The sequence below is a fragment of the Cinclus cinclus genome, chromosome 3, assembly GCF_963662255.1.
Source record: "Cinclus cinclus chromosome 3, bCinCin1.1, whole genome shotgun sequence".
Lineage (NCBI taxonomy): Eukaryota > Metazoa > Chordata > Aves > Passeriformes > Cinclidae > Cinclus > Cinclus cinclus.
In genome coordinates this window covers 90,401,587-90,545,765 of record NC_085048.1, presented here as the reverse complement: position 1 = coordinate 90,545,765, position 144,179 = coordinate 90,401,587, and the positions used below count along the sequence as shown (strand labels likewise).

The following is a 144,179-nucleotide window of genomic DNA, read 5'->3' as shown; positions in this document are numbered from 1 at the left end:
TTTACTCTGAGGGGGAAGATCCGTTTAATGAAATTAAAGAAAGCTGAAAATAACACTGTTTGGGGGTTTTGCTTGTTTTGTTAGGGTATTTTTTAAACTTTTCTTAAAACACAGCAGCCTGCTATTTCCTTTTGATCTCATGAATAAACAGGGAGTTCCTACAGCAGAGAGGGAAATACAGTTGTGGCTGTGGTAAAGGGGTTTTTGTTTAGGTCTTTTTTTTTTCCCCCTCTGGTTTGTTAACAGACAGAAAATACATTCTAACAGCCTTGAAATTACTAGAAGATAAGTTGTAACAAAAACAAAAATAAAAACAAAAACAAAACACAAAATAAAACCAAAAACATTTACCTGGAGGGGACACAGGAAACTTACCAGACAGATGCATGGGATTATCCAGCGCAATCATAGTTCGTATATAATACATGCAAACTTGTTATTAAACCAGTCTTCAAGTCTCTGTACTTTGCATGGAAAGACCAAGACATTTCATACTTGAGGATATTGTAACTAAAACAATATAAAATGTATACCTTCATATATAAAGTGTATATCCCAATCAAGTGCTCCAAATAGTTAATTAATTTTATAATGTTCAATATGTCAGTTTCGATAACAGGCAATATGTCATGAGTGGTATATGCTGGGATATTTTAATTACTTGGATAATTTTGTCAAGGATACAGATTTTTAATGGTAGTTTCAAAAGTAGTTTGAAAGAGTAGTCCCTCTGTATCCCCCTTCTGTGTGCATGTGGTTGGATGCATATGTGTGTAGAAGTAGATATACAGATAGATATATAGAAATATAGATATATAGATGTAGATATATAGAAATATAGAAATATCTATATATAGATATATAGATATACAGATATATAGATATACAGATATATAGATATATAGATATATAGATACAGATATAGATATATAGATAAATATAGGTATAGATACTGGCCACACATATGGGAGTAGTAAATTTAGCTTTTTTAATAACCAAGTGCTGGTCACTTTGCAAAATTAGCACTCTTATTTTGCATTTAGTTGCCTGCTCTAGAAAGCAAAATACTGGTCTGGTGGGAAAGGAAGGAGTCTGGAGTAGTGACGCAGGCTTCCCTCCTGTGGAAGGTGCAGTCGCACCCTGTTCTCTCCAAACAAAGAAGTGCACTTTGTGAGGGCAGGAGAGAACTCCTCTGACCTACCTGGCAGCTCTCCATTTACAGCTCCTGTGAGCTGCAAGCTTTTCTTTTTCACTCACTTCTAGATAAATCATTCTTAGCTCTATCATAACATAGTTATTGCTGCATTTTTATTAATCTAGGTAAATCAATGTCAAGTATAATGCCAGGCAAAAACTTTGCTCTTCAGAAGGGTCTAGAGCAAGCTTTTTATTTCACCTTGGTACAGCCTAAGAAGTTCTTTTTACTTCAGAGGCACAATTTTATAATTCAAGCTGTCCTCGAGGACAGCTGGCACCGTTTTTCTCAAGCCTAGAAGAAAAAAAATAATTCCTTTCGAGCAGAAGCCAAACGTGGAAAATTTCTTCCCAAAAGATAGTTGGTTGGAAAATTTTAAGTACTGTGGAAATGTGTTAGCAATATCAGTTTTAGTGGCCAAGAGCAGGTGCCTGCTGCAATTATGACAGACATTTAGCAACTGTCAGTCCTTCCTTAAGTAGCTGTATTGGAAGTGGGAATGTATTTGGAATATTTTCAGTTAAGCAGAGCAGTGGGGAAATAATGTGCAGAATAATGGGGGGGGGGGGGGGGGAGGGGGAAGCATCTCCCTCCTTCCATGTGGGTAGAAGTACCTTGAAAATCCCAGTGTTGTTATCCAGCTGTGGATGACCACTGACATCCACTTGTTTGCTACACATTGCCGGTCCCTTTATTGCCCATGAGCTGCAGCCAGCACTGAAATCTGACAGCAAACCAGTTGTGTTCATTCTTGAACTTCTCCCGTAGTGAGCCGGCTCCTCCCTGCAAAGCAAACACAGAAACTGTTCCTGTGCGTGTTTGAGATTAGGCCACTGAAACATGTCCTGGCTTGAAACTCTCCCGTGAAAAAAGAAAATGAAACCACAATGAAAAATAAACCCAGCTCCACTGTGTCACATAGGTTTTATCCAGATCCCTTTTGAAACTAAAGCTAAGTTAATATCAGTAAAGACATTGGATCACACCCCAGTTAAAAAAAAAAAATAAAAAATAAGACTATCGGGAAGTTAAAGTAACACCCAGTACAGGGCACCAGATGCTCTGATATTCTTGCCAGTTTAATTTTCCATCTCATAAAATACCTTTCATTTGCCTCCTGCTGAACATTCACTGGTCCTTTTCCAATCCATTTCTCTACTTTGTCACAAACTGCAGGGGGCAGTTCCCCCGAAAGAGCATTTTTTTGACAGAGGTAACATCCATGTTCTTAATTGCTGTTTCCCTTAGGCCAGGTACAGCAGCTCAGCACTCAGGCTGATGTGCACTGGGATCTTCTCCCTCTGCAGAGAAATCAGGCTGAATACCTCCTCGCAGCCCTCCAGGAGTCGCCAGTGTGGAGAATTCTCTCCCTTACCTCTTTCTGACCAAGTCCTGCCTCCACGTCCCTTAACACTACTTCACACACTGTGGATATTTGATTAAAATTATAATATGGCTGCCTCACTACTAAAAAGAGCTACAGATACCATCATACAGAGGAGCAGACTCCCAGTCTCACACCAGAAGCTTTCTCCTGTCCTAACATTGATGCTGCTCCAGGACACCAGTCAGAGCAACAATTAAAATCCCCATGTCCCATCCAGATCCTATGTTGGTTTCTGGTCACACAGTTCCATTAAACCTGTTCAGTCTGATGAGAATATAATGAGGTGTAAATAAATCAAATGTGTAGTGATAACATGAGTAAAACCTGCCTCTCTGTGTCTTTTGTGGTTTGAATTAAGTTTTGAAATTACTGTAGCCCTGACAAGACAAATCTTTCCCTGCACAGCACATATGAGAAATAGGTTCCCATAAATTAGAGATATCATGTGGTAAAATCTGTACAGAATCAGGTTTTCTGACTCTGCCTGAAATATTATTCTCTACTTCTCTGATGGGAACTAACTTCCATCATAATTTTTGCTATGTGGTACATTCAGGTCTGAAACTATATAGCAAGGCTCCCCTGTTCACCAAAACATGCACTAACTTTGAGGTAGTTTTCCCATTTGGATGGACTAACACCAGGACTGGAACCTGGGACTAGTTTTTCCAGCATGTAGGTTGCTACTGCCTGAACTATGGGAGCAACCAGCAGCAGAAGTAACCACCATCTCCACCCAGCCCAGAGTATTTCAGCAGCTGTCTGGGGACTCTTTGGGCATCCATGGGCTACTTCCAAGGGTTTCTCCAAAAAGTGAAAGAACCCCCCTCCAAACTTACAATAACAAGGACAAAATTCACTCTGGATGTCTTGGATCTCTATGGACCCAAAAGGTCCAAAAATGGGAGTTAAAAAACATAGGTTTAGAGACTGACTCTCACTGGGACTGAATGGCAAATGCTGCTACTCTCTTACATTTAATACCTCTCAAGCAGATGAGCAGATGAATATATATTTTGTGGAGGGAAATAGGTGCTCTGTTTTAACTGTTTTTATTTTTTAACACTGAAGATAAAATTATTTTGCTCTTTGTTTTTCCCTCCTCAGATTACCTTTCCTTACTGCCTTCTCCCATCACAATTCCTCTAAATCCATTTACTCTTCATTTATTCTCTCCCTTTAAAATCCCATTCCCTGCTCTCTTTTGCTTTGTTTCTGTAAGTTACCTTTCCCATTTCTTTAAAATCACAGCTTCTCCTTTTCTTTTTCCACTTCCCTGTTTGTACTCTTCTCACTTCTCTCTTTTCCCTCCCTGTATCCATGGATTTCATCATCCTATTTTTTTTCTGTTCCTTTTTTCCCAGCAATTTTTCTCCCACTGGTCCTCCTGGTTCTGCCTGGAAGCTTCCTAAATTTAAATGAGTGATTTTCAATTTCTCTTTTGCCTTCTGTCATTTTCCTTTTAGTTTCTCCCTTAATGAGATGGAGGCACTGATAACAAAATTACCACTGGGTGCAACACGTGCATTTCAGGACCAGATTCTGGTGCACAGCATTACTATGAATTTTAGTGCAACTTCACTAAATTAAAGTTCCAGAAGGTTTTCAGTCATTGTTACAGGCAGTGTTTCAGCAGTGTGGGGTGGAGGTGTAAGTTGTACAAACATCCCTTCTCTCTAGCTGAGAGACAGCTCTGACACTGCCCCAGTGATGTGCATCTTTATTTCCCTTTTGCTGAAGATTTTCAAGGCTCTTTTTTTTTTTTATCAGATGGACTTTGTGCACCAGACTAGAAGCTGGCCAAGCACAATAACCTGCAATTAAACTTTGTTATCTCTTTGGATACATCCAGGTAATGAACAACAAGAAAAATAGATTCCACATATGGAAGAATCACATCTTAAACCAGACTGAACAAAGCAAACTCACTGAACAAGCAAAATGATAGGTCAGGTAAATTAACTGTCCTCAGACAAGTGTAAATTATATCTCCTCAAAGTGCCTTTATAGTCCATCCATTCCATGGAAAGAAAACTACTTGTTCACAGATCCTGACCTTCATCTCCCGCTCCCCATCCTTTCCGCCCTGTAAAAGCATCCCAGATTTTTTTTGAGATCAGTTATAGGCTCATTCTCTACTTCATCGATGTCTTTACACGTTAAAAAATGATCACTAATGAAAGTACTTAGACCTGATCCAACTGTTATTTATGTCAATGGAAAAATTCCCACTGGCTTCAATGAGAGATAAATTTAGCCCCCAGGGACTATGAAAAATCAGCATTTAGTCACACTGGTTCTCAGCATACAAAACTCTCCTCTTGAAATAACTTGGAAGAAAGGTTAGGAATTACTTGCTGAAGGTGTATGCTACCCTTGGGTGGACTAATGCAATTATGGTTTGTGTCCTTGTTGTCTCCCAGGTGAACACCAAGGATGAGAGGAAAAAAGAATATATCTACTTTTACTGTGCTAAATTACAAGCATTTTGGACAATTATGGAATTAAACATGCTGCTACACACAAGTACAAACACATGCACACACACATACCCCCTATAAAAACCAGCCCTTCCTATTGATTGTCCTTGAAACTTTGCTTGTATATAAAGAATACTCTAAAATACTCTGTTTAATATTGTTTATGACACTTTAAACAGCTCCTCTCACCTGTCTGGTAAATATGTAAATTAAAATTTGCCATAATTAAAAACGAACATTTCTAATTCTTAAACATCGATTCCTACATAAATACCATTTCAAATAAAATCACTGTATGGCACAGATTATTAGGCTGCTACTGCAGCATTCACTGTGCTTATCATTTGTCCTCTCACCTCCTTTACATGCGCCTTGCCATGAAAGGAGCACATGAATGATCATAACCTTCATCCAGCCTCTTATCTTCCTCGGTTTAGTTTTTGGCTTTGACTGTACAGTAACTCGCCCAGATAATAAGAACAAAGTGTAAATAAAATGAAACCAATAGAGCTGCCCACAGCTTTAAAATGAGCCTGCCTTGATTGCACCCCTTGAACTCAAACCCTGAGTTTGCTCTGTGGGCATGTGAGGCTGCTGCTGAGGCAACCTCAGCAACAGGGGAAGATGCAGGGTGCCACTACACCCACCTGGACTTCCCAAGTCATGTCAGTCCGGCAGGGAATGCTATCCATGGTGGGGTAGGGTCCATCTTCTTTGCAGTTACTCCTAGCAGCAGAATGGTTACAGACAGAGAAAAGCTGACTTCAGGATGCCCCTTGTACAGGGCATGTCCTCACCACAGGGCTGAAAAGTCAGGCACCATCTGGTTTACTGTCTAATCAGCTCGAAACTTCAGGATAGGACAGCTTGAGGGAGAGTCATGCCCTGTAAGACTCCTCAAACAGCACAGATGAGCAGTGTCTGATTAGATCATTTTCTCCTCAGAAAGAGGAGGCACAAGGTTCACCCCACTCAGAAAGAGGAGGCACAAGTTTTGCCCCACTCAGCCAGATGTGAGGACCTAACTCGGGTCTTTCTCTCCAGACCCAGTGCTCTCGCTGATGGGGTTTTATTAAAAGACTAAGCCCAAACTTAGGAGGGAAGTTTGGGGCCGTGAATGTCCTGATCCACAGCAGTGCTCAACTCCATGTTGCAGGTTAGATGGTAAAGTGGAAGACATGGGAATTTATTTTCATCATGTACAGCCTCCTTCTGTGGGGCTGGGCTTTAGTCCTACATGGAAGTAACACGAGGATAGCTGGGAAATGAGAGGGCTCCTTATTCACCATCTTTGTGAAGACAACCTGATAATCTTCCTTTTGTTCTGTTTCCCAGTCTGCTGAAATGGATAATATTTTATGCTTTAGGGTAAAGTGTCTGAGATTACCAAGTGGAAATAATGGATAAGGTTGCTGTATTTAATTTTCATGCCTAATTTTAATTAGCCCTCTTATGGGCCTTTTTTTTTTGCATTCTCGATGCATTATTATCTATTCTTACTACTGAATGTGTGCATGGCAGTAGTATTTAGCAGCCCCAGTAAAGATTCTTGGTGTGTTTTTATTATATATACAGGAGTTTTATTATATATACAAGAGTTTTATACTGAGCTCTAAAAATGATGACAATATTTCAACTGCCAAATAGAAGCCTGAATTCAGCACAGCAATTAAATACATGGCTAAACATTCTCTGTCCAAAAGCCTTGCCTAACTTAATACTTGCTATTAACAAAGGTCTCACATAGCCCCTATAAATATTATTTCTTATTTCTGTGGAATTATATTTATTCCAACACATTTGGGATGAGAGTACCTGGCAAGGTCTAATATTGTGTCTCTTGTTCGAGAGACATTTTCTTAAATGTATGGGCTGATCAATTAATTAGTTGAATATCCTTGAATAAGTATTGATAATTTTCTAAAAAACCCAAATGTTTAGAATTTTGGTAGATCCTGAATGTTTACCACAAAGGGAAAGTGTAGTTCAATACTATTTAAACTTATTCAAAGCTGATCAAAGGAAAGCATGCTCTACAACCCCATTTTGAAGAGATGTTTGGGAGGGGAAGGTAGTTTCCTTGTTAGTGAAGAAATATGTCTTACCCTTGCATAAACCAAGATGTTCTACACTGTATCAGAAAAAAATGGCAGATAAATCATCATCTTTGTGGATGGAGCAGAAAGTACAGATATGACAGAGCACCCAAACAAGCCATAATTTCCCCACAGATATAAATTGGCATAACTAATTTAATTTCATTACCAAAGATTTGACTTGGGATGCTCTAGCTTGATATTTTTTGTTGATAATTTGTTTTGTGATTAAAGTATCTGTATGAAGTGGTGAGAATACATAACCTACCAGGCAACAGTTAAATTCACCAGGTCTTCTTTTACAGGTGATTTGTGCTTTGTGCAAAAGTGGATGTTTAGTCTCCAAAATCTTCTCCAGAACTTCCCTAGTGGTCTGTGAAATTTCTTGAACTCAGGCTGTAAATCAGCCACATGTTATGCAACGAGTGCCTTCAGGGAAAAAAGGCTCTCACTGCAAGTGTGAGATGCACATTGTTTTCTTTGCAGAGTGGGGGAATTAAACTTGGACTCAAGTTCCTGGGGGTTGGTTTACAATTATTCATGTTCGCTACAATAACATTAAAAACATGACATGACATGACAATACGATACAAGATATGTTATATTATGTTGTAAAGAATGTAATATAAGATATAAACTCATTTCTCCATAAATGTTCTCTATACTTAAAATATTCACGCAGATGTCTAAGTATATGTAAGTTTTGTAGCTTTCATCACCAGCTTGAATACATATTCAAGCAGCAGCCCTTTTCTTATTTTAAAATGCCTGTTGTACTTATTTTCACAAACAAATAAGGTGCTGCAAAAACAGCATTCCTGGCCACAGTCCTGCTCCTCAGAATGTCCCAGAACATGATGCAGCTTCTCCCCCTTCATGGGTGCTCTTACCACAGGGTATAGGTGGGATAAACCTCTAATGGACCTTCTCTCTAAACTCATTCCTGTGTAACAGAGGGACTTCAGCATCCTTGGTTTCCTGGCAAAATCCATTCATTGAGTCCTACTTATTTGTGCATTTGTCCCTAGAGAGACTCTCACAAAACCCAGAGGGTTGTGATCACCCTTCTTCTATGATCTACCCTAGTCAAGACCCATCTGTGTCTCTCCCAGCACCTCCCAGAGCTCTACAGGAGGCTTGTTGGGTGAAATTCAGCAGACACAGGAGATGAGATGAAATGAGTTAATTATCACCAACTTTCATCATCATGGTGACTCTTGGCACCATGATTGCCTACCAGCAGAGTCATCATCTATTTTTCAAATCCCTTTTTTGGTCAGTATTAGAGTCTTTGCCCTCAACTCCCAATTTCAATTAATGTTGTCCCCAATTCCCTTTTCACTTCTTTATGTGAATTCTCAGACTCCAGTTCAGCTGCAGTTTACCTGCAATTATGAAAAGAATTGAGCTTTGAGTCCAAGTTCTCAAAGACCTTTGGCCTAACATTCATATACACTTATGTGATAAGACATCTAAATATCCTGCAAGGTAGGAGAGATAAGAATTTTCTTGTGGCTTTCCTTCCTTCTACTATGACTGGATTATTTTAGAATTTACATGTATACCTTATTCTCTCTATGATCTGTGAGGCCACATTTCCATCGATGTAAGTATTAAATCAGTGACAGGGTTAGACCAAGCCCTAATTATATTACAGTTTAATAGGGAAACAGATCATGTCAAGTGAGAGGTCAGCAGCATATTTTTGGAGCACATCTCAAAGTTCATCCAGTACACATCCTTTCCTTATAGTGGAATATTTATAGTTTGCTTGTTTTACACTGGAAATATTCCTTCTGTGACATCCTCTTAAGAGACTCCTCCTCCTTTTCAAACTCCCCTGTGATGGATTAGAATGGGATCTTTAGAATGGACTAGCTGTAGTAACACAAGGCAAGCAAATCCCAAGATCCTTGATACAAAACCCTTTTCCAGGGCTATCAAACACCCTGGTACCCAGACCCCATATGCACCACAATGAGCAACCTTCATGTTCCTATGCACTTAAAGTTTCATTTCTGCATGGGTGCTCAAATACATCTGCTACCCAGTTAGAAGCCTTCCTCAGGACAATATCCAGTGGGTTCCTGATAGTAAATTTTTCCCTAGGTCCTGCAAAGTATGTGTTTTCTGATGGTGCCTATCCTATGCAGGGGGAGTGAGCAACTGCAGAGTCTAGTCATGCCTTTCACAGGACAGGTGCCTTTTCAGGCACTTGCTTTAAAGGATAGATAGATTGCTCCTAAAAATGCTTGTGTAAGATCTTGGAGCAGCCCTGGGAATGGCAATCAGAATGAGGAGTCTCTTCCTCCTGAGCCAGTTGTTCTTTCTATTTTCTGTATGGCCTCAGCAAGGAGCATGGATGGTGCTCCTGCCCCCATTTAGAGCCTGATAGCTCATGTAACCTCCCAGATCAATGGAAGTAAGAGATTAAACCTTGTCCAGCAGCCATTGGAATTGTACCTGGCTTTTACATATCCCTGCTGGATGCTTAAGGAAACAGCACCACCTCATCCTTCCACCAGCATTTGCAAGAGAGGAGTGATGCCTTGCTAAACTATAAAGAAGAGGCCAAGGCACAGGCAGGGATCTCAGGTTTGTGTCTCTCAAGAGGACAGAGATGCCTCCCTACAACACGAGGGGCAAGTGGTTCCCCATCTCCTGGTGGGGAGGCTGAGCTGCTCCCTGCACTCCTTGCTGGCTGATCCACTTCAGGGGGCTGAAGTCTTCCAGCTGAAAATCAAGTCATGTAAGACAGGGGATGCAAAGTCAGGTACTGCTGTGACTGGATTTTGGGTGGCTGAGGTGTTATGTGAACTGGCTCCTGAGCCTCTCCAGTTAGTTTCCACTATACAGTTAAGAACAGCAATTGTTAACATTGTGAAAAACCAATTTGTTTTCTACTGTGATGATCCAAGTGAACAATGACCAGGGAAAACTCTCTTTTATAAAGAGGTGGGAAAATATTCAGAGAGCAGAAAGCCTCAATACTTTCACAATCATCTATTTTGAACTCATAATGTAACAGAGTTATCATGTGAATATTTTAATAAGTGATTCAGCAAAGCACAGTACCACTTCTAAACAAAATGCATATTTCCATACCAAAGTAAAATGCTGTTTAGAGATTTTCTAAAAACATTAAATTTGTGTTGACAGAAGAATGAAATGCACACATTAAAAAAATTAAAAATTAATCTCTTCATAGAAACATGTCCCCTTATTCTAAAATAACCATATTCATCTCAGTTGATACTCAGAATATTAAAGAATCAATTTATCTTTCCTATTAGAAAAGACAGCCACTCAGCTAATCACAATGTTTAAGGGTTTAATTCTGTTGAGTAAAAATTTGTTTTATAAACTACTTTGCTTATCAAATGACAGTAAGTCCCTTGACATAAATACCACTGCAATTTGATTATATGAATGAGTGGTTACTAGTTTAGGTTTTTTCTTCACTCTAAACAAGTGAAAGAATTTGGAAATCCTGACCTGAAAGAGCTTCACACTTAATTTTCATGCTTAATTTTAATTGTGCATGTAATCTCAGTGAGTTCAGTTCTACTTATATGATTAAATTTAAGCACATGCATAGGTGTCAGCAGGATGGGGCTTTAATACAGCACAAAAAACTAATATCTGGTTTTTCAGTGTTAAAATTTATGCCTTGATAAATTCATTTTTCTAAGAGAAGTCATTCTATGAAACAAATTATAAAAATAAATCTGTACATAACATATATTTAAACTGAGACATATATCAATACATTCAACATTTCTAAGTACACCTATTACAATATATAATATTTCTGAAAAGTACTGAGTCACATGAGGGACCTGACACATAACATCATAGAATAAACCCTTGGGGAGAGGGTTACTGAGAGCCAAGTAAGAACGGGATGAAATTATTTTCATTGCTGATGGCTTGGGTATATACTTCCAACTGTTTTCTGCTGCTGCTCCTTCAGAGTAACACATTATCAGTTATCACAGAAATAGCTATTTTCATTACAGAAACATTGGGAATTGTTACAATACGTATATACTCTGAAAAGTCACAAAAAATTACTATCAGCTAATTTTCCTATATTTTAGAAAATAAGACAAGTCTTGATAGACCTGTTTATTTTTACATGCTTTCTACAACCGTAACAACTTTCACTACTGAATAACTGTCTGTGAAGGTTTTGTTTTGGGAGCTCAGCTTGAACAACAATCTAACAACAACAAAACCCAACCAACTAGTAAGGGCAAGCAGTACTTGCAAGATGTTATCAGTTACTTCCAGAAAATGCCTCTTGGTGCTTATTTCACTCTGCTATTTTAAGTTAATTTGCAAAGTTTGACAAGGAACAAAGGTTAAACACTTGGAATTTGCACTGGTTATATGTTCACCACAGAATGCAAAATAAATGTTACAAATAAATGGTAGTTCCTCCAAGAAGAAAAAAAGCTGGGGCATGGGTACATATGTTCTGAATACTATTAAAAGAAGACAATTCTTCTAAAGCCAAGTGGGAAAGGAAGAGGTAGAAATGCAGAGTATTGCAGAGGTGTTGCTTTCAAGGCTGCTTTATTAGGGGACTCCAGGTAGGCATGGAGCTGAGCAGAATTGTGTTACAAACATCTCCTGTTGTGTTACTCTAAGGAATAACACCTGAAGTACAGGAATCTGCTCAGGTAATACTGGAATGTATTTTAGCAGCCTGACCTGAGGGCTGAGCTTTGGTAGTTAAGGGTATTATTGGTATTTAAAAGCAGAAAATACATATGTAAATCTAGCGGCACCACATGCTAAGGAGGTGGATGTTTGTAGTTATAAAACTGCAGTCCTGGATGAGCTTATAGCAAATCAGATTAAATTTAAGACTGCTAAATTTTGCTGTGGGAATTTATTTCTGTTGACAGGGCTTGGATTGTTCTGTTTATGTTTTGTTTGGGTTCTGCTGGCTGATTATATCAACATTGTTAAATACATTCATGCTGGTCATTGTAGTAGCAGCTGGAATGCAAAGCCATCTCCAGCAAGCCATCCTTTAGTAAGTAAGAGATGGCCAAACTGAAGAAAGCAGATTTAGAGTTTGCTTATTGTCACGCAGCATAAAAACCATAGCTGAGAAAGCAGAAAACTGCCAAGTCCTGGCTCTCCTGGCAAATGGTACAGGTTTGCCACAAGGTACTGTGGCAAACCTTTCCTCCTCCAGCCTTCCTCAGCCATGAAAAACTTTTTTTTCCCCATTTCTGGTCCTCATCCAGCTCTGAGAGTCAGTGACGATAATCAGAGCATGCCAAGCATCTGACCTCAGCAGATTTTCTTGTGAAATAAAGAACGCAGTGTGACGTGTAATTTTCTTCTGAATTCTTCAGATATGCCTTCTGGAATACATTCTTTCTGCTAACAGTTCTGCTATCAGCACTGTTTTCTGCATCTGACCATCTCCCCTGCTTGTATTACTGTGGTATTTTATAAGGAGGTTGTTAAGAGGTTATTTTCCACTCTCATACTCTAGCAAATTGTAGTGGGTTTGAGCTGGTATTTCAAAATTAGCTTTCTCCTTTCACAGCTAATCCTCGTGGGACGTATGAAACCAGTGATGTTCTGGGTTCTCAGCACATTACTGAATTAGGCCTCATCAAAAGGATATCCAGCCAAAGTTGTCAAACTTATAAATACAAAGTGACCCAGTTTCAATCAAGAATCTACTTGCACGCAAACAAACAAACCAAGTCAGAAAAAATACAACCTATTTCTCAAACTACTTTCAAAAATCCTGAGGAGTCAGTAATTTCTAAAAATTTCAGGAAACACTTGAAACAAGTCTTGATCACTAAGATTTTACTTCATTTTCAGTTTTTTCATATAGCTAGTACATTGTGTAGTTACTCCTGCTATCTATCCAGAACATATTCATTGTCATTCTTCCCTGTATTTTTTATCACTAGCCTGCACAGATACTTTAATTACAGAGAAAAGATACAGTGGTAACAGCACTCAATTTTGCCTTATCCTTATTGGTTTTCTTCTTTTGTGCTACTCCCAAACATATGGTTGAAAGCACTTGTGAGATGATCTCATTTTTTTGTTGCTGTTGCTGTTGTTTCATTTTGATCTTGTTTTCCTGGCTGAGAGGATGTGTGTCACTTGTGTTTTGAAATGAACTCTGGTAAATATTGAAAAGATCACTGCTCCCCTTTGAGCACGACTCTGCCATAAATATGCAAGTGGGAAGAAAACTATGAAGAACTTGTTGTGTGAACTACCCACGGGCTTGGTCTTCTCCTTCTGGATCCTTCCCCGCAGGGCACACGACACCTCCCAGCCGAGCATGACACCGAGTGCCAAAGAAGGGCAATTTTGTTATAAGATTTTTTCATTCCCCAACTTACTTCAGCTGTTATCAGCAGCTGGTTACTTCAGCTGGCTGATATGCCTCGGTGTCCTGTAAACATTCGGTCTAGTGCTGTGCATTACTCATAGTTGGAAAATCACTTTGACTCCTCTACCATAATTATGTTAATGTCAAATGAGTCACAGGGAAACAGAAAACTTTTATCAGAGCTGCACCTCAGTGCCAGTTTCTGAATGCTCCTGTTGGCATGATAGAAGTAGGTTAGGGGATTTAGGGGAAAAAACAACTTTCATTTAATGAGTGATATGAAATTATGATAATCATTATTCACAAGGAAGCTTAAGTGACAATCAAACTTAGATTCACTGAAACATAAAATTGGTAGGAGAACAGCCTGCCTGATTATTCATAAGGTAAGAATGAAAAATACTGAATTTTTAAACAATTACTTTTCCAAGAAAACTTCAGATCTCTTTCACACATAAACAGCTTTTCACATTCATTATTTAGTTTCAACAGCAGGAAGTGATTTATTTAAATTGACATCTTAATTAGATTTCATTTCAGAGCCAACCTCCTCTGATATTTTATTAATCTTACCACTTTCTTGGTTTAGTTAATGCTAGTGATCAGCTAGGAAAAGAAAACCAACACCTTTTCAGCTCATGTTTGGATCATAATGCAAAAAGCCAGAAGTCCTTCAACAAGCTAAAAGTTCTCGCAACATATCTTGCCCCAGCTTAAAGCAGATAAATGGCCAATGAGAGCAGAATTTCTTCCAGAGTTTAAAGACAAGGGGACAAACGTCTGTGACACACTGGTTATCTCAGGGCTAAGCTGCAGCACTTCTTTTTTTCTGGAACATACAAGTTCCTCTGCTATTTGCCTACCAGGATTTTACATGCTCAAACATATATCAATATCCCCACGTGCCATCTTGATAAATAGGATACACCATCTGAATGTAAAGGCAAACTTTTTTTTTTCCCCCAGATGGCTGAAACACCATTCTCAGAACTCAAGAATTTTAGCATTCTGACAGATTCCACTGTACTATTCAATAAAAAGGCTCAAAAGTAAGCAAAAGGCAAAAGCTGAATTGAAAATCATAACCATGTAATCTTTGTCAGGAAAATAAAGCACCTAGGACAATGTAATAATCTCTTATTGATAAATAACTGCATTTCCATTAATGTTCTATTTGAGAGGGAGACAAGACTTACATTTCTCTGGAAGCTCCATCCCTCTGAGCATTTCTCCATCTGCTGACTACTCATCTCATGCTTTTTCTGACTTACCTCCACTTATCCTAGAAACGGATAATAAATTAAATCTCACATGTCCTGTAAGAAACCAACTGTTGTTACTAAATTGAGTGGGAATATAAGGTCATGCCATAGGTGACTAAGTACCCCCCAGACTTCCCTACGAGCCACGATCTAAATATGAGGGTACAGCATCATCTCGACCTTATAATGAGTGAGGGGCTTTATTTCAGAGCACATCCCCGACCCAGAGATAACCTACTATGGACAACACCAGTAGTTTGGCGCCCTCAACTCCTGGCCGAGTTAAAATTGTGTTTTATTACGTAGAACAGTCCGTGCCCAACAAAGCAGAAAACCTTTACTTGTAGTATTTGGTTCTCTTGTGTTTCGCGTGGGAACGTAAAGGAAATACATCAGGGCATCCTTTCTTTGTCAATTAGCATCGTTTTATTAGCGACGTGCCCTTGTGGTTAGCCCCACGGAGGCGCCCAGACGCCGGCCGTGCGCTGCGGTTGCTGCCCTAGGCAGGACCCGACGTTTCCCTTCTCCCCGCGCTCCAGGGCAGCGCAGCGACAGAACCGGGAGCGGTGACGGGGAGAACACGCGGAGCACACGCGAGGAGCATCACCCGGAGCCGCGAGCCTCCCGGGCACACGACGGGCCGCGCTCAGACCGCACCCGGGGCGCTGAGGACCGGCCCGGCGGGCTCCCCTGCCCCCGGCGGCCGCGGGCGGTGCGGGGCAGAGCGCGGGGCAGAGCGCGGCCGCCCCGCGCCCCCCCGGCCCCGCAGCTGCGCCCGTCCGTCAGCGCCGCCCCTCCAGGCGAGGCCGCCCAGCGCTGCCCCTTTAAGGCAGCGCAGCCCCGCGCGCATTCCAGCGGCCGCGTCACCGTTCCGGGAAGCGAGTGGCGTCACCCCGCCATGCCTCTCTCCTTCCCTCCTTCCCTCCCGCCGTCCATCCCGCGGCGGCGGGGCGGGCCCCGGGGAACAAAGGCGGGATAAAAATAGAAGGTGAGGGAGCGCGGGGAACGCCGTGCCCTCCGGGCGGGGCCGCGCCCGCGGTGACGTCACGGCGCGGTTGCGCGCCTGCGCGGCCCCGCGCGGCTATTCATAGGCGCCGCCGGTGGGAGGCGGGCGCGGTGACGTCATGCGGGTCGCGTGTGTGCGGCGTCACGTCACTGTACGTCATGTCACGTGATGTGTGGGGCTCGGGCTCAGCGTCCCCCTTAGGATGGCGGGGCTGAGGCGACCTGCCGGGACAGCCGGACCCCGAGCCCTGCGGGTGGACCCGCCTCGGGGCATGGCGGGCGGCAGCTCCCGGGGACTGATGGTTCTTGAAACGGCGACGGCACTCTCTGTGTCGTGGATTCGCAAGGGAGCGGCCTCCCGACCTCCCTTTGCGGGGAGCTGAATTCAAGGATAACTCTGTATCGCACTGCGAGCGAGGGCAAACGGCAAAGCGTGCTGCTCTTGCTACCAGTAAAGAAAAGCAATGTATTACCCCAGGGGATGGTTTCTACGCCCGCTGGAACACGACATTCCCCACAATTAATTATTACATAAATGCCATGTCAAGGATGCCATTGATATTACGGTGGTTCTCAACTACAGCAATGACAGCAGTAGCTTCTCTCTAGAATATTAAAAGAATGCTGGTTCATTTCTGTTCCAGTTGCCAAGTCCACCTCTCGAGAGCAGCCCGAGGATGTTCCGTAGCCTTTGTGGTTATGGACTCTGAAAGGCCTGAAGCCTGGGATTGTTTACAGTCTGCTGCTGCAGCTGGCCTTGGCCTTTTTCTAGGAATCAGATAATGTGAAAGGATACTGGGCCACATGTGTAAGCTTTTAATAGTATTTGCTGGACAAGGCTTACACATTCTTTACTGTAATTCTTTGTATTTCACTACTGGGTATTGAAAAGCTGCTGGGTCCTCTTTGATCCCTTCTGAATGCAGTTTGGGGGAGGTTGTGGTTTGTGGTTGGTTGGTTTGCTTGGGGGTTTTTTGTGAAATTGTTCATAAAAGTCAGTGACTGTCTGTCTCTCTCCCGAAGCTGTTGCTTTCTCTAGACAGACCAGACAGCAAGTAGGTCTCTAATTTTAGATGGCATCTTCCCAGCTGTTCATATTCAAAGAAAATGTGGTGGACCATGTGAAACAAGGAACTCTATCATCAAGTAACTTCTGGTACACTAGTCACTGTGAACAAGTGAAAGATCTATAAAAAATTCACTAAGAGTTACACAATAAGCACCAAATAAAGCACTAAATAAAGGTCCTTGTAGAAGAGCTGTAAAGTAGGTTGAAATTTCTAGAAGGCAAAACTGGGTGTGCCAAGTTCTGTCCCCATAGGGCTGCTGTGTCTGCATTAGCATGCTCTCACCCTTAATTCTTTTTATTTATTTTGAAGTGCAGGTGTTGAACTAAATACAGATTGAACTAATCTGAACTAAATCGAAACTAGGAATATTTTCATTCCACAACTTAACCAAATAGTTCATTTGGTATTTTTCCCAAGTGGTTTTGAGTAGGCTTAGCCAAAGTCTCGACCAAAAATTTGAAGGAATTAGTGGTTCAGCCCTTTTTGTGTGCCAGTGCACAGTTCAATATTAGCAATCCTTCTTGTTCAGCCTTTCTTTGTGATACAGTGGCATCTGTTTGTGATGGTTGCATGTGCCATTTGAAAGGCTTTGTTGTGCAGTGTGGCGATGGGGTGGTACAGTGCAAGCCTGAGCTGAATTGTGCTATCCCAGAACATTCCAAGGGAGGATGGTGTGGTTATTAGAGAGTGGCTGTGTTTTTAATTACATTAAGTCATACAGAGGAAGAGGGGAGAGGAGTGGGCAAGCTTTCAGGAATACAAACCTTTCTCCTTCAGCTGCCTTAAAAAAGAAATTCTGGAAAGCTGTATCAGTAAATTTGTGCTGTTCTTAAAACTGTGTTCTCCATCAAAAACCTGGATTACTTATTAGCTGCTAGAAGTGTAATAGCTGCTAGTCTTCCAGTAAGGTGTTCCTGGTTACATGCTGCTAGGGACACACCTGTCAAACAGGGCTGTGTTTGGACCCATAAATGTGTAGTTGCACAGATAACTGCTCAAAGTGCAGCAAAGCAGCCCTGGGATGTTGTCTGGATATTACACTGCATCTCCTCTGAAGGGGGAATTTGCAATGCTTACCTCACCATTTAGTCACCTGGATGACTGTATGCTGACAATAAAAACAGGCTTCTGAATGAGCCACCAGAATATCATTGCAAAGCTTACTGTAACCTGAAAAGAAAATATGTACTGATTGTACATCTCTGCAGTGGTGTACTAGCCTATGCTAGAACCTCCCTGCAAAATAATTAAATAATCTTAACCTAGAAAAAAAAGTCCTGTGATTTGAAGCGAAGCTTTCCTGGAATTTTCCATGTGCCCTTCATGGCTTTGAGGTGGTGCCCCCTATCAGAAACAACCTTCCAGGAAGTCTCTGAGCACTGAGCAATATCAGTCTGTGTGTGAGCCTTGCATAATAAATGCCCTCGACTGCAGAGCTATGGATTCTACTCATTCTCATCCCAAAATGTGAGGTATTTGCTCAGTGTACTGTGTGTCCCTATGGAAGTTATTGGGAACAGCTACCAAGAATGGAATGGCTCCCACAGGCTGAAAGACAGAAGTAGCCTGTCAGCAAGTGGAAGATATTTTCACAAAGCAATCCGAGTGAATGAGTAAGAGTACCTCAAAAACATAAGCTCAGAGCTTAACTTTTTCAACCCAGGTGGACACTTAAAAACAGTGGTTTCAGCAGAAACAGAAATTTGGCGCTTAATTTTGTCTTCCTGTCAGCCCTTTGCTTTCACGGAGGTAATAATTAACAGCTTTTCTTCAAGTACCATGATGGCTCCTCTTCACTTCTCAGTTACCCTTTTATCTGAAAACATCTAGCTTTTTAGCATAATCAAGGCATTCTAATCCTTATGGGACTTAATGAAGGTCCACATACATTTAACAGATCTATTGATATTATTTTCAAAAAGGCACTGTATATTTTCTGTTGCCTTCTATGTCTGGAAACCATTTTTCAGGGCAGACTAGAAGAAGTTTCTGGTGGAAGCTGGACTCCCTGACTCAACAGGGCTCTTTGTTTTCAAGGAATAGAAATAAAGGGGATCTCTTTTGAGTTTCCTTTAATTATGAGCCTGAGGGCAGAGGGAAAGGAAGAGCAATTTCAGTTTCTCAGTATGATGTTTGTGATTTAGTTCTGCCTGGAGGAGTTGCTGTTTTGTTGCTAAATGATAATTGCACCTTTCCTGTGGCTGTAGAGATTTGGCAGTGTTGCACTCATGATATGTGGGAGCTCTCCAAAATGTTAGTTGGGAGTTTCTTCTGTGATTTGAACATGCTACTCTCCTTCACAGTCCTAAGGATTTCCTTGTGGTATGATCCAGGGCTGAACGTCAAGTCAGTTCTTGCAGTCTGGCTTTTTCATTCTGGAGAAAACAAGATGCATTTGAAATGTATCTGAGATACCATTTTCTCATTAGAATGGTTACGTTATGCAAGGTAGAGAATGGCAGTTACCCTTAGAGCTATTTATTACACTCGTGGCTCTGAATCTAATGAGGGAAGATGGGAGTCAAGAAGGGACATGACAGAAGTTTTTGTAGAAGTGGGAATAGTCTGGATGGTGAAGGTATATGAGAACACTAATGTTTAAAAAATATTTTTTAAAGTGTGTGCAGTTCTGCTGTTAGTTATGAACAGCCCTTGATCAAGCATAGTCACTAAGTCAGTATCCTGTCATTTTCTTTATGGGAGTCTCCTGTCTTTCTAGCAGCACCAAAGTAAAGAATTTATATATATATATATTTTTTTTTTTCAGATTATTTTATCTCATTCCTTGGATGATAACTTCCTTTCTCTGAGGAAAGCAGAATTGTCAGTGATCATGATGACTCCACTTTTAAGGTATAAAAGATAAGTAAAGCTGTGAGCAAGAAGTTTAGGATATGTGCAGTCTGCCACAGTGTGTTTTGGGTAACTTGTTCAGTGCTTTCTGACAAAGACAGGAGGTGTATCATGCCCGCCAGGGCAACGTGGTGAGCATAATGTTAAGGCTGTTAATCATGCAAATACCTGAGAGAATTAGAAATTGCATATTAAAGGTGTTAACCTGTTTCTTTTGACCATTGCCTACATTCTGCAGTACAGCCACTGCAGCATCTTCATGAACTAAAACAAGCTAGCTTTTCACAGATTCTGCTGTAGTCTAATAGTCTCAGAAATGTATTTATTCCATTTGTGGCATTTGTTACATGATTGAAAATTTGGATAACTTGGCAAAAAAAGGTGCCCTTTTATTTCTTTCTCAAATCTTGGTAAGATTTCAAAGCATTCAGCCCTAACAAATTTTCTGATGGTTTATTGTGAATTAATCAAAGTTAAATTCATATAATAAGGCCACCATAGCTTTTTATGTAATATGAAACTATTTCATAAGTTTGTTAATTTCTAATTGACATTTTGTCACTTGACCTAGCCCACGCCCAAGGTCAGTGCAGGATTGTTACCTGTTAGTGTTTGTCATGACAGGATGAATTACAGAATTTATGAACTTTTTGTTGTTGCCACTGCTGTGTACCAACAGTGCAACTTGAAAACTTACGTTAAATCATTAAATATGGCTTTTAAAATTCAGAAACAGATGAAGCCCTATTTCTGTTCTCCCTTCTAATCCTTCCTGTCCTCACCCACCTCAGTCTCCACCCTCAGATCAAAGTTTCCAAGAGCGTAAAGTCAGAATGTTTCACGTAAATCTCCTCAGTGCAGCTCAGTCTCTTGGAAACTTTTGTTGTCTTCTGTTTGTTTTTTCCAAAACTTCTTGTTTTTCCCAAAACTTCTTGTTTTTTCTTCTGTATCCACCTGGGTTTTTTTTTTTTGGTTTTTGGTTTTGGTATTTTTTTTGTTTTGTTTTGTTTGGGTTTTTTTGTGGATAACTTTATTAAGTTCACAAAGAAACGTCTGTGGTATACTGCAAATCACAATGAGAAGTACATTTTGCTAAGCAGGCACAGTTGTGTAAAGAAGTTTAAAACAAGCTAAAACCTCATTGTTTTCCCAAAAGGCTCCTGTTTTTGTAAGTGTTTAGTTTTGTAAATTCTTTGGAATTTGTCTTTTGCTTTGGAATGTCTAACTAAATGTGAGATGTTGAAAATGGACTCAGGAGGTCATTTTGAAATTTCCATAAACAACAGGGCACTGTGCACTGTGGAACATTTCTCTAGTGAACACAGTGCTTAAGCAGAAATCCTGAATCTGTTACTCATTCAGTTGAAAGCACAGCAGAGGCAAAACCAGTGCATGAACACGTGTCATGGCAATAGACCTAAATGTTACCAGAAGTTGCCCTATGAGAATTTAATCTTCAATTTTGTTGACTTTTCTGTGTGTTTGGGTTTTTTTTTTATTGAATGATTCTGAGATAGTATCTTCTTTCTACCCTGCATTTAGAACCAATGAAGGTAAGGTAAAGATGTTTTTCAAGCCGGGCATGACCCTGTCCCTGTGGACCTCAGTGACATTTCTTGCTAACTGAAGTGATGCACGACTGAAGTGTAGGTTTTTGGGTGGCAGAGTTTTCTCCTTGGTTTCCTTTCTTCACACAGATTGTTATGTCTATGTTGTTGTAAAAGCAGGGTGTTATAAGGTTTTCTAATTAGCTTCTGTCTAATTTGGCATACTTTCTGGAACCGAGAGATTTCCTACAAAAGCTTGGTTCCGCCTTCATCCCAGTAACATTACTAAATTAATTTTGAAAAAGCATTTCAGTGCTACCACATGCCTAATTATAAATTGATGTTTTTTGCCTTTCAGATTTGATTTGTGTCACAAAAATGAAATTATTTTTAAGGATTGAGTTGCATACTGCTTAAATGTTGCTCAAAACTCTACAAAAACTTAATTTTCATATAATCTGTTGTTAGCATTTTTAGAAAGGTTCATTACAGTAACTTATCATGGTTGCTTATGTCCTAAAAGCTCTTTGTAATTTGGAAAACTCTGATTTTTTTAACCTTTCTGCTACACTAAACAGAATACTTAAAACTAAGCCTGATTTTGCTGTAACTTCTCTGATTCAGATAGCTTTTAATAGCTGTGGTTATGGTGTAGTACTCTTCCTACCTCCTGGGTAGTTATGCTCTCTTTACTGCAATCTTTGTAAGGGCTTGGAAATGCAGATGAAGAAAGCCAGGTTTTATTCTTTTGCTTCTCTAGAACTGCTGCAGAGTTTTGTTCTTTCATGATTGCTGTTTTGTTTAAATGCTAAGTTATTTTACACTGAGAAGAAACAGCTTTCAGCTGTTGAAAGTAAAGAGTGCATCTGTAATAAGGGTTATTATGATTAATTTTAATGCTTGTTGTCAGTTCTCTGAAAAATATAATTTCAAATCTAAAAAGGCACATGCTTGTTTGTTTACTTAATGATCCCTTAGAATATATTCCTGGGTCACTGAGATCAGTGACAACAGGATGAGGTAAGAATTGATTATTCATGGTAAGATTTTGAAGTTCAATGAGAGTTTTAGCACTAGTGGATGATATTCTGCACCAAAAAAAAAAAAAAGTAGAAATTATCACTTATTTCAGAGTGATTTTGGGTGAGGCTGAATTTGCTGAAAAGGTCTGTTTTGACTCGACTTGGAATATCTTGAGGATTATCTGTTGACATGTATTTAAACCAAACTGGTGTGAATACAAACCAGATGTTTCTTGGGAACATTTTTATAGTACATTTGAACCATAAAACAAGGTGACACATTTTTTTAATCAGTATTCCTGACTGTGTATTGAGAAAATGTGTGTTCTAAGTGTTACTTTGCTATTTCTAAGTGGACAAGAATTTGCAATCTTGTACAGAATTAAGTGCAGCAATGAAAATCTAGATACAGAATAGAATGACCCTCTGTATAAAGAAAATAAATCATGTTTGATTTAGATCTTTAACACAAATAAGGACTCTTTAAAATTATTCTAAGCAATCATTTTAAAGGCTTGGTAAAGTCTTGATTTCCACATCCATTCTCACTGAGCACACAAGAGGCTGTCAGCAAGTAGCTGGTGACATGTAACAATGACTCTAGGACTGAAAAACACATTAATATTGTGGAAGTGTTCCACACTTAGTTGCATTAATTCAGGAGTACCTTCATGTTATAAAACTTTCATTGTCCCATTAATTTCTTCCTGCAAACCCCCCCAAGGGAAGATAACCTGAGTCCCCAGTCTTAGAGTATCTTCTCCCCTTGTGAATGTTTTACACAGGGCCAGGGCAGAGGTGGGACATAATGGTATTGGAATGTGGTAATACCATAGGTGTAGATTTATAGAATTTCTAATAACAGCAGCAAGGAATACTATTTGGAGTTGTTTTTACTTTTGTATTTCACACACGTACACACAGACACAGACACACACAGAGTCAGTGCTTCTCAAAGATGAGGTTGGCAGTTTCTGGTTAATTGCATTTTCTAGCATTTTGTAACTAATCTTTTATTATGATGACATTCTTATTAAAAACAGGACCTACAATTTGGACAATTAATTCCTGCAAACTGTCCCTGTAATCTGTTGTAATGTTAACTCTTGAATCATTCAGTCACAGGAGTTTTGGTGTTTATAGGATTGGGAAGATGACCCACGTGGTCTTTGCCTGGTTTCACTAAATACTTATATTAATCAAAGAGCATTTCTCTCAGACTTGAAGTAAATTAAAGGAGAGAAGTCACGCAGAGGAAGAAATACTTCTACCCCTTCTTCAGGTCTCCTTTTGTTTTCACTGTATGAAACAATATACAAAGAACATGTTGAAAGCCATCTGTACCCTTTTTGAGTGTCTTCAGATAGCTTTTCTCAAAAGCTTTGTGGTTTATGAAGAACCCTTATTACATCTGACGCTGGAAATCCAATCAGTCCTTTTCTGAAGTACACTATGGATGCCATTGTGGATCTTCATTGTGCACATGGAGAGATCCCAAAGTTACAAATAAATTCATGGTAGCCATATGTCATGACAGTGTGTCTAGTCTGGGTCTTTGAGGCACAGTTGGAATATACAGACAATATAAAAGCTCATACTACATAGTATAAATTCAAACATTTTTGAAACTGGCAAGTTCTGGTTGTTTGCCTCCATCATTTTCTAGACATGTACAATCGTCTTACCCTATTCCATTTAGCTAAATTTCCTACAAATATAAGCTGGCCGTAAAAATGTAATTTCAGCTTGATTCTGTACACTGTAATAGAGATGTAGTAGTTCAAAATGCAGTTGGCATTTGGGTGCTTGTATAGCTTTGTCAGCACAGTTCCACTGCACAGAGTGTGTGTTCATTTAGCAAAGGGTTCAGGCTGCTTCTTGTTTAGGTTTGTTCATACATTTTTCCCTCTATTTGGTGGTGTTAACCCTTTGCAGAAAGGCAAGAGTGTGTTAAACAGCATCAGTTTGTTGGGTGAATAGACCATAGGTAATAGTGGATGCCCTAACAGGTCTCTAACAGTGACAATGGTTTCTAGCACTGTTTGCCAAGCCTGGCTCTATAAACTGACCAACATAAGGCTGAAGCAGCTGCCAGATTTACTGGCAATTAACTCTATTTGTGAGTGCTCACTAGTCTGGGTATCTGGCTATTCGCAGACGATGTGTCAGTTTGGGGACTTCAGTCATACTCATTGAGCACGCACCCAAGGGTTTAATATCAATTGTTTTGGGGTTGGGTTGTTTTTGCATGGTGGCTTGTTTGAGCCATGTGCTATTGAAAGCAGCACAAATCTCTCCATTGACTTGGATTAGTTGGTCACTGTATGACATAACAAGCCTGTGTTGATTTAATTCCCTGCAGTTCCTACTATAAGCCCACACATAATAATGGAGAATCATTAGTGGCCATTGACACTGTTAATCAGTTTCCAGTAATACCTCATTTTTATTTTCAGGCTGAGCCCCCTAGTCCTACGCAGTGTTATAAATAAACCACGTAAACAAGATCTCCTTGTCACATTCTTAGAATAGTAGATGCAACGTTTGTTAAACGTAGAACTTTTCCAAAGTCATGGTCACAGCTTCATGTGACCTGTTACAAAAGTTGCTGATTTCATTGTTTGGTTTTTGAACATGACTTTCGACTTGCAGCCTGCTGAAGGTTGCTGCAGCCTGTGAGCAGGAGGGCACAAAGGGCGGGGTATTGCAGAAAGATTTGTTGCTGTGACTCAGTTTTTGCAGAAAGTAATACTCATTTCTCTTGTCCTGCTTCCTCCTGCTTATCAGGAAGTGCCCTACAGCACTGCAGTAAGCGAACACTGCCTGTTCAAAGAACACCTTCAAAACATACGAGAAAAAGTGAACTGTAGAAAAGCCAAGCAGTAATCTGTAGTCTTCCTTTCTTAGTTGTGAAATTTGAGGGGAATACCCATGCTACAGTGTTACTTCTTATTTTAGATGTCTATCACTTCTTGTATATAAATGTCATAACGTTGGACAGTTGAAAACATCTAACAAATATTTACTGGACAATATTGTCTTACTGAGGAGATAAAGTGTCAGCTTGTCATGTGTTTTTAGGCTACCTTAATAATATATTGCCTAAATTACCTTAAAATTTATTAATAACATGCACAGTATAGTGGGGAAGTCACCCTTTTTTGTAGTTCTGCAAACTAATTACTTGGTCACCCATTTGTATCGTTGCAAAGCACTGTCTCTTCGAGGGTTGGTGCAGGTTTGGTAGTGTTTGTACCTCCTAAATAGATTGTGATTCTCAGGATAGATGAACTATGTTTTGAAATTGCTATAAAGAATTGTGAGCGTGATCAAGTACTATTTTTTCCTTTTTAGAGTTTCTTGCTCTGTGAGGTGTCTTCTGCCTTTTCTTACATTTCACCATGTGCATCCCTCAGTAATTTCACATGATGGAATAGAAAAGAGAACTTGTATACAGAGTCAGTATAAGGAGCCATTGTATCACTTAAGGAGGATGGGCTACTTTTTCTGTAGCAGAAATACGTACTATCTCTTTGATTAATGTTGCTGTTGTCTTTAAAAGTAGGACAAGAAATCTATTAGATTGGAGAGTGCATTTTTGTTCTGCGCAGTAAGGTTGCTTTAATTCTTTATAAGAGGCAATTAGATAACAAAGCATGTCTTAGAATATTGTATTTATGTCTCTACTCATAGATTAAGTTTTTTTAGAAGGAAAACTTTCTGATGGATCTTCTTTTACCTTAAGTATCAGTGGTTTTCTTGCTTAAAGTCTCATTTCCTACCTGAGGAAAAAAAGAAATATCTAATAACCATAACAGAGGGGAAAATATTTTGTTTTGTTAATTTGTTTGTTTTTATTAACACATGAGCATGATCTTGTACTAATTCTGCATTTAGGAGAGTTTTTTTGGTCTGTTTTGTCGCCTGATATCTGCACACGAGACAAGAGAGCAAAAAGGTTTTTTCTTCTTTCCTGTGCACTGTTCCTCTGTCTCCTTTTTCCATAGCCACTACAGCATCTCTGCATTCCTGGCCCCTGCATATGGCCTGAGCTCAGGAGTCATTTGAGCAGTCAGAATGCTTTTATATGCAGGCAGCCAGCTCTCCTGGAATAATTTATAAGAACTGCATCAGGAGCAAAATTGGGGAATTTGGAGGACTGCCCTGTGTTGTGCTGATGGTTGTACATGACCCTGACTCTCACTGAGGGAGGCACAGACCACTTCCCTTACGTTGTTCTGCCACTGCTGGTGTAGAAGAGCAGTGGATCTGAGTTGATGTGGGCAGTCTGTAGGTATTGAGAGAAATCACACAGTAAGTGTGATTAGTCCTGTGACTCCAGAGCATGTCACTGTTGGAGTTTTTTTCTGCTGTTTAATTCATGTCCCCCTGTTAGCCCAAAGAGTCACCACAATGCAAAGTGGTGGTGAGATAATGTGTCCATACAAGAAATCCACTCATTTTTGTGTGGTGGGTGAACTCAGGTGCACATTTCCTGCTTCTTTTTATTACAGTGGATTTTGCTGCTGTCTTAGTTGTTATTAGTGGATTCTTAGAATTATTAGTGGATTGTATATTCTGGAGAGGTTGAAGTAATTGTGAGTATCTGTGAAACACTAATAGCATATGGGTGTTGTAAGCAAGTAGCCACACTAGGAATTGGTGGTGTGAACAACTGATGAGTTGTGTAAATTGATCTTTATCTGTCCTTTCATTTTCCAGTGCCATATCAAGCTATGTTGTTGGGTTGTTGTTTTTTTAATGTATAGATAGGACTTAATGTCAATATTTAACTTGCAACTTGAGCTAAGATTACAACAAAACTAAATCTAATACTGAATTTCAAAGGAGCCTGCCGGAGAGTCTATCTCTTAGATCAAATAGTAATGGTTGATGGGAAATTCCAGTCTCATCCATGTACAGACCTTTTGAAGAATGAAAGTATTAATTCCAGTAAACATAAACGCAAAACCTAGGGTAGTGAGGGCACTGATCATCCAAGCATGTTGAAGACTAAGAGAAAGTGTAGTTGTACATTTGATTTGTTAATCTTGTGTAAGGATTCAAATAGTATTTTTATTGTAAAGTATTGTTGTTGTAAAGCTTGCAATTCCATTGAGCTTCTGACTGCCCAAAAAAAGACCATTTTGCCAGTCATCTCTGAGCTCTGTGCTGCCCCACCTAGATCTCTGCAAGTATCCCAGGAAATTATTCCAAAGCTAGAACAGGCATGTCTAGATTATATTGCAGCCAGTGTTATGACTGCATTTATAATTACTGTGAGTTAACATAATTCTTTCCTTTATGAGGACAGCTCTTGGAGAAACTTCTGTTTCTCTTTGACTTTATTGTTTCTGTTGGTGTAAGATAAAAGCCATTCAGGCTAAAAGAGTATAAAAGCTTTTTCTTATAAAAAAAATGGTATGCCAGTATGAACACATCTTACACGAAACCAGAAAGTCAGTTGCAATCTACGCTTTTAAAATTCTAAACGATGATGTACACAAGAGGTTGTAAAGTGACTTTAAAAAGGACCTTATGATGCATACATCTTGTGTAATTCTGGATATTCTGATTACATAATTAGTTTTGCATGTACCCAGATTTAGTCATGTGTGGATCAACCATAGATAACTCTGTAGATGTTTTTTGGTAAGGAAGTGACATAGCAAGCAGTATAGAATGTAAAACAGAAATGGGCCATATTGAATTAATCTTCAGTGCTTGACTTAAATTCATAAGGGATTTAGTTACAGTCTTAAATTCACTCATTCTCAACAGGTAAGAATTTGAACATCACTATTTATAGTAGAAAAAAAGAGGCTTGTTAGAATATTAAGTGGCCTGAAGTTTCCTAGTCTAGGTATCATTTAATCTAATTGTACCTATCAATGGCTCAAAAAAAGTCAAATGCACACAGCAGTTTGGCTTCATGAGAATGCTCTTCTGGGAGCTAATGGTGTGCAGAGTTTCTATTAGTTTCCCATGTGAAACTGGTCTCTCTCTTCCCTTCATTGCTGAGCATCTATATCCATGGCTGCCCTCCAGAATCTTATTTTACTTCTTGGCTCCATGCACTGGGAGGTCCTGTTGGCATAAGTGAGTATAACTATGCCCTGGGAAAATTTCTGGATTCTTGTTGTTCCTGTGCTGGAGGTACAGTGCCACTTCTTTTATTGCTCTGAATGCTGAAGACACATTTTCTTCAGATATTAATCCTGCCTAGATAAATCTTCCTCTTAGAGTTCTTCACTTCTCCTTTTAGTTACTGTTCAAATGGCCATCTCTTTTACCTGGCAGTGTTAATTTTTCACATGAAATCAGGCAGTTCTGTTCCACTGATGATATCAGTTCAGGATTTAAATATTTTTCTTGACACAATGCATTACACATTATTCATAATTATAAAGTATAGTTACTGAGTCAAGTACATCTCAAAATATATACAGAACTGCTCAGGGTAACCATTCAGTAATGGACTTTGTGTCCCTATGCTAATCGAAAACCTTATCTGTTCTGCCAGGTTTTTCACAAACTAAAGTCAAAGTCACTGTATTTTGCTTGATAAATTATTTGGATTTTTAAAGAACCACTCTATTGCTATGCATTCTTTACCAAGCTGGTGCTCCAGATGAGCACCAATCATACAGTTTGGTAATAAGTAATTTATTTTATGCCTATATATGAATACATATAAAATATTGTTTATGTCTATAACTTACTGCTAAACCTATTGATTTGATATTTTCTATTGGTTGTAAATTAGATTTATTTTCCAGTTTAATATTTTCTATATGACTTTCTAAACAAAAGTTCTATTATGAAGAAAAAGAATACAGGGAAGTTATTAAAAACTACCTGGCACAGATAATGCATTTATTTCCTTGTAGTGGGTGCTGCCCCATATTGTCAAGTGCAAATGAAATGGTTTTTTGTAAATTATTGATTGATAGAATGGCAGAGCATATTACAAAAAAAACCCAGTCATTTACAGTAAATATTTAGTTTTTTGTCTTGTGTTCTAGTAAGGGTGTTTGGAAAGAAAACAAGTATTGGGATTTTGTGTGACTCATTGTGGTAGGTAATTCTTAATCTCTGAAGAATATGCATTCTATGGTCCTTGGAAAGTACACTGTTGTTTGCATAGGAATTGCTTAATGCATTCACAAACACTTGATGAGTAAATAATGCTCTACCTGAGTGAATGTTGCTTACAGAGAAATTCCATACTAGGAATGGTATACCACAGACTGAAATGTAAATGAGAGCATGTTTTGTTTTTCTCAAATCTGTGATCTGGAATGACAGCATAGAATGGAGTCATGCTGTGCCAGAAGGTCTTGGTAAAATCCAAAACCCCCACAAAATACATTCAGATTCATGTTTCGTTATGCACTCTGTATGCGAGCAATGCTCATCCATGCTTGCAAATCTTTCAAGAAGATGTCACTGTAATTGCTGGTGTGGATGTTTGGAAAATGTGTGCTAACCAACGTAACAGGCAGACTATTTATTTCTGATGTTGAAATAGTAGAGTTAGTGAAACGGCATGATTTTGTGACAAGGCTAGTATAAATGTAATTGCTCAGGTGCAGGGTTGTGAATTATTTTGGTGGGTTTTGGCATTAAATTTGAAGTAAAGTTTGTTTCATGAAGCAGAAAGTCTACTTTTGGAATGAGATATATGTAAACTTGTTCGCAGTATTTCCTCTCAATACCAATCGTCCTTATACCATGTGTTCTAAACTAAACAATCCAGATTCCAAATGAATGCTGATGTCTACAGTACAAACATCTGCTTTATCATCCTTTAGTACTGGTGAATTATTTCCTCTGTTCAGCTCTGGGTTACCTGTGGAAAAATGTTCTGTCTATGAATTGATCAGGTCCAGTAATTCTCAGTTACTCTGGCTGCAGCACAGTACTTCACCATATAAGATGCAATGTGGGTATTTTAAATCAGGCCTTGCTCTGTTAATAGCATATAAAGTTGCTACTGTTCTTGACAGAACTGTTTTCAGGTTTTCACATGTGAATGTACTAAATAGGTTTTTATACCCTGCTTTGCCTAATTGAATAACATATTAAGTGTATTTTTGTCTTCTCTGGGTTATTCCTTCTCCTTGAATCCTGTATGTCTGAAACTTGGCTGTAGAAACCTCTGCAAAACTTCCCCTAGAGTGACTTTCTTCATGGAAGTCACATCTCGTATTTAGTTGCTTGCTTCATCAGGCTTATTTGCTTAAAAGCTCTGCTCTGTCAGTGCTTAACAATTTAATCTTTTACAACACTTAAGTATTGCATCACCCATATAAGATTTAAAAAGCCATGGCCAAGCTGGATGAGTCTAGGAATCCAATTTCTGTATTAATCTGATGACAACTGTGAATTAATGGAAGTTCTCTCAGACAAGTTAATCTTCCCTCCTTGTTTCATTTCTGGTTTGAGCCTTTGAGAGTTTGGAATTTTCTGAAAAGAACTGGAAACAGGTTGTTCTCTGTTAAATGTGAAGAAGGCAGGACTAAAGTCTGTAAATGAGAGTTCTGGACAGAATCAAATACAAGAATTTTATTGGACTATTTTTTGAGGTTTTATGCTACAGTTGTGAGATTAAATTCACTCTATCAAATGAGAAATAAATTACAGTCTCTTTCATGTGATAATCTGTCGTCCATATATCAGTGTATATGTCAGGTCTTTCTCTGAGCTCAAATTCAGTGGGTTTTTGTCACACTTTTTGTTTTCTGCCCTGATTATATACTGAGAAGGGTATCATTACACAGACTTTCCAAAATATTTCCTTTTTGCAATGAACTTGCTGCCAGACTTCTGACAAAATTCAGTAAATGTATTCAGCAATATTTATTAATTCAACGGAATTATATCAGTGATCCTCTCTGAGCAAAGTAAGGTCTAACATTCAAGACAGTAGCATTTCTGACTACTGTATTTTAATGTTTTAATGAAGCCACACTGTTTATTCCAAAACTTCAAGGAATATCCTCGGTATAATTTTGAATTTTTCAGCTGATTGTTTTTGTATATGACAGAGCTAGTTTCTGTTAAGTTTGTTTAATTTTATTTTATGTACCTTAGCTCCTTGGAACATTTCAAGGTGGTCAAGCAAAGAAAAGTAGAATCCACCACGTAAAACAGAAAGAGACTTGTGATTTGGTGGTAAGGAATAATGAAAGACTAGAGAGGTAACAGTTCATGAAATGGATGAAATTAGGATTGGTGAAATGAGGAGGATTCTGGTAGGACTTTTTTTATGTCAGAAAATGTGATATATCATATGTAAAACGTTTTCTTAGAATGAAAAGAATTCTTGTCATTTTATTGTGGAAGCAGATGAGCCGCTTCATTTATTTTTGTTTTCCAGCCAAGCAAGCAGGAGCCTGAGGGAAGCATGGAGATGCACAGTTATTTCATTTACTAAAGTGCAGCTATTATGTCTTTATTTTCAAGGCCTCCTTGTGCAGGAAGCTTCTGAGTTTAAAGATCAACATTCACTAAACAACATTCAATAAAAACTTGGATTAGACGCGTCCACTGACCCAGTCTGTGTTTAGGAATTGGTGTTAGAAATTCAGTATTTGGGGTTTACATTTTGGGGAAGGTGTGGTGGAAAGCTGTGATACAGAGGTGTCTTGGAAAGAAGCCATTTGTGGGCAGCCAAGATTATTTTTGAGGTTGCTAACCTCTATATCCCTGCACTGTGTTTACATAGCTGCCTAAAGGATTTCTGCAGTTTCAGTTGGAATATGTTTCCCAACCAAAACACTTGTGTGACACAACTGTTACCATTTGCCCTATGGATGCTCACCTTTCAGTTAGGGCTGAAGTAACCTCTGTCTAACTTCTGAAATAGCTGCAATGGTTAAAATTCTTCATACTCAATATTAATTTTAATAAAATATTGTAATTAATATTATATATTTGTACTTTAATAATTCTAAGTATATTGCTATATGCTATAAACATATAAATATGTTTTAAAACAATATATTAATTTTAATAATAATATTTCAATATTAATTAGGCTTTCAGGCTTATTGACATTATGATTACTACATTTTGTCAAGACATAGGGCTGTCACTCAGGAATTCTTATCTGTTGGCCTGCAGTTTTGCCTAAGGCATGTTAGCCTGACAGTTGTATTGCTAGAATTTGGAGAATTTGTTGTAATCAACTGTTGTTGCTAAAATGTTTAATTCTGTAATGTAGATGCGCAGGAAGGCTATGAAAGATGCACAGTTTTCTATTAGAAAAACTTGAATTTCTGTGTTTAAAAAATAATTTGCATTATGTGCAATTAAAGATACATAATAATATCTTGTGGGTTGTTTGTGTTTTTTAATTTTCTCTTGGAAGTACTCATGTATTTTCCTCCTCTCTTAGGAGTAAATTTTTCCTTCAAAATGGCATGTTCAAGTTTGAGAAATTTTTCAGCAGTGCTTTCTTTCTTTTTTTTTTTTTCATAATACTTGTACCTTACCCACAGTTTATCTGGTAGCTCTAGAAAACGGGAGTGCATGAACTAAAACAGCCTATTACAGTTCAAATCTTTCCAAGGTTCATGTTCCTCACCGAAGAACCTCAACATGATGAAGTATTCTGAGGTTAGTGAAGGCTGATTTTTTGGTGATAAATACCAGGTCTGGATTAGTACAGTGAATCTGCCTCTCACAAAAATCCGTGTCAGCTCACTTTGCCAGTATTTGCTGTTATCGCAACCCAGGTGTATGAGACTAGGGCCTGATTTTTATAATGCAAAATCTTATGGAGTATGTAATATGAATTAGGGTTGTATCATTTTGCTTCTCCAAAACATGTGCTTGGCTGGGGGACTTGAGAGAGCAATGATAGATGTTCCCTCCTGAACACAAGAGGAGATAAATACTTAACTAAATGCCCAAGTAAACAGCACAATAAAAGAGGAGGCACTTCAGTTTCCTAAAGTTCAAATTACCTTTTAAGAGCAAACTCTGAACTCTGAACTACTGTAGTTTGTGTAGTAAGTGGTGATACTAATATTTTGACCTGCCCATAATGAGAGGAACCCACACCTACCTGTCCTGTATTTTACCTGAATCTGCCTATCTTGGATGAGTCTTTTTCATGTAGGAAAAGATGTTAATTTTAATTTTGACAGAATTAAGGCTGTGTAGGCTGCCAGTCTTTTCACAGCCATATTGATGGTAGACAACTCTTGGGCTTGTCAGGGGAGTGGCCATGGGTGCTCTTTGTAGGAGGTGTAACATCTGTGGGACAAGAAGGGGTTCACCACCTTGCCTGAGGCAAGAGTGAGGTGGTTGCATTATGTCCAAATGTGCTGTGCATGACACTTTTCCATATCCCTGATCAAATCTTTGTGATTTAGCCAGAATAATTTTTGAACTGCATGAGTACGAACCTTTCTGCAGTATGTGTTTTTAAATTCTCTTCAAATAGAGAGTTATTTTGCCCTTTGCTAGGCCTTTTTATTTTAATGGTTGCTGAGGTTAATGGGTCTTGTGTTCAGATTTTAATGCTGCTTTTATATGGCTGCAGAAAATAGCTTAGACACACAACCCTTATTCTTGTAAACTGGAGGAAGTACAGGATCCATGGACTTATAGGCCAGTTGCAGTATACAAAGAATCTTTACTCAGAGGCACTAAAATTTTAATCTTTTCAATATTTGCATGTACTGTTAGAGGTGCACAGTCTCCAACTTTTGCCCTTCCCAACCTTGTTATGATGTGCTGTTGAGCTGAAAATAAGAGCTGATTACCCCCTCCTGGGCTCTGTTCCAGCAGTACTTAGGTCCTTGGGAAGAGACACACCTTTCTCCTGCTGTTTGCCTTGCAGTTGCTTCCCAGCTCTTTAAATCACAGCACTGAGATGCCAGCAATCCAGATACCAGAGATTCTGCTTCATTTCTCCCAGGCAGAAATGTGATTTGGCACTTATCTTCCTATTCTTTGACTGGAACTTTTTAAGACACCTCAATTTGATGCATTTGGGATTTCTGTAAAAGACTTCATATGCTGTAAATGAAGATGTGTCATCTCAGAAATGAGGGTCACATGTTTAATTGCAAATGACTTGGATTTACTGCATTCTGGTGTAATTTTGTGATGTCCTCACCCAAGAAACAGCACATGATTATTTGTAAGCTTGCCATCTCTGGGAGGAAATTTGATAAGGCTTTCAGGATCTGCGTTGTAAGGCCAGTAATTGCTGTGATCCAATAAGAGAGAGCTCTGTGGTGGCATCACTCGAGAGAGGGAGCATGGTGTGACTGCTGCTGCTTCTCGGATCATGCTGCCTAATGAAAGATTAATGATGAGATGATGCTCTGTAACAAACATCTAATACTGCCACCAGGTGACAGGTTTGATCTGAATCGATCAGTACAGTTCATTCTCCTAAAGGTAGCTAATGACAGCATGCTTATGAGAAATGAAATGGCCTGCAATCTAAGACAGCCTGCTCCATCTCACTGTGTCAGCTTTAAAGAGACAGCATTCTTTTTATACCGTCATCTAAACCTTGCGAAGAAAGGAGAGTTTAAATTATGGGGGAAAATGTTAAGAGAACTTTATTAGAAAATGGAACTCAAGAAGGGAATCCTTTATATTAAAAATAAATTAGAATTAAAACTCAATGAAACATAAGTTGGAAAGAAAAATGTCTCATATTTTCAGAGTTAATAGGATCTGAAAGAGAAAAGAGTTTGATTTGACCTTGGTGTTTAAAGATCAGATATCCATTTGTGTGTGTGTTCTTGGAGTGACTAACTTGCCTATGAAAGGCATGGGGTCAAGTCCCCTCTATGTCACATTGATCCATCTGAGGAGAAAAGGAAAGAAATTGGAATATAATTCTTCTTCAGGGCCAGATAAATTGCAGATGTAACCTATTGAGTACTTTTTAAAATTACATCAGCTGTATTAATTCCAGAAGGCAAGGTTAGGACACAGAGGAGGGTCTGTATTCAAGTAATTCCCTCAAAGATAATTCTATGAGAGGCTGAACAATCTTAGAATTAGAAGGCAGAATGAGGAATCTCAAGAAATTTTTCAAGATTCAGAAAGATTTTCAAGATTTTTTCCTGAACTTCTAAGCCCTTTGAAGTAGACTTTGTGTTCTTGCTTTTGCCTAAGTAATAATGTGCTGTGGAAATGTTGGCAGTAAGTTACTGTAGGTACACATGGAGTAAGACACTGTAAAATATGAATACAGAAGCTTGACTTTTGATCTCTTGATTATGATACTTCAGTTTTCCAAGATGCAAAATGAGAACTCCCTACCTGTCTTTAAAAAAACAAAAAAACAAAAAAACAAAACCAAACCCCTCCAAAATCAAGCTGAAATTCTCTAATGAAATATTCTGATTTTCATAGCAAAGTAGAATTGTCCTCTAGGTATGAGCAGAAGCATACTGACCTGGCTTCAGTTACTTCTTAGGTACAAAACAATATTCTAAAAAAACATGATAATTTATTTCCTAAATGAAAATAGTATTTGCTTAGTACTTAGGATACTTGCCTGTGTGGTGCTTTCATTCTAGATTGGTAACATTATAAGCTTTGTAAATGTTAGCAGTATTATCATTAACAATGTTGCATTCCTAATATCTGAAGCAAATTGAAATTGTCACCAAAAATATCAATTTATCATCAAAATATCAGTACTGGAAAATACATTAAATGTAAATAGAATTTTCATGCTAACATAATTTCCCAGGAGCACAGATGCACTGAAATACTCCCTAGCAGTGACTAAGCAGTGTTTGGTGAGTAAGACACTTCTAAGACCTGAAGAGCAATTCTAACAGCAATTTCACACTTGCATTTTGCCACTTTAACACAGTTGTAAGAAATATATATATTGACATTAGATGACATTTCTTAATGTTTAGCTTTCTAGTTTTCATCATACAGCAGAGGTGAGGACAAATTAATCCCCCCTAGCTGCAATCTGAGCATGTGTGCCTCAGTCACTGGAGCTGTATCTGTTTCATTTGATTTCTTTTCCTCTGTATTGATTACATTTCTTTCCAGACTGCACTGTGATCAATTGCTATCACATTTCTTGGATTAATTTGGATTTCTCATATTTTCTATTTCCATTTCCTTTTTTCTATTCCAGTAAATGCTTTAAAGTTTTAAATGTTTAAATAGAGCCTCTTTCCCATAAACCCTGGAATTTGCCAGGATCCCTTCTTACAAGAGAAGCGTGGTCTAATGGTGAACAACCTGAGCCATGGACATTGCTGTGGTTTTATCTCAGCTGATTTACTTTTGTGGCTTAGACAGGTCTCTAAACTACCTGCCAGGAGAGCAATGAGGATTCATTGAGCAAACAAAATGCTAACTAATGCTTAACATTGTCTGACTTTAACAAGCAGTGTACATTTAGTGCCAGTCTTGAAAACAAATTCTGTGATCTTAGTGGGTGAAAATTTTGGGTTTTGGGTTTTTTTGATTGGTCTTGCCTGTAGAATGACAATAGGATTTCTGGCTCCAGCCATACAAATTCATAGCTGCACAGACTTCAAGGAAAAAACTATCATTTCTATTTCTCCTTGGTAATGGGTATTTTTTCTAAAATTTCCTGCCAGTTTTAAAAAGAAAGCAAACAAGTTTGTCTATCTTTGTGAGGATTCATGTTGAAATGAATTTCAAACTTGTTGCTATCCATAGTCCTGGAACAGAAGATGGAAAAAATCCAATATCCAATAGAAAAAGACACCAAAATTGATGTATAGAGAAACAAAGTAGTACACAATGCTGTTCATTTTAAATTGTAGTTATTTCCTCATAAAGGATATTGTAAAAGAAATATTCAAAGTATTGAATTTTGTCAGCTTGTTAATAATTAGATCAGACTTTTCTTTCATAAGAGTTGATTTATCTATATCCTTAGTGTTTGTCTTATTTTTATTACTGTGTCAAACTTCTCTGTAATTGCACTATTTTGACTTCCTTTTTCTTGCACATGAGTGGCAAGATCTTGCATTATGTTTAATTCTGATTAGTACTTTGTATCCTGACACTGCCTTTCCTGGCAACATCTCACCCAGAATATCTTGCTCTTCTTTGTGCCACATCACAGTGATTGCTCACAGTCATCCTCTGATGCACTGAATACGCCCTCTTCTTTCTCCTCATTTGTAATTTCCAGCTTGTCACAGGAATTCTTACTCCTATATGGATGATCATGCACTTTAGTTTCTTCTGTTTCTGTTACTGCAGAGTTCTCCCCTTGGGTGTGGAATGCATTCTTTCTTTGTACTAACAGCTTATCACAAACCTAGTTTCTCTGCCAAGGTCACAAAGGAAAATATTAAATATGTCTGAAGGCAGCTAATTGAGGAATTACCCTTACAGTTTCTCTCTAGCCTGCTACTGGAATTGTTTGAATGGCTTTCTCTTTAACCAGTGTGTAGAAATATAAGTTGTGTATACCAATGTGTATAAATATAAGAAATATAATAGAAATATAAGCATATATTCCAAAGTTTCCTGTTCAGTCTATTTTATAGATCATACTGAAGATTTTATAGATCATACTGAAGCATAAAAATGGATTGCCCTACAGTCATCAGAGAAGTATCTGAGAGGTTCTAGATGTTCTTCAGGTATTTGCAAAACAACTCCACTCAGTCCACTGTGCCAGCACAAAGATTTCCAAGCCAAGCATCACATTTAAGAGAAAGCATCTCTGCAATTGTTGCTTGCTTCCAGTCTGGCCCCTGTGTAACCAGGACTGTAATTTGGAGCTGCCAGGGCTGGCATGTGTTTTTAAGCCCCTTTCAAGTAGCAGGACAAGCCAGTGTTAGTAACTGAAGTTCAGGTTGTGGCATCCATATCCACTCTGAGCTTTATCTAGTCAGGTCTGCAGTACTGCCAAGGATGAAGCATATGCAACCTCTTTGAACAACCTGCTCCAAAGTTTGCCTGGTGAACCATGTTAATTCTGAACTCAGGCTTGCATGAGAATCATTACAATCATATTGGTGTGTTGTTGCTTAGTCCTGATGTACTTAAGCTAGCATGCACATTGTTATTTTAAGTATCTCTGCCCTTGTTTCCTGATTTATATGTAAAATAGGTAGCCCACCCAGAAATTTGTCCAAGTTATTGGCTGTGGACAGACAGCAGGGCCTTTTAGTAACTGGTTATTTGAGTCTGAGCACATCTTTAGTTCATATTTTCCATGGCAACCTTCTGCTTCTATTTGGCACATGATTTGGGAAATATAAATCAAATAATTTGGCAAACTGTTCTTCTGATGTCATTCACAAATGAAGCAGATGTTTAAATGATCCTGTTTACCTTTGCAGTTGTAGCATAAAAAGTGAAGAAGGAATCTCTTTAAAACTAGGCTCTGAATGTTTTGTTCTTGAGTTTCAGTTGAAGCTGAAACTTTTGGAAAACTTGTCTCTGATGTCAATGGGAATGAGATGGGGCATGTTTATAGAATAAAGGCATTATGTTGGCTGTTAGAGGTACAATGTGTATGAATAAAAAGGGTTTATCTCACTAAATGTTTAGAGGTTTGCCTGAAATCATTTTCAATATCCTTTCTTGTTCTCCATACAGTAAACTATGTAATTAGGGAACATGTTATACAGCAAACTCAGTTTAATAAATTGATTTTTAAAGCATAAAAGAGGCAGTGACTGAAGTCCTGCCAGGCTCTATTGAATACTCACATGTATTATATTGTAAACATAATATGGTTATACTGTATGTTGTCATAATAATTGGCAATGGTACTGGAGTCAGTCATTGAGTGCTTTGTTCATGTGGTAATAGATGACAAGGGCTACAACATTTGTTGGCAGCAAAGTTGTTTTCCTATCTCTTTCTCTTCGTAAATTGGTTTCAGAATAGTTTTGTGGGTTTTTTTTTTTTTTCAAACTGACTGTCTTAGGATCCAGATGGCTTGTCTCTTTTTAATGAGATTTGGGATATTTTTCTTACAAGTGGTGTTCACTCAGTGCTGCCACAAAGGCTGCATTCTTCATTTTTCTTAAAGCAAGGCACTGTGACAAGAGAGGGAAGGCTCAGCAGTAACCCACAGCACAGAGGGGTAGATTGAGATTCAGTGGGATCCAGGGCTGAAAGGTATCCTGAGTCAGGAGAAAACATAAAATATTAATCTGGAGGCCAGGAAGTGGTTTTAGATTTGTGGGTAGGAAGTGCCTAGTTAGGCTGTGTAGTCTTGATTCCGTGATCATAGCTCATGCAAGCCATGTTACTGGTGTCCAGCAGGCTGACATGGGATGGGACATATTCCTTGTGAGTAACTAGAAATTTTATCTCTATCCATTTGCAAAGGTTCTGAAGGGGCAGTCAGAATAGAGAACGATTGGGAAGTGGCCATTTTTCCTGCAGAAACTGACGGAGGTTTTTTGGGTTGTTTTTCTTTTTTTTTTTCCCCCCTGTTAATTGCTGGAGTATCCTCGGACACAACCCTCTTCAAATTATTTATTTTAAGATCCAGACTACATGTAAGATAAGGCTCTGCAGGATCCTGAAAGACAATTTGTGGTGCTTAGGCATTCACAGTAGGCATTCATTTCAGTAGTAAGGGAGTGAATTTCATCTAACACATCTAGCTGGGAAAGGTTGTCTGTTACCAGCATTTCACCTTCCAAATTCAGACTATAAGCTTCAACTTTCTTAGCTTCGGATTCTTGTTGAATCTGCACCAATACACAACCTGTGCATCACCATGCTTTTACCTCTATGTATATCTTTCACTTTTTGCTAGTTTGAGTCAGCTCTTCCTGACTTTAGTCATATGTTTTTATCCTTTTCAGGCTCACATGTCTTCTCTTGTACTGTTTATGTCCCTGTCCTGCTGTCTCTGTGTCAATAATTTTCTGTCTCATTTCACATTGTGTACCACTCTCTGTCTCAAAGCCCATTTGTGTCTTGTCTCCATTCTCAGTGTCTTTGGACTTCCAGCTGCAGAATATTCCACTTGTATGTATCTCTACTTCTGCCAGCAGGACAAGAGTTGCAAAACAATCAGTTCTATGAGGATGTCTTGTTCACAAAGCAGACATAACTTGAGTATGTCTTGCACTGCTATGTAGGATTTGGCTTTCTCTGTTGTCTACACAGGCATTCTGGATCTGTGAATCTTCTGCCAATCAGCAGCACTCAATCTCTCACTCAATCCATAGCAATATCTCAACAGTTTCCACTTAGAAAGCCCACAAATTAACTTTGTAATGTTTTTTTCAACATTGTAAAGATTTTATTTACTGGTATCTTATAAATTGCAGCATTTTTTTCTTACTGATATATAGCAACAGGTGCATGTGTAAATTCTATTGCACAGTGGATTCTCATCTCAGGTATAATCATTGCAAACTGCAGTTGTCCCAGCTGCTTTTGTCATCAATATTCTGATTGTTTGTTGTGTGACTAATCCGTATTGTAAAACAACATTTGCTCATAAAGAATTATTGATTAGGACATGTTAACAGGTCCTCTCCTGACACCAGCACTCTGCAGTGTAAGGTATGCATTGGCTGCATGGGATCAGAAGAGAATCAGAACAGGAGATTTCACAGCGCACAAGGGAGCTGAAATTGTTTTTCAAAACCACTATGATTTTTTCTTAGTGTACTTTACACCCCGTGGGGGGAAATCTTCATGCAACAGTGCTCAGTACTATAATTAGGACTGATTTAGTTTGTACTTTAACCAATAAAAAAGTCCTGATATCTGCACTTTTTTTTTGTCCAGTCTGCTGCTTTAACAGTCAAGCTTTAGAAACCATGAAAAATCTTACAGGTAGGTCTGTACTTAGCCACAACTCTTACTCTGGAGGAAATGGCAGAATCTGATAGAAAATTTTCCTGTACTGGAGTAACCAGAAGTTGGGCCTGTTTACACTGAAAAATTCAGAAAAGGGTAGGTTTGCCCTTCCTGAAATTCTAAGAGGATATGCTTGAAAGTACACAACAACCTAGCCATAGGAAAATTCCCTCTCCAGGTGTTTTCCAGCTTTATCAAACCTTCTAGCAAAGAAGGAAAGGAATGCACAGACACAGCTTTTCCTTTATGAGTCATCTTATTTATTACAATTCTCCCTTTGATAAAATTATTTGCAAAGAGCCTTGAAGCTCTTGTTTTCTTCAAAGTGGCATTGTTTATTAGAAAGCTAGAAGATCATGTATTGTCATGTATGTGTACATCTTGCGTGAGAGATCATGTAAGCTGCTGCTTCTTGCATATTGATAAATTCACAACTATCTTGTTCTGAAGGCTGCCCAAAGGGCAGGTGCAGAGTTTGTGAGCATGAATTGGGTGCTGCTCCACTTTGGAGTCATGCTACACTCTTTGTCCTTCATAGTACCCTACCCTTTCAATGAATGCTGTTGAAAATGTTGGCTGTCGTCCTTTAAACAGCACAGTGTTTGCATTTCCCTTGATCATCGTCCCAGAGCAAAGTTCAGTAGGTTGAGGAAGTGTTGTTTAAGGGCAATTGATCTAAAAATATATCAAAAGGAAGACTACTGTATATGAACAAATCATGGAGAGGCTTTATATAGGCTTGTTGGTTCTGTAAATACATAAAACAAGGAAGCAGCAGCTTATGACATGGTTATTTCTGGAAAAGCGGAAAGTCTGACTATTATTATTGTACCATGCACAAGCAGTTGCTCCTGAAGAAACTGTGTGGAATTAAGAATCCCAAAATTAGAACCATTTCCTTAGGGTTATGAACACTCTGCTCCAGGTCTGGCTGCTGCAAATCGATGGCAAAACACATATTAATGTCAGTGGGATAAGGCTTAGGATTTACACGTCCCTCTACCCTTTTAACACAACCCTTACCTTTCCAGGGAATACCTGTTCTGAAAGAAGCCTGAGGATTTGACAATCTTTAGGGAATTGTGGCAGATCTCAACATAGAATATTCCAAAATCAGAGGAATGGTATGTTGGTGTCAGCTCAATCTTCAGTCAAAGAGAGAAGAATATATTTACATTATCCACATGGGTGAAAAAAGGCTGGAAGAACCTAGCAGGTCAGTTAGATTGCTCTCTGTGCCATAGGTCATTATTACCCAGTTACCTCTGTACAGAGTATTTTATGTTCAACTGTGGTAGTAAGCAGGCAAATGCACGCTGACCTACAACACTCAAAAATATATCCAGCCTTGAACTGAAGATGCCATTGAGGTTTCCCATGGTAATTTCAGCTATAAATAATTTGTTATTTAATAGGCCATGTTTCTACATGAACTTTGTGTTTACACTAAGTAACCATTAGGAACCAGCATTTTCTGTTCTGTTAAGTCAAGCTAGTTAATAATGTTAACAAGTGAGTCTTTTCTTCAAACATGTCACTGTAAGACATTTTCCTCTTCAAATAATTTTGTCTGCTTTTTAAATGTTTAAATTCTATTTTGAAAGCATTCTTTCTAAAGTGTGAAACTTGGTGTGGTGATTCACAGCACATTTCACCAGTGAAAAAGCTGGTATTGCTTTTTGTCTATACATACAAGGAATGTATTATGACTGGTTTTTAGTTTGGACTTTTTAGCTACAATGTCAGCTGTTTGTCACCTGTAATTCCTGGTACTTTTCAGACCATGTGTTTTCCAGGGAGAAGATTTGGCTAGTGATGGAGCTTTTATTTCTACTCCTCTTGCAGTTTTCTATATTAAGACATGTTTAATTAGAGTTGGCTTCGTTTATTAAGTGATTCAAATTGTTCTGCATTAATATCTTCATCTTTCATCCTCACAGTCTTATTGATCTCATGAATCTTGTTGTCATTGATGCATATATTTATTTTCTTCTCACGAAAGCCCTGAAGTTTATGTTGCAAGTCTCCATTCATTATTATTTTGTTAGATCTTTCAGTTTTCAGTTCATTTAATATATTTTACAGATAGTATTGTGCCAGTGTTCATAATGAGAATGTCATACACTATTAAGTCAAGTGCTCTCCACAGATATATTGCAAATATACAATTACCTTCATCATCCAAATACTTGTCTCATCAAACAATGCAAAGACTTGTTTTACAAGGTCTGTTCGTCACAAAACTGGGTTCACTGGGATGATATTAATTATATTCCATCGCTTCCATTCTTCATTACATTTATAACAGCTTTATTACCTGGAAGGAAGGTCAGACTCACTGTCCATTAGCTCTGAGTCATCCTGCTGGCCTCTGTTATTATTGGCACAACATTAGCACTTTTTCAGTCAAATGGGAATTCCCTGGAATTCCTTAATTTAGTAAAATAAACATGATTAACTCTCAAGTCTTCTCTGTCTAAGTTGTTAGGTGTGAGGTAGATGAATTGGCTGACTTCAAAAAGGTTGATTTCTAATGCATGTTGTATAACATCCTGACTGGAAAATAGTTCAACTTCATCACGTGACATGAGAACAGCTGTCCAAATATGGAATAGAAATATTTCTAAATATGTCTGTCTCTTCTGTGCCACTATTAAAAGTTTTATCATTTCCATCTGGCAAAGGGTTTCTATGGCTGCTAGGGTATTGTAGTCTTGATAAGTTTGTGGGTTTTTTAATTCTTCATGTTATATTAGTGATGTCAGCTGCGGACTTTTTGCTGATGCTTCTAATTTAATTATATTTTCCCTTTGTAACTCCTAACTCATGGGGATGATTACTGTTTATTTTCATTATTATATGGTGTTTTTTATTATGAACTTCTGCTTGCACTTGAATTGTGAAAGAAAACAGCATTTTAGGTAAAATTATCCTTCTCTCAACTGTGGAATTACAAATTCATGACCATCCTCAGATTTCTTCTTAAAAAAGCTTCTCAATTCTCAATTTTCAATTCAATTTCAACTATAATTTTAATTACTGTGATAGGATTCTGAACTTGCAGTTTATTGACAACTGCAGCACATATATCACAATTACGTCTTTATGCTTTATCTACTCATTATACATTGTTAGTGTCATTTGTTGGGGTTTTTAGCACTTAAATCACATTTTAGCATTTAAATCACATTTTACATCGTTGTGCAGTGTTCACTAATAATAATGGCATCTTTTTCTTCTTGCATTGGTGGTAATTTCATGATCTCTTGTTCATTACCTCTTCCAATCTCAGTATGTAAAGCACTGAAAAAGTCATATTTTAACACTCTGCCAGTTCAAGTTTGTCAGAGGCTGAACATGTACTGGGTTTGCTTTCTTGCCAACTTCCTCAGGTGTTGCTACTGTAACATCCTCCTGCCTACTCCATCTTATCTCCAATCAAACAGAGGTAAACACTTGCACTGTCCACTTTTTAAGTTTTTTCAAGAAGTAAGATTACCACGGGGAATGTATTTTCATAAAAGCCCTGTTAAAGAAGTCTTCCTAAGTCATGCACTTGTTTGTCTGTTATCCATATGATCATATTTACTCTGAAGATAATGTCATCTGTTCCAGAAGTGATGCTGCAGAAGTGAGATTTCAGACACATTTCATCACAACATTATGTTCTCTTTGCAAAGTTTTCACCAGCATGTCTCCCACAGTAGTATACTAAGAATGTAGAATCTGTGATTCTACCAGCAGAAACTAAAACTAATTTCTTTTTTATTATTGTCTTGCACAGCAGACCCTCCTTTTAGTTCAGTGAATTTTGCCTCTGTGGCTCAGAGTCCCACATATCTGGAGCATGTGTCAGCATTTTGTTCCAAACTAGTGTATATATTTCTTCTTTTAGAATAGCGTGTTGTAAAGTAAAAGGGGTGATACAAAGGGTGTTGAGGGAGCTATAGCATCCAGCTGTTTTGTAAGTGATGTTAAAGGCTGCTCCCAGGAGTAGAGCACACTGCATGTTTTACAGTGAAAATTTAGTCAGCATTCTGAAACCATAGCTGTTCGGAGGAGATAAAGCAAAAATGTGGCTTGGGCATGCCTCCATGCTGTATTTTAAAGTATTATTTTAAATCAAATGCTTTCCCGGGGCAGGGCCCTTAGCACAGTTCTCCCCTCTGACTTCCTCTTTCCTTCCTGAAATACAATCATCACTGTAGGCTCTCCTGTCTCCTGTACTCCCAGGAAAAACTGTTTCCTTAATACACATATATTGCAATTAAACCTCTTAAACATTGTTTTAGTAATAATTATTTTAGGAATATATTCCTGATTAAACCTGCCAATTAGCACACACTAAAAGGAAACTAGATGTAAATAATTACTTCTTTCAGTATGTTTTCCTATCCAGAATACTCACAGATGATGAGCAGAGGAAAAGACAGTGGGCAAAATTGAACTGTCCCTCTTCTTTCATGGGCTTTCAGTCTGGTTTCTAACTGAGGGAAGAGAGGAACAATAACCAAGCAGAATTAGGATGTACAAAAGCTTTTAAATTCAGGGTTTTATTTTTCTAATTCTTATTATTTTATGCTCTGTTAAAGCAATCATTTTCTTATACATATTTAATCTCATGTTCTCCAGTGATGGAGACAAAAAACTTAGTGTCTGAGTGTGATACACTTAACCTGTGGTCTCAATGTGATTTGTCCAGATCATGTTGCTAAGGTAATCTTTAGGGTCTCATAAGTCCATAAGGATACTTATTTCCTTCCGGAATGAAGATCACAGAAGGACTTTCTGTAATAATACAGTACAGTCCTACTGTAGTAGCAGTGTTATGTTTAACATGATAAATGTAGAAAAAGTACTAAGAGTCACAGTGGCTGAGCCACAGAGTCTTTCTGAATCCAGACTTGTTTGGATGTTTTGAAAGAGAAAATGAAATTGTCACATGGTTGCTGATTACATAGTGACTGAATTGTTTGAAACTCCTGTGCTTTGGGAGTCTGCAGCTGGGAAATCCCCAGCATGTGACTGGTACAGCTGTGTTTGATAGTGTGGTTAAACTTTACTGCAGGCTTGAGTATTTCAGCACTTTGCACCTTCTACCTGCCTGCTGCAGCATTCCAATAACTGCCAAACATTCCTTGTCTTTTCAGAATTTGCATCAGGCTTTGAACATCTGAGCAGCTTGAACTACGCTAGTCTTTTGTTGATAAAGCAATGGGGAAACAGAGTCTCAAGTGAGACAAAGGCAAATTTCTCATTAAGGATGAATACAGCACTTTCAGTCATCTGCATTTGTGCCACACTGACAGAAGGTAGAAATCAACTATCAGAAAAAGGGGAACTTCTGGACTTCTGCTTTTCTTCAAGCTATTTTTGTACTTATCCATCCCCATCTTGTTCCTGTGTTTCATCCTCCTGTGGCATCTTGTCAGCAGTGGATGTGGTGTGTTGTTTGGGATGGGAGCTCTTTGTTACTTATTGGTAGAATGCCGAGGGTAAAGAGACACAATTCCTTACAAGGTTTATAAGGCTTTTTTTAATACAAATCAAATATCCATTACTGGTTCCTTGGCTGACTTGTTTTGATCCCCTGTATTGTCAAACATGTGGAAGCGTTGGCACTGGGTGATGCAAACTGCCACCACATTCCCATGGGAAAAGGGAGATGCTGCACTGTGCCTCTGAGGCCTGCAAGACAGGCTTCTAGCTACTTCCTTGGAAATTTGGATCATTAACCATTGCAAACCATCCCTGTGGTGACATCACCTGATAAGTAGTCAGCCTTTTCCATACTTCTGCCACTCCCTGGAGGTTTCCTAACACTCCGTGGGCTCCACTGGCTCTCCAAGAGAGGAACTCATAGCACCACCTGGTAGCAACCAGCAAGTTCCATGGCATTCCAAGGAACCACCTCTTCTGAAGCTTGGGGTGCTCACAAATACTGTGATCCCTGAGCGGACGAAGCTACTAAGAAATACATGATCTGATTGATCTGATTTAGGAAGAAAAGAAAAGAAAAGAAAAGAAAAGAAAAGAAAAGAAAAGAAAAGAAAAGAAAAGAAAAGAAAAGAAAAGAAAAGAGAAAAGGCTGTGAAGCGCCAGGTTACAAAGTCTTACATACTGTGAGGAAAATGCACAACAACTTTTCCACTGTTTGCAGAATATTTGTGGGATGGTGTCCCTTGAAAATATATTTAGCCTTTGCTTCTCAGATTTACCACGTTATTTTATTTCTTTCACATGTGTGATGTCCAGGTAGAATCCAGTGGAGCTCTGATATTCGTCCTCTATCTCAGTTCTGCTGGTTTGGGGTTTGGAGAATGGTGCCGCTTAATCTTTCTGCTAAAGCTTTGCATAACATTTAAAATACAAGGTGTGTATCACCTCATGTTTCTAGAGAGCAGGTAGGGCTTCTTCTCTGATATTTAATGAATTATCTTAAAATGCCTATTAGAGAGATATTGCCAGTAGCTTACTGAAAGGATTTTGCTCGTGTTTAATTTTATGCCTGAGATTTTTTTCATATTTGGTAGCAAAAACATCTGTGGTGCAATATTGTAGCATGTTAACTTTGCCCTCTCTAATTCTCAGTGTAAGTTGTGTCTGTTGATAAAGTTTGATCTTGGTGATCAGGGTTGCTTGTTATCAGCTTTACACTGTAAGGGGCAGAAAGGAAAGTTGTATGTATATGTGTTGTTACTTTTAAAATACAGAACAGGATGATCTGCAGATTGGTATATTATTCCTATGATAGTGTTTAATTTCTTAATATTTAAAACAAAACTTATCCCTTAGCGAGGCCTGTAGGTATTCTCTGCCTTCACTTCTTTCATAACAAAGAGCAACCTATGCTTTAGTGGATCTGGTTAAGTAGCCAAAGGGCAGCAAGAGATGACGGAAACATTTGAGAAACGCAGAGCATGGAGTAAGAATTAGCAAAATAGCAAAAAAATCATGAGATGAGCTATTATTATTCCCCCAGTTTGTTGGTTCCTGGTTTCCATATGTTATTAATATTCCTTTGTATTTTGTTTGAGGAAGTAGTCAGGTGAAAGGTCACAACTGTTTTATGAAAGTGGGTGAATCATGCACTGATTCACTGTGTATAGGCAGTGAATCCTCCATGTATTTGTGATTGTGCATTCCTCTATTAGATTGCCATCTGTTCTGTGGAGATACAAATTACTAGAGATGAAGAAGGCTGCAAATCACTTCAACAGAAATGGTGTTGCAATATAACTTGATGGACTCTCACGGGAAATTGTACAGTTCATTTAAATCACACACAGTGCAATTTTAGGCTGCATCCCCCCAAAAATACTTGGGATAAAAAGTTAAATGAGCAGATATTTACTAGGCAGAAATAGGATGCACAATCATACCCAGTGCGTTGGTCGTGAGATGGAGAATGTGCTTGCTTCAGACTTTTGTGATCATATGAAGGGCTGCAGCTTAAACATGTGTTGCCTCCCCAGATTCACAGTAAGAAACCCCAGTTGTGGTTGGGGTCAGGGTCTCTGTGACAGTTCATGTGACCCAGAACAGCAGTTCTGCTCTTGCTGTCCCATCACTGGCACTGGAGATGGGAAAATTCCCACAGCAGAGGTCGGACGAAGGCAGGGAGGGAAAAATCATGTTGCAAACAAAAATTTGGAGAAAAATAATCACCAGATTGTAATCAGGATGATGGAAGGTCCTAGGTCAGTTCTGTTTGCTTTTTCTCTCAGATTGTCCAGGGGCAAACTTGACACATTTTAAAATGCCACATCTGCTCAGTCATTTGGCAAACTGCTACCACCAAATTCGATGATGTGGTGGGATGGAGGCAGCTTCCCCTGCTTCGCCACAGCCCAGTGGGTCACTTGACAGGATGAGGAATGTAACATGATAATCAGGGAATCTTCTCTTTCTTTATTTTTTTGCCCCTCCAACACAGACAGTTTCATGCTTGTGGGAAGGTGCTGTGCTGGCAGTTCTGGGAAGTAACACACTGTCCCTGAGCAGGCACCACACGCACGTGACTGCACCGCACACTGGTCCCATGCGTGCAGCAACACTGCATGCTTCCCTCATCCTGATGGGACAGAAACCTCATTCCTACAAGGAAAAACAACCTTTAGGGCTGAAAAAGTGCATCAGGCCAGCTCAGGTGTTTGGCCTTTGTTACTACACCTTCTTGCCAAGACTGGCAAAACTTTAAAACTGGGTAATTCCCCATAATTTCACCCAGAGCAGACAAGAGTCCATCTTATCAATCCTGATGGAAATGCGAAGGTCCATCTGCTAGAGGTACTACCTTTTACTTGAGGCAACAACCATAACTCTCACAAATCATGTAGAACAAAGCTTTAAAACTGCCCCATACATCTGCAGCTGTGATATGGGCAGGGGGCTGCATGGGTGTTAAGCAATCCAAGGCTGGGTACTGCTCTGTGGAGTGAAGAGAGAAACAGTCCTGCCAGAAACACAAGTGAATGTGCTGCAGACTACTTGGAATCCCAATCCACATTTAGGATCCTATCCAGAAAAGTACTGCTGACCTTCTCTATAGGACTCAAGCAACTGAAAGCTAAGCAATTTCATTGATACATTTCTGGAGTGAGGCCTGAGTTTCTTCTAAATGACAAGTTTAATTACAGCTCCTCTGCTCTGACCTTTAGTTGGCTTTATGTAGGCATCCAGGCTTGCAAGTTGTACATTGTACAAAGGGAGTTCGAGTTTGGTTTTCTCTTACTACACCTACTAGTGGAATGCCTGTCTGATGCACTCAGAAATTAAAATAAACACTGAGTAGAGCAAGCAGAAGCACTGCGGGACATGAGGGTTCAGTATAACTTCATTTGTCTGATGCCATCCTGAAGATTGTTTTTTTTTGGTGTTGTTTTTTAGCAGAAGTAAGTCTAAATAAATGTATTTTTCAGCCTTTTCTCTTCAGGTGATATAAGATTAATTTATGTGGTACCGAGTAAATTTTGTAAGTTTTACAGTGCACATATTTGGAATTACCGTGCACCACATGTATTGAATATTGCTTCATTCTAGCAGCCACTATGTTTTCTGCAGCTAAATGAAGGCTTTAAAACCTGATTTGGAATATGAACTGAAAAAACTGTGAAGAGAGAGAATGTCTCTGTAAAATATCTGTAACTATTTACCTTCAAATGTGCGGCATTATGCAATATAGGATCATAAATATTTTATCTCCTCTTGATAGGCATGGACCTTGTATCTTTTTGAGATCAGAACGTAGTGTGTAGGGGGGAAACTAGAACTGTTGATTCTCCCTGAGGTTTTTGGTTTGGGGGAATTTTTTGTTTTGGTTTGGTTTTTTGTTTGTTTGTTTGTTTTTTATAATTATTTGTATAAAATCTCCTTTCCTATAACCATTTTAAGCTGTTTCATGTGTGACTGTATGTGAAGGGTTTCCTGAAATCAGGAGGTTTTATTTTTACTGATGCCCTTTATTTCTTGTAAATTTATGTTAAAGAAATGGTACTGTGTTTTAAAAGATACTTAAGTATGTCATCAGTTCTGGGAAAAATTAGCAGAGGCTACTTGAATATTTGAACAAATTGTACTAATGGGCAATATTAAGTCATCTTGGGGTGTGTGGGGGGGAAGCATGTATGCAGAAGGAGCTGAGTTTGGAAATTTAAACAGAAAAACCACAGAGTGAGTAGGAAGCTTATCTTGGGTAAGAGTAAAGGAAAGCTGAGCAAGAGCTCTCAGAGCAGCATCCTGCTTTATCCACTGAGGGCACGTTCATATCTCATTTGCTGGATTCTTGCACAGCTGGGAAAGATCTGACCCTGTAAAAGGGCTTGTTAGTTTTATCTTGAAAGTAGAGCTGATAAATAAATTGTGAGGGGGGAAAAAAAACAAAGAGTAAATTCAGTTGTTTCTGCCTGCTCTGCGTGGGAGGTTTCTCACCCTTTGGCTGGAGTGCAAGTACTCAAGGAGGCTGAGTACCTGGAGCTGGCAGAGCTGAGAGGCTGAAATTGTGGAGCACAGCCTGGAAACAGCATCAGACGCCTCCTGAGAACAGTCTGGCACTGAGCAAAGTTCCTGTGCTTTCAGCAGCAGAGCTACTACAGAAGAGTCCCACTCCTTCCTTGGCTGCTCCCTCCCATTCCTCCACTGTGGCAAAGGCTGATCCAGCAACCTTTGCAGCTGTGCTGTGAGTGATGGAGTGAAAAGCCCAGTGAGCTAGGTGAAAGTGAAATGCTTTGAAAATAAAAACTAATGCCAGTTATTAAAACTAACAGTTAAAACTAATTATTATTTGTGAAGTTAATTAAAGCAGCACTGTTTTGGAGTTAAATTCTCTACCAGTATCTTCTAACTGGAAGAACCACCTGAGTTTTGGCGAGGCACTCAGGTTAAAATGTTAAGAGCTGAGTAGCTTGACTGGTGCCAAAGTCAAATGTGCTTCCTCGGTGATTAATGATCAAGCTCAGCCTCCATGAGAATGTGGTTTCACAAGCCCTTCTTTCTCACAGTAGTGTCATCTGCATGTCACTCATTCCTGCCTGCTGCCACCATCACCTACATATTCACTTGTGCCAGTGTAACAGCTGATGTGACTGCACAGTGAGTTAGATTGGGAAGCTAATTATTTTTTTCTAAAAAACTTTCCTGGGGAGAGGAGAAGGGGTGGGAGAGGTTCATTTTCATCAATTCACTTCAACATGTGCCTGTACCAGCAAGTACAGTAATGGCACAGGTAAGGTTGTGGTGTAAGGTGAGAGAAGATTGGAGGGACCAAGCTGTTAAAGCCAGCACTGTTACTGAGAAGTTTGTGAAAATACACCTTGTTTTGGTGCAGAGCAGCAGGAAAGAGGATGTAACCAGCTCTCCTGTGAATTTCTGGGCTACATGTGGTTATTTTGCTCAAAACAGAGACCTACAGATCAAAAGAGATCTGTAAAAAGCAGAGGTCTGTGGATCCCCATTCAGATCCCTTTTTTTCTGTAGCAGACTGAACTTGAGTCACCTTGCTTCTAAATTCTGACAGAGCAGGCTGTGCTACAATGAAATGGATGTGAGTTTATTCACTGGTAGAGAGAGGGGGAAAAAAAAGCACTAACTAACCTGAATTTTTCTGTATAATACTGTTGATCTTTGGTGCAGCCATCTCATGTCCTTTTCTCCACTGTGCCCTGGGCACTGCTGCCACAGGAGATGGTGCAAGTGGCCTGTGGTGCTGCATAGATGTGTGTCCCTTCTAGGCACAGGCCTCAAATCTGCCTTTCTTTGTGCTGCACATCAGCCCTCCTGGACTGTCTTCTTCACTGCACAGCCTGTGCACTCCTTGCCTGGGTATCTCACAACTTTCCCTGAACTTTAATTCCCTCTGGTACAGAGGTTCCTTGCCTTTCTTTTTCCAGGTGTAGTATAGTAAGATTTTGCTCTTTATCCAGTGCTTTCTCTTTAGAGTTCTCGCAGCTAAGTGTGCACTTCCTCATTTCTTACATAGAAAAATAGATATAGGTGATGGTAGCAATGGAATACAACCACAGCCTGCTCTCCATCAGAGTGTGGAATAGTTAAATAGCTGGCTTCAGGCCACTGCTCAAGTAATCTGCATTTTAACCATTCCTTTTGGCAGCTTGATTTGTTTGTTTTTATGTTTATATATTGTGTTTCTGTGGTATGTGTTTTTTCTTCACTAGAGATTGATTGTGCCATTAAACAAAATTAATGAGAGACAACCAAATCCTGCTTATCCTGCAGGCATCTTGCATTGCCTACCTGAGACCACACTCGCCCACATCACTTCTATTTTTCCAGTGCCAAGTTCTTCCTGTGCTGTTACTGCCCAAGCACACAGTGGTGTCCTTATGTAGATGGATACCTGCTCAACCCCTGTGATGCTGTGAAGCTCCCTTCACCTGGGATCTAAGGAAACAGGCTCAGAGTCAGAAATCAAAAGGAACCTGCATGCTCAGTGACGTGATTTCAGAAACCTAAGTGGGATCAGGGTTGTGTCGTACGACACTATGAGAAGCTAATGATATTAAAGAATAAAGAACAATAATTATCCCCTGCTGTTTGCTATAATAATTGTATTAATAGAAACTCATTGATCCATTCAGTTCTGTGTATGATCTTTTAACTGGTCAACTGTCAGAAGCCTTTCCTCTGATTTTATTCATTTCTCAGGTAGGCAATTTTCCCATCTAGGTTGATAGGATTTTGCCTGAGAAGAGGACCAGGAGAGAGCATTTTAGCGGTGTTAAGAGCCTCTAAGACATCTGTTAGCCCCAGGCTGACAAAGCAGCAAAGCCACCCCAGCAGCCCTGCCTGGCGCTCACCCTCGACCCCGGGCTTACCTCGGGTGCGGTTTATGTGGATGCGCCCGTCCATGTCCCGGTACATCCACAATGTACCCTGCTTTTCTGCTCCTCGCTTGACTTCTGGAAGCCCTTTATCTTGAGGCTGCCAGATTCCTCAGCTGGGTTACATCCAGGAGTCTCCCGGCCGACAGGGAAGCATTTCCAGGAGGTTGTGTTCTGCCGCCTTCTCGTGGTCACGGTTCTGCTCGCAGCCTCCTCTCCATGCCAGGCGCTGCCAGGCACTGCCCTCTGTGCCCTCTGTTCCCCTCTCTGTGCCCCTCTCTGTGCCCCTCTCTGTGCCTCTCTCTGTGCCTCTCTCTGTGCCCCTCTCTGTGCCCTCTGTGCCCTCTCCGTGCCCTCTGTGCCCCTCTCTGTGCCCTCTGTTCCCCCCTTTGTGCCCTCTGTTCCCCTCTCTGTTCCCCTCTCTGTGCCCCTCTCTGTGCCTCTCTCTGTTCCCCTCTCTGTGCCCCTCTCTGTTCCCCTCTCTGTGCCTCTCTCTGTGCCCCTCTCTGTGCCCTCTGTTCCCCTCTCTGTGCCCCTCTCTGTGCCTCTCTCTGTTCCCCTCTCTGTGCCCCTCTCTGTGCCCCTCTCTGTGCCCCTCTCTGTGCCCTCTGTTCCCCTCTCTGTGCCCCTCTCTGTGCCTCTCTCAGTTCCCCTCTCTGTGCCCTCTGTGCCCCACTCTGTGCCCTCTGTTCCCCTCTCTGTGTCTTTCTCTGTGCCCTCTCTGTGCCCCTCTCTGTGCCCCTCTCTGTGCCTCTCTCTGTTCCCCTCTCTGTGCCCCTCTCTGTGCCCCTCTCTGTGCCCCTCTCTGTGCCCTCTGTTCCCCTCTCTGTGCCCCTCTCTGTGCCTCTCTCAGTTCCCCTCTCTGTGCCCTCTGTGCCCCTCTCTGTTCCCCTCTCTGTTCCCCTCTCTGTTCCCCTCTCTGTGCCCCTCTCTGTGCCCCTCTCTGTGCCCCTCTCTGTGCCCCTCTCTGTGCCCTCTGTTCCCCTCTCTGTGCCCCTCTCTGTGCCTCTCTCTGTTCCCCTCTCTGTGCCCTCTGTGCCCCACTCTGTGCCCTCTGTTCCCCTCTCTGTGTCTTTCTCTGTGCCCTCTCTGTGCCCTCTGTGCCCCTCTCTGTGCCCTCTGTTCCCCCCTTTGTGCCCTCTGTTCCCCTCTCTGTTCCCCTCTCTGTTCCCCTCTCTGTGCCCCTCTCTGTGCCCCTCTCTGTGCCCTTTGTGCCACTCACACCTCAACGCTGTCACTGAAGGCCTGTGGTGCTCTTCTGGCTCTGGAAAGGTTGCCTAAAAGTAACAAAAACATTCAGGAAGAAAGTGTAGAGGAGAACCACAAAGATGCTCAGAGGGCTGGAGCACCTTTCTTGTGCAGACAGGCTGAGAGAGCTGTGCTTGTTCAGCCTGGAGAAGAGAAGGCTCCAGGGAAACCTCATTGTGCCTCATGGTGCTTAGAGGGAGCCTATAAAAAACAGGGAGAGCAACTTCGTACTCGGGCAGATAGTGATAGGGAAAGGATAAACAATTTTACACTGAAAAAAGAGGGACATAAATTAGATATCAGGATGAAATTCTTCAGTGAGGCACTGGCACAGGTTGCCCAGAGAAGCTGTGGGTGCTCCATCCCTGGAAGTATTCAAGGCCAAATTGGATGGGGCTCTGAGCAGCCTGGGATAGTGGATGATACCCTTGCTGTGGCAGGGGATTTGGCACTAGGTGATCTGTGAAGTCCCATTCCAAACCGTTTTATGATTCTATCATAAGTTCTTAACAGAGAAAATTTGTTACAAAGCTGATTTGAACTGTGATACTGGGACTTTACTGACATAATTTGTCTTCAGGTTTAGTTTTGAGATTTAGTTGGCTGTCTCAGTAATCATTTGTATTGTTCCTTGAATTCAAATGGAGGGAAATTTGTTGGAAAAGTGCAAAACATTAAGTCAAGGAATCTGAGTTATTGCTCTGTTTCAACTGTAAATTATTGATGAAATTCTGGATGTAGCTTTTTTTCCTACTATTTTATTTTTGGAGAATGGAGTGACAATAACAGCTACTTCATCACAGTGTTTGGGGCTTGGTTGTAACAAGATTATGTGGTGCAAAACCAGTAATATTATTTCCCAGTAGAATAGGACCCAAGTTCTTTCAGAGAATCCTGTCTCAGGAGTTGTATTTTTTAAATGCTTGTACAAAATTAAGGGGACCTCGTGCCAAATACAGATCACCATTTTAAAGTTGTTTTTTGGTAAATTCTTACTGCAAAGTAGAAGAAAACTCAGGAAAAATATTTACTTTTCATGTAGGCTTATTAGAATATGCTTTTCAATATGTTTAGACCTAAGTGATTAAATGATTGATAATTAATCAGTTGTTGATTTAACCTTTAAATTTAAAATAAAATCTTTTGCAATAACTAGAAAGTACTACTAATAATGTATTGATGTACAAGTGAAAATTCTACCAAGTGCCCTCCTGATAATTAATAGCTCTTCTAATAGAAGAAAATTCACATGCAGGAGTGTAGTGGCTGAGACTGCTCAGGCAAGCCACATCCTTGTGTGCCTGTGCCCCAAACCAGAGAGCTGCTTGCAGGGCTGGCTTGCCTTGGGTGTGACAGCTCACTGACATCCAGGGGTTTGAGACCCTGAAGGTTTGCTCAGAATTCAATACACATCTGGTTCCCCTCCTGTGTGATTGTGATGTCCCAGCCTTAAGAGTAAAGAACCTAAGATTCGTAAATGCTCGCAGGCAAAAGGAATGACAAAAGTCTGCAAACAACCAGGAAGTTTTATTAGTGAATTGCACACTTGGCATGGAAATTGGTGTGATGGTGCCCGACCTACTGTATAAGCACATGCTGTGGTTTTGGAATAAAGGGATGGGGTGAAAGGGAAGAGAGAAAGGAACAGATTAATTCAAGAGAGGAAAAGACAGAAAGAGATCACCAGTCCTGGTTCCAGCATTGACTCCTGTCTGTTATTAATTACTAATAATTATTGGGTATGTCAGTTTTTTCATAAGTAACATATCCTGATGATTTTGGCTCATCACATCATATTATCTGGTTTTACCCTATTGACTGATGCACTTTTCTCTTAACACATCCCTTACTTGTATTTCTAACTCCTTATCCTGCATTGTTGCCTGTGAAGTCAGCAATTGCCTGCCTTCACTACTTCACTAAATATGGAAGACTTAACTCATTCCTTACTCTTTTCATATGGATCTTTCAAGTTTGTAAGGGTCAAGCCCTTAAAAAATTAAGTACTGAACATGTAGCAGTGACAAAGTTGATTTTTCCAAATAAATTATTTCTAAATTAATATTGCTAATACTTAGTAAAAAAAAGTCCCTGTGTTTTCCTTCCATTTCTTCATCTTGTCTTCAAATTTTTATGTTTATAAGCCCTTTTGTGCTGATTTATATTTCCAAATAAGCTATATTTTATGTACAAGAAATAGTTCAGTTGTAGCAGGAAAGACATGGAATTTTTAGTGACAAATACTGTAGATACTACTACTTTCTATTAGTAAGGTTAATAATTTGTTTCTCTTTTCTTTTACATGAAGATCAAACCATTTAGTAGGATTTACAACTGATTCTCTGGAATTTTTATCAGTATTAACTGGGAGCTTTATTTACCATGCAGATAAAAATAAGTAGTACAAATAGAGTTAAGGTTACAGAAAATACTAGAATAGAAGATAGTGAAATATGTGTCTGAGTGGAAAAGCACTGGATTGCCATCCTGGGTTGACCCATAAAATTGTAGCTTCATGGAAGTTAATAGATCTATCCCAATTCACAAGCAGAGTTCAGAAATAAAATAATGAATTTAAGAGAAAAAGGGAGACCCACGGGTGGACTTTGAGAATGCAGTGAGGAAGTCTGTAAGGTCGCATGAAAACCGCACAGCAGAGATTAAAGTAGTGCTTCAGCCACTGGAATCTTTTTCTCTCTGTTTCTGTACGTCAGGCAGTTGGCTCATAAATGTTTTCTTAGGAGGCAGGGTCATGGAGTGGCTAAGAGGGTGGCCGAGTTTGCCTCCAGTTCTTTGTAAAGATGCACTTAAACGCTGCAGCCGCTGGATGTCTCTGATGCTCCGCTCTCATGGACCAGGACCAGCCTTTCAGAGTGATGAGCCTGCATCTGGGAAAGATAAATGGGTCACTGTGGGAGGCCAGCTGCTCACTGCTGCCCAGCTGACTGGGATGATTGACACAACTCTCAACACAAGAGATTGTGAGGTATCACCGAGACTAAGAGATGAGAAATGCATTTTGCTTCCAAGAGCACTCTTTTCCCCGCCCCATTCTTCTCAGTTGTGCTCTGGGCCACTCTACTAAACCTGCTGTCAATAACTGGAGATTATTTGGAAAAAAAAAAAAGTTAAAATTTGTAATGCCTTTCTCAATAGTTACCATAGCTAAGCAAGTACTCTGTTCGGCTGGCTAGAAGAAATGCACCAGGTAAATGTTCTTTTTCATGCCAAGGGTTTCTGGTCCAGATCAATTAAGCTGGGAGCAACTTCATATAAACAAGAATTAGATTTCCCTTTTCTGGAAGAGTCTGCACTCTCTGCTTTCTCTGTTCTGAAAGAGAATTGAGAGAGACATACATTCTGAACTTCCTATGAAATCCTGCTCTGAAAAAGTAGGCATTAGGAGAGAATTTTGGTTTCCTGTGTGAGTCAAGGGTACAGGACCAGGTCTTTGTCTTGCTGGAAATCTTTCTCTAGGCACATTATCAGCTCATTATTGCACATTATTGTTTGTTTGAGGCATCAAAAACACACGAATGCAGCAAAATGCTTCAGAAGTTCTGTGCAGGTTGAGAACCTCAAGGTGTCTGACTTGAGCAGAGTCCAAGAGTCGTGTACTGCTGCACAGCACAGAGCTCTCAGAGATGGGCAGTACAGGGGAGAGCAGAGTGCTGCCCCAGGCAGTGCTTTCAGAAGGACCCATGGAGGTGGGTGCAGGGAATTTGTGTTTCAGTGATCTAGCTCGGCTAATAAGGGAATTTGGGGTTAGGTTGGAATGTAATAGAGAGCTCTAAGATTCAAGGTAGGGTAATGACTAGGACATCTTTTCCATTCCTCAATTCTCCACACTGTTTTCAGAAAGTTTCATCTGTATGTTGTGAAATAGTATGTTTCCTTGTATTCATATAATATCTTTAATTCTTTAAGGTAAAGAACAGATTAGAAATTCTGAATGCTAAAAGTCTGGTATTTCAGGATTTTTCTGGATTTCTTTTCCTGTGTATATTTTTCTCAGTATATATGAAAGGAGTTACATAACTTCTGACTTTAGTGGTTGGCCAATATTTGAGCTTCTCTAGTTTATTTATGTCAAGAATGTTTATACAAAATGATGTATCTTTGTGTACATTCTTTGTAATCAAAGTAGGATTAAACTGAGGTACTGTTTTCCTGAACATAGCAGGAAAAAAGACAATAGGAAACAGCTCTTTTGGCAGTATCCCAAGCCTCTCTCTTCAGTCATGGCTATGCTCAGAAAACCCTCGCTCCCTTTTTTTTCTCTCTTTGTGGTAATTCAGGGTCATTCTACAAAGTGCTTCACTCTTTTGGGGTGTTTTCTTACCTATATTTGTAACATTTCTGACTGGGCCACACAATTTTGCTAAAATTGCATACACACACTTTTGTGTTTGCATCCACATGGTTCAGATTTTTTTTTTTATTATTTGCTTGTATTCTGGCTGGTGTTTGGGAGGCAAATACCTATTTGTCTGCATCTTCACTCATATTTCAAACCCGTTTTCTTCTCTAGGACTACAAACTGGATTCATTCCACTCCATTTTCTGCTGGGTTTCTCTGAGGTCATTCAGCAAAAGAGGCAGGAAAAGAAGTTTTGGTCTCTCTTATCACAGTGAAATTTAAGGAATATCAGAAGTGTTGGTTAACAGTTTAAACTAAGCATTAAACTTGGGAGGTGCTCACTGCCACATTCTTAAACTCTGGAGCAGACAAATCTGCATTTTGATATACTAAATATTTTAAATCCCTTAGTCCTTCTGCGTTTTGGCTTTGCCAGGCTTGTGTTGAGAAAGATGTTTGCCTAATCCTGCCTATGTGTAAAAACAATAATCAGAAATGGTTATTCTGTGCAAGAGCCAGATTGCATGGTTGTTATCTTAGACTGGCAGTGAAACCCCTGGAGAGCTATTTAATTATGTAAATTAGCATGAAATTAGAAAATTATGTTTACTTTGAATGTGGGGGGTGGGGATGTTTGGGGTTTTTTCCCCTGCAAAATCAAGAATAAGCATAATCAAAACACATAGTTCATTTCAATAGCTTTTAGCTAGATTTAGCAATTGCTTCAGGTTCATAAGTAGTTATCTCATCTGTATCTTGCAACAATATTTGTCAAAACTCCCAGAAGTTTGGAAGTCTTAATATTTTTCAAAAGAAGAAATGAAGGGAAAGGGATAATAATGTACACAGATGTGCAGTGAAGTACAGAGCTCTGAAGTTCCAAAGTTTTTTTTTTTAAACAAAAGCAAGTATCCATTTAAGCCTGGAATTATGGAAGAAAAGTGGATATGTAATGATGTTCATAATCAGAGAGGTATTTTTTGGTGCTTAATCTAAAGAATGTAAAATGCGAAGGTTTTTGAGCAGCACAGAAAACATTAAAGTTGATTTTGTAGGAGGTTACTGTGGTCTAGGGAAAAGAGGGGGGATTGGATTCTAAAACAGTGAAATTCAGCATAGCTCAGTTGGTGTTCTGTATTTCTATTGATGTACACCAGTTGAAAATTGGTTTATGATTTCAAGTTGCATAGAAACAGAGCAAACAAACAAAAAAGTACTGTTATGAAAGCATCCATCTAGGAAAACATTTGGAAAGAAAAATACAGTGAAAACAGCACTCTTTCTAAATTAAATTTACTACTGCATTTAATAAAATTTCCTAGTAGGGAGTTCCTGAAAAATGTGGACTGAAATGTGAAGCAAGCTGTCAATACTCTTGTAGCTGCCTCAGTGGTACATTTCCAAGAATACATTTCTTACATTTTTTTCCCATTACTTCTAAAGAAACTTTATAGAGAAGAAAGAAATGCTTCATAACCACCTGGATGAGCATTTGCTATGATTGTTTCCAAAGGAGAAGCTTAAGAGTTTCATAAATATCAAAGTTATTAGGCTCCTAGAAACAAGGAAAATTGCCTGTAGGTGATTTCTACTTGTTCAGAAACAGCTCCTCTCTGAACTGCAATCTTCTCTAAACTTTGTCTCCAGGCCTGTTGCCTATTACTGTGCTGTCCTGTTCCTAGTTCCTTTAGCTGTTTTGAATCAACAGTGGGTAGAGCAATACTTATATGAAATGTTCTTGAGGGTGAAACATGATCTCACAAATTACAGAAAATAAACAGTATCAAGTGTAGCTTGTGGCTATAGGCAGATCAGAAGCAGTCTAATGGGAACACACTGGCTTTTTGAAAATGAAACAGCTATGACACACTGTCATAAAGCCATAGTTATGGCTGGATTTGAAGAAGAGAAAAATCTTCCAAAAAGTGGTTTCCAGAAAGAAGTCTGAGAATTATTTGTCTTCATGTATTGAGTTGCTATTTGGTATGCAGTAGGAGATGCTTCTCCTTTATTTTTGCTGCTTCCCTCCCCCCCTCCCCAATGTTAAGGCACTTAATTGATAACTTTTACTAAAAGTACAAAAGCATTGTTTTCTGCATAAACAGGATAATATGTATATGCCTCATAGAGGTCATACTTGGAATAAGAGCTTTTTCCTCTCCTTAAAGGTGTAGGAAAACCTTATTATTGCACAGCTCATAGAATCATGCTTAGGAAAGGACATGCTAGAAAACTGGGACTTGTTGCTGGGATTTCATGACAGGCTTCGAGTCCTGATGGACTTTCTGCTGCCAGAGCCTTAAAGCAGCCTAAAGACAGCAGAGTTGTTTCTCCAGATGGCAGCAGGAGGCTGAAACAGAACTGGGCAGTTCTGGTTACTGCACGGGAAGAGACTGGTGAAAACTGCTGGGGCTGTCCCCATCAGGGCTGAGCTGGTTCCACACAGGAAGGGCCAGTGAATTGTGATCTAGGTCACAATACTGCATCCCCCTCTTGGGATGCCCATTAGATATAAATGAAGAGGGCTTTGCTCTATTCTTCTTTGCTGTTCCAACATTCCTAAAGTTGTGGCAAGTTTCAGAAATCTGTTGTCTGAAGTTTTATGTAGAAGCTTTTACACAAACCTTTATTTTTGAAAGCTAACTCTGGAAGTACATTGCTGCTATTAACACCCCTGGGGGACTGGATCCCTCTAGAAAATAAGTGTATGCCTCCTTAGCAAAAATAATATTGTAGTCTTGATGGAAGAGTGAGCTCTTAATTCCCTTAACTGCTGTCTTTGACAAATCCATCCCTGGTTCTCTGTTGCAGGGTGGGAGTAAAATAAGGAAAAACAATTTTTCTCCTTCAGGCAACAAGTAAGCCTCTTCTTCCCTGCTTCTGTCCATTCAGCTGCAGTTGAACAAAAACCATCACAGGAACTTAAAGGGAGAAATATGATTCAATATATATTTATTCTAATCACTAAGTGCAATATAAAACAATACCTAATTCCCAACAGTTCACTCTAAAACATATGTTTCTTCTTTCCCCACTTCACTAGTCTGAAATAACAAGGCAGGAGCCAGCCACACAGTGAGGCTGGCTCTGGACTTCCCTCACTCTGCTGTGGCTGTCAACATCAACATTTCCATTCTCTCTCTTGATTGTGGGGGTCCTTTCTCTCCTCTTACTCTCTTTTTATCACTGATTCCTCCCTCCTCCTCGTATCACTCTCTTGTTTTTTTGATTCTCCAAGGGCTTTTCAGTTTGTCCCACGCTGGCAAGATGGAGTCCTGCTATGTATTTTGTTCTGCCACACTGGGGAAGCTGAGACTGAGCATCCCTTGGACTTCTCCAAGTTGCTGTGTGTAATTGAATTGTCTAGAGTGTTAATCGTCATTTGACTATTCAGACATTCTTGATGCAAAAATATGTACATTAAAATAATAATGTAATTACAGAATTTGCTTTAGCATGAATATATTTCTTGTTAGTGACACTGAAATTATTTACTACTCCCAATATTTATATATTGTTTTGACAGATATGCAGTGGGCTATGAATAATTTTAAGGTGGTACAGTTTATTCCATGCAGCTTAAAAGCAAGGATTTCCCCCCTCCCCTTTTATCCCTTCACATTTTATTATTAATGGACATGGCTGAACTGTCAGCTTTCCCAAAACCTTGTTGTATCAGCTGGAATGATCGGATTAACTGCTTAACCATGTCATCAATAACTAGGAATACTGAACATGCTCTTGCTCTTGCTTTATCATTTCCCTAGCAGTTCTTCTGGTGGTTTGTTTTATTGTTGTTGGATTTTTTTTTTAATCCTGTTAGTTTAAATATAAGAATTGCAAGCCAAAATAGCCAGTAATGTGGAAGTGCAGGCTTCAAGGAGCTGTGTGGGCTAGGAGTAAACTTTTGACTTTGTCTGGAGGCAGGATGCTAAGGCAGCTCAGCTGGCAGGTTAATGGTGGTTGTCATGAATATTAAATGACAGAACCAAAACAAAACTCCCAGAGAGACACTTATGCACAAATCTTACTTAGCAACACAACCAGCTCAGACAGCTGGCTCTCTGTAGGCTTTCTTGAAAGAAAACAGTGCTGAGGCGTGTTAGGATGATTTTTATAAACCGGAAAGCCAATTTGTGATGCGCTGTTTGAAAGTTAGAGGCTCTAATGATTTATAGCTTGAGGCAAAAAATCTGTTTTCTGAAGTAGATAAATAACAGTAGATAAATTATATCTATGCTGTTCTCCCTTGGATTAAGTGCTTAATAATAAAAGTAATATTTTTTGAGTTTTGTGCTGTCTGAAAATGTGTAAACAAATGTGTACAAGCCTTACTGTTAAAGTTCATACCAACTCTCTGGTGTGCAGGTATAGTCCCACTTTTCACTCTGAAGTTCCTCTAATCCCTTTTTTTAATTTTGATTTGGTTTTTTGTTTTGGTTTGGGTTTTTTCTCTTTAAAAAAAATATTGCAGGGCGCAGAATAATAAACTACATTTGAGTTTGTTTTTGTTTTGTGGTTTGTCCCAGACAGGGTAAGAACTTGTTATTCACAGAGTTCCTCCTTTGGCTCCTGTGGTGTAAAGCTACATGTACCTCCTGCTACATGGAAAATATTGCAAAAGAATTACAATTCAAGAAGCCTGGATTTATTTGAAGTAACACCAACAGAGATCTGGGATGATTCTATTAACAGCACTGCAGCCATGCTGCTTCTAAAAGGATATCTAAAGGTGAGACATTCTCCAGGTCCTAGACAGTAATCTTTGTTGCATTTTTAAGTGGGTATCAGATCCTTGCACATACCTTCCTTGACTTTTCATGGTTATTTAAATTGATACTAAGTTAATATGTGGTTCAGTGATTTCCATACTCCAAAAGGAATGAACTGAAATAACAGAGTAGGTTTCCTCAGATAACTGCATGTAGGCATGATCCATTTTGTGGTGTTATTCTGAGTATAAAAAAGATAAAGTAAATCTAAACTATTTTTAGGTGCAGTGAGTCAATCTAAATGAGTTGATGGAAAAAGATATAAATGAAAAGACAGTCCAGTAAGAGGAAGTTATGGAGAGTAATGCTTTTATATAAACATTCTACAGAATTCATTTGGCTTTCCAAACTCTATCTATAAATCAAGACGTGCTTTCCAGTAGCTTATGGAGACCTCTCAAGCCACATAGTGCTAGCTGTCTAGTTTCAGTTCAATTCCATTGAAAACAGAATATTTATATATATGTGCATATATATTAAAGTAGTATTTTAAAAGTGTTTATGTAAATAATTAATGCAGGTATTCCAGTGATTACTATGTGACTATCATCAGTGAGCACAATGAAAAATACAAGTGACCAGCAGATTTTCAGCTGTGAAGAAAACACATTCAGTGAGATGATTTTTCAGCTAGTACCAGGAAAACCATGATTTATTTCTGTTGTTCTTAAATCAAACAGCCTAGTGGAGGAGTTTTTTTAAGGGTAACATAAACCAGATACATTTCAAAGATTTAGACTAGGTTATATTTGTGTTTTCACAGTACCATGAGGAATTTACACACACTGCCTCCAACAGGGCTTGCAATAAAATGAGCTACAGTATTGTAGAATAATGGTTTGTAACTATTTTCCTATGTATTAAAGCTTCCCATAAATACGTGTTACTTGGATCAACATGGGGTAAACCATACTCACTTCAGCTGAAAGATGAAGGCACCACAAAGTGATACATCTTTGGAGTGAAGAAAGTAAAAGTTAGAGATCCATAAAGTAGCATTCTTGATACTGTAGCCATCTTGGGGTGCCACCAGCCCAAATGTCCAGCCAACATCACCTTCCTGGAAAGGCTGGAAGTCACAGCAGGGATGAAAGTCACAAGGAATTCAAGGAAAACTCTCACCAGTTTATGTAACACATAGGAAGCCTATCATTAAGGATGGCAAAGCTGTAACAAAGCTGAGAAGTGCACCTTCATTTCTGTGTCCCAGGTCACCTCTTCATTGGCTGAACTCCAGCCTTCTTTCTTAAACTGCAGTGGGCATCATTTAAAGACAAAATGGGGAAAATTGATAAGTTATGGACTGAACAGCAGCAGTGTGATTTTCCATGAATCCAGGCACCTGCAAGGTATCAAAGGCAAAGGCATAATATTTTTGGAATATGAGACTGAGGTTGTCAAGCAAGGAGCCAGCAGTATGAGCTGTTTAATTCATGCTGGTTTCCCCAGAACTGTATCCAAGGAGGTTGTCACACTTTTCTGTTCTCAAGTTCAACCTCATCTCTGAGAGCATCAGCAAGTTTCACCTCTTCTAAAAGAGTACTCTCCTGTGATTTATTTATAATCTCCTGCTGCTTCTTGTAAGTCCCCTTCCTTTGCTCTGCCTCACATCATTGTATTCCACTGATACGCTGCTGCTTCACATTTGAACCTTTCAGCAGCCTGTTTTCTTCCACCTGCAAGACATGCTAAACTCAAAGGAGACCACTCAGATGAATGGGAAGGAATTTAGGGACAATAATAGTATTTTAATGTGTAGAGTCGCAGAGGCTCAGCAGTCAAGTTCACTAAAACTGATAGGTTGGTCTTTTGCACACAACACAGAGTTTTTCAGATATCCCTACAAGCTCATTTCTGCCTATCATTTTTGTTGTGATCTGTTCAGTTTAAGAAATATATGGAACACAACATGTTTTAAAAGACTGCAAGACTGTTGCCTTTGTCTAAATTGCTGGATCTGTCTGTTGTGTGTCTCAGGTGCACATGTACATTTGTCTTTGTGTAACATGAAAATACTTCACAAATACCTTGAAAGTCCTACTGCCCTATTCTTAAAAAGTCTTGCATTTATTTTAAAGTACAGAGGATGGTTAAATAATAAGTAAGGATAAATCCTTAAGATGCCTGAGGCACTTCCAAGATGTGTTACCTAAGAATGCAACCTCAATTTAAACATGTAATCCCTGTGATTACCACTTTTGCCTTAAGTATATTTAGGTGTGCTGCACAGTTCAGAATGAACACTTTGCTTTTTTTGTGGAGCGATATTTATTCTTATTAGTAATGTTTTTAGGAGTTTTGCTCAAACTTAAATATTAATAAAGGGATAAATATAATTAATAATTTTGAGTTTACCTGGACTTTTATTTGCAGTGTAAAATAAAAGCTATGGAACCACAGCCCCTAAGGAGGCAAATAACCTTCCTAGGATACTCTTGATCTGCCATGGCTATTTTGAACCAGTTATCAGTTTAATCTATAAAGTTACCCTCCAGGCAGTGAATTGCTTGGTAACTAAGTTCTGTGTATCTAACACAAATGATTTTAGAATCCCTGCAAAGCAGCACAGAACAAGGCAGGAGGAAGTTTTCAGTCATCATCTAATTCTGTCTGCCCAAACTGGCTGAAACAAGTGCTACCTTTAAGGATGTTTTTTAATGTTGTCTACAACAGTAGGGTGAAAGCTCTAAGTTTCAGCTCTACATTCAGACATTCCTACTAGCTTAGGCCTGGCTTGGTTCAGTTCATGTGTTTGACTCTTGTTCGCCACTACCTGAGTTGTTGTAATCTTTAAAGCCCCAGGACATATGCCAAGAAGTGGATTAAAAATTTCACAATGCAAGGGTTTAGATTCAAGTCTTTTTCAAGGCTTTATCTGCTGCTTTTGCACAGTATGGGAAAACTTTCAGGAAAATCTGGAAGGTAAAATATAGACTCTGGGACAGTGATTTCCTTTTTCAGAGAGGTTTCTTTAAGTAGAGGGAAAATTAGGTCATATTTTGATTTCTCTTGGCTGGCTTATCTCCAAGATGGCCTGCACCCAGTTTCTTGTAAACTTTTAACTTCTCAGAATGATAATATCTCATGTCAGAATGATAAAGAGTCATGTCAAAAAGTACTGCAGAACATGGTAAGCTGAACATTCATCAAGAGTACAAAATTTCTGATAGCAACAGCTACAAATAACTTAGAGGAAACATTACAAGAAATTGTTTATTCAAGAGTACTTCCTGTGGCTCTGCAGTTCATCCAGGTGCACAAGCTCTTATTTTTCACAGAACATTAATCTCTGTTCCTCTTAGTTTGGATTTCTCATCAACAGATTACCCAAGCCAAGATTTAAATGTAAGTTTTGTAAACAAGTAAACCAGGACTCACACTTTCTACTGAAAAGGGAAAAAAAGCTAAACCAGAAGGTGTTATATAAAGCCCAACACATGGATAAGGGTACAAGTTTACATTTTTATTATTTGCCATATTTGACAGAAGCAAAAATAGGAAGCACTGCTATCAGACCTTCTCTGCCAGATCTACCTTGCCAGTATAAATTGTCCCAGTAGCACACTAAGATAAATTCTTATGTCCCACCTGTTTTGTTTTCTGGGTTAGGAGTTTTTTGGACATGCCATGGTCAAAATCATGCCTATGCTATTAGAGTACTTCTAGCAGTGATACCCACCTATCATACACCTATGTCTTTGACACTGACTGAATATAGAAGGGAAAAAAATCACCTTTTGATATAGCACTGATTTTTCTTCCAAAGTAGACAGATACATTGTACATTATAATTGTCTGAACTGGCACTCACAAACAGAGCTCTGAGTGAAGTGCTATAAATGTACTAGTTTAGTGATTTTTTGTTTGTTTCAAAGCATTCACGGACAAGTACTAGTCTGTTTGAAAACTGCCATTCTGTATGCCATGTAAATAGCTTTCAGGTTATAGGTTCACATGCATTTTTATGAATATTACTTATGGGACACTGATCTGGCATATAAATTGCATGGTTTGTGTATCTTTTCCTGCATGGACAAGAAAACATTAGGCAAAGGAATAAATGGATGATGGGTAACAAAGTGTGTGATTGTCATTGCTTACATCAGTTCTGGGATTTCATGATAGCAAGTGTTCATCTGAAAATATGCAAATACTAATCAGAGCTGCTTAGCACATCTTCCTGATGTGCAGCTGAATCCTTCTGAATGGCAGCTTTTTCACTCACAGACTTAGTCAGATGTTTTTTTCACTTTTTTCCTTTCAGTTCAACCAGATTAGCTGAAAAATTAGCATTGGGCTTCCTAAGTGAATCTTTCCACATCTCTTCCATTTTCTCTTGAGCAAATGCAAATTACATTGAGCCCATTTCAGATGAATACATTCACCTATAAGAGACACAATACATATGTGAAAGTTATCTGAACCATTTTTTCTTGTTCTATAGGTTCTTAGGAATGTTACAAGGGAAAATGACAGCAATTTAATACCTTTCCAACTATCATTTATTGAATGTATTGCCTGACAGTGGCTTTGAAACAACAGTAAAAGGAGGCGATTTACAAACTCTTTTGAGGCTACTTCCATTCCAAAGCACCATCCTTAAACAGATAAGTATCCTCTTTTAATTTTTACTGAAACATGGAAGTCTGGCAGGTCTGACAAGTGCAATCTGAACTGGGATCCCATATTGATTCCTACACTGATGTTGTGATGAATTCACAGCCTGTGATACCATCAGACCACAAAGTTAGTAGCCTAAGCTGCAGTTTTTAAAGGATCTCAAGGCCTTTTCTACAGAAGAAAACCAATATAAAACCTGATTTAAGCCAATGAAAGACTAATATTTTGGCAAAGGGCTATAAAAAAGTGGTGTTCATATCCACATTATGGATAGACAAAAATAACTTTATGTCTTATCCTAAATTCTTGGAAAAATATCAGCAGCTCAATCTTCAGGATTCAGAGCCCCTGCATTCCAGCAGGTGGCCTTGCTTAGATTAGGATGCAGTAACTAATAACTCATTCTTAGGAGGATTTCTCTTCACTGCACTCTCTACAAACGGAAAGAAAAAGAAAACAAACAAAACAAAAAAACCAACCAAACAAACAAAAAAACCCCCACCACTTTGATTTGCATTTCACAAACCCTTTACTGAATTTTTGTTGCTTATACTTGCAGTCCTAATGCTTCAGTTGTCAGTAAGAGAAGTCCTTCCTAAAGTAGGGATGATAGAATTTATCCTGTCACAAATATCCTGTGCTAGGGTCAAAGTGAGGAACTATTGAAAAGAGTGCCAGGTGGGAAACACCAACTCAGATTATGCATCATCTAGGTATGTGAACCCATCTGATAATTCTTAACATTCTGAAGAGCAAACCGTTATTAAACACTAAAGGAAGGCAATTCTTGGTGCAGCAATTCATTGAAACCTTAGGCCTAAGTTAGCAAGATGCATGTTGGAAGCACACAGCAAAAATAATGACATTTGCAATGTTATCTGGAAGCAGCAAGCAAATTGAAAAGAAATTCTAGACTCTCCAAAGGAGGTGTGGAGTAGGAGGGCTACAGTACAGCTTTGCACAGCTTGCTTGTTTTGAGTGCAATTTATAGGTCATGAGGGCACCTGTTTTACTGGAATAACACAGAGGTCAGGAAAATGCAGCTGCCTGAACAAAGCAGCCATAGAAGACAGTCTGCTTTTAAGCAAAACAAATTTCAAGCCACTGGCAAATAAAACAACCTCAGAAGTAAAATAGTGTTGTTGCATTAAAAGAAATACTACACTAAAAGAAATATTGTGGTACTCTGAATGCACTTTAAAAAACAGGCAGTGAGAATGTGTTAAGGATATGTCCACTTAAAAGCCTTACTGTTATAACACTTCTATTGAGTGGGATCCCCCAAGTGAAATAGCCTAGGAAGTGATTAAATGTGAAACCTTCCATTTCCAAATGGAAATAAAACCAAAAAGGAAATGCTTTGCATTCTAAAGTGCACTCAGTTATGATAACCGTATCTTTAAAAACAGAAAGGAAGGACTAAAGCATCTCCCTCACAGACAAGAGTGAGAGGCAGGTTGGATTCTTGAGGTTCTTGCATTACAAGAGGGGTTTTATATCACCATTTCCTGTTGCATCAGGAGCACTTCCTCACTGAAAAGAACCTGAAATTTAGTACAAGCAGAAACTCAGTTACCTGCTTTCACATCAGCAAAGGTGATTTCATAGGGAGGACAGGAAAAGCAGGAAGACAACAGGAGCACTGAGCCACTTAGTGAGGATGAGCTGCAATCCAGCTACAAGGGTTTTTTCACCTGGATATTGTGATCCCAGATGAAGCAAGGTCTATAGTAGTCACAGCAGCACAGCTACTGAAGCTGCCCCATCAGGAAGCAAGCAAGGAAAGGAGGAGAAGGGCAAAACGAGTAGGCACTGAAAAGCTATTTGTGAAATGCTGGCAAACAACCAACCAGCATAACCACCAAACCCACATGCATTTCTACAAAGACAACAGGTATCATCAAGGAGCAAACTCCCAGCTGCTCTTGGCCTCTAATCAAAAGGTCAGCAGTAATAAAATAATAATATATAGTAACACAAAAATCACTATCTGAAGCAATAGTAATTTCTTAGATGCTGGTTTATTTTTTCTGCTCAGAGCTATCATCCAACAGTGGCAGTTTCATTCCTGAAAATGGAAGTGGTCTAGTGGTGAGACACAAAACAAATCTAGTATAAAATCTGTAACACTGTGAAAGAGTAGGCAAATACATAGAGACAGCTTTTCTAGTTATTCAACTGACAGGCAGCTGTAGCTGTCCCCTGCAAACTAGAAGATGGAGAATCATCTAAAAAACTCTTTCCTTCATAGAAAGCTTAAGCACTAGAACAACACAGAATCATATTTTTATTATATCTGCATTATTAATACAGAATTGGGAGCAGCTGCTTAGTTTCTCCCATACAAATCAAAATGGTGACAGCAGCAGATAAATCTACATATGGGACAATTCACATTCTACTGAAGTTAGTGAAAGTCAGGGTTAGCAGCAATTTATACAGCTCAGGCTTTTACACTCCTCTTGTTGCTGAAAAACTGCCAGGAAAATGCCATAAAGGGGGTCTGCTTTCACCCTGCAGGATCTGCAGTTTTGTATCAGGTTTAGAGGAACATAGCACTGCACATGTCATTAAAACAGCAGTGATGAAGCCAGGGTAAGAACAAAGAAAAACTAAGAGACATAAAAAATGAGAGCTGAAATTGGTAATATATAAAAACGCTAACAACATCCACAGGACACTAAACTGCTGTAATAAACTTGTGCTGTAAGTATGTGGCAAACAGTGGGCTATGATTTCCTCTTTGTGTCAGAGAAAGATTGCAGGAAGGTAGAAGGAAATCATCATAATCTAATATAGATGACATCTTCAATAATTACTTTTAAAAAGTAAAGTGTAATTTATCCAAACCTAACATAATAGTCTTATTTAAAATGTCACAGTAGTCCTCATGGGGGGAAAAAAGATTTATTTTTCTCAGTTTACAGCTGTAGGCTTTGCAGAAGCACTCCACAGTAACTGCATTTGAGGAGACTGAGTGGCTGCATATCTCATCAAATATTAAATTCCAAAATGCTTTTTAAAATGTAAGCCTCTTTGCACCTGTCTATACTTGTGCTACCTACATTCACATGAGGCACAGAGAACTGATGTTAGCTTGTCCAAATAATTCATTCACACTTTTCCAAGGAGTGGGAAACGACTTGGGATTTATAAAAAGACCAGTCATATTTCAATTATTGAAAGCTTTCTTCTCTCTTTTAAGGAATGCAATTTTACACTGTACACTTCTTAACAGAGAAATCCTGGCAGAAAGAATTTGCAGGCTAATTAATTCCAGAAATTCCCAGCAAACAGCCCAGGTGAATGGCACTACTATGGACCTGTTTGTTTCCTCTATGCTATGTGTGTACACACACACATGTTCTGAGCAGAGTAATGATTCATGGCAGTTAATTGCAGTAATGAATTCCACAACACAGGGAATTAATTTAATATTCTACTGTGCCTTTTCCCAGGCATCCTCTAGGTACAAAAATGTTCCTCAAAACTCATCTTTAATGCTGAAATGTGGCTGATCTTCAGGTTTAAAGTCCAGATTGGGGCTGCCATCCTCATTCAGAATTCGCCGAGAAGTATAGCCAACAATTGGATATTTGGCTTTATAAACATTATTGAAGATGTCATCCAGGGACTTCAGTTCCTCCTCTGTGAGTCCTGTCTAAAGGAAATAGGGAAATTAAAGTCCTGTCTCAAAGAAATAAAAATGAGATGTTTACATGCTTTTTAAAAAAATTATTACTGTAAACCTTAGGGTCAACTTTTGGGTTTACACAGCAGAGCATGATGAACAAAATTGATAGTACAGCCTGTAATATTATTCTTTCCATTCAAACTCAGCCTTGACAAAACTTTAAGGTATTCAGGTCAAACAAGCATCAACCCACCACCACAGCCAGCATTCACTGCCACATCAGGATACACCAAAGCAATTGACAAAGAAAGGTATTCACTGTCTTTGTGAGCATCTTTTTAAACAGCAGGTGATTCCCCTTTTACATGCTTACAGATGTTGTATTGATTCCACAAATTGAAAACTTTTCTCTTGGAGGCTGTTAGCACCTTTCATGACCAGTAAATGTATTTTATGTATCGAAAGAGAACTAATGCATTTTGATTTTAAATATGTGAATGAATTTATATAAATAGACAAACAATTTAAAATCATCACACGTCATCTTGCATAATAATAAAAATTTGCGAAGTGGAATTAAACTGATGGCCCATTTTCTTACTGTGTCATGTGTAAGATCTGCTGGATCCAGAGACATCTTTGCAACTCCTCTTGTTGAATCTTTTCCAACCAAAGCATTATATGGGGCATCTTTTCCATAAAATTCTGTCAGATTTAAAAAAAATAATAAAATCCAGTGATGATCTGGCAACGTACAGGGTATGTTCAGCCTCTACCCTTCACCAGCCTGTAAACCAAATGTCAGTGAACTGAAAGCAAAAACTCAAGTCTAAGACTCTTCTTTCTAGAACTGACTTTGGATTTCCTCCTTCTTGGGGTTATACAGCTGTTGAACTTCCTATACTGCATTCTTAAAATTTACCTATTATTCAGGGAGCTGTGCTTTACATTTTCGTAAGACGTTTGAAGACTCCAGAATTAGCAAGCCTTGTCTAATTTAGGATTTGTAGACCAGCCAACCCAACGTGTATGCTCGGACAAGGTTACTACAAACACAGTAACAAGCCATTAGTTTACCTGTGATGACATCAAGGCAAGTGTCTAAGAGCCTCACAGTCCCTTCAAACTTTTTATAGCAAATCTGGATTAAGCACCAGGAGTTCAAATTAAAACATCTGTAGTGCTCAGGGAAGGCACAAACAGCAAGGGTTGTGAATACCAGCACAGAAGGAAAAGATGCAGCTGAAGCAGTGTTGATACTTTACAGTGGGTACATCCACGTCAGCTTTGATCTGCTCAGTTCATGTACCCAGGGCAATAAAATGCTATAACTTCCATGTGGCCTGACCCCACATCTGGCAAGGACTCAGGGATCTGGGAAGTGTATTCCAGATTTTGTTAGCCCAAGCTACCTGGATGGTGCTGGCTTGTCTGTCTACATGTTGTGATCTCAGACCAGTCTAAGTTCTAGACAGAACCTTAGTAAGGGAGCTGTCAGAGGAGGAAAATCATGGTTTTTTAGAAGAGGAACATGTGCGTATTTTTGTTGCAATTGAACTGCAGGCTTCCAGTACACTGGAAATACTTAAAAACAACTGACTGAATAATAACATGAAAGCAAAGTAGACAGCAGAGGGGAAGAACACTAACCTTTTCCAGAGGTGACATCAAACACTACTCCCTTCACTGCCAGGTAGATGGGCTGTCCTTCCTGGAGGGAAAGCCATCAATACATCCTCAGCATTTAAGCACAGGAAAAAAGCAGTTTGTTTCAGCTGTGAGATCCGCAAGCTCTCAGGACACAAATTCTTTGTTGTCTGTTTACCCTTGTTATACCACCATACATGTTCCTTCTCCCGACATTTCTTGCTTGTGCTTTAAACTGTCTTTAATATTCTTTGAGTACTCAACCATAAGCAATGAGATAATCTTTTTAATTTAAATAGCACAACCACAGAAGGCAAGTCCCTTTTGCAAGTCGCCTCTTGCCTGCACACTAGTCTGCTTGAAGATTGTCTCCTGCATCTTTCTAATCCTAATGCAGATGGATATTGCCCAAAATAAAAGGGTGTGTGGCCAACAGCATTATTTGATTAAGAAACAAAGATAAATACATAAACACACGTAAATCTAATCTGCTGACATCTGTTTTACTTAATAAGCCAGTGCTTCTGCTTTGTGTTTTATACATAAGATGTAATTTTAGTCAGACATTGGTTAGTCTCTTCAAAGCATCTAGAGAAGACCCTGAGAAGGTCAGACAGCAAGTGTTTCAAAAGAGAAGCAGATGCGTATCAATACGGGACTTCAGGACTTTATAGTTTTGAGTCTGGAGTTCTGCTGAGGCTTCTGAATCACAGGAAGCTAAACACTCCTAACTTAAAACCGTCTTGTTATTTTGATAATCTTAGTTAAAAAAAAAAATTAAAAAGTCTAAGTCACGGTTTAATGAATTACTGACAGAAAATTAACTTTGGTTCCAACTCATGACGATCTGAAATTCTCCGGCGGGAGCACCTTGCCAAGCAGGGGGCGAGTAAAATGGGCACAGGGCACCCCATTATCAAATTGTGTGTGCGCAGCATCAGCCCCGGCAGCGGGCGGCAGGACTGAGGGGCGGAGGCTGCAGCACACGGGTGCCTGCAGACTTCCCACAGACTGCTTGCAACAAGCAAGAGATGTCCAGAGCGACAGGGCGGGAGGGATGGCGGGGCAGCACGGCAGCAGAGCACGACAAACCCGAGCTCCAGGGCGGCTCCAGGGCACCTCCAGGGCACCGGCAGCGCCAGGGAAGGCGGCAGCGCCGGGGCTGGGCTGTGCGAGCCGGGCCCGGCCTCGGCACAGCGCGACGGATCGGCCCGGCCCGGCCCGGCCCTACCTGGTGCCCGTCGTATCTGGCCAGCTCGGATTCGGTGAAGAGCCGTACGGGGGCCTCGGCCGGCGGCCTGAAGCGCAGCTGGGGCTCGGCGCTGGCGGCCGGCAGCAGCGGCAGCAGCGGCAGCAGGAGCGGCAGCAGAAGCGGCTGGCAGGGCAGCAGGGCCGCAGCGCCCGCCATGGCGCGGAGCGCGCACCGCCCGGGCCGAGGCGCGGCCCAGGCCCGCTAAGGGAGCGGGGCGGGACTGGAGTTAAAGGAACACGGGGAGAGCGCCCGGAGCTCACACAACAGCCGGGAACAACGCTGAGGGGGCCGGACGTGCTCAGGCTAGGGGAAAGAGGCTTGGGGGGGGAGTTTATCGCCCCCCGCCACTGCTTGGAAGGAGGCTGCAGCCCAGCGCGGGTCTGCCTCTCCTCACGGGTAACAATCCATAGGACAAGGGGAAACAGCCTCAGATCGTGGTATTTTTCTTAGATTTTTAGGTTTAGATTGGATATTAGGGAAAGTCCACAGAAGGGGTGGTCAGGCACTGGAAGAGGCTGCCCCGGGCAGTGGTGGTCGCTGAAGGTATTTAAAAGAAGCATGGATGTGTCACTTAAGGACGTGGTTTAAAGATGGACTTGGTGGCACCATAAGAGACACCTAATTATAAAAGATTTCTCAATTTTCCTCCTCCTTACCCTCTTGAAGTGTCTCTGCTAGCTGTTTTCTGTGTTTATTCACAAAATCAGTGCACGCAGTGTAGGCTTCATCTTAGTCACTTGAAAAACCCAGACATTTTTAGCCAAAGAATGGAGAAAATAAACAGGAAATTTTCAGATTACATGTTTTCCCTATGCTGTAAATATGGCACGGGGGAACATTCAGGGCTGGCAGAAGAAAAAGCTTGATGTTTATCATTGTATATAGAATCAAGAAAATTAGAAACTTCTTGCAGTTCGGATACACAGATCATCACAACCCTCGCTGCAGTGCTGACAAGTGAGGATCTGAAGGATCTAAAGCCAGGATGTTTGATCCTGCAGCATCCACTCTTCCTGACTATATATAATTCAAATGTATCATAGGATTGTTATTGTCAAAGGAACTGAAATCTTGGTTATTGATTTACTAAGTGTGGGCCTTAGAGGGAAATGATTGTCAGCAGGGACTCCCTTACAGTGTTGCATCTCAATGCAAAAAAAAAAATGTTGCACATGCTTTTCCTTGATGATGAAGCATGAACAATTATTTCCGTGCTGGACAAGGAGAAAAAGAAAAAAAACAAAACAAAAGAACCCCCACAAAACTGTAGGTATTTGTGGCCGCGTGGCTCGTGAATCAGTCCTTACGTGGTTTTGGCTTTTATTTTCCTGCAGTGCCCCATTGCTGCAGGCACAGTGTGGGTGGGTGATGCTGGATCCCAGAAACCTGGGGTTTTTTTGAGCTTTCTGTGCTTTCTGGCACTGACCCCCTTGAGAACACTATTTTTGAACTGAGACCTTGGAAAAGGGTTCCAAATTTGAGTGATGACCTCTTCACTCCAGGACTCCCGCAGGAGTTCTGTCTGCTGGTCAAGTACGCCTGGCGTTCCGGTGTTCTGGCAACATCCTTGAGCTCAGGAAAATTAAAAAAAAAAAAAAAAAAAAAAAAAAAAAAAAAAAAAAAAGGCCAATATTTTGGGCAGCTTGGGGGAGCCGGCTTTCCAAGTCTGCTTGTGTTAGCAGAGTTTGCGCTGCCAAGCAGAAAAGGCTCCTCTGAGGAGGGACAGATGTTGCCACCAACCTCCCCAGCAGCCCCTTAGGCGTGTGCCGAGTAGCCCGGACTACACCTCCCGGCAGCCCCGGTAAGGGGCGGGCACTGCCCAGGGCCGGGAAGGGCCGGGCGGCTCGGGGGTCCCGGCGGCGCCTGCGTGGCCCTGCCCGGGCGGGGCAGCTCGGCCCGGTTCAGTTCGGTTCAGCTCAGCTGGGCCCGGCTCAGCTCTGCCCGTGGCTGCCCCGCCCCGTGCGGTGCCCAGCGGGCGCTGCCCGGCCCCGCTCCCGCCGATGCTATGCCAAAGCCAGAGGTGTCCGCATCCTACCAGGAGGTACGGGGGACCGGGGGGGGGCTGACCGGCCGCCGGTGCCCGACCCGGGGCTCCCCGTGCGGCGAGCGGGGACAGCCGGCGTGGGCTCGGCTCGGCTCGGCAGCTGCGCTCTGCAGGAAGGAGCGGGTGGCTCGGGTGCGCGCGGTTCCGGCACGGTTCCGTGTTTTACCTGTGAACGTGGTCCAAATAGTGGGCAGCGGTTGTTTCAGGTGCGTGAGGTGCGTACAGCTGGCTTCTGTAGCCGGGGTTTGCTAGCAGGGGGATGGTCTGTCGGGTGTGAGAAGGGACTTGGGTACTAGAGCTCCCGCATCCGAAACTGAAGGACGCTTTATCACACTGCCAAAAGCCCGAGGCAGCGTCTGGTTTGCATATCAAAGTACAGGCTCGGCTCAAACCCGACTTCCTTGCTCGTTCCTCTCTCTCCTAATAGACCCACAAGCAATTTGTGCCAAGTTAGCAGCGGTAGATAGTTACAGCAGAGCACTTTTGTTTGTTTCTTGCAGGCAAAAGGGATGTAGATATTTTCCTTCGTCTGCACGTGACGGGTGGTTTGAGGCTCAGCTATAATACATTCTAATTTAGTGTGGTACTGTCTGTTTAGTTTCAGCTTCTGGTTTTTTTGGGGTTTTTTTGCCAGGCTAGAAGGCGTTGGAAGGTGATGAGTCAGCAGATCAGCAAAAAGCCTGTATTAACAAGTTCTCCTTTTATTTAAAGGAGTTTTATCCAGTAGGAAGGGTTTTAGCCCATCACTGTCAAGATTGGATTGACTTGTGTGCTTGTACCTAGGGAAGGTACTTGAGAGAGTTAATGAAGCTGCATTAGTACCTGAAGTGTGGAAGTGGATGATGCATGTTGTGTTTCCACCTTAAGTATCAGCCACCACTGACACTGCTCCATATGTTTGGGTTTATCCCAAACTGTGGCAGGAGTCAAGATAGGGTGTGTGTGTGTGTAAGTGCAGCAGCTGTGTGTCCCTTCCTTCTCCAGCACCTTCAGCAGTCTTAGTTGTTTCTACCCCTGGCAGGGATGCTCAGATGGCTGGAGTTACCTGTTCTGAGCTTCTGTTTGTCCAGTGCTTTTCTGTATATAGGACTGAAAAAGAACTGCTGGGACATGGGCAGGTTCCTGTGGTTGTTTCTCCCTCAGGTGTGTGTGCTGAAGCCAGAAGAATGCTGAGTGAAGGCCTGCTTCATGCCCATCCTGCCCTTGCTCTGCATCCTATTGCAAACTTAACTGCCCTGCAATCTCTATTCCTTCTGATTGGCACCATGCTTCACCCTTTATCAAAGGGCTGGCCTGTGAGGGTGAACCTGTTTGGCGTGCACCAGATTCACTGTTGGCAGAATTCCCAAATCCAGGAGGAGTGGCAAGTGTGAACTGGAATCAGCTGTCCTGCAGTAGTGCTGTGCTGGCTTCCCAGTCACTGGGATTGGGTTTGTAGGTCTGTGCTGGTCTGCCTTATAGAGTCAGGGTGCTGTGTGCTGCTCAGAACACAGTGGCTGAGCCATGCACAGTGCTGGGATCTTGGTGACTTCTTCTCAGTTCAGGTGTTCAGGATCTGCAGTAAAATATAGTTGTTTTTAGGGAGCAGGTCCTACACATCAGCTCAACCTGCTTACTGCATCTGAAGCAAACTCAGTAGTCCTGCTCTTGCCTGCAGTCCTTCTCTGGCTTTATGTGTGAAAAGCTTGTGAAACATTGTGAACCGGGATAAGAAAACATAGTTGCATATTGTTTGGGATTTTTTGTTTGTTTCTTAGGAAACATCTGAAAGGTTGTGTTTTCTGGGCCTATCACAGAATCATTTTGATTGGAAATTACCTCTAAGATAATTTTTCTATCGCTTGTTGAAAAAAGTTGCCGTAGGTCCTCTTGAGAGGATAGGAAATGTTTCTTATTTTGTACTTTTTAAACTTGTGTTGGGATCTCCTTGCCATCAGAAATAGAATTCACTTACCTTCCCAATAACCTCAGTCAACCCCAGCCGGTACTTGGGGAATCAGAGAGGTGTGGGGGTCAGCTGAGGAACTGCAGTGGCTTTATGTAACTTATATTACATTTGTTGGGTCAGCTCTGGTATCAGCAATTTGCATGAGTATAATTGGAGCTGGTTTCTCAGCTGATTTAGTATAACTAGTACAAGAGGTACAGTGAGTACCTTTCTTGGGTCAGAGTACCCTATTTTGGGTCAGATAATCAAACAGAACCAGCACGTTCCTACAGAAAGGAGCAGAGTTTTAATTTTCCCTTATTTTATGGTGATAATTGAAAAAGGTATCTTCAGTTGGACCCTGGAAAGAGTCTCGCACATGAGCTGAGTTTTTAGCCTACAAGTTACCTGTTCACTTCTTGCCTCATGCTGTGGGAAATCATGCTTCATTTATGTATTAAGCATTTAAAAACAGCTTGGTAACTGCTTTCATCTTGCTCAGCGTGGTGGAAATGAATACAGAAATACAGCGGGAGGTGATGGAGACTTTACGTCAAACTTTGAAAACATAAAATGAGTCGACTCTTTCCTAATAGGTTCTAATGATGATCTGGTAATGGCATAATGATGATTTCAGTACTGAATTAAAGTTGGGTGAAATAAAAGCACTCCCTTATGGGTACATGCATGTTACTGTTGTGTAAGTTAGGGGTGTAGTGTTTAATTGCATTGAGTGCAGCTGCAGCATTAACTGTGCCCCCATTTTCCTTGAAACAGGAACAAAGCTAATGGGTGTGCATTGTTGTAATCTCTGTGTCAGTTCCCACCACAAAAACAAACTTGGAAAACACACAAGAGATACTTTGTATTTATGAAGTATAAAATCTGTAGTGCTTCACAATGTCATGTGATGCTAATCTGATGTGACGAACTTCTGATTCTGACAGAAGTGGCCTGGCAGTTTGAGCCTAGACCTCTGAATAGCAAAACAAGAAAACATCTGGTCTCTGTTGGTGTTTCAGAAACACTGGAAGACTAATTAGTTGCATAACCACTAATATATAATAATGTGCACAGTAAGATCAAATAAGGACCAGAAATAGAGAGATACTGGACTGTTGTCTAATAATGACCCAGCCACCTGTGTGGCTGAGACTATTTCAGTGCCTTGCCTTTACACCTGTCAAAATGCATCTCGTGCTTTTTGTACCTCTTTATTAAGAAGTGCTAATGCTCTGTTTGCTGGTATGTGTTGTGGTTTCTTTATGCCTAAAAATACATTCTTCTGTGACAGAATGAAGTTCCCGCTTGTCAGAGAACATTGTCCTAATTGTGGGGTTAAAGTGTGTTGGAGCTGCTGGGGAAGTAATTATTTTGAGCTTGAATGGGAAGGTGACGTTATTGTTGAAGCAGCAGGGTAGAAGGTTAAACTTGTAGCATGCAAGTCACTTAATTTTTGGCTCTAAGTCTACAGAAATGTAGCCTTTGTCTTGTGAACAAGTGGAACAGATGTTGGGTGCTCTTGGACTGGGGGCATGCTTTTGTGTATTTGGTTAGTTGGAGCCTCTTTTATTTGTACCATAGAAATTCCAACAATTGCAAGTTGAGAGCATGTTTGGAAATTGAACCACTGTTTTAACTACACAGCTGAGGGAAGATGTGGAGCAGGTATCTGAAAATCCAACAGAGGAGAGAGAAGGAGAGATGGAAGTTCATGAAGATTCCAGCTCTGTTATTTTACCAGGTGAGAACTATTGACCCAAAAATTACTGATTTTTAGGGCCTGTTAGCTGCTGGTGCATGTGGCTTTGGTTGTTTTGGTTTTGTTATTTTATTGCACTTCTGAAAGTAAACAAAACACTAATTTCACTACTTATTTCAGTAATTTCACTTATTTATTTTACATTAATCAGTACTGATGGGAATCCAAGGAGGTTTTCCAAGGACTGATAGGAGAATATTTCTTTGTCAGGAGCTGTGCTCAATCAAAACAGCTTCAGCACATCTGACTCTGAGATAGCTTAGTATGTCATCTTCCTTGATGTGGTGTCTCACCTGAGTGGCAGTGGGTTCCAGGCAGAGTCTGTGCCAGATTTACATGAGCAAGGTACAGTATTGAATAGATGCTTTTAAATAGATTCTTAGTTAGAATGTCAGGCTGCTTTTGGAGGGCATGGAGCAGTTTTAAATGGACTTACTGCAGCTCAGGTGTGAGTGCTGAGGTTAGCCAGCCTGGAAGGAGTATGGCCCAAATGCCATGCAGCTGCTCAAGACATACTTGTTTCAGCAGTGCAATTTTATGTATAGTATATTAATGTCCTAATTGCCTTGGCTGCCATCTCCTGGCATGTAACTTGCCCACAGACATTTTTAAGTGGTTATGTGTGCAATAGGGTTCACTGAAAGGCTCATGGTTGCTGTGGGAAGACACGAACAGCAAACTGTAGAGTTGGAGAGCAGTGTGTGGCATGGCCTGACAGGACCTGACTCATTAGATGACAGCACACAGAACAGTCAGCAGGAAGCATGGCTGCTTATCTCCTTTCTTACATTGAGATTTTACATAAAATTTTGTGTGTTCAGCTGTACATTACTCATGACAGAACATGATGAGTAACTCAAGAGTACAGGAGCCTTTTCCTTAGAAGTACTGTCAAAAGAAATGGCAAATGTAAGGAGCATGAGTAAAGCAGTGTCTTGACTGTGTGTGAGTCTACTGTGAAGATTTAAAGAGAACGAGGTTTGAAGGAAAAGGAGGCTCTTGGGGTGTTTGGTCAGTCTCTTTCTAGCTGTAATTGGAAGAATCCTTCTATGAAAGTTTTTAACATGTACAAGGAATTATGAACCAGAGGGTAACAAATACCTAGTGACTTCTACCATGGTTGAGATGCAATGCATAGAGCTGGGCGTAAGCATTAGAATATTAAATCACTCCACTGGTGTCTGTGCTGAGTGTGTGTAAGAATCACTTTAGATTGGAAATGGGGGGAAAGGAGTTGTTTTTTTCCAGAAGTGAAGATTGACCATCAGCAGACTTTCTTGTGAACTTCAAACTTTGTTTCTTAGTGGTCCTTGAAAATAAACCTTGTTTCCTGCCTGCAGTGGCCTTCAGCAAAGTGCCAAATTCTGGCATGTGAAAAAGAGGCACAATCTTAAGTTGATTACACCTCATGCTTGAGAAGGAAGCATCTGCCTGGCTGATCATCAAAACCAGAATTAGCTGTGTTTTTTTAAATCAAGCTGAGTTTGAGGCATACTTTCCTCTCACGTGATTGATCTTTAAATGAAAATTCAGCAAAACTACCTGTATTTTAAAGTACCAACCCATATTCTGTTTGGTTCCAGATGGTGAACTGGGTACCACTACCCCTTCTTTGCGTTTCAGCAAGACCTGCCTAAAGAATGTTTTTTCAGTAATTCTCCTGTTTATTTATCTGCTGCTCATGGCTGTAGCTGTGTTCCTTGTCTACCAAACCATCAGTGACTTCAGGGAGAAGCTGAAGCACCCAGTGATGTCTGTCACTTACAAGGAAGTGTCCTTGTATGATGCACCTGGTAAGAGTGGTAACAAGAAAATGGGTCAAGTTCTTGTTCATGTTTTTCTTGAATTGTTTTAAATTTTTGACACTCATTCTCCAGAGCCCAGAGTGCATTTGATCCGGGTCTTTAATTTCCTCACTTTAGATTAAAAAGTTTTGTTGACTTTGCACAGAAATGTTAACATTGTACAGGAGATTTTTGGGAGCTTCCATGCCAATAACATGAATGGCAGAAGCTGTCAAGAATTATGCAACAAGTCATAGTTAAGAAGTGTTTTCAGACTCTAGGATAAGTCTTCTTCTAGGGGAGAAAGATAATTCCTTTTGGAAATACTCACCAAACTGTATTATTCAGAGTAACACATAGGATGTGCCTCAGGAGCTCAGTGCTGTGCTGGGCAATGAGATACCGTTCACAGTAAAGAAGGTGAATTTCTCAAATCAACCACAAAATAACCACAATACCACTTTCTGCTTCCACCCTGCCTTGTTTACAATGTGGTATTACATCAGTAGGCAATGAAAATGTGATGTGTCTGCAGGGAACAATGTTGGCATAAAAATGCAGCGTGGCAGCAGAAAGTGTTGCAGTTTGCAGGAGGAATTGCTCCACGGGAACATATTTGCCTAGTGAGTTCTGTTGTTATTATTCTTTTTAATTGTCCAGTAGCCATTCATAAGGAGAGCCATGGTAGCAAATGCAGCTCAGTCAGTCATCAGTGAGTTTCCAGTTTAACAATAACACTTCTGTTTGAAGTGTTACCACATTTTCCAAAAGCCCTCTTCAGTAGTTGTGGCTGAAAGGTGTTTTGAGTTGTTGCCAAATTACTGTAGTTACTTTTCTCTATGGCCAGTAAGGCCCAGCTCTGGAAGTAATGTCTTGTGTTTTTTGGGCCATAGGAATCTGACTATTAGAGCAAGCAAACTCAAGCTTTTCCCCTTTTTATTTTTTCCTTCATGGGAGCTTTTCATACAGCAAAAGGAAGAAAATAAGTAGATTTTAAGTAAACAGAGCAGCATACGTATAAATCCAAAAGTATTGTTGGAGATCCCTGCAGATCAGAGAACCTAAATCAATGTAGTCCTTTGTTTTATTGCTCTATTAAAATTATAAGATGGCAAGTTGCAAGCATGGAACTCTGAAGAAAGGAATAAAGCATTTGAGATATGCTGAGTGCTTTGACATCTCACATTTTGGTGGGCAGGTCATCTCAGTTGTGAGTTAATGATATCTAATCAATCATACTTTTTTTTTTTTTTAATTGAACTAGATTATCTTCCAGCAAACTTATCTCCAATAATAAATATGGCATAGGTGGTGTAAAAGGATTTTGAGGTTTGGCTCTTGTATTTTGGCAGCCTTCCAAAGCTGAGATGGCTGAGGTTGTTTGAATGCACTGTTGGACTGGAACAGGAGGTTTATGGCATATGTGGGTTTCCATCCAGGAGTAGTTGCTTGCCCTACCCAGTGATGTAAATAATAAGGGATGTAGCAGTTTGTGTTTGATGGCTCTGATTTTTATCATGATGTCACATTCAGTTAACAGAAGATGCTGTATTCTGAAGAGCATCTTTTCACTCCTATAAGCTTGGCCAGTGATCTTTGATCTGTCGTGTATGGAATGTACATGATTTCCAATTAACACTTGGTGTCTTAAACGCTAATATCTGAAACCTAAAGTGCTACATATCCCATTTGATGCTACCTAACATATTTTACAGATTCATCTGGATTTGAGAGGGACTGATGGATTAGCTGCTGGCTTGTGAGAAGACTAGGAAAACTTTGGTAGCTTCCATGAATCCTGAATTGTTTTAACAAAATATGAACGCTGATTTTTATTCAATGCATTGTGGGGGTTCTGTCCTGATGCAGTTGGTGCTTTTGTCCTGCTCCAGAAAAATGTGGAAGTGTGTGGTTTAATTTGATTATTTTGTAGCATCTTAAGGACAGCTCAGTATCCTGTGGGATTCCAGAATGAAAATCTATGTCCTCAGGAAGGAAATCAGTGCTCTCAAATATTTTTTTCTCCCCAAATAGGTATTGCCTTTTACCCAGGCAAGGCTCGGCTGCTTAGCTGCAAACATCATTACTACGATCACATTCCACCTCTGATAAATCCAGGTCAGCCAGGAGACATTGAATGCACCACTCAGAGGATCAACTACACAGATCCTTTTACTAATCAAACTATGGTAATAACAATGTAATAGAACAAAGCTTATTCAGTGTGGATTTTCTGCTAATAATCTTGTTGGAAAGTAAAAGTATGTACTACATGCTGTAAAAAAAATTCCTTCCTTCTGGTATGGATTTTTTGTAAGCCATCTGTCATTTTGTTTTCAGAAATGTAAAAGACCCCAGTCAGAGTATGTATGGGTTATGGAAAATCAGCTGTCCTGTGGGTGTGTGCAGCACAAAACCCTTAATGGGATAAAATAAGTAATTTTTCACAGTGAATCTCTCACTTCATTCTTGTCCTAAATTCACTGGGAAGCATTTTCCTTGATATTGTAAATCTAGCTTTGATTGAAAGCAATATCAGTATCCATTAAAGGAGGATCGCTAATCTCCTCTTATATGTTTGCTGGGAATTCATACATGAATTCCTGCTGGGAATTAAATACCATGTTTATTTCACACTTGGAAGAATCTTAAATGGGCACCAAGTGTTTCATTACACTGAAATGCTTTGAGCCAGCAAGGTGGGTACACTGAGTGCTAAGTATGTCTTAAATTGCCCTTAGAAGAGCGGAGAAGCTTGCTTCTGTGTAAACAAAAGTCCACAACCCACAAATGACCATATTTAATACTTAAATATTAATATTTAAACGCTGAATATTGATTTAAAACCTCCTTTTTAAACTAAAAGGAGGGACTCAAGTGGCATTCTTGTTAGGTATTTTAAGAGATGTGTACTTAGTAGCAACCAAGAAACTCTTTGTGTGTATTAGATTTCTATAGAGTATTAGTGCCAGATGGCAAATTAATGAACAGGAAATGAGGATTCCTTTGCTCCTCTCACCATCTCTGTTTGCTTTCAGAAGTATGCTTTGGTTGTTCAAGGCCCTCGTGATGTGAAGAAAAGGGAGCTGGTGTTTTTGCAGTTCCATTTAAATGAAACAGACCAAGATTTTAGTGCCATTGACTACCTGCTGTTTTCTTCTTTCCAAGAGTTTGTCAGCAGGTATGTAAAGGGGAGATGAGCCTGTGGCTGCATTGAAATTACTGTCACAATACTTGTGAAAGAAGGGCATTTTCAGTAAAAAACCAGGCAGGATTTTATGATTTTTTTAAAATGTTTGGACTATGTTGATGCTCTTTCATTTCTTTGTTTACTAATCTGACCTTTAAAAAAGTGCATTGAGGGCTTTTTCAGTGACATAAACTGTTCTTCAGCTGTGCTTAACTCATTTGTTGCTGCACTTTCTAAAAGCTTGGAGTTTGTGGTGGCTTCCTGCTGTCTGCTGCTGTGGGTGATCAGGAGGTTTGCTGTCCTGGGTAGTGTGTCAGGAAGTGCACCAAGAACACAAATATATCTGTACCATTTGAGGGTTTTTAAAGCAATTACTGTGGAAGTTAGATCCCTAGATTGCTATGTTGTGATTTCACTGAAAGATTAACTTCACCCTTTGTATTACTGGCTTCATTTGAGATTCTGCAGAATGATGTAAATTCATATATGGGGTTTTCAAAATTGCTTTTGTATTGGTTTGACATTGGTATCATTGGTGTATCTAATCAACCCTCTAATTTTAACAAGAATGAAATCAGTCCTGCCTTGAACTCTGTTGAAAGACCCACTCTTTTCCCCACCTTTTGAGAATAAATTTCATACTTAATGGTTTAATTTTTGCTTTAATTTAAATTCACGTTCTGTTATTCTCTCTGAGATCCAGATTAATAGTTAGTCAAGAAATATTAGTCACAGTGACACCTGATAGAAAGCTTTAACTTGATAATAGATGCTCAGTGGAAAAGGGACAGGGGATAGAGGATCTATGCAGAACAAAATGAGGTGAAGGAGGGAAGAGAACAGATTTTATTGTAGCAAGGCTGTCTCAGAGGCTTGGACATGGTCATACTGATGCTTTTCAAGTGGATCAAAGACTGGAATGTTCAGAGACAATACCTCTGGGTGGCCAAAGACCAGCTAGCTGGATTTGCCTTTCACAAAGCATTTCTACTTCATTGAAGACATCCTAAGTCTGTTTTCTGTAACTGCACTGAAGCACCTCATAAAATGCTAATGTTCTGGGTACTTTAGGCATTGATATTTTGGGGTGGGAGAATACCTGTTAAGAGTAGTAGTGTAGAAGGTGCTGCTTTTTCCTTATGTTTGTTTTTTTCTGGTTTTATGGTTTGTGCTCTACGCTTACAGTGGGACCAATTGCAGCAGGGTGCTCAGCTCTTTCTATACTGACAGACACAAGAAGTGCCTGAGACCACCCCTGGTGTTGCACCTGGCTTAGGGCAGGATGAACTGCTCAGTCTGTGCATCCTCAAGCCTTGGAAGGCACATGGAAAATAGGGATATTTGTTTGGGGATGCAGCCTTTGTGCTTGCTTGAGGCAGGTAGTAGGAATGGGAGTTAAAACTAGTTTTGAACTAACCCAGGTGAATGGTGGCATTAGCAAGGGGATGAAGGCCTTAGTGGTAAATGGTCTGTGTGTCTAGATGGAATTCAGGAAAAAAAACAGCTGTGAGCAACAGGCAAGTGATGTCTTTTTTGCAGCATCCTCCAAAACTCAATACAAATGGTGTGGCTTATCTTGCTCAGTACTGTGTTTGCTGTCCTGGCATAAACTGGCTGGGCTTAGGGCAGATTGGGAGTTTACATTTCTCCTGGCTATGAAAAGTGCATGTGAAACTACACTGTGTTTGTGTAGAGCACTCATTCTGTCCAGCTTCCAGCAGAAGAGAAAATAGAAATGATTTCTTGTTCATCAGCAGATGCTAAATTTAGCTGATGGGAAGTCTGGATTAAGATATCTGTAGAGACTGTTGTGTGTCCTTCCATACAGCCCCTGAAAACTTCAGTTACTGGCCTCTGTTAACTGCTTTTCCTGACAAAGTGTCTCACTGGTTATGAGAGCCCAGAATAACACTGTGCCCAGCAGTTCAAGTACAGTGTTACCAGAGGTGCCACAAGCAATAAAAAAATGACATCTAAAGACTTGTACCTTTAAGGGATTTTTTTTTTTTTTTTTGCGGTGTAGTGAGTGCTGAGGGCTCAAGCAAGGTCCAGTTGTTTCTGTTAAGGGCTTTATTCTCTGCAGCTCTTCTGTTAAAATTGGATCAGACTCCATGAAACTGGCACTGCTCACTGGTTTTGTTCTGGTCTCCACAGAACACTGCTGCACTGTGTGCTGTTATTGGCCTCTGAGCTGGAGGGAGATGCTGCTGGCTTCTTTTTCTTTTTAAGGCAGTGGCAGCTGCTGTCTGTACCATATTAATTGGAGGGAGTGAAATAATGAAACTCTTGCAAATTACCCAAAATATGTGGTTAAAAATACAAGTTCCTCTCCTGAACTGTCATTAGGCTAATACATGGGGTTTAGAAGAAAATCCTCTGAGTATACTCCTGACAAAACTATTGTTAGTGTAGCATGTCAAATAACATATGGTCCTGTGAAACGATGGATACCAGTGTGAAGAGATCTGAGATTATTTAAGGGTCTAAACAGAGCTCCATGTTCATGTCTCTGATCTGGATTGCTGCATGCAGAGAAATACAACATAGAAGGGTTGAGACTCATGGTACCACACCAACCTTTATTAGATGCCAGGGCTGTTTGAGATTTTCCTGCTCTCAGGAAACACAAAAGCAATAAGCACAGATTGGGTTTGAGCCATCAGTGGGTTTGGCTCTTGCTGTTGCATTGGAATCTGCTGGTGGGATGTCCTAAACTTCTCTGGCTCTCATGGGGTGGTCCACAGACACTGGTGTTAGAAGGATCCACTGCAGCACTACAACCCAGTCCAGAAATAGGTTAGTGACTCCCACAGATTAAAAAAAAAAAAAAGGAGAGAAAAGGAAAAACACCAAATGGCAACAAAAAATGAGGTGTAGCTTATGTGGGTTGTCTCTCTTTGGTGTGAAGAGGGAATTAAAACAAACTGCCTGGAGAACTGCTTTTCAGCTTAAAATCCCTTTCCTGTCTTGTGTTCACTTGGTTGTGTGTGATTTTAAATCTGTGTTATTTGCCCTCTGCTATAATTTGTGCAAAGCTTGTGCCTCTCTGCTGTCCTGTCCACCCCCCTTTTTTTCCCCTCACTCTGTGGCAATGGTCTGGATTACGGAGGTGCCTCTCAGATCGCTTCTCCTAAGATATTATTAATCCTTCTTTTCCAAGTGTACAATTACTGTCAAAGGCAAAGCACACTGCTGCTGTCTGCCTGCCATGGAAGTTGTGGCTGTAACATTCAACTCTGTGTCATAACTTCCTGCCTCATTTTTCCATGTTGGCTTGGAAAGCTTTTCTAGGATGCTGTATTTAGCCAGCCATTAGGCATATGACTGGCTGGCAGAGTGCTAATTATGTGTGTGCTCCCCTGTGCTGTCCCCTCAGCTGCTGCTCTGCCCACATCCCAAGGGGGGAAGCAGTTGTTGGATTAGGTGTTCCTGTGTCACTGGTTTGCTCTGGTGAGGAGCAGAGGTTTTGTCCTTAGGCTCTACCCACGTCTTTCCTGTGGCAGGTAGAGAAGTGCCATCCTGTTGGGGTCATTTAGTGACCTCATGTCAAAATAAAGATGTTCCTAACTTCCTACAAGACCCTGGGAGCAGCACCTGTCCTGATAGGTAGCAAGGTGTATTAGTTTTTCTTTCCAGAAACCCTTCTCTTTTCTGTGCATGTATACAGTGGAATTCTGTGTTTGGGTCTGAAGCCCTGATTTGGGAGAATGGCTTTGCTGGGTTTTGCCTTCTCATGGACATGTGTGTATTCATCTATTAAGCCTAAGCAGGTGGTGTGGTGCAGAGTTGCAATCAATGTGGTATTTATATCAGTGCAGTCCTTTTGGTCCTTGTAGACAGGCCACCTTGGTTTGTAGGAAGGAAAGAAGTCCCCAGTTTGAAAACTAAAGCAAAAAACAGGAAAACTGCCAAGTCCAGTCAGTGCCAGACAAATCTTCCTGACTGGCCTGTTCTGGGACAAGAACTTGCTTCTTCACCTCTGTTTTTCTTCTTTACTTCTTTGCATTTTTCTCCTGGAAGACCAAAACACCTTGATCTCATAAAAGCCTGGTTATGCACACCATCTGCCTTAAAAGCAAAGAACACTCTTTCCCTTTTCCTAGGTAGATGGATTTAGTCTGGATCAAAACCTCCTCCCTTTTAAGGACCAACATACCCTGGCACATCTCTACAACCTGAAATCTATCTTAGTGAAAAACAGCCTTTAATGATTCATGACTTCTCACAGTGGTTTGTTTACCCCTTCTTCTCAAATGAAACCTTATTGGAGAAGCAGCTGCAGGTCTGGGCTAATTTCACAGGGATGACATGAAAATGGCTAAAATCACAGTACCAAGGAGCTCCAAGTAAATGGCATGGTTAATTCTAAGCTATGTCCTGTGCAGCTGGTAGAGAAGAGATGAGACCAGATATGCCTTAAAGCTACCTCTTCGTTACTTGAAGCATGAGGGATGTTGGAGCCTTAAAGATTTCCAGTCACAGTATTAAAAAAAAAAAAAAAAAAAAAAAAAAAAAAAAAAAAAAACAAAAACCAACCCAACCAAAACACACAAAGCAATCCTGCTGTTCTGGGGGCTGCAAATAGCTGTGACTGCATATTGGGAAAACAGCAGTGTCATTGCAGGTAGGAGCCTTACACCAAAGCTAGTGTTTCCAAAATAATAGGAATATCCTGAATGTAAGTTTTCAGGCATTTTAAGCATGTCTGCATTGCAAGTGGTTTATTTGGCAACCAGAAATGAGGTGAAGCACCCTGTCCTTCCTCTAGACTCTTCCTGCTGTCTCTTGCTTCTTAACATGGTGATGAGTTGTTTCCTGAGGTCCTGACTCTGCTCCTTTCTGTCCCAGAGGTGACAGATGAGTAGAGATAAACTCCCTGTGAGGCAGAACATTCCCTACAGGCAGGCACAGTTCCAGGGTTGTAGGGCACCAGGTAAGCCATCTGCAGTTAAGGATGCACCAGTGAAGTGCTACCATTTATGAAAACATCACTACATACAATGTTTTAGATATGTTGAATTTAGCAGGTGGAGGATAAAAGGAATTGTGAACATAGTTTGAAGTGCCTGTGAGTCTGACATTCTCCTGTCTACAGTGCTCAGTTTGGTCAGTAAAATAATGGGTTTTTTTTCCCTTTAGTCCAGAAAAAGCAAAATTCATGAAGGACTGTGAAAGCTCATACTCCAGCTGGAAGTTTTCTGGAGGCTTCCGAACTTGGGTCAAGATGTCCTTGGTCAAAACAAAAGAAGAAGATGGTAGTGAGACTGTTGAATTCAAGCAAGAGGTAAAAAACAAAGAAAATAAGAATTCATAATGTTATGGGAGTTTGTGTTTTGTTTCATTGCATCCACTATGCCACTTTACACTGAGCAGTTTTCACTCTAGTTACTCACACTGTTGCCCAAGAAGGAGGGATTCTGTAGAAGTGTAAGTGTCTTGATGTGCTCAGATGTTGGTATGGCCTCGTGACAGAGCTCAGGAAAATGTCTCCTAACAAGGAGGCCAGAAATCCAGGCCTCAGATGGGTTATGACACTTGTAGTCTGAGGTAAGGGTCCCAAGAGACTGACATAGAAATATTAACACAGCTACCTGTAGTTCAAGGTGGAGAGCAGTTGCCAAAGTAATTGTCTAAACAACAGTTACTGTTGGAAGGACGTATTGTTTAGATTGCTACTGATGTTGGGATGAAGAGGTAAATGTAAGGCTTGTATCCTTTGTAGCATTATCATGTCTGCTTTTTGTTTGGGTTTGGATTTTTTAGCTGTTCAGTGTCCTTAGAAACATGGAGTAACATCACTTCTCACATCATTTAAAACTGGAAAATATGCAGGTGGAAGATGCAAGCTTATCTAGAGAGGAAACGAGATATTCCTGACTTTCATTCCTGTTCTGCTCATATTAATGAACAGGAAAATGACCGTGTTTTGAGTTTGTTTTGCTTCCAGTGTTGGTTGGAAAGAAAGTATCTCACTGGTGGTGAGAAAAGAAAATTTTAAGAACTGTCCTTTCCAGAGGGTGTCTCTTTCAGAGATGGTACTTTCTCTTAGTCCATGGTACTCATGGAAAGAGTGTTTTGGGGAGAGCAAAATGAAGCAGAATCTTCAGTTCTATCTTTAGTTCTCACAGTTAGATGTTACATGGCACAGCTTTAAGAAAAAAACAGAGCTGTGACTGTGAGAGGTTACCCTCCTACTCCACCAGAGAAGGATAGGAGGCAAATACCAGAGTCATGCAAGTCCCAAATTAATACCTTGGTTTGGAGGAGAGGAAAGAATGCATCAGTCTGCTGCTGCCATGTAAGCACTGACAGCAGCTGTCCATCTGTCCTTCATCACCTACAGCTCTGTATCATTTGCTATTTGGTGCTTACCAAGTGCAGGGTTTTTGAAAGTCCTCCTTTGTGTGCCCAAGTCTAACATGTCTCAAAGTGGAAACAAAAGGCTGGCTCAAATTCAGAAAAAAAAGAGAGCTTTTTGTGGCCATAAACATTTCTTTAGTTCAGCAGTTATGGACTCTGATCATCAGACTAAGTGAACACTGTTGCTGGTTCGGATTTTCTGTTTGTTTTGTGGGTTGGTTTGTTTGTTTGTTTGTTTTAATAAAACCTAGGAACCAGGAATCAGATCCCTATTAATAATACAGCAGAAATTGACACAACTCAGACATAAATTGCACTTGCTTTGTTTGACAGTACAGCACCTGCTCAGATTGCACCAGGAAGTCCATTAGCCTTTCAAATCCCAGCCTGGGAGCTGGCATACCAGGAAGATGGATACAAATACTAGGTCGAGCAGAACAGTCACTCACTGTGCTAACTAGCCCAGCAGTCATTAATTTGTATTTTCTTCCTTTCCTATTCCCTTCGTTTAGCCTTGTGTGCTGTTTGTTTCCTGGTATGCAGTTTTCTTGGATGAGTGTGGTTGGGGTGCTGGTACCCTGCAATAAGGAAATGAGCTGTACAAGTGTGGGGCAAGTCTGCAGCAAAGGTGTTTGACCAGAAACCAGGAGCTGGGGAATCTCCATATGCTTTGAGTGGCCATGAATAGTGTTCTAGCTCCTGCTTCTACTTGTCTGCAGCCTAAAATCTGTTCAAGGCTGTGACTGTGGAGAAGACTGAGAGAAACCCTGAGGTGTTTGTAGAGAAACTACACCATGGTAGATTGGAGGCTTTTGTGGCACGTCATTCCCTCATACAGTGGGAAGGCTTGTAAGGAGATGAAGGGAGTGGTCTGCTTAGACTTTCAACTCAGCCATCCTCTGCCTGGAAAACCAGGCTCACAAAACATAGGAAAGGCATGTTCTTCCATCATCTGTCTCATTTTCATGTCACAACCCTGATACAAAGTCCGGTGCTGCTGGATTCATTGCTTCCAGTACAAAATTAAACAGGATGAGCAGCAGTACTCCCCTCTGCACACAGCAAGATGTAAACACTCCTTGGAGGTTTGGAGAAGTCCTTCCACCACTGTGCTTTCCTGAGGTCACTGTGTGGCTCTTGGGCAGCTTGTGTTGTCTCCTAGGAGCAGGGGGCAGTTCAAACTGTGTTGGTTAGTGCCTGTGTACAAACCCTGTGTAGTTTGTGCCCTAGGCTGGTGGCAGGTGGCACAGTACAGGTGCTTTCCTGGGACCCAATGTCTTAATAATTTTCCTGGTTGTGGTTCCCAGACTCTGGTTTCCAATGGCTGTAACATAGTCTGGTATCCTAACCCAGTTCCCTGTTGGAATTGTGTTACAGCTCTCTGCTGGGCAGTGTTAGTTTCAAGTGGTGACCTAGTTAATGGGCAGTACTGGCAAGTATGGGTTTGGTTAACACCTGGGCTTCTTTCCTTCCATGTTCCTTCTGCACTTGCTGGAATGCTCTGGTCTATTCTACAACCCATTTTTCAAAAAGAAGGATTCTTCCTGCCACCACTATGTGGTTCTCTGGGAAATAAAACTAATTTAACATTAATTCATGAGAATTTTCCAAATATTGTATTACTGCAAGTAAATGAATTTTGGAAATTAACTGTCCCCTCCTGAAAGGCAATGTAGAAATTGTAGTGTGATGTGAGTGAGAAATAGGAAAATAATATGTACATGAGACAGGGAGAAAACTGTCCTCGCCATATTTTGGCAGCCCATTGTTCTAGGTAGAGAAAGGCTGTGGTGGAAGTCCCTAAATGGTCTGGTATTTTCAGCTTGTCACAGCCTTTTCTGTTGCACAAGACTCACTGACCACTGAAGAAAGTAACCTGCACTTTTTTTTCCCTCTCCCCAGACCAGTGTGGTTAACTACATTGACCAGAGAACTAAACCAAGGAGTGACCAGCTGTTCTTTGTGGTGTTTGAATGGAAAGATCCTTTCATACAGACTGTTCAGGACGTGAGTGACCCACTAGTCCCTTCTTGAATCACTGTCTGACTGTGCATGCTCGTGGTTTGTGTGTGCATGTCCTTGCCTCTGTTACCTCCCTTCAAGAAGAAATGCAGGGAAGAGTAAGGATACATCTGAAATTTTAGTGTAGGCTCTTCCTTATGTCCAGTAATGCATTCTATGTGGAGGTCAGGATCATCTGATGCTTTTCCTTGGGCTGGTGACACTCAGCATTCTGCTTGTATCTAAGGAAAGGGCCTGTCCCCCTGTGTTCTAGCAAAGAGTAGCTTCAGGTCAGGGCTGAACTTTTTGCTTTAATAAATCTTACTGGGTAATCTGATTTAATGACTTTTTATTAATTGACAAGAAACCTAGGCTGAAATAATAAAAATAGCCTGGTGTATTTTTAATCCGTTATTAGAATAAATTCATTAGAATAAAATGTGGTACTGTATTTACCTGACAACCAAGGTCCCAGCAGCAGCAAAATCTACAGTGTTGGTGTTTTCTTGCCCAGCACTGAGTGTGAATGCAGACTGTGTGGGACAGGAGTTGATCCTTTGGTCTCCTGCTGTCCTAGCAGGACTCAGGCACCTCCTTGGCCTTTAGAGCCTATTCCCATGCATCTCACTCCTCTCCACCTCTGTGGAAGCAGATGAGGGGACTAATATTTGTCATCTCTTTCAGATTATCACAGCAAATCCCTGGAACATGATTGCTCTTCTTTGTGGTATCTTTCTGGCCCTGTTTAAGGCAGCAGACTTTGCCAAGTTAAGTGTTAAGTGGATGATCAAAATCCGAAGAAGGCATCTGAAGAGGACTCGACAAGTAACGAACCACATAAGCTGAGACTAAGACTGCCTTTTAACTCTTCATAGCAGGAGGGATAGAAAATAACTGGAATGAACTGCAATCAGCAATTAAAGCTGAAAACCAGGTATGCTTTCTTCCAGAGAGATGCTGGCTGGAAGAACAGCCTAGTGAACTGGCCTTGGAACTGCAGAAGGAGCTAACTCTAGGACAGGTCTAACAAACTCATGCTTTTCTAGTCCGAGTTTAACAAGTTTGCCACAGGGGGAACCGGGGGAAAGGAGGGAACTCACTAATGTTCAGAAAGTCATCACTGTAGTAAATTGTGGAAAAGTGGACAGTGTTTGAACGTTTCTCAGACAGACCCTTTAGTTGCTCCATCAGCTGTGAGCTGCTCCCATAGCACAGTCACTGCCTTGATGGCACTTAGTGGAAGGTGAAGTACTCTGAAAACATCCTGGGCTCTCTGAAGTATGTTTTGAAACAAAATACACTGGAATTCTATTACATGTCATCTTTAAATCAAAGTACGACTTTAATATTAAAAAATACTTCAGGTAATCTATTGTGTGCCTTCTTTGAAACTACCTGCTCTCAGGTTTGGAAGGAGCTTTACTGGAGGGCAGAAGTGGTATGGCATGAGGATAAGGTGAAAATCACTGATCAGTCCAGCTCAAAGGAAACTCAAGCAACAGGACAACGGGGGGGCTGAGCTGGTGGCTGATCTCAAAGTCTGTCTCAGGCTGTTGTTTATCCTTCTTTCTGGCAGTCTTTGCTGAGGAAGTGAAAAATAGTCTTTCATCAGCAGGGCATGGAACTGTGATTCTCTGTTCTTTGGGGAATGCCTGCTCACTAACTGTGCTGGGGTGCTGGTGTCTTTTTCTTCCTTATAAGTCCCTTGTTAGTTGAGATGCCTGACTTGGACGTGTGGAGTCTACAGGGAACAGGGCACCACTGTGTGTTTGCTCTGAAGGCTTTGCTGCAAGGATGCCAACTCACACTTTGCTTCTTCCTTCCTCTTCCAGTAGAGTATTTAGAGGGCTAAGTGTATCAAAAGTACCCCCTCACCATCCTTTCTTGTTTCTGGCATCTGAGGAAGCCTTTGGGGACAAAATTTCCTACTTTCAGCTGGCTTCCAGAGCAAATTAAGGTACTGCATTCACCAGACACGGCCTTAAACAGGGGAGCAACAAGTAACTGTAGTAAAATAAACACAATAGCAGCACTGGCTTCTTGGGGGGAAATGTTTAATCAGCGTACAAAGATGGTTGCATGGGAGAAAGGTGGTGTCCAGTCCCCAGTTATCTTCAGTAACAGGAGCAATGATGGCTTCTAACAGCTCAGGCTAGTGCACAGCAAGGGGATGAGATTAAACTGGACAGGAGCAGCAAAGGCCAAACACTGCATGGTTGAAGGAAAAAGAGCTACTCCATCCCTGGGTGATAGGACAGGACAGAAACCAGGCAGGGGGTGAGGGATGGATAAAATACCCCACAGTTAACCCTTCCACATCCAGAAAACCCTCACTCACTTTGCTACCTGAGAGCCTGTGCTATGACAACTGAGCTTTCTTGATGCCTCAGTGCCAAAGGAACACCCAACTGGTCCTTGAACAAATGGTATTCCAGCAGCTCGTTCTTGGATTTTACAAAAAATACAAGAAAAATTAGGAACTATTGGAACCATTTCTGCATTGCTTCATATTTTTTTGCTAATGGGGTCAGAGAAGGTAAGTTGGAAGACAACATAGCTGCAGCTGTGGGGTGAGTAGAAAGCATAGTTAATAAACTCCTTTTTGCAGTATGCACTATTTTTTCCCCCTCAATAAACTCCCACAGCAGTCCACTTCAGTCACTACGTCTCAGTTGTCAAGATGTTTTGTTTTATAAGGAAATGTTACAAGAGCAGGCCAGTGATCCCAGCCAAGAAACCTTTCTTTTACATACCTATTTATAGGAGTGATCCTGACAGCAAGTGTTGCACAATTTGGATGGCTATCTTACAGCTCCTGTGTTGTTTTTTGTATTACTTAAGGCTGATGTCCCTATTTGTAACTTTGGGGAAAACCTGTAACAATGACAAATGGCAGCTGTTTATTCCTTGAACCCCTGCGAAGTGTTTGGGTCCCCAACATTTGTGGAAGTTACTTTCATTTAGGCTCTAGGACAAAGTTTGTCACACACTGGGAACTTAATTCTTTTAAGAGCAAAAAGGCACTAAACCAAGGTGAGCCGTGCCTGTGTGACTGTCCTCTCCCTTCAGGCACTGCCAGTACCATACCCTCCATGAAACAACTACTTACTTGTTGCTTTGTTTTTGTCTGCAAGTGTAATACAGTTGACTCTTAACAGTGTAGCAGGGACTTTCCCATTTTTTCCACTCAGTGAAAAGCCACACTGGGCCGTTAAAAAGGTTGTTTGCAACAGCCGTTCTACTTCTCCTGGTCTTCAGAAACACAAAAATGTAAGGTACAGCACTAAATACAAACATAAAGACTTTATTGAATGCTGCTCAATTCCCCAAAGATCTTTCATTACAAAATTTTTCCACACAACTGCAATTTAAGAGATTGGAATGGTACTCTGATAAAAGATGTGAAAAAATACTTGATCAAGTAAACAGACAAGACTTCTATTGTCAACTTTTCACAGACTGCATTTTCTTTAAAGAAAATAAGGAACAATTTCTTGACATTCTTCCCTCCTTACTGAAAAAAACCCCCAAACTAAACTAATGCCAATTTTGGTCTCATTCTTCAGTCCATGAGATGCTAAAACTAATGCAGAAACATCCAAGATGTGTTTCTCTTGGAGACTGCACCACTCTGGAGGGTCCTTGGGCTGACAAGGAGCATCATTGACGGGCTCTCCAGAGGAAGCTCCATCCTCAGCTGTAGCAGGAGGAAATCCCTATCTAGCCCAGGAACCAAGAGGCAGCAGGAATGGGGCAGAGGCACTGGTCACCCCAACCTGTTGCAGCGGATTCTCTCCCTACCTTCCCCTCCTTTCTAATGTGAGCATTGTATAAATCTAAATCTGAATCCAATCAGGAATTCAAGGACAGCTCTGCCTCCAAGTTCATTTCAATGCTGTAAGGGGCATATACTGAATATCTCAAGTTACTGGTAACGTACCTTGGTTTTATTTGAGAAAATACAGCACAACTAGAAGCCTTTTCTATCATCTTAACCAAAGTATGCAGCAATGTGAAAAGCACATATAAAACAAGGAAAAATGTGTACGTAGCAAACTATACCACCTATGTGCAACACAATCAAAAATTCAAGTCATAATTCTCACCACTCCCATAATTATTTCACTCATTAAGGATGATAATTCAGTTCTATGAAACACTGGAAGTGACAATATATCAATAACTGGACAAATTTACAATATGTTGTGGTAATGACGTCACTTAACTGCTGTACTTAAATTCAAATCTTTACATGTGCCAGAGGAAAAAATTGGCTGTTTCCATTATACTGATGAGGTTTCTTTTGCAAATCCTTATATATTTCAAAAGGGTACAAAAAAGAATGTCTGCCGAGTAGAGGTGGTCATTTCTTTTATTTGGCACTTGTATTGTGTGCATTGAGCACGTTGTGAGTGCTGTTCTGCTTTTCTGCCATTGCTTTCTTAAGCTTTAACTCCTCCAGCCTTCTCCACAACTCTTCACGTTCCAATTCTTTCTTTTTCTCTCTGAAGGAAAGAATGAAAGATCAATTTCAGATGTGTTTTAAGCACAATCTGGAGACACAGTAACTTAACTGTAACTTGCATCTACTAATTCCTCTTTAAAGTTTTTCTCCAAAGCTGTTTTTAGAGACAGTTACAGTTTCCTCAATTAAAAAGAATAACCAATAAGTAATAGTGAGTGGTGAAACTGTACCTTTGCTCCAGCAAATGCAGACAGTTGCTTTAGGGTGGCTTTGCACAGCTGTCTGCTGTTTTAAAGAGGATTTTTATCACATGCACACAAATCAAGGGACTGAGAATCTTTGGGGGTGACAAACACAGCTACCAAGGAGGCTTGGCAGTGGTCTCAGCTGGCAAAGGGTCACCTGTGCCCTGCCTCCCTGACTCCAACAGTGCTGCTGAGCAGGTTAGTAGGGTAAGCAATGTTTTTGCTGAGCTATGAAGAGTTCTCCAGCTCTGTTCTCTTCAGACACCTGAGGCAGCACAGCCTGTAGCAGCTGAGACCCATTTCACCACCCAGGAGGGAGCACATTCCCTGCCCAAACAGGATGGGGAGCTGGGGCCTTCCTGTCCCCTCCCTGGGCTCAGCTCCCCCAGGGCACTGCCACGGGACACCCAGCACCAAACAGCTCCACTACAGAGCCCCACAGCCACAACAGCACCCAAAATTACAGCTTGGACACACTCATCAGTAGGAACCTGGAAAAAGGTTCAGTACCTTTGCCTTTCTGCTTTGTATGAGCTTGTGAGTTCATCAAAAAGCTTGCCATTCATTTCCATCAGGGTTTTCAGCACGTTGTACACCAGTGCCACGATGGTTCTGTGACAGAAGGAGCACAAGCCATTAGATTTACTCAGTGACAAAATTAACTTCAGGAAACAAGCATTTGATTTCTTTTTTGGATTATGACCTTCTTAGTCAAGATACTACTGTAAGGTCAGGGAGTTTCTGAAACAAAACCCTTTCCATTTTATTAATTTACAGAGGAAATTATAGTATAGCTAAACTTTTTTTGAAATGGCTATCTAATCTTAAACTCCTGACTTCTGTAATTGCACAGGATATAATTATTCATGCTGTGGCTGTACTTTAAAGCCATTCAATTATGTGAACCTTTAATAAACCAAACATTTGAGCAATGAAATATGAGAGTCTAGAAAAACAAAACTTCTGGCTTGTAGCTTCAAGAAGGCAGCAGAGAAACCACAGCCTTAGTGTGGTTTAGCATAGCAAAGCTCTCCTAACACTTTTTCTGGGCAGTAGGAATCTTGCTAGAGACCTAGAATCAGTAACATCAGATAAGATTTGGGTATCTCAGTTTCCTTAAGAAACTCACCAGCTTGAGTAACACTGTCTGTGTTGTAACATGGCTGCCTGTATTCCTGCACTACCCTGCTTTTTGTGAAAGTATGCATATTTCAATAAACCACCTTAAATGTTGCGTTATCTCCTTTAAACCCACTCCTATTAATACAAAGAAATAAATAAAATTAAACATTAAAATGCCTGTCATTAAGCTTAATCACTAAGCAAAAAGTAGGTAAACTGTTTCCCCTGTCTTCTCCCTCACTAGCAGTTCCCCACTGACTGCAAAGTTGCAGCCCTGCGACCTTGAAAAAGGAGTCAAAAAAACCCCTAAGGAAATGACCAAAGAACCAGGTTTGACTTTTCAGTGCCCTCTGTCCATCGTGGCACTAGGCAATCTCCCAGCTGTTCAGCAGAGCCTTGTGCTCATTCCATTCAAAATGCACACTATCCTTTGCCTGTTTACACACTTATTTTTTAAAATTGGTTTGTTTTTTTTTTTGTATCCCGGCTTTCATGTGGTTTGAAGACGAAAGCTTCTTTAAGGTTTTGGTTTTCTGAGAGGAAAAGTTGGATTTTGAGCCAGAAGTTGAGTCCATATCAGACAACCAGAGGGATAAAAGCATGTTTTGCTGCCCTCCAAAACAGATTAGAATCAAAGTATCAGACTTTCTTCCCCAAACTTCCTTGTCCTCAAGTAGGTCCTGTGTCTTTTGCTTCCTTCTTAAAGGGCAACTTCTGCCTGCAGACAGGGAAAGAGGGACATCCTCCAAATTTGTTGAGGTCCCAAATACATTGATGCGCCAAGGGCTATTTCCCAAAGTTTATATTCATTCTCAGCTGCTAGGTTTGCAACTAGACACACCATCTAGATAAAACCAGAATAATTGCAAAGCCTCCAAGGGCTTAAAACAGGACATCTGTTTTACTGCAGGGCTGTGGGAGGCTTCTGCTCGCCCTTTTGCCTGTACAAGCTTTATATTCTGCATACTAACTTGCAACTTGATTCAGGGTGCTGGCACCAGCAAGCTTTGCTTTTCAGTATTTCATTACCATTACTGCTGCCTTCAAACACAGGAATATCAATATTTAACTTGTGGCACTAAATATAAAGTGAGGTAGCCACTCATTTCTCAGTCCTACCATCCCTTATCAGGGCTGCTCTTCTCCAATAGGATCTTTTCCCCTTCTTATCTTACTGATCAGCAATAAACACTTAAGAAGACACAGACAATTGTATTCATCTAATGTACTGAAGGACAGCAAAGCATAAATAGAATCAACCCTTGGAAATGGTTTTGGTCTAAGCAGCGTTAATTTGCGTTTTGAACTAACACAAAGGATCAGATGTGATTACACTATAAAGACCATCATCCAATTTCCTCACACTTTTTCAGTAAATTCCAGGTCTCCATTGTAACAGTGCAGAACAGTGAAAGAACAACACAGCTGAAAGTGACACTCCTTGTAACACCCAGAATGCCATGGATTTAATCTGATTTTAAGTAAAAATGAAGTCACATTTACAAGCTCCCAATCCAAACCTGAAACAGTAGGCAATTTATTCATGGTGCTACAGATAAAGCAAAACATTACATACGGATTCCAGTGTTCTTTGGAGATCTTGTACAAACTGCCAAACATAATTGGTAGAATTTTATCAATGTTCTCCTCAATCAGGCTAAGAATATATTCGTTATTCCAGAAGTACAAAGCTCTTTCTGCAACCTGAAACACAAAGTTAAGGGTTCATAACAACCATAAAAAAAGTTACCACAAGGTTTGTTTGGGGTCTTTAAATACTTATTTTATTTACCTGAAAATGTGAACTTGACACACTCTTAGATATTTGCTTAAATAAAGGCTCTTCTATTTTTTTGAACTGTGTTGGTTCTATAACATCTAAGATTTCTTCAATTTCACCTAAAAACATTACCTGTTTGTTTAGAAAGGAAAAATAAGGATGAGAATGTTTCATAGCACCATTGTAAACAGAAGCAAACAAAATACAGCTTATACATTAGTCATGAATCCTGCAAGGAACACTGCTTGTCATTACAAGACATTTAGACATTCACAGGGGTTTTGAAGCCTAAAATAAGTCAATCATCATTCTCAGCTAACAGGTTACAGCTCTCCTCTTGGACTTCTTTTGTGTAAACACTGAACACTTCACCAAACTGCTTCTGCAGAACATGGGGTTTTACAGTGTAAAAAAAAAATAAAATAAAATTAGGGCATCTTATTTCAAGAACAGTTGCAGAGATTATCAGAGATCACTGAAGTAGCTTTTGAAGTGATAAGTAGTTAATTCCCATATAAAATTGCAACCAGCAGAACTCTGTGTAGCTGGCACAGAAAAAATTATCACCAGTGGCAGAAGAGACAACAGTCTTAAGGGACCCACTTTTAAAGAGCTGTTGGGGATGGAATCTGGTGGGATAAATCAAACTCCAGTTTTTTAAAACTCATTCTAACTACACAGAAGAAAGCAGCCTGAGTCACGTGACAAAGGTGAGTGCCTCACAAAGCTTCAAGAACTGCAGGTTTTCTGCAAGATCTCTTGAAGAGCACAGCAGAGAGGTGGTTTGTGAATCTGCCCCATGAGACCTTACATCACAGCAGACACCAGAAATGAGACACGAAACCAACCTCTTTCTGACTGCACGTTTTTGGCCAAAATTTGAGCAGTCCTCTGATTACCTGTATGAAAAATACAAACAAGTTAAAGCAGGAAAAGTTTCTACTACGTACTTGACAAGAAAAAGAAATACTGGTTTGCTTTTCCTTATCTAGAGGTTCAATGAGAACTGAATAAACACTCATTTAAATGTTTGTCTTGTTTAGGTTATCAGAATAACTCGGACCCTTACTGCTTTGTGTGCCTGTGATTATCCATTCCCACTCTGCTCCCATACCAGCACTCACATGAATTGACAGGATGCTGATCACATCAAAGCACACAAAGTGAAGTTAACCCCCCTGCAGCTAAATTCCACAGAATACTTTTTGTCTTCTACTCATCCATACTTTGGGGAACACCTGCCTTGGCATCAAAGGTTTGAAGCCTGAGAGGAAACAATAAATGCTGACAGGGCTCTACAGAGGAGCCATGGCATCCAACTCTTCCTTTTCTCTGCTACAGTTTGACATGTTAGACTGGAAACTAAAGTAAGAAAGACATGAACTTACAGAGAAAATGTATTCTAGTATCTACATTTGAAACTACCTTACACAGGACTGGAAAAACAAAACCTTTGGGAAAATTAATTGGAAAGTACAGCCCCCAAGAGGAATGGAAGGAATACAGCAAAGAAAGGCTGGAGGCATTTTTCCTAGAAATATCACATGGCATCTAAATTGCAAAACGAATGCTGGCTTTAAAAAAGGGGGGTGGGGGGGGAAGCTGCAACAATGTTCTAGAAGCAGAAACATTCTCAGAGCCTTATAAACATTCTGAGGAAAGGACCTATGTTATTTTCATGGTACAACATCACCTAATAGATCACCTCCAAAGGGAAAAGTTACTAAATTATTTAAATACCTTCCATATTTGCTTTTTGTCATGTTGATTTTTTTTTCCTTCAGCTTTCCAGCTGGCTGGCTTCATTAAAAACTACATATACAATTGAAAGTGGCTTTCCAGAGGAAAAAGTCAATATGATTAAAGTACACTTCCCAGCACAAATTACCACAAGAATTTTTAAATATACATTGCTAGAGAAGAGACCTATATTTTCAACTTGATAAAGGAATAGCATGTTCTGAGTATAACAGCACACACCTCAACAAGATACCTATTCCTTGCTCCCCCTTGCTGGAGTGTCAGTTTCCAGCTTGACTATGCTTTTATGTTAAAAAGCTGATACCTGCACGTTTATGTTTATGGATTGCTGCTTTGACTACACAAGATTAATACTCTTCCCTGAGCTACAGCATTCCCATGAAGTGGCTTACAACTGTAGGCACCTGCTGGAAAACTTAACTCATGTACAAGGACTGCACATTTAGCCTGATTTCTTCCATGAAAAGGCCATTGCACTCAGCAGGGTTAGGTAACAAACTCTTCTTGTCAGCTCTGCAAACATCAGGACTGACCTGAGGCAGACTACCATAGCTACAAGAGCTCAGATTGAATGTCCTCCAAATTGACCCTGAGTGACAATCCCTGCCAGAAAAATAACAGTAAGGTATGTGTGAAGACAGCCTTCTGATGGAGTTCTTAAAATATTACTTGACCTAAAGCCAAGAAAAATTTCCAGTGCTATCTCATCAGTTGCCCCAAATTTTAACATGTGCTTTCCAAGCATTTCAGAAAGTTTATTAAAGCTTTGCTTCTTACCTTATTAACTTCAATTCCTTTATAAAGCAACTTCTACTACACACCCAGAGTAACAACCAAAGCAAACACAAGCAGTGACTCTGCAGTGAGTTCTTGAGTCTTCTCCAGCCTGAATTCACCTTTAACTGATTAAGAAGTACCTACAGTTTTACAGACCACAGTCCAGATGAACCTCAGAACTTCACTGTGGCACTGGTCTAAAGCCCTGCCTTCTTCACAGCAGATTGGGCTTGGATCCTGCACCACGCTTCTGTAAATTTGTGTCAGGAAATTTTGACCTTGTCACATTGTCACTTCATTCAATCTTGCAGGTTTTTATGTAACGCTACACATTTTCTGCTCACATGTCAACCTTAACTGTCCAAATGCCTGGGCTGTTTCCTCACTTGGAATATGGGTTACAATCCTTTTCTCCTCATCCTATCCCACAAAATAAGCTTATTGACCAGTGTGGCTGGGAACACTGCAGTGCAGGGGGAAGAAGATGCTTCAAGTACACAAGGCAAATCCACAGACACCCTCCACCACCTACAGAATAACTGGTCAGCTGAAATGGCTGTGCAGAAAAGAAGCTTCCACTGAAAGACCACTCAGTGAAGATCAATGCTGTTTTCCCAAGGCTGTTTATCTTTTTCTAATAGAAGAAAAATTGAGGTCTTGCATAAGCTCTTCATTTTTCCATCACAAAAGTGGCAAAGTATTTAAATATCAACATAGCCCTAATGGAGAGATTCCTGATTGTCCAACTAAAACCAGTTTCTTTTATAGTTGGCCTGACATCACTCTGTGTCCTCACGAGCTGCTGCACTGCCCTGAGCCTCTGCTCTTCTTCATGGGCCCTGACAAAGCCTTTTTAGCTGAGCTGTCAATACATATCACAGGAGATTCAGTCTGGCAAAAGCCACAGATGCCTGAAGCACCTAAGTTTTCACTGCCAAGAGGCACCCCAGGAACTGAAGAGGCAGGACAGAAACACCACATTTGGAATTTCAGAGAGTTCTTTCTGTCTAAATGAAGTGTTGTTATTCTTTTCAACTTTTATTTTGGGATTGTTTATTCCCTAAAATATTTCAACTTCATACACTGGCTAAGCACAAGCAATCAGTACCAAAACCATTGAAATTTTAGTTTTTATCAGGAATACAGTCATGACATGCTTTCTCATTTGGGGCAGTTTGCAAGATACCAAACTTTTAAGTTCAAACTTTTAGTTAAATATGTGCTCTATCTTGGCCACAGGTTAAGTGTCCTTTCAAACTCAGAATTTTCTTAGCTATTCTAGATTTCATTTCCATCCACCCTCATCCACCCCCCTCCCCTCCCGAAAAAAAACCAAACTACCTATCCATCTTTAATCAGGATAACACAGCACTGCTGCACAATTCAAGAGGTTACACTGCAATATTTAATTGAAATTAAAAATAGAAAGACATCCAACTGAAAAACACTTACAGGCTCTGTTAAAGTTGTATCTTTTTCCAAGAACTGTACAACACAATAGGCGAGCTGGAATGTAAGTCATATGGTTATTTAGTTTAAGCAGACACTGTTTGGACATTGCAGCATTACTAAGTATCACAACTTCTAATGAAAGCACTTCAGATTATGGGGGGGAACCCAACCCAAGACACCCCTACACAGCCATTTCATATTAGTCCAAACTAAACAAAACAGCAATTAAAGCAGCAAGATATACAGACCTGTTCTGTTTTAAAAAAACTTCCTGCATACCAAAAATCATCTTTTCTTTTCAACCTAGAAAATTATTTTTAAGCTTGGCAGATACTTCCCTAACTCAAACCCCATATCCAGACAGACTTTTCTTAACGTCAGTTCCTGTATTAATATTACAAAGCTATCACTTTCAAACATCCATACTGGGGTAAAAAAAGGCCATACTTCCATGAAAAACAAGCTGTAAGACTGGTTTGATTGGGCACACATTGCACATTGCTCAGGTAGCAGACATCTACAGCACACAACATTCAGTGGTAAGATTACAAGTGAAAGAATTTGAACATATTCCAAGGCCACAGGAGATCAGGCAGCTGTTGTCCAGCTGAGTGTCCTGTCCCAGAGCAGCAAAGGCCAACAAGTGCCTGTGGAAAGGTGGAAGGAGTGGGGAAGCATAACATGATTAAGTGATCAGCATTGCTCTCCCAGCCTCTCCTGGCTTCTGTGCCTGCTCAGGCCAATGATATTTAATGTTATATAATTTCTTGGAGTTTAGTTACTGAGCACATAGTTGAGTAACTAAACAACCATCCCATACAGAAATCATACAATAATCCTACTACTGAACTAGTTACCATCCTAGATTCCATTAAGGCTGATTTTAAAAAGTCACAGTATTTCACAATATAAAGCAAAGACAAAAAATATGCAATATTCATTACATTTCAATACTCAGGATGCTTGAATTTAAGCATTCCCTTTCTTCTTTTTTTTCTTTTTTTTAATCTGTTATGCCAGGCAGATAATTACAATGCTGTAATTGCAACAGGTCTAATTTATTTCTTTTGCCCTTAGGCTACTGATACATTTGTATAGATTCAAAAAAATAAAGGTCACACATTAATTTCATAAATCCCATTATATGTGTATATTCAGTACAGTAATGCTTTACTGTTCAAAGACACAAAGACTCAAGCTTAATTAATCTTTAAGGCTTTAACTTTTAAGGGTAGGCTATACTTTACTCAGCAACAAAGCCACCAGGCCACATGGGATTGAAAAGCAGATTTAACACTGGTGCAGACCCCCGGGATAAAATGAAACACACAGTGCTGTGTGTGCACCTGGCACCACTGTTTTATGAAGGGACAGAGAAGTGCCCTGGTCAGCAGGATAAATGCTACTTTGAGGTGCAGCTGAATTAATAGGGCCCTTTCAGTAGCCATGGGCTGGATTAAATGTATCCTGGAAAAAAAGGGCAGCTGGCTGTACTGATCTGTCAGTGAGAACACCTTCGGGAGGTGACTGGGCCCTTGCATTTCCCCAACTCATTTCATGGAGCAGAAAGGCAATAAACCACAAAGACAAGTGATCTGATTAATTTAAAACTTCATATGAGAATTAGGAATTAAGTCAGCTCTTCGCTTGATCCTGTTTGTAGGCTATTATACAGTCATAATGATTTCACTTTAATTAGAAACCCATTTTCTTGTATCTTTAGTCATACGGAGCTGTATTAGTGAGCTAAGTTACAAAAACAAGTTTTAATTAGCCACGGCAGAATTACTTCCAAGTTTGCATCAACCATATTCAATACTTGAAGTGCCATATGTCTGGAAAGGATACAGATTATTCCTCAAATGAAATGCTGAATGTCTGTGGCAAGTATAAGAATCAAAGTCAGCTGAAGAACTGCAGCATTCTGACAGCGTGTCATGGATCCACATAATTCCTGGCTGATCCAGAGAGCTACTGTGCACTTCTACCATTTATAAATGGCAATAACATTTTCCCTCCCACCCCATCACTGGTGCAGCTTTAGAAAGAAAAAATACACTTCTGAAATAAATACCTGACCATCCCCAAGGTTCCTTTACACACAGCATTTAAGTAACATAAAGGAAATTACAACAGCACAAGGCCCTGGGATTAAACAGAGCTTGAAGTGTGACAAGACTACAAACAAAAAAGCTTCCAACTTCAGTTGCTAAGTCTTTGACTCACTGGTACATTCTTTCACTTGTAATATACGCCAAATATTATCTCAAAATTAATATTTAGATGTAAGATTCTGAAGACTTTTTTAAAAAAAGTGGCTGAATTTGCAAATATTTTGGAACATTGATATTATAACACAAAGTGCTTTAAATGTCACTAGTTTCAAATGGAAAAATAAAAACCCCACCACTCTTAAAAATAGGCAAAAGCTTACCTGTGCATGAAACAAAGCTAATCCCTTTGCAGTATGCATGGGAATCAGAACTTTCATAAGGAACTGTTTGTGTTCTGCTTTCAGTGGCAGTGCAAAACCATTGATAATACTGGAAACATGAATAAGCAGGATTTATTTTTATTAAAAAAATATTTTTTTTCTAGCAAGTCAAGAATTTCTGTAAGTTCAACTGAAACTCCATTTCTGATTGTTTTTAAATCTGATTATTCTGAAGTCATAAAATAGCTCTACGTGTGCACAACCTTTAAAATGCTGGTATCATGAGAGCTTAGACTCTTGGTAAGGAATACCAGAGAACCACACTAGAAGATAAATAATACTCATTAGATGAGCTGAAGAATTTTTTTCATGACCCCCATTAAATAAAATCATCTACAGTAAGTCTTGCTGTCTAATTGTAAAGCTTAGACAGATGTATCAGGAAGCTGATCCATCTCACCCATAATCGTTAGCAACTTGCAGAGAAAAAAAGAATAGATGATACAATTTTAACAGTGCACTTTTAACGCTTGTTTTGAGATTGTTGAACAGCCTTTCCCTTCAAAAACAAAGTTTAGAAGTTGTCTCATTGGTTCAGTCATCTTATATTTATGAGCTACAGAACAGATAAAGTCCTTCAGGAAAACGTTAGATTCTTTTGCCCCTTACATTTTAGGCAAATCTGAGAAAATAATGGGATCCCCATTACTTGATTCTTCCTGACAATTTGTTTCACAATAGCTTCACCATATTTGTATTCTCAGTTAGACCAGTAATACAATTTTCTACTGTGAAATGCGTGACAGTTTTGGAAAGGCAGTAAAAAAACTACCAGAGAAAAACTTCAAATTTAAATTCAAGTTAGCAAAATAACATCCAAAAAACCAGGTAACTAAAAAACCCTACACTTACAAGGCTTTTCTGAATAGAATTGAAGGAAAACCAGCCTGCTGAAGATTAAAGCATTTCATTCTGCATGAGGGCAAAAGTTAACATTCACTTTCTGAGTCAAAGAACAAGTCATCTATCAGGTAGAAGATAAGCAAGAGTAGAGAGGTCTGATGAACAAGGACCCTTGAGAAACATTTTTTGCCTGTCATCTTTAAAACTTGCACTGAAAAAAGCATCATTTATTCTGTGTCCTAATTTGATATTCATGTGGTAACTCAGACAGTACTGGATTATCAGTGACTGCACTTCATCACTCGTTACTGTAATAATTCTCTTCCCCCATCCATTCCCAAAGCAGAAAAGCTGAAGCAAACATTCACAATAACATTTTATATTTCTTCTGTGTGATAGCAAACTTACCTTCCCAATATCTCAAGAAGTTCAGCAACACCATTGAAGTGCTCTGTTTCATATATAAACCTGTTACCAAAAAAGACATCCATCAAAAATTGCCACAGAGGACCAGAGATCCCAAAGAAATAACCTTTATTAAGCTTCAAATATTTGAAAGCAAGATCACAGACCAAACACAGGTCTTTTATTTCAAGAATAAATCACTGCAGACCCAGATCATAAAGGCAAGATAAAATGTTCCTCACCCTAGACACACACACAGCATACCTGAGGAAAATGTTGTTTATCTGTTTCCTGATGAACGCTCTTAAACCGAGGAATTTTCCATAAATTCTATGAAGAACAGTCTTCAGGAAATCACGTTCTCGTGGGTCTTCACTGTCAAAGAGCTCCAACAACTTTAAAAATTAAATTGAAATGCATTACTTTTGAAAGACTGAGCATTTTTGTTTTGTTACTATCTGATTTGAATTTTATCTTTAATTTACAAGTTTACATTAGAAAAAAAATAGAATCAATTTAAATGTACATTTTCTTTAGATGTCAATAGTAGATTTTTGAAATTACATTTTTAGTAAAGTTGATTTTTTTCTAATAAGCTCATCAACTTAATTCCTTTCCTGTGTACAACAGACACTGAAGTCATTCCAGTTACTATTATACTATCAAAATAAAAATGCAATTGCAAACATGAGCTTATCAAACTGTATGTAAGAAGTTTACACTTGTTATTTAAGAAATCAGAATTAATCTAATCCATATCCATATATTTACAATTTCCTAATCAAAATCCTTTACTGCTTATCTCAAAACAGTACTTGTGTCTTGATGGCCAAGCAAAAGCATTCCTACACAAGAAATTTTACAATTAAGGAAGGGGTCATAGAATAAGCACAAGATATGCAATTATTAACCAATTCCCTATTAATACAGACTAAATGCTGCAAGAAGCTAACAAAACTATCCACACACTTTTTTCTTGTAGAAAATCTTCTAAGGATACAGAAAAGACCTTGTTCACTCAAAGACATAAAAAATATTCCAATCACATTACAGACCATAATTTCTGTTCTTTTCTTTAATGCTGCATGCCCAAGTAACAGCTTATTCAGAAATGTTAGCTGCCTTGAGCAAGTCAGTAACAGCTCAAGCAGTCACCAGAGTCTCCTGCTCAGGTCTAAGCTTAGGTATGTCTGTACCAAGCAGCACAAGGGACTGGAAGCAGCTGTTCAGGAACTTGGTTCGGGCTCATTTCAATTTTATATTTAGCAGGAATTTCTTAGGGTCACTACTCCACGTTTTTTCCCATATATAGCTAGCTGTTGGTTGCACTGTCTCTATCTTGTACTCTAGAGAAAGATCAAGTGAAATGTGAGGAACAAACTCTGCAATGCTGCTCTGAAGGACCACAGATCAATCTGTAAACTGGATACCCACATCCAATAGCTCACCAGGAGCTTCAGGCTTAAATGTTGTGTGTAAGTCAAATAAAACTGAGAAGAAGGAAACACTTATAAACAAGAACAGCAGAATCAGAAAATAAGTGGGAAAATGCAGTCACTGAAGGTAAGGAGGGAAAACATCCAACTTGTGGTTTTACTTTCCATTGCTGTATTGTGATGGCCTGCCTTGAAGCACTCACTCTTCAGATACTGAGCAAACAAGTAAACAAAATTTGGCAAACAAGTATTTTGGCACAGTGAAAAAAATTCCCATTGAATTCACTTTGAACCAAAATTTGTTGCTGCATTCTACACTATATTTCCCTGAAGTTCAATTTAACAGGAACTCTCACTTCATTTTCTTGCTCATAGTTGCTTTGCATGGCAAAGCATGACTTTCCTAAGTAATTTCTTACTTGATTTTTCCTTCCGTGGTTGACAGACAATAGTAAAGAGAATTTACACTATCTAGACGCGAGTAAGAAGGTGTTGAAACACATTTCATATACAGTAAGTACATGAACATTTTACAAGAAAAAAATTTGCTATTTTCCCATGGTAAAAATATTTTAAAAACCCAAACACAGAAGGATTACGAAAGTATAATTACCACACTGTTGATTTGACTAGAATTAAGTTACAGATCATAAAAAACAGAACTTTGCAAAGCACTGAGGTTGGTATCTGCAAACAAAATGTTCCTGAAGTTACATACATATATCCCCTGCGGTATGATGTGCTGTTTATCTAGTGTTTGGCAGAAACCACTGCTGCAACATCTGAAATTTACCCTATGACAACAGGAAAGCTTTAGGAGTCCATCTCAGAAATTAAGGTGATCTTTAAATGCCCCTTTCAACTTTAAAACTCCCCTCTTACCTGCTGTACAAATCTCTGGTCAATGTATCGCTTTGCAATGCTGGGCTGAAAATCCGGGCTCTCCAAAAACCTCAGGAAAAACTCATACACCAACTACAAACATGGAAATGAACATTCTGAAGTTAGTTAAGTACACCATAACACAGATTTCAGCCTTGTCACCACCACCAAAGTCAGTGGGACTATTCATGTGCTCAAAAAGTGCAAAAGGAATCAAAGCCTAACACATCACTGCTTAACCACAGTTTCTACTGGAATTTACTGAAAGAATTACGGTAAATACCCAGAACACTTTAATTCCCAGAAGAGTCAAAGCTTAATAAATAATCTACTGAAAATACCACCAGTGGACAAAAAACAAAGTTCTAAATGCTACATTCCTGCCATGTTAAGAACTTATCATGGGGAAATAGGTTACCAAACATTTAGCAGTAGTGAGAGTTAAATTAAGTGCTCTAATGTTACATAATACCTTAAAGAGATGAAGAAAAATCTACTAAGTGTTCCTGAAATTAAGTTTTGACCACAAAGTCTGAAAATGAAAGGTTGTATTAAAACAGCTGAAGGAATTCATGGAAACTGAAAGAGTTCGGATTAAAATTAGGCTTCTATATCCTGGAAACTCAATTATAATATCCGTTATGGCTCGTATCATGTTATTTCTACTTAGTTCAAGTTCCTATTTGCTACAGTCCCACAATGCCCAGAGATAAAAAAACCTGAGAAGATATGGAGCTACCAAAGGCCTGGGGTAGCAGAGAGTGGCATGAAGAGGCCAGAGCACAGGTCCCATATTTTGGGTCTCATCAAAAGTCCAAGGCAAAATACTGCACTTCTGTAACAATGGCAGATTAATAAAGTACACAGAAGGCATCTCTTTACTAAGACAGAATTGAAAGATGCCTTATGTTTAGATTACATTCAGAGGTGATCATGTTCAATGCCTATTTCATAACTCCATATAATTAAACAACTGATTCATAATAATTCTACAGTGCAATTTAGGTACATAATGCCATCACTAAACTGTGCTTGTAAATAAAACCCACACAGAGCTGTGCTCATACTCACAGGCATGAATTTCAACTTTTACCACTGTGAGTACTTAACTAAACTGAGAGCCAGCACCTGAGTAATTCAGAATGATAATTAGGACTCTCACTTCAGAGAAATGCATGACAGTAAGGACTTTCATGTAGAACATTTGAGCTGACAGTTACTTATGTATAGCCTCAAGGAGGGTGTGCTGCATCTGCAAAGCAGAGGCTCAGAAACTCAAGCTACCCTTCCCTCAGACAGACTGTAAGAAGAGCTTTTCATATCAGCAGTTTGCATAGAATAACAGGATTGTTAGGGTTGGGAGGGATCTCTGGAAATCATCTAATCCAACCCCCCTGACAAGGTGGGGTCTCCTAGAGCAGGTGACAGAGGAACAGGTGGGGTTTCAATGTCTCCAGAGAAAGAGACTCCATGACTTCCCATGACAGAGCCTGAACCAGTGCTCTGCCACCCTCAATGCAAAGTTCCTCCTCTGTTTCAGTGTATGGACATTACTGCTTGTTCTGTGACTGGCACCATCCTCTCGGCACCATAATACAAAACCCAATAGCAGTATTTTAAATCTTACCATACTCCATCCTCTATCTTAGAGCTCAACCATGGCTGTTTAATATCTCCATCAGTGACACAGACAGTGGAACTGAGAGCACCCTTTTGCAGGTAACACAAAACTGAGCAGGTGCCTTTAGCAACCTGATCTCATGTAAGGTGTCTCTTCTCATTGCAGGGGGCTTGGACTAAGGTGATTTTTAAAAGTCCCTTCCAACCCAAACCATTCTGATTCTAATGATCTTTTCCAAATTAGCAACTAGATAAATCCACACAGAAATGGGCAACATATGGCAAGAGGGAGGTTATAAAGCACAGCTTCATAAAGATTAGTTTTGGAACTCAATTTAATTCAGAATTTCTGTAATAAATTCCTATATGAAATATTTCTGTCAGTGACAACAACAAAGAACAGCCATGTGTGATAACTGCTTAGACAACGCCACAATATTAGAAGCTACCACCAGGGGGGAAAATAGAAAAAAAAAAGTATGTCATGTTACCAGCAAGAAAGGACAAGTTGACCCTGAAGCCCTAGAATAAATACAGGATGACACTCGAAGATTGCTAAGTCCCAGCTGTAGTTCCAAGAAAAAGCTCTGCTAAGCATTTGCAAGCCCTTAAGCTGAGAAAGGGTTAACATTAGGATGACTAAGATCCTTCCTCACAATGAAGCTATAAAAGTGACAGATGAAATCCTAGGATATTCCAGGAAGATACTGACAGCATAGACAGAGATGCACAGACCTACATGTGCTTGAGGAAATTTATTAAAACCTGGAAGGATACAGAGAAAAAGCCAGCAGAATTGTCATGGGGTAGAACACTTTTTTAAGACTGAGCACTAAATTGGCATATTTTGTTTTCCCTACAGGACAGGGGAGGAAGGATAATTATGGTTTCTTTCCATAAACAGATATGGGTATCAAATAACTTTGGAAATCTTTGTGAGCCTTGCGAGATAAACGAAGGCCTCTTTATCCAGGGCATTTCAGGAAGCAAGGTGCAGCAGCCATTTCTGGAAAAGTCAAACTCTCACTTCTCCTGTATGCCAATGTTTGCAAACTTAAAAGCATAACAACAATCATACTAGGGGCACTCAGAACAGATTCTGGCCACAGAAGATCCTGCCTAAAGAGACACGAATGCCAGCTTTCTTAACAGACACATTACTTTTGGAAATACTAAACTGGGGAAAGATGTCAGATTTAGTATTTTTTGTTTTCCAAACTGGTCTGCTTAGATCAAAGAGCCATGAAATACAACTCCTAATGCTTTAATGATTCAATCTTGCAAGGACCACTAGAATATTACTGCTTTAAACTACCAATTCCACCAACTCCGCAACTCCCCAAGCTTCAAATTGCACAGTGGCTTTAAATGCCAACCTGTTCAACCTACTTCGGCTGTTAGAAACCATCTTGACCACTGCTTTAAAGCAGCATCTTTCAAGTGCCACTCGTTTTACTGAAGGTCTGGAGTCTTTTGTTGTGGCTACACACTGGTAACTTACTAAGCAATTATGTCAACAGATTCAAGCAGGGAAGAGTAGAGGTTCAGATTTTTCTTCCTTCCTCTCCCAGAAATCCGGCTACCTGACTGCCAGATCAGGATAGAAGTTGGAATTTGTTTGTAATTGATCTGTCACAAATCACAGCCAGCAAAAGATCCACACCTTCCCTCCTTAAGCAGTCCTTTAGACTATGCCAAAAATAATAGTGTATTTTGCTGGGGAGGAGAATGGTTGTGTACAGCCTTTCTTCCACACACAAAATCTGACATTTCCAGCAGCTTTGTGCTCCTGAAGCGCAATGAACAAGTTATCCAACTCAGTCCTCTATGGTCCAGTAGCACATGAACTGTAAAAGGACAGAGTGGGAAACACAAACTGTTTCCACTGTGCTGCAAGGAGTGATCTATTCCAAAGACAGGATGAACAGACACAGGAGAGGGAAATCCACAACCAGTGACCAGACAGCCTGGCAAAAACTCCCTTAGGAAAAAAGCAAGGAAGACACCTGAAAATAAAATTTCAAATAACAGAACAGGCTACAAACCCTTTTCAATTCCTCTCAAGCAAGCCAAAGGCGTAACTGAACTGATCACAAAATCCACAGGTCTTTTTCTATCAACTGGACTAGAGTTCAATTATGATCTAAAGTGAACTGAGCTAGCATTTACAAATGTTACCACAGGTTTAAGAAGTCAGATGGTGCTGCTACTGACTACAAGAGACATTTGCTTTGCCCTTGCACCCTACCACCCAACAAAGCCAAGCCTTTCATCTAGTTCAGTTATAGCCATTTCTCCTGTAAATTAGAAACAGCCATATATAAGAAAATAATTATCACAGCCTTTAACCTGCAGAGTTATTTTTGTGATAACTTCATTCTTGTTTGGCTTAAGTCTGAAATATTATGCTGAATATGTACTTTCTAGAGTCAATATTAGAAGACCAGTTTTTAAATAAGAGCACTTGTGGATGCATTAGAACTGTAATATTATAGGGGCAGAGTAGCATTTTAGCTCTTGAGAGGATAGAACAAATGGTATACAGATGTGCAGCAGCTTAATCTACCCACTGCTAGGAGTTGCTACTTCACTTTTCTTTCACAGATAGTACTTAAATAAATTCAGCAAAGAACTGCCCCAGATATGGGCTTGGACATTTACAGCCTCTAAGAGTTAATTGAAAATAAAATAAAATTCAGTAGCATTTCAAGTCAATCACATGATTGATACAGCAGTGCTATAAAAATCACGAGATCACCGCAGAAGTACAACAATGGAATAACCATGCAACTGTTACCAAACAACGCTGATATTGTAAAGTTTTTTATAAAAGGGAGGGAAAAGGGTGGGGAAGAAGGAGGGGATTTCTATTTGCTCAAAGGACAAATAAAGGCTATTACTCCATTTTTTTGTTATTGCCACAAGAAACTGAACTGCTATTATTACCTTCTCCTTTATTGAAACAACACTAAAGAATTGCTCAGTTGCAGAAAACAAACCTCTTAGGTGAAGAATATCATTACCTAAAATATCCACGACTTTAAGACATACATACACCACTATTTAACAGTGCAATCCCTCTGTTTAAAAAATAATATTTAAGCCATTTAGAAGAGTTACATTCAGCCATATTTATACATTCTAACAAAAGCACCACTTTTTTCCCTCTCAAGTGTAAAAACTCAATTGCATTATATAAGCAATTTTTTTGTTCTTAACAAAGGCACAAAATGACTGAAGTATCCACACTTCTTGCCTTACAGGATGGCTTGAAAGTAAAGGAATCACACACCTGTATGTGGGGCCATGAGGCTTCAAGAGTTGGTTCATCTTCTTCTGGATCAAAATCTGGGTTATCACTAGGTGGAAGTGTTCTGAAAATATTAGAACTAATCTGCAAGCAAAAAAAAAAATTAGTTGTATTATTTACTCTTTCACAGATCACACTCATTAAGGTACTAGATTTATCCTGAAATTAAATGAAACAAAATCATCTAAAAACAAGTAAGGTAATAAATCACTAGCTCATTTTTTTCAAAACTGCAAAATACAGACAGCCACAAGTCTGTGACAAGTCAGTGAAAGTAAGAAAGTAACTTTTGTCTCAACTGCTTTACAAGCTTGTAATAGACATGATCATAGTCCAGATTCTTCCCTGAAACTATGGAAGTTAAAAAAAATTCAGCTTCCCTATAAAAAACGATTTTTAACTGCATGACACCAACACCTGTTTTTATACAAGACCACAAATAAAATATAATGAATTATGATTTAAAGAGACCTCTCTTCATGTAAGTAAGAGCATGTCTGTCATGTAAGGCAGTCAATACCAAAAACATATCTTATTTCTATAGTCCTTCATTTTACTTGATTTCAAGGTATTTCTGTTTACATTTTTCACTGTTGAAAATTTCAAGATGTTCCAAGGGTTTGGAAAGTAAGAAACACATAACCATTCTATCTTTTCCATTTCACTTAGTAGATATTTTTTATTAAAGTGACTCTAAGTTACTTTTACTATGATACAGTCACATCAAATCATTTTCTAAAGGACAAGTTTAAAAAGGTTTCTTCAGGGATTTTTGAAGTACATTAAAGTGTGGATAGAAGACCATTCAGATGTCAAAGGAAAAATGTCATCTCTTGCACCAGATATAACACACTGGATTTAAATACATAGCACAAACAAAAGAGAACATGAAGTGTTCTCTTCATGAAGTGCAGAAATTTCATTTCTGCATTTTCTACAGTTCTGTCAGGAACAAAACTTTTCCAAGCACCTTTCAAACTCTTTAGTCTTTTTCATCAAATCTGTTTCAAGTAGCTGCTTATCACCCAAGCCTACTAAGCACAAAAGAAACTGTTTGACAGTTTGCAGAAAATCCTCCTGTACATATTCCATGGAGTCTCCAAGGTGTTTGAAGAATCTAGCAAAAGGACTTTTAGAAAGATCCTGAAGTCACCCAGCTGGCTCTGCACATAAGAATCAGCTGCCTCATTAAACAAGATACACAGCTATTCCATAAAATGACTTTTCATTTCCTGCTATGCCCTTTGCTCTGTGCTGTGTCACTGTCTCCTGCTGAGACACGGCTGTCCTGGACTGGAAGGGCAATGGAAGTTCTCTGTGGATGGGCTCAGCTGTCTCCCAGCCTAACGCACAGGAAAAACAACAAAAGAACAAAACAAAAGCCCAAACCAAACGAAACCACCCAAACAATCAACCCCACAAAAACAGTACATTGAGGCTGTCCTTTAATGTTGTAAACACAAGGGGATAGGGATTCCAAAGCTCAAGAACAAAAGGCTGGGGAGTGAGGAGGGGGAAATAAGAGTCACAGAACATTAATTTTAATCAAGCTCAATAACAAACATTACAGTCCCGGTTCTCTTATCTGCTTTGTCTACTCTTACCAGGTATTTAATAAAACCCTCCAGCATATGAATGTTCTACCTCTGCTTGCAAGTGCTCTGGTGACATCTCCTGAAAACACTTCTTTTTCTCTCTAGATGCATCTTGCTGAACTGAGCTGATCAGCCTTTCCCAAAGAACCTCAGAGTAGTAAGTTAAGTTTCATGTCCAAAACAAAGCTACTAAAATACACTTCTGTAGCAGAGACAATTAGCAAGCCTCTCAGCCAGGCCTTTGGAAAAACAATTGTATGATTTTCAGAGTATTCAGTACTTCCACTAGCATTATTCATCTCCTGAGAATATATGAAACTTAAAATAAACCTCGCACCCTTTTTCTGTGCTAGCCTGTCTCCCAAAAAAACCCAGTTAACTTACTTTGTTTGCAATACTTTTGCAAATTCTTCTCTATATCCTCTCATATTATTTAAAACATTCCTTTTCTTCCCTAAGTGGTGTCTTATCCCAAAACTGTGATTTCATAAAAACAAACCATAAAAGGTCTTTAAAACAGGACAAATTTCCAGATAAATCCAGCATCAGGTTTCTAAATTAAATCTCAAAGTTTTCACAAAATGACACCCAAAAGTGTGCCAGTTAGTGTACTGAGATACAGCAATTATATTTTATTAAAACAAAAAAGAAAAAAAGTCCCTTAATGTCTGTACATTTGATCTAAACATTTGAAAGATACTAGGTTCAATTCCAATTTCTGACTGTGCAGATTGAGGTTACCTGATTTCTTTCAAATTCTGAATTCAAAACTCATACAGCCTGTTAGGACAATCTCATTACATTAGATTTCTATATGCTGCTGGGGAACAAGACAAGGTTGACAGGCACAAGAAAGGATGAGTTACATGTACTGAAGAGACATTTCTGTCATGTTCCCAAAACTGATAAAAAGGTAGAACTTTCTGATTTCCCTGGAAGCTTTAAAACTTAAAATACTCACAATGCCAAACCCCCATTTCCTTTCAGCTTCAGAGAGCTCTTAACAGAGAATTTCCAAACAGAGAAGACACTAGTTTTAGATGACCCAGAACAGAGGTGCACTGACTGCTGTGCTACACCTTCAAAACTATTTGTAAGCAAAACTCCTCCTCCTCAGCTGAAGGGAAATCAGGTTGCCCAGGGCACCAAAAAGACACCCTAGTGTGTCCTGCACAGCTGTTAAAACAAAGGCTTTTTAAAAATTATGTTGTTCCATCCTCAGTGGCTTGAAATGACACTGGTATCATTTCAAGCTCCCTGCCCCAGGACCCAAGCAGAGCAGAGCCAGACACAGGATCCTGTGTGACACTTGGCTCAGCAGCTATCCTGCCAACAGAGACCAGAGCAGGAGAGGAATGCCAGAGACCTCCTCACCTGCACAGACCTTGCCTATGCACTGGTCAGCAACAACATCATCTTTTCTCTCCTGCTGTCTTTGAGGCATTGTTGACTTAAGTCTCCCCACAGCTCAGGTGACTCCAAGGAAACCTGTTTGAAACCTGAGGTTGTTTCCTCTGCGAGCTGCAGAGGTGTCCCAGCCCAGGGAAACACAAGGAGCTTTGGAAAGAAATTATTTCTGCTTCTGTCACTGCTGCCACTCTGGCTTTTTCGGGGAATTTTTTTAGTCTGCCTGTCCTCTGCTACCAGCCAGATGATAATTGGATTTCTCTAAGGCCATTTCTACTTTTTCATCCCAAAAACACACTTCCAACTCTGCAGTAAAACTCTAATATTTTTTTCTTTTAATGTAGGAACACTGAACAGCCTGAAAACATCAAATCCAGACAAAACAAAAATGAAACAAAAACTCTTCAATCTCATGCAAGTTTTGCTACCGAGAAAGACCTGGAGGCTGACACAGGTGTTATGTGGAGGGAGAGACAGACCCATGCAGATTTTTTCCTGAAAGCTGGTACTTCGTCCTAATTCACAGCAAAGGCCTTTTCTGCTGCCAGTTGCCAGGGAGATTAGAAATACTATTCAAGCTTGGAGGAATCTTTTGTCTCAAGTCCTCAAAAAGCTCTCATTGAGCATTTAAAGCTCTCACTGAGCTTCTTCACTTTCTGTCATTTTTTAGGGGAGGAAAGGAGATGGAAATTTGTTATGGAAGGAAAAACAAGCATCCACAGAATCCGATCATTTGCACAGAAACAAAAACCTCAAAAGAACAGCTCAACACCACCTTATCTCCAAGAAAAGAAAACAACTCCAATATAAAAGAAAACCTCCCTTCAACAAGTACTATGGGCCAGTTAGTATTTTCTTTCTTCTAACAAGGGGCTACAGAGGGCACACTGAATAAGAAAATACTGCAAGGATTCAGGCTTGCTAACAGCAGCAAGAAAAAAAAAAGCAGCCTAAGAAGAGGTGAGCATACTTTGTCCTTTATAGTCTTATGTAAAAAACATTTAGGACAGAAAACCAGGTCCTTTAAAAAACAAAACTATACAAAACCCCCCAGTGTCCTAGATTATTTTGTAAAACTTAATAACCATCTGCTGAAACAGCCAAAACTATTAAAAGGGTTTCAATAATCCTAGCCCTTCAGTATTATGGCAAAACTTGCACACTTATTTACATTAAAGATCTGATCTTCCCTACCACTTGCCCACAAAAAAAAAAAAAACAACAAAAAACAACAACAACAACAAAAAAAAACCCACAACCAAACAACAAACCAACCACCAATCAAACAAACAAAACGAAACTTAAGAAAAAACTAGCTTGTACTGTGTAGAGAGCTACACAAATTGCAGGCTGCATATTTGAATTGCTTGCTCTGCTTATGTTCCTGAGAGCTCTTCTAAAGTCAGCATTTTATCTATGTAAACTGCACCAAAGTTTAGAGAACCATTAACATAAGTGCATGGGCACTAAAGCCATTGTTTTTACATTTCACATTTCTAGGGGGAAAAAATAACTTCAGATTACACTCAAGTGCATTTCAGTTGCATTTGCTGTGCATGGAGTATAGGGAGATCAAAAAAGTTACTTAAGGAGCATTTGAAAATGCACATAAACACCTGGGAAAGTCAGCCGATAACAACCACAAATATTTTGTTCATTATTCAACAAGCCATTAGTAGTAATTGCATGGGACAACTCATCCTATGGTTTATAACTTCACCAAACCACTTAGGCTACTCTAGTACAGCTCTCCATGGCCAAAATAGTAGCAAACAGCCATATAAAGTTTTCACAAAGTAGAGTTGCTTTCTTACACTGACAAACCTTTCTGCTGTCACCAGTATCTGCAGCAATCAATACCAGAAAACTTGAGCCTAACTCTCCATTGCAACTCAGGAAATAAAAGATAGGCAGCACTGAAATATTGCCATTTTCTGAAAGAGAACAACTTTAAAGCTTACCCAGACTGCAAGTACCTGCAGTGTACTAGTTCTTTCATTTTAATTAACCTGAATGCATCATGTTCCAACTAATAATTAAAACTTGCAAGTTGTTTGTTTTTACAAGCCTTTCTGAGCCAAGTTATCATTAACAAATTATATTACATTGTATAAACAGATTAATTAACCACAATTCTAAGTAAAATACCATTAGAGTCAGAAACTGATTAAGGTATTTTATTAAAATTCAAACTGTAACAAGGGCATTTTACTTACCATTTTCACAATGTCAGCATATGCTGATTCAACAATCACTCCACGATTTGTTGAAACATATTCAACCAGTTCATTCAATGTTGCTCTCTTGATTTCCTTGCTTTTCAGGTCTGAAACAGAGTCCATGAAGTCAAAGAGCACACAACACTGTTGCAACTTCTGACAAAAAAGATCTTGCTGTTCATTGAAGGTGGCATCTATAAAAGAAAAAAAAAACAAAAAAAACCCCAAACACTTAAGTCTGTAGAAGCAAACACAGGATTTCTAAATCTATTTTGTTGACAAGAATTTGCACAGCTATGACTTGCTTTTTTAATGGGGAAAAGTTGTGCTTCATAGTCAGCAAGCTAATAGCAAATTATTGAGCAATTTAGTCAAAACTGAAAGTATCTGTATGTTACAATGGAACACCCACCATCCCCAACTTTTGGTACATGACAGAAATAATGTACAAGGATACGGCAGTAAATACATTTAGCAGCAATGAGTTCCTGAATCAACTTTATTTTAATTGCCTAGACATTAACAAGTCCCAGCTCTCCACCACCAAAAGTCATATCCAGAAGCAGTGCATCAAACTAACCTTTCATTCATCTGATTTGTCTCATTCTGTTGCCTAATCCTTTATTACGTAACCCGCTTAAAAGCTGCAAAATCTGCTTTGAAGGAACCTTGTCTTTTTACCCCAATGCAAAATGCTTCACATACTTTTGATGTCATGTGATCAACGTTTCTCTCAAGAAAGAATTCCAATATTTTGAAAGGATTAATCCTGAATTTTAATGCTTTAGTCTAAATAATTTATGACAATCTTAAGTCATATAAGGGTTTTCCAGATTTTTTTGGTCTATTAAGACAATGTGTTTGGCTGTGACTTCGCATTTTCATTTTAGCATTCAGTACCTCTGTAATCTGATAAGCAGAATTCCTCCATTAGCATTTCACATTTACTCTAAAAGAGACAGATTATCAAGCACTACACTCTTCAAAAATTTAATACATACTTAATATGTTGTAACTGTTCCAAAGCTGCACGATCATAACAATCGTTAAAAAGTCATGGTTTTAACCAAAAATTTGGTTTAATGTGTCTTTTGTTCTTGTTTTCAACTGTTTATAGGGGTTCAAAGCCACTGCACCAATACAGCATCACCTCATCTATCAGCCAGCTGGCATTTCACTCACTCTGGTGAAAAAATAGTATTCCCAATTTTATCTCCAAATAAAGAATGCTCTCCCCTGAAGAATTTTCAAGACTGGTCTACAGCCTGACTTAGCATCACTCATTCATTGCAGTATTGCTATGAGAACTGCTGTTTCACCACCAAAAATATGATCAGGACAAAGAAAAAAGCAAGTGAGTACTGAAAATCTTAAGTGTCACTTTAAAACCTCAACAAATTACGAAAAGTCTTATGCTTCTCTTTAATGTTTCAGAATTATTCTAATCAAACAAACTTCATTAAGTTTATACCTTTAACATTTCACTCTGATAATGCCCGTTTCTCAAGTCTCCTACCAAAACACCTTTCATTTAGTGGCAGGAACAACAGTCAACAGCAGGTTTCATATGCAGTAGTTATCTGACAGAATTGTTTCCTTTCCATAAGCAAGAAGTAAATGCTGAACTGGACTGACATGCCTCCAGTGTAACCCATGGTGCTCGCTGTGCCCTGGCAATTCAGAATACTGGATTGTGTCCCCTTTCCCCACCTGACAGCTATGATCCTATTAGCTGAGCAGAACAACTTCAGGGAGCTTTGGAAAGAGCCAGCAATTACTGCCCCCACATGAAGAACTATTCACACTTCTGAATGTCAATTCTGCCATTTCCACCCTTTTTCTTTCCAATAAAAAACCTTGCAAGATGCTTGTTTCACTCAGATAACTACAAAGACACGAATTGTTACACTCTGCAAAGTAATGAACATCAGCTGTAAAAACATTTGTAAGTTATGTAACATTTCAGCTCAGATCTTCTAATATTCTACAGCGGATTGCATGAGTAAGTATTGTATCATAGCAACAAAGCAATAACAGTGACATGCTGAGGATAAAATCCAAAAAACCTAATTTAAGGAACCGACACAGGGAGGGCAGCTTTTTTTGTTGCTGGTCCCAAACTGATAGCCAGACTAACACAGGAACCAAGGCTAGTCTTATTTTTCCTCATTACAAACTCAACTATACTCCAAGTTACAAAAGTCCACAAGCGAGTCACAGCTAATATAATACAGTCAGCTGATGATAAAATTAAAAAAAATAATAATAAAAATGAAGTAATCACTAAGTCATCACTTAATGTTCACTAAGCAAAATTTACTCAGACGTTTCAAAAACCAGCAGGCAGCACCTGAATACTTCTAACCGTGGTTCACACAGAATAAAGATCTCAGGTTAAAAGCCAGTAACCGGAATTCATACAAAACAATGAAATCATTTATTACCTTCCCTAACATACCAAATAAATTCCTGCATTAGCCACTTCTAGTTAGACACCAGAGTAAAAGAGAACCTCTCCCCTGCCATGCATCAGCAGTCCATTTCATTAGCAACCTGATCTCCCTCAACTGGACACATTTGCTCAAATGAAAAACTTGCCCATTAAACTGTTTTGTTACTATTAAAACATTTAAAGCAAAACCAAAGGAAGTATCTTCCTCTAAGCATCCCTCTTTGTACTTACAAGGGGAGAAACAATTATTTTATCAACTTATTACTCTAGTCATCTACTAGAGATGAAAATTATGTGCAGCCATGGCAAAAATAAGGTAACAAGAAACCCAACTCTGTTCTGTCAGCACAATCTGTCTTCATATGCTCAATCCCTGCTTGACACATTGCACATTTGCCCCAGGAATGTTATGAAAGGTACCATGGGAACCACCCAAGTGATTGAGGAAAATCTGTTTGTCAGATAGGGTTCTTAACTTTTCAAAGCCTTGCTTTTAACTATCCCTTTATACCAAAACAGAATCATATCACAGTAGTTGATTCTAGTTCTAGGAATAAAATAAACTGTGCCACCATAACTGCATAAACACTAGAGCTTTTAGCTTCAGTAGTTGGACAACCCACAGCATGATTTTTAAACCAGCTTTAATCTAATATTCTATGAAGATTTACACCATACACATGGAGTTCAAGATAATTGTTATTCTTCAAGTACCCTAAATACCATAAAGACCACAGAACATAAATTAGGTTCAAAGTAGACAATGGATGCCTCACTGAAACAACCCTGAACCAAGCATGAGGATGGGAAATTCTGAAGACAAAAACTTAACATCCAGCACCAAAACAATTATTGCAAATTATGATCCACTTTAATCATGACTTGCCTCTGGTCATTTCCATGATAGATAGTAGAGAGCTTGTACCTGATTAAAATACTTAATTTGACTGTTGCACTTCATAATGCTTAAACTCTTCCCAGACTATGTCCACTGTTTACAATCCCCCCCCCCCCGCCCCATTACAGACAGTGGGCCAGATAACAAAGGACTAAAAGCAGCAAGCAATTTGACTTGGAAGTTCTTCCTGAGCAGAAGTTTTAAAACATTGAAAGTGCCTGATTGTACAGATTTGTCTTTAAATTGAATGCTTTCAGATTTATAAGGTGATCGATGCAAATCTAAGTATAGAATACTGAGTGAAGAGGCTAATCTTTCCAGGGAGGGCCCAAGCAAAATATAGAAAGAAAAAGAATTCACAAGAGCTACCTCACTGGTACACAACTGAAGACAAAAACACACTACAACAATGTTTTCCTACAATATATTTATCCTTTACATTCACATGCCTTCCTCCTAGAAGGAAAAGATAATTCTCCTTTCTCAACGCAATTGCTTACCCAAGTCCTTCTTGGAAGGAGAGAACCTAACATAGTCCTCGATTCATCAGCAGAAACCACTCTAAATCCACAAAAACTCTCTCAACTACACAAATGGCAAGTTCAAAATTCATAGCTTCCCTGCCAATACAAAACAAACCCTCTCAAACATTTGCAAATGTTTTCCATTCATTTTTTTCAAGTCTCACTAATTAAATATTCCTACTTTTTCCTGAAAGAGCTACCACAGGAAGGTGCAGAGGCCAGAGAAACAAACAACCAAGGAGCTTTGGTCTGACAGCCTCTTAAAGCAGTCCACACACATCGCTTTCAAGTACTTAGAGGACAATGACATTATGGAATGAAGTACCACCTATCTCCTTAGTACTTGGTGACAATTCTACACATTTTCTTGACAAACTAGAGTGCATGACAAGGATCATGTCATAATTATGCTGCATTCCACAGTGTAAAGTTTAGGTAGGACTTAGTCTCTGCTGCCTGGTCACATTTACTGCACTGTATTCAGCCGAACTCAGTGGTGGAGGGATCATGTTGGAGAAGGACAAAGTCTTAACACTGACATGGAAAGAGGAGCACATGGACTACGAGACACACTAGGTCTGGTTCTGGGGCTTTTAAGTTAAAGGAATCAATATTTTTGTACAGCCTGCTCCTTTCAGAGACACCATTAGTCTGAAAAGAAGGTAATGCGACAAACTCTGCCCAACATACATAAACCAAGCATGGGGAGTCCCATTTGACCTAAATTTAATATTTGGTTTTGTCCTGGAGAACTCTTGTATATATGATTGCTGTGATCTCTCCTAGCATCTGAGTGTCAGTGCTGATGTTACAGGCATGGCAAAACACTGCTAGGAGATGATGCAGTTTTGGTGCAGTTGATGTTACAACAGGGCAGAGTGTTTTCCAGGCTCTCAGAAGTCTCCATCTGTAGCTGGACAGGCAGCAAAGTCACTGGCTGACCGAGATTGAGAGAAGTCTCTCTCCCTGCCACCCCCTCTCCCATTTACTCCTCCCTTCCCCTTTTCTGTTCTAGTCACATCCATCCATCAGCACTGGCTCTGGAGCTTGTCAGGCTCTTCCTAAGCTGCTTTAACTCAATAACATGGTCATATTACTGAGGTGTAAATGGCTCTGGAGGGGCCTGATGTGCAGCTCTGGCACAGGATTAGAGATGGGAGCAGAAGCTCTCTGCAGTGAGCTGCTAAGTTAGTTTACCATCTCTTCTGGAACAATATCACCCTAAGTACTGAGGCATGAGATAATGTGTAGGTAAGATTTTTCAGTTAGGTCAGACACATGCCTTTTTCTGCATGTTGTCAGTAAAGAGAACTCTGACTCTGCAGAACAGATAAGGGAGTCAGAACATTATGTATCTTAAAAGTTAACCAGCTCCTTATTCAATAGTAAGTTTGTTCACTAGAGAAGGAGACTTGGAAGACAATGAAGTATAAATGCATTTTCAATCATTATTGAAAGGAAGAGTTATACTACCTAAAGGAGATAAACAAAAACGAAAACAAAGCAAAAAACCCACACAAAACAAACACAAAAAGGATGTGGCACAGAATTGCCAAGTTGGTCAATCCTGTCTAGGACCCTTGTGCTCACACTAATATTTAACCTCTTCATTTCAGAAATCAGGACTGCAAAGGGGCAATCAAGATAACAAGCTGAGCTTCTCCTGTACCTCAGTTTTTAAGTAAACTATTCTGCAGATTGTCATCATGCAACACACTTGTACACTATGGCACCCTCCACATGGTAAATCTCCAGTTTCTTTTGAAATAGTAAGAAGATCAAATGTTTTGCTTGTTGGAATATTCTGAATTTAAGATTATTCTGTGATACATGCCAGGAAAGGAAGGGGGGGGGGGAGGAAATCACATATCAGGAGTAAAACTAGACGAGAATAACAATCAACAATTCCTTTTATTCACACACAGCATGGTAGTTCAGAGAGTTAGTTACAAGTCTAGGCTACAGATAATTTTTAAGTCCTGTAGTAAAAAGTACTCCTGGAAAGCTGCCTCCCACCCAGTAAGATATTGTCTGTTCAGAGAGTCTCATCTGCTGCTCCACGTGGCCAACAGTTGACCTCAACAAATCAGTCCAGAAAATCTGAAAAGCCCCACTGATCTAACAACATCTGTCACAAATTCTGTGACATGGCTTCTTGCAATGATAATGAACTGCAAGTGTCTTATCTAGGTTGTTTCTACCATCTTCCAGGCTTTCTTATAGCCTCACATAGTCAAGAGTTCCCAGCTACTACCATGTTAAATCCCTTGATTTTAATTAAGATTTGAGTCAACCAAGACACTTCAGAGAGTAAGAAAGTACACCACCAAAATTCTTTTGTATTAACAACCCTATTTCTTACTGTTTAATTACAGAAGACAACAAGCAGTTAAGATACAAAAAGTAATACAATTTTTCCTCTTGGACCTTAAAGTTAGACTCGAATAACTGGGCCTACACAATTCACATTATTTCCACCACACTTTCTAAAAAAGAATTAAAGCACCATTGATTCCTTAAATAAATAAAAACTCACCACGCATACCAATCACTGGAACAGGAACGAAAAACACCCTAAAGTCACCTTAACAAAATGTACAAGTTTAACAATACAGAAGCCTCCTCAAGAGCATGCCAGCAGTTCAGAATCCAGCTGAAATTCAGTTCCATGCAACAACAAAAAGGAAAAGCAGGGGAAAAAAATTGTCCAATGGACTGACACAGTTTAATCAGTGCTGCTTTTAAAGTATTGAGAAGTTGAGGAACTTGCACATAACTAACCATACAAAGTTTTGTTCAGAGTGATTCTGTATTTATTAGAAAAGGCAAAGAAGCTTCACTTCTTACACAGCTGAAGTGTTATATTTTCAAAAACAATTACACCCCATTGCTCTTGTACTTGCATCTTGCTCTCACCTATAAGTCAACTATGTTCACTCTAATGCATTCATTTATGGTTTTGGCACACACTGCTATTGTGTTTGCTGCCTTCATTTAAAACCCAAAAAGCAGTTTTAGTGACTGATCATATGGCAGAGCAAGCCTTTTTTGAACATACCCAGAGCCTCTAAAAAAATTAATTTAAAACAGGAACCTGCCTCTTTAAGTGAGAGACTTCTAAATTTAAGGGTGCTAAATCCTATCATGGAATTCATATGCATAGCCAGGTGATTCAGCCAGGAAAAGGGAGAGCAATTAAATTTATTGAATGGGCAATTGTTTCTCAGAAGATGTGAATATGGGATAGGTAGCACCTTTAACTTAAAATTACAGAAATTGATACAAAGGCCCAAGAACTGAAATTGCTCTCCAAACAGAAAAGACAGCTCCTAAACAGCTTTTGAAATACTGAAATGCAACAAAGGTTTTTGTTATGGTAAAACAGAGATGCTTTCAAAAAGTCCTCCTAACAAGAAGGCAAATAAAGACCAAGGTAAAGCCTTGTGGATGTAAACAGGCCCTTTCTTTAAAATCTAAGTCAGGTTATATTGAATGAGCCACAAAGTAAAAGTACCCAGAGAGGCTGCACAAGCAACTTGCCACTCCAGGTAATGCACTCTTCTGCCAGGAAAGTTACCCACCAGCAAAACCCAAGAGACTACTGAAATGGAAGGACACTACAGACCAAGCTTCTGAGAGTGTCAAATCAAAAAGATCAGAAGGGACAATGTTCCCAAAACATGACATTATTTATACTTTTCCACAAATGGAAGCACTTGCCCTTAAAGAAACACTATTTATCAAAGTGTAATGGTTTGACAAAATACTGGATTTTCACATGTAATTCTGAAGATGCCATTAAGCCCTTGAGGGTGTGACAAGGCAGACTCAAAAAAGCCTTTCACATATACCCTGCTAAGAATTAAAAGGATAATCTGAGCAGCTCTGCTCCTTATTTTGCCCCCCAACAGCTGTACTGCCCTGCACAAATTTTACCAGGGCACACAGACAGCTGAAAAGCAGGTGACAAAGTTGTGTGCCACACAGGCTCAGTAAAAATTTCAGCTACATACCCATTATCCACTCCTGCATTAATAGCATTTTCAATTCATAGGGAACTAAACACTCTGCTTGAATGAAACCAATTGATTTGCACCTTGGAAGTCTGAAGGAACAGCAACTGTATTTATAATTTAAGTTCCTTTACATTAAGTCAACTGCAAAACTCCTGTCTTTCATTACCGTAGTTTATAATTACTGAGTGGTAATTATGAAGTATGCCATAAGTGGATCTGTGTGGCATAATATTAACAGATTAAAAATCTATTAACTTATATTCTTCCCCATCATTTCCTCACCATAACCAAATATAAAATTAATTTTGAGTAAAATAATGAAGTTGCTCCAGTTTGACAACACACTAGAACATGCAAGTCAATACAAATCAAGTCTCTTTGTTTATTTTTCAGAAACTGAAGAAATACTCATGTAATTTTTATATGGCAATATTAGTGCTAAGTGAAATATAAAAATACCCTTTATTGAAACCAAGGGTAACTGTTACACGCAATTTAACAGAAGTACAGAAACTCATTTTGCAGTTAATGCAGCACTTAGCTTTCAAACATGAAGGAGATGCATAGAAGAGTAATTTAAATAGGAAATGTGTGCCAGAGGAAACAGTCAATCTAACTTTTCAAAAGACAAGGAAAACCCACCTCTTCCTTTGAATTCCTGTGTAAATCTGCATGGAAGTTACAAGTACTGGATTAACTCCTTGGATAAATACATAGCTTACAAATTGGCTAAACAAGTGTTTCTTACTTTTCAAAGTCTTCTAGGATCAATAATAAAAGGAGAGATTTTATAATCATGTTGCAGTAGCAAGAACTATTATTAAATTAGACAGGAACACAGGTGAAATCCTGGTCGTGCTGCACTCACTGACCCAACTCCTACCAAACTGATCGAGAACAGACCATCCTGAGCAGACAACTATCATGTATTTGTGGCATCTCTTTGCTTAATTTAAGTGAACTAGACATTTAGCCTCATATATGGACAGCTGAGAAAATTTTTTCATCAATTTTAATCATACTCCACCAGTTACACTCTTTCTACCAAAAACTCTAAACACTAAGCATTCAGTAGTGAGGGAACCTGCACTTTAAATCCTCCCCAATTGGCAAAATCTCTTGGCTATTTTTAAACTCAATTTACATCATTTTGGTATATTTGGTTTATTTTGATCCTGCTTCCTACTCTTCAGGAAGAATGAATGAATATGTATTACCAAACCCTGTCCCTCCTTTACTGTGGGACCAAGCCCTTGTCTCTCAAGAGGGCGCTGATACTCACATCTTCATTTTTCTTCTCAAAACAACAGTAACTGTTCTCCTACAGAATCCAACTATGCTGAAATGCACAAGTTTGTTTCCCAAATATAGTTCAAGACCTAAGCTCAGTTCTCACCGTTTGTTGCTTTTACATACATGGGGAACCAAAATTCTGCTGGTTAACAAGACTTCACTCTTACATGTATATCATCTTTCAAGAACAGAAATTGTAGTGGAAAATGTGGTGCACTCTTCAGAAGTTTTACACAATTAAACTAAATCAGAACCTTATTTAAAAAAAAACACTTTCTCCCCCCGTACTCTCACATACAATTTTACTTGGCATGAAATTAATAAAATAAAAACTGTGCCTCTGCATTTTGAAGCACCAAGCATCTACAGAACTAAACCTATTAAATCACTTCTAAAAGCTCACTTGCTTATGCAGTGGTGCACTCTGCTAATCCTTTAATACAACTATAGCAGAAATGAAGCTGTTTCCCCCTTCATGTTTAGACACATTGCTGTGACTTTTTATTCCTGATCGTTTTCAGCCTTCCTGCCCCATGCTATACTGTTCCTTCTCTAAACTTGCTCAACCCACCTCTTCCAGTTCTGAGAAAATCTGTGCCACTGTGCCACTTCCATCATCTGTTATCCACAGTTGGCCAACTCTCCAGGCGTGTGATGGTCTCAGATACAAACTTCTAATCACTCATTTGAAACTTGTATAACATGTGGAAAGCTTTTCTCTTATTGTAGGGAGTAACATAATGATCTTCTAAATTCTTAGTGCTCTAAAAAATTATTTACTAGAAGTAGAACAACATCTATGTTCTATTCAGCATTGTTCTTGGATAGACATGCACAAATGTTTTTGCTGTTACTCTCACCTGAACCTCCCAAATTTGTATTTCTCTTCTGAATCCTATCATATCAACAAAGTTGACAAAACCCATCAATTTCACCAAAGCTTTGCTTGGTAAGATCAAGAGAAACAATGGCAAAGAGAAGAAACTTAAGATGAGAATAAGACAAAAATCTTTTCCCAATAGCAACAGGCAATGCAACAGCACCATTTTTGGTTTTATTTTTTCATCTAAAGCCTTTTTTTCCCACCATATCCATGGCAGCAGTACTATTTTAGTAGGATATAGGTCTGCTAAAGTCTGATCAGACTACTTAGTTCATATCAGACTACTGTTTGTTCCCATAGCCTCCATATCCTTAAAATACTGAGGCTAGTATCCTGTATTTACACTTCACCAGCCTTTCCCAGCTTCACTTCCCACCCCAAATGTACTGTTATGCTCTCCTCCATTTTAAATTCTCAAGAAAAAAAGCTCATTTGATGAACCAGCTAATCTGCAATCAGTTCCTGCAGTACAGAACAAAACCCCTAAGCCTGTGAAGTATCAGGATCATCACAGGACATTCAAAATCCATGGCTGCAGTGAAAAGTTATGATGAAATTAGAAGAGAAGATTGTAAGAAACATTTCCATAAAGTTTCACAGCCAACAGGAGCATTGAGAATCCAAACACTGAGCTCCCTGCAGCCACTGGAGAAGAGCTGACCTCTGCCCTCAGTTCCCTCTTAGGCTTTGCCATTATCTCAGCAGCTCCATACCATTCCTCTACCTGTAATGTACTCCTGGGCTCCTGCTTGTAGAAAATGACAGGTTTTACCTACACTTGGCTGCTGTCCTAGCAGAACTGCAGACAAGAAGACCAAAGAAAGCTACACAGAGCAGCATCCCAGAGCACAGCAGATGGGAGCAGCACAGCAGATCCTGAAGGAGCTCTACATAACAGCTTGGTAAATACCAACATCAGTCTTGCTGCAATTGGACCAAACAAGAATTTGGACCAAATGTATCTCATTTGCATTAAGAACCACGTGCTAAGTTCCAAAGTACATCAAACTCTATTAAATTTCAACACAATTTGTGGTTGTTTTTTTTTTTTTAAATATTGACACTACACAAATTATCTTTCCTCCAGTGTTCAAAGTAGTTTGAATTGGTTTTGCTGAAACTAAGAAAATTAGCTTGAGGAACAGCTGCATATAAAACTGTCCATACTTGGCATGGAAAACTTCAGCCCAAACAGTTCACCAATGTTGTAAGCAATTGAGAACAAGGTCTTGTGAAGGAAAACTGAAGGCAACCTTAACTGTGATGAACTCTCTATGTCAGAAACATACTATGAAATAAGCATCTTGCAGCAACATCATTCACTGGCCACACATTCAGCAAAATGTGAGAGAAACTAGCTCAGTAATTCTCTGATGGAATCAATTATTCAGACTTTAAAAAGAAGCTGTCACCATCTAGTTTCTAGTAGAGCATTTTGCCGAGGGAATCTTCTAAAACAAGTGTTATTAACTACCTATTCATCTAATTGGGCTGCAGTTCCAACCCTCCAAATCCAGAAGCTGCTAAAAGCCGTAATTTTAACCTGCTACATTAAAATAGGAGTCAGAATAACGAGGGTATAGAAGCCAAACTTTACAGCGTTCTCAGTGGAAGTGTCTTTTTTTCATCAGAACACAACACATATCCCCTCTGTGCCTAAAAAGAATATTAATCTGCCAAGAACTGTTGGTATGACACCTTCTCAAAAGCACTGAATGTTTTTAAGATAGATAAATGTTAAAAAAACCCCAAATCTATAGACTGAAGTAATCATCTTTTGATCAGATAGCCTTGCAGCAATAACTAATTCCATTTGAATTTCCTGCAGCAACTAACATTGAATTCAGCACCTGCAAAAACAACTATCTGACTAAACCAGAAAGCAATGAATATGGAAAAAGAAATCTGATACTAAGCTGGCACTCTGAAGATGTGAAAGATTGAAATAGAAAAGTTCATGTGAAGACTGTCAATAGGCTCTATATTTAGGAGTTGCTTTTGATGGAAGTATATTCTAAGACCAAAAATTCAAGTCTACAGATAAAAAAGGTCCATTTGTTAAGAATTAAAAGACTAAAATGTTCCACTCCATAAACTAGGAACAGTTCCTTAATATAGAAAAAAATTCAAACAGCTCGTTTTTCATGGAACTACTACAGCTTTTTCATCTGTTATAGGTTGTTTATTTCTCAAGACTAACTTCATTAAAAAGGAAGTTTTGACTACTTCATAGTGCACCCTGCAGCAATTATAGTAAGAGGTAAACATAAATTCCTCACAGAACATCCTCATTCTTCATCTGAATTAAAGATTCTCACTTTTAAGGAAAAACTTATCCAAGATGATCACAGTTGCAAGGGATGCTGAATACAAAAGGTGGAGGATGGGGGACTACAGAAGTGGAAATAATGAACAAGTGCAAATCTGAGAGAGAAAACTGTCCTTTCACTTATAAATACTTATTAAGCCTGTAGTAAAAGTAAACCATTCTAAAACTTTGAAGCACATTTTCCCTCGGAGAGCAAAGGCAACTTAACACAAGAAGAAAATTCCTCTCCGCTGTTTTTAATTCCACTTATGTCACTCTGAAGCACACACTATAGGACTCAAAACCAGTCAAAGTGTGAGGCTTGAACTGATCCTCAGATTTAACATTAAAATTTTACCTGGCAGCAAGGTTACTAGGCCTCCCTTCAACATTTCCACAAAAGCTGAGCTTGAACACAGCAACTGATTTTTAAGCCAAACCCAAGCTCTCTCTCAAAGGTTTATGTAAAGGCAATAATCAGAGTTAACACCTATTTTATACCCTGTATTTGAATGCTGACACTACACACTAGGAAGTCTTAAAAATGTCTTCTCATTCCAGTACACTCCACCTCTGCAACTCTCAGCCCCACAGAGATCCCTCAAACTATTGATAGTCCATGGCTGAAAGATTTATGGACCACTTTGTAATTTTTCTCTTGTGAGGGTAGGAGGCATCAGGAAAAGTTTATTCTTTCCAGCAGTAGTTGACATGTTTGGTACACAAAAAAACCCCCAATCTATTTGGTTTACAGCCTGACTGGCCACATTAATTGTACTAAATAAAAGCAACAAGTTTTGTTTTCTATTCACCACTTTCCACCTGTATTTCTGCAGGCTGCTTCAGCCAAAAGTGACAGAGACGAGCATGCATCCATCTACTGAAGAGAGTCAGATCAGGTTCCAAGGTCAACTTGCATCTCTTTTTCAAAAATGAAGGTAACTACCATGTTCTATTGCAGTGTCTTAAAACAATTTCCTACTGGGATAAAATTATAACTTCTTAAGACAACAAAAATAACACTCCCTTTGCCAGATTTCTTGAAAAGCAACACTCTCAGAATTGCCTGTGAAATGACAAAATTCAGCTGTCTTCTAGCACATTATCTTGGCTGAAGAGTCGTCAAAATTCTTTTACGATGCAAACTTTAGGTAACAAAATTAAAAGAAGATTGGGGGGGTGGCTGATTAAGCAATATTTTTTCTTTTAAATATAATCACTGTGTCTTCAGTATTTCTTACTCAGTTGTTAAATTATACAGTAAGACAGACACTGTCCTGAATAACAGTGCTTTAGGAAATCTCCTAAATTAACTGAAAAAAAAAAATACTAGATTATTTTGAGTATCCTGCCATCAGTCAGGTTTTGCTGAGCTTTCATCTAAACAGCATGGATACCACCACACACAAAGATAAACTGAGTGTTAATTACAAGACACAATTTTACCATCCCTCCTCTCAATCTCACTCCCCCAACAACATCTCCGAAGGGAGGAGTTCCCACTACTGGGGTACAGCTTGGGACTGTTATCCACTAGTAAGAGAAGTGATGTACCACTGCTAGGAGAAGAAATACACAGCCAGAGTACAGAATTTTGGTAATTCACAGCAGCAGTACAATTAACTGCAGAAATATGTACTTTTAAGATTATCTGTCTAAAGGCTTTGAAACAATACAAATTGTGTCTCACCATCTGAGCTGGCCATTTCAGTGGCAAACAGCCCCTACAGAAAAGGAAAAATCCCACAGCACTCTCTACCCAAGAAGGTACTTCCTAAAGTGATGGGTAATTTCTGCTTTTCTTCTGGAACATCTGTCCCTCCAGTAAAATAGATGCAAGTGTTTTAGGCCAGTCTGACAAACCTGCTGGGGAGTTTTAAAATACTGTTTATACTTATTTCAGAATATTCTCTCTTAAAAGCAATGAAACAAGACAATACCTATAATCGAGATGAAATATTTTACAGCAGCATAATACCAAATTGCTTTTTCATCTAAAAATATTCAATTTTCTCCCAATACAGGTCTGAAATACCTCAGGTTTAACATTTATTTGAAGAGGTCTGTAAAAGCAAAAACTTACTCTAATTACATAAGTGTACACTAAGCACCCACAGGCATCATTGTAATGACTATACTCTCCTATTTTAGCCCATCCCTGGGAATTCTGGCTCATTATTCTGTAGGTGACACTACACTGGCAGCATCAAAACTATTGCTGAATTCCATATCAACTTTTAAGAATAAAGCAAAGCTTTTTCCTCCCAAGACACAGGAGATTAAAACATATAGTTTTATAAAATAATCCATTTGCAGAGAGAGCAAACTCTTTCTAAGCATTTTTTTGGTTTCAGGGGCAAGGAAGGTTTAAGAGGAAAAGGGAGAGAAGGAGCCTTAAGAGATTAAAAGAAACCATCCTATCTCCACAGCTACATTCAGGACAAATATAACACCACAAACCTAAGGGAGAAAAACAAGCAAAAGGAGTGCTGCTTGACTTTCTATAAACTGGCTACTTGGGACACGACAGCTCATAAAAGTATATTTTGGCCACAATTTCTGTTCTGAAGAAGGTCTCCAAGGCAAGACTTCACATCTGAACCACAAGTATAAAGACTGAAGGGATTTTGCTTTAAGAACTTAAGCCAATAAGGCAATTCAAACTACTATAAAACCCAGCATAACTGAAGAAATTCCTCTGCTGGTTTATGGCTTCAAATTTCCAAATATCAGAGGCTGCTGATGCCATGCAAAATTTCTCTGTGATACAAGTAAAAAGCTGTAAAACCACACTGACAAAACTACAAGACTTAATAACGCAGAGTTCAAAACTTATTATTAAAGTCCGAGCTCAGCAAAGAATTAAAACTTGGACATTTTGCTGATTTAGGCTGGAATTGCTCCCTGCCTAACACACGTATGTTTAGCAGTCTGTTGGACCAGGACCCAAACTTTCTGAAGTCTGCCACCTATGTGCAGTATTTACCAAGGGCCTTTACAAAGTCTCAGGTGCGGTTTCTAAAATTCAACTCTGAGGAAAATGCGTTTTCTAAACAGCATAGGAACAGGAGAAACTGAATCCTGATTTCAAACAAATTATCCAGGTTATAAATCCCTCAAATCAAAGTAGTGGACCAAGACAGGACACAACGTCATAGGGAAAAGAAAGCCCAAAACAAGCAGCAAGAACACCCCTGCTGTTGTTAAAACTAACACTAAAAGCACTGCAACAAACATATTAAAACCAAACAAACAACCCTGCCCTTATTACTCCCCTGCCTAAGCTTATTTCTAGTCAATAACATTTCTGTTAAGAGCCAGATTTATGATTCATGTACATCTGCCACTCGAAGAGCAGGAAAAAGTGACTGTCTTAAAATACTAGAGACACGATTGTAAATGCCAAAAAATCAAACGGGAAAAAAAAAACCCTTAGTACCTAGGAAAAATTTTAAGTTTGCTATATCTTATTTGGATTTTGGATATTTTCTGCAAAACAGATTTTTTTTTCCACCATCATATGATGCAGCTTCAAAAGCCTTAGGACTGCAAAGCCAGTGGAAGCAAAATTAACAGGCTAGGTCACGTTAAGGTAATCACTCTCCCGTATTTTTCAAATCTCTGACAAATGCTTTAATAAGAAGTTTTGTATTCTCTCCCCAACGTGTACTTTTCGTAATTTTAAAAAGACACAGAAACGCATTCTGATGTTCAAAGACGTAGAAGGTTGCAAGGAACTTCGCTTCATGTTTGCGACATAATGAAGTGAGCCTTGTCAGATTTTAGCTGCAGCACAGCGGACAAAACCTTGGCTGTCTGTCTCCCGTCTCAGCAATGCCAACATCCAGAGTTTTCATTCACTCCTGAGTGTCTCCACACAGCACCGTGCAGGAGCAAGTCTCCGAGGCAGCTCCCGGAGAGCAGCAGAACGCGGTTCCCACACTGCCGGAGAGCGGTGCGAAAGCAGGGAGCAGCCGAACGCCAACTCCTCCGGGAACTTGGGATGTCGTGCCACGGGCAGGGAGAGCTTCTCTTCGCAAAATCCCCCGTGGGAGGAGCCACCGCTCGCTCCCAGGTTTTAGCGCCGAATTGCCTGCCCTCCTGAACGAAACTCAGCGTCTACATTTCCCTCAGTAAAGCATTAAAAAACACGCGAACCAGCCAGAACGGGGGGGGGTGTCGAGTTAGCGGAGTCAGCGCCCGGGACAGCGAGCGAGAGGCGACCCGTGCGGCGCGGGTTAGTGCGAGCAGAGGAGGAACTACGGCCGTGGGGTCCCGACCTGGCAAGCACCGGGGGCACGGCAGGACACGGCTAAAGGGCAGAGGGCGCGGGGCAGGGGCCAAGCCAGGGCAGGCGGTGCGGGCAGCGGCACCTGCAGCCGGAGGGGAGGGCGGGAGGGCAGGTTCGTACCTTTGAGCTGGGGCAGCGGCGAGAGCTCCACCGGGCTGCCCTGGCTGCGGAACTGCGAGGAGCCCTGCGAGCGCTTCTGCCTCTGCGCCTTGCGCACCGATTTCCGAGTGAAGCCATCCACCTTCTCCGCGGCAGAGATGGCCGCCGACATGGCTGGGCGGCGGGGCGGCTCTCCACGAGCATATATTGTACCGGAGGGAGAAGCGGGCGGGCAGAAAACAAAGGGGCTTTAAAAAAAAAAATCAACGAAAAAACACCACCAAAAACGAAGTCCTGGATGCCCTCGCACACCACAGCGGCGAGGAGGAGAGGAGCGGAGCGGGCTCTGCCGGGCGCTGGGGAGGCTCCCGGGTCGCTCCTCAGTTCCTGCTTCCCTCGCCGTTTCCTCCCCGCGCGGAGCCGGCGGGGGAGCGGAAGGGGGGAGGAGGAGAAGGAAAGGGAAAACAAACAAACAAACCCAAAGACAACTTTGCCCGGCGGGGCGGGGGCGGGCGAGCGCCAAACTTTCCCTCCCGGGGTCCCGCTGTCCTCAGGGCAGGCGCGGCGCGACCCGCCGCGGGACGGGATCGGCGGCACCGCTGCCGCGCTCCCGCCTCGTTCTCTCGGCGTCCCCTTCAGTCGAGCCCGCTGTCATCGGCCGGACTCGCCCCTGGGCTTCAGCCGCTCGCTTCCACACGCCCCTTGCCCTCCTTCAGCCGCCGCCGGGCGCTCCCCGCGCCTCCGCCGTCATCCCGCCTCGTGGAGCTCCGCCGGGGGCCGCCGCGCGTGGCACCGCCAGAACCCCGGAGCCGCCGGGCAGCGGCCGCGCAACTTGGCGGAGCGAGGGGAGTTGAGCGGAGGGAGGGGAAGGGGCGGGGCGGGGGCGGTGGCAGCGGCCACGGTTGGCGACGCTGCGTGATTGACGGTCAAGACCAGCCAATAGGAGGAGAGGAGCGCGGAACGCCCCCCACTCCGCCCGCGGCGGCCCGGGGAGGACGCGGGAGTTGGGCCGCGCGCCGGGGACCGGATGATTGACAGCCGGCTCATCCAACCGGGAGCGGGAGAGGCGGGGAGGGCGGGGCTTCCCGGCGGGGGGAAGGGGAAGGAGAAAGGGAAGGGAAGGGAAGGGGCGGGACGGCGGGCGGGGCGCGCGCCGGCCAATCCCGAGCAGGGGAGGGAAGCGGCGCCGCGGGCACGGCGGGTCCCGCGCCCTACGGAGCGCGCCCGCGGATGCCGCTCCCGGGGGCGACGTCCAAAGGGTGTTTCACCGGGAGCGCCGGGAGTCGCGGCAGCGAGCGGATGCGCTCCCAAGCGCATCTCCGTCCCGTCTCCCCAGTGCTCCTGATTTTTTTTTTTGCCCACCCTCCCGACGCCTGAGCGCTTTATGTCTTCCCTCCGTCTCCGCGCGGACTCGGTTGTTTTGACGATCGGTGTTCTCCTTTCCGGATTTTTCCTTCCTCGCAGCCAGCCGCAGGCACTGCCGGAGCCGAGCACGTGCGGGCCTTCCGGGGATGGATCCTGCTGCCGTGCGCGGTGGATGTGGTGCGGGCTGGATGGAGCCTGGCCGTGAGAAAGGAGAACTGTGGCAGCCGTGGCACGCAAAAGCCGTGACTGTGTGCGCGCCGCAGCCAAGTCTGGGATGGAAGAATTCTGTGCAGCGAAGTCTGACTTGGGCTGTCCCATTTCCATATACAATTCCCCCCTCCCCCGTTCGGAACTGCTAACACGTGGGATGCCTTACCTCGTAGCCATTCGCGTAGAGCTAGCTGAGTTTTATGCGCATCAGCACATTTCTTTTTTACTGTACGGTTTTGGATACCAATTCAGCAAATAGGTATTTGTAGTATTTTAAGCGCACACTCAAGTTTCAGTAGCTGTGGTAGGGCATAAATACAGTCAGTTCACCATAAATGTAAAATGCCTTCATGAGATGGACTTTAATCCTTGTGTGTATAAACCATAAATAAAAAGCCAAATTATTACAGCTTTATGTAAACATAAGAGATTAAGACTGTGGAAGCCTGTTCGGTGGAAACTGCTCTCTATTTCCTTCTGTCTCCTTTTTTCCTTTCCTCTGTCAACACAGTCTCTAACTTGTGCGCTTCTCATCTTTGCTTTTCGTGAAATAATCTTTAAAAAGAGGGAGTATGGGCCATTCAGTTCAGAATTGGACTCAGTGATCCCTATATTCAATAACCCTTACCTGCTGCACTGAGCTGAGCTCAGAGAATCCTTTTCTGTACACTTTAGATTCAATTCTGGATACAACATATCTACAAATTATGGAGTACCAGTGTAATATACTTTCATATTTCTTGTAGGTGTTGTAAACTATTAATTTCTTTTTATTACAAAATCCATTTTACAGGCAACATTGTCCTTTAAACTGCCAGCTCCTGTATTGATTGCAGTAAAGGAAATCCTTGCATTCATTACCTGGTTAATTCTCACTTCACTTCAAGGCCCGCAGCTCCTACTGAGAGATCACTGGGGCCAAGCCCCTGCATCGGTGTGTTCCTCTGTTCCTGCCTGTCCTCCAACAGCTGTCATTTTCTTCTGCACCCATTTTTAGAAACTGACACTGCCCAGCATATCCTGTTTAGTGTTTATTGCAAACTAAGCCTTGCTGCCAGTTCCCAAGGTAAAAGAGTCTACCTTAGAGTTTCGTTAGTAGTTCAGATTTTGTTAAGAAAGCTTTATGCAAGTTCTAGTTAATGTAAAAATGTTTTTCTCTGAGGTTTAAAATGTTTTCCGCAGGGTTGATTAGGCTTAGAAATGCTGTTTGAAAATGTGCTGAAAAAATCTGTTGGCAGTCGAAATTCATCACATGAAGACCTCCATAAATAATTGGTGTAGTCTTGCAATGATGGGATTTCCATATTGACTGCACTGAAAGATATTTTCAGACTGCATCTTCACGTATCATTTGTAAAGGAAACATTGGTGAAATCTGAGTCAGCTACACAAAACGGAACTTTTATTCTCTCAAATAAATGAGAAGTACTTTTAGCCGTTGAGTTTTCTTTTGCCGTTTAAATACAACTCTTCTGTTTCAAAAAAGAATGAGCAGCATCTCTGGTGACCAGCTAGGGTTTCCCAAACTGAAATGATAACGTTTTCTTTAAGTTACACTTGAAGTCAGTGGAAATATATCAATGTCTGAAATCATTGGATCATACAGGCCTGTGGGACTGGGGTATTTGGAGATAGAAAATGAAAGTGAGTGGCAGTCTGAAATAACTACGTTTGAGAGGGCTGGAGATTTCCCTTCCCCATTCTGTGCACATACTGCTTCCTACACAGCTGTCGGAGCTGCTCTGAGTCAGCTTCTGAAGCCCCTGGTTTCCAGAGTGTATTTAAAGGCACACAGGGATGATGCCAGGTTACAGGCTGCTGGCTCCAGATTCAATTCATCGAAGTGCATGGTGTCCACAGAGAATGTTGTGAATAGTAATTTTATGCCAAGTTATTCCCACTCCTGAATAAGGGCCCTCAATACGCACTGAAGCCTTGATTCTGCAAAACCTCTCTAGCATATCTCTAGCTTGGAAGAAGGCTCATTATCATTCATGATCATTATTCAGAATGGAGAAGCAACATTCTGGAGCAGATTTTACTGAAAGTCACATTTACAAGTCACAGTTCTTTTCATTTAGTCCTAGAGGATTATTTCCTGCACTTTCTTATCATCTTTTTACCCTTTGAGAGAGAAAACCTTTGGAAAGGTGAACAAGAACATGACGCATCATTAACTTGCAGAGTCCTGGCCAATCTGGCTTGCAAACCTGGTGCTTCAAGTACCAGGTTGCTGCTGGATTTTTGCTGCAGGGAGTTGCCTGTCTGCCAGCAGATGAGGAGTTAACTACAGCTCTGCTTTCCCATTCTTCTATACAGATGCTTGTAGGCCAAGCTGCCAGAATTCTAACTCTTCTCAGAGACAGTGGGAGGAATATTTCAGTAAAGAGGATGCCCTAAGTGGGTGAATTCTCAGCCAAGAAGGCTTGTGGAGAAAATTTTATTTCCCTCTTAAAACGAAAATGAAAAGTCCTGTTGACTGCAACTGTGCTTACGCTTGCTACTGCACAACCCCAGCAGTTTCTCAGGGCTTTTCATAGAATATCCTGGGTTGGAAGGGACCTTAAAGATCATCTTGTTCCAAATGCCCTGCCATGGACAGAGACACCTTCCAGTAGACCAGGTTGCCTGAAGCCCCATCCAACCTGGCCTTGGACTCTAACATGGATGAAGCATCCACAACGTCTCTGGGCAACCTGTTCCAGTGCCTCACCACCCTCACAGTGATTAACTTTCTCCTGATAAGTGATCTGAATCTACCCTTTTTCAGTTTAAAGCCATTGTCCCTTGTCCTGTCACTGCGTGCTCTTCTAGTAATTCCCTCTCCAGCTCTCTTGTAGACCCCCTTCAGATATAGGAAGTGCTCTAATATCTCCCTGGAATCTTCTCTTTTCCAGGCTGAACAACTCCAACTCACTCAGCCTGTCTGCAAATGAGAGGGGCCTAGTCCTAGCTTAAAATACTTCTTGGACTAATGCCCCAGTAAAACCAAGTGAGATATTCACATAGTTCAGGATAAACTGTATGGTTACATGTTCTGTACTCTGCGTTGGGCAGTAGATGTCTAGCATAAGTGTTCCCAAGTCTCTGCTTGATAAATCCTTGAATAATACAACATTAGTTATCTCAGGACCATCTGTCACCTTCCTGCCAGAGCAGAATTTGGAATTCAGGGACTGGAATTCAGAGGTTAGTTGGCAAGATCCTCTTTGTAAGGGTCCTGAGTTGGACTTTCTTCAGCATACCTATGAAGACATCTACAGTCTTTCCAGGCAAAACTATGTGTGTGGGTATATGCAGGCAATGGATTGTTAAAACTAGCTCTGATTCTTGTTGTGATTTTTAAAACCTTTGAATTGAGTCTTCTGTCAGACAATCCAGTGTGATTGTGATGCAAATAAAAAAAAAGTATTGTAAGAATTTTGTACGCATAGGCAAAAATACACCGATTATGGCAATTGATAGTCCAATGAAAATGTATCCCAATTTAACTCCTTAATTCTGCTTGTGTCTTGAACTGACATTTTAGGTGTAAACAGTGCTGTCTGAGAATTCAACAGCAATCTTTCTGGCTCAGTAAGATGCAAAGCATCCCTTAGGGACATAGGTTTACAACTAAGCTTTCAAAGTCAGTTAGCATCTTTGACATAATCTACAGGCATATGTGTATTAATTAATCTGTTTTCTGTGCTGAAGATTTGTTTACATTATATATATATATATATATATATTTGGTAAAGATCTTGAGCAAGACGAGTGGATTTGTACATATTTTTAACATAACAAATGGTACCTGCATTCACTGAAATGCAAAAATGACATCAAGCCCCACCAACCAGCTGCCACTGCCAACAAAAAACACTGCAGCCTTTCCACTACCGCTTCCTACATGCTTTTGTCTGTGGCAAATCAGGCCCTTATAAATGCCCATGGGCACTATCTTCAGCTTTAAAGATTG

General features: G+C 40.1%; 3 protein-coding genes across 4 annotated transcripts; 1 reads left to right on the top strand and 2 right to left on the bottom strand.

Moving 5' to 3' along the window:
* Positions 1–71,336: 71,336 nt before the first annotated feature.
* Positions 71,337–75,165, bottom strand: NENF (neudesin neurotrophic factor). The gene is made up of 4 exons (XM_062489287.1): positions 74,981–75,165; positions 73,753–73,813; positions 72,704–72,807; positions 71,337–72,129 (listed from the first exon to the last, which is right to left on the bottom strand). Exons 1-4 carry the CDS (start codon positions 75,155–75,157, stop codon positions 71,953–71,955), a joined length of 519 nt encoding a protein of 172 aa, XP_062345271.1. The 5' UTR covers positions 75,158–75,165; the 3' UTR covers positions 71,337–71,952.
* A 1,437-nt stretch (positions 75,166–76,602) lies between these two features.
* On the top strand, positions 76,603–95,368 carry PACC1 (proton activated chloride channel 1). Of its 2 annotated transcripts, none has more exons than XM_062489286.1 (8): positions 76,603–77,042; positions 80,620–80,716; positions 82,426–82,527; positions 84,553–84,707; positions 85,557–85,699; positions 90,848–90,992; positions 93,971–94,075; positions 94,754–95,368. In XM_062489286.1, the coding sequence occupies exons 1-8, from the start codon at positions 77,007–77,009 to the stop codon at positions 94,913–94,915; spliced, it is 945 nt and encodes a 314-aa protein (XP_062345270.1). In that variant the 5' UTR covers positions 76,603–77,006; the 3' UTR covers positions 94,916–95,368. The 2 variants fall into 2 exon arrangements, with proteins under 2 accessions (XP_062345270.1, XP_062345269.1); XM_062489285.1 differs by having other exon boundaries at positions 82,318–82,527.
* Positions 95,369–97,377: 2,009 nt separating this feature from the next.
* Positions 97,378–139,361, bottom strand: PPP2R5A (protein phosphatase 2 regulatory subunit B'alpha). Its single transcript, XM_062490422.1, has 13 exons — positions 138,668–139,361; positions 121,880–122,076; positions 116,644–116,745; positions 111,732–111,824; positions 109,678–109,808; positions 109,417–109,476; positions 108,106–108,214; positions 105,672–105,725; positions 102,530–102,580; positions 101,694–101,813; positions 101,478–101,605; positions 99,290–99,391; positions 97,378–98,574 (listed from the first exon to the last, which is right to left on the bottom strand). The coding sequence occupies exons 1-13, from the start codon at positions 138,816–138,818 to the stop codon at positions 98,442–98,444; spliced, it is 1,431 nt and encodes a 476-aa protein (XP_062346406.1). The 5' UTR covers positions 138,819–139,361; the 3' UTR covers positions 97,378–98,441.
* Positions 139,362–144,179: the final 4,818 nt, after the last annotated feature.

Excerpts from the sequence above, each read along its gene's own strand:
- PACC1 (XM_062489285.1), top strand. The coding sequence starts at position 77,007 with ATGCCAAAGCCAGAGGTGTCCGCATCCTACCAGGAG. Across the intron at positions 80,717-82,317 it reads CAGCTCTGTTATTTTACCAG|ATGGTGAACTGGGTACCACT; the intron begins GTGAGAACTATT and ends GTTTGGTTCCAG. Across the intron at positions 82,528-84,552 it reads GTCCTTGTATGATGCACCTG|GTATTGCCTTTTACCCAGGC; the intron begins GTAAGAGTGGTA and ends CTCCCCAAATAG.
- NENF (XM_062489287.1), bottom strand. The coding sequence starts at position 75,157 with ATGGCGGGCGCTGCGGCCCTGCTGCCCTGCCAGCCGCTTCTGCTGCCG. Across the intron at positions 73,814-74,980 it reads CCAGATACGACGGGCACCAG|GAAGGACAGCCCATCTACCT; the intron begins GTAGGGCCGGGC and ends CTTTCCCTCCAG. Across the intron at positions 72,808-73,752 it reads TGATGTCACCTCTGGAAAAG|AATTTTATGGAAAAGATGCC; the intron begins GTTAGTGTTCTT and ends TAAATCTGACAG.
- PPP2R5A (XM_062490422.1), bottom strand. The coding sequence starts at position 138,818 with ATGTCGGCGGCCATCTCTGCCGCGGAGAAGGTGGATGGCTTCACTCGG. Across the intron at positions 122,077-138,667 it reads GCCGCTGCCCCAGCTCAAAG|ATGCCACCTTCAATGAACAG; the intron begins GTACGAACCTGC and ends TTTCTTTTATAG. Across the intron at positions 101,814-102,529 it reads AAACGTGCAGTCAGAAAGAG|GTAATGTTTTTAGGTGAAAT; the intron begins GTTGGTTTCGTG and ends CTAAACAAACAG.